Source organism: Pleurodeles waltl, chromosome 4_2, assembly GCF_031143425.1.
Source record: "Pleurodeles waltl isolate 20211129_DDA chromosome 4_2, aPleWal1.hap1.20221129, whole genome shotgun sequence".
Taxonomy (NCBI): Eukaryota; Metazoa; Chordata; class Amphibia; order Caudata; family Salamandridae; genus Pleurodeles; species Pleurodeles waltl.
Genome location: NC_090443.1, coordinates 412,231,242 through 412,375,420, shown reverse-complemented (window position 1 = coordinate 412,375,420; position 144,179 = coordinate 412,231,242). Strand labels below are relative to the sequence as shown.

At 45.5% G+C, this 144,179-nt stretch overlaps 1 protein-coding gene across 2 annotated transcripts; it reads left to right on the top strand.

Moving 5' to 3' along the window:
* Positions 1-49,472: 49,472 nt before the first annotated feature.
* Positions 49,473-126,451, top strand: PLPP6 (phospholipid phosphatase 6). 2 transcript variants are annotated; one of them, XM_069231615.1, is made up of 4 exons: positions 49,480-49,600; positions 50,290-50,475; positions 117,971-118,436; positions 122,557-126,451. In XM_069231615.1, the coding sequence occupies exons 2-4, from the start codon at positions 50,461-50,463 to the stop codon at positions 122,925-122,927; spliced, it is 852 nt and encodes a 283-aa protein (XP_069087716.1). In that variant the 5' UTR covers positions 49,480-49,600; positions 50,290-50,460; the 3' UTR covers positions 122,928-126,451. The 2 variants fall into 2 exon arrangements, with proteins under 2 accessions (XP_069087717.1, XP_069087716.1); XM_069231616.1 differs by lacking the exon at positions 50,290-50,475 and having other exon boundaries at positions 49,473-49,600.
* The last annotated feature ends 17,728 nt before the right edge of the window (positions 126,452-144,179 follow it).

Below are 144,179 nucleotides of genomic sequence, written 5' to 3'. Positions count from 1 at the left end.
TACTGAGACCACTCGTCAGGGTGCTGGATGGGCCTTGCTCCCTTCAGGCACTCTCCTCCTCACAGGGCTCTCTGATCTTGCCAGGTATACAGCCTCTAGGAGCTCTCCCCCTCATAAAGTAATCTGGACTTGGTGGGCAGGAAGACTCTTGGCACTCTCCTCCTCATAGGAGGCTCTGGTCTTGCAGAAGGTGTTCCAAGCTCAAGTCAAATGGTCTTGATTTCCTGGATGATGTCCCCTTACACAGCAGGGAGACTGAGTGTTTGGACACCAGTAATGGTTCCAGCAGCAGGAATGCTTGGTGATATTTCCTCTCTTGATGAGACGGTGTAGTACAACAAAGGATGGCCTCATTCTCCCAACTTTATAGTCCACATCCAGGCACATAATGTGATTTAGTGTTTGGTCTTTGAAATGTGTGTTGGGATGTAGCTCCTTTGAAGTGTTCTATCCTCTACATTGCCCTTTTTCAAAAGGACAGTCTGCCACAGATGGAGAGTCTCCAGTTCTGAGTGACCCACAACACAGCACAAGGGAGTATTCTGGGCTTACACCTGGCTGTTAGCCTTTATTGAAAAATGTCCATAAGGGTTTAAAGGACTAAGCCTTCCTCTCTATTAGATTTCCTGGTAGTGCCAAACTTGTCAGTCCCATGATCTTCCTGACAATCAGCCCAGTCCCCACTAACTAGTAACTCTTCCTGGAATCAAAGAGACTTTTGATGTGCATAGAGGATGCTCTGCTTATCTTCCTTCAATGTGTGTGACCCACCCAGCTCTCAGGCATGTCAGCAATACACATGTCCTCCCTGGGTGCGCCATTCCTCACCTCTCTAGCCTCTGCAGGCAGTGTGTTTCCAAAATGGAATCTACAGGTTTCAATGTAATGTACTATCCACAGGCACAAACATGCAGCCCAGCACACATATACAAATATCACATGCGGTCCCAGCATTCACACACAATTATCATGCACTGTCCGGCGCTGCACACAATCCATACATGCCAATGTTGAGTTAAGTACACAGCCAAGAAACTTTACACAAGTGGGCCAGGAGGCCCCTCTCCTGTGATGCAGGTGAAAAAGACTGTTCACATTACTTATTTTACTAACAGAAAACGGGTATGCGGCCAACATGGTGCTCATGTGACTTAACTCCAAGTAAGGGCAGTAGTCATCTAACTAAACACGGGTGGCGATTGGTACGCCCCTCCCAGTCTGAGCGGACTGCATTATCATGAGTCAGACCTAGACCATGGCTCACATACATGATCATTGTTTGCCCATATGAAAAATCAGTTCTAGGGATCCAGATACCCATGCAGGGTAGGAGTGCACATCTGTCATCATGCAGGGGACTTTTCCATCCCAAAACACTGTTGTTGTAGAACTTCACTCAGAAAGTGTACTTTTGTTGTTTTGGTGTAATTTTGTCAATAGTTTTTGAGACATAAGTATTTAAAAATGCTGCCATGTGGGCTTGAAAGGGTTAACACTTTTGTACATTGTGACATTTCAACGTGTGATCCAGTGATTAGCATTTCCTGTCAATCATAGCTGAATATTTCAACAAATATAATTGGTTGGAGAAAGCTTCTACGGAGTTTTTTTCACCTTCTTGAAAATTACGAATCAATATTGATTTGTGATTCTTGTGCTTTTTTATAAAAAAAAGGTTCCACAGCAATGGGAGTGAATCATGTCAAATATCCAACCCTAGGTGAGTACTGGTGGGACACAGAGGTGTGGAAATTTCATGTGATTCTCAAGTCACAATACAAGTGTGCAAACTGGCAATTTACGTAATGGATTAATCTGCCATTCTGTGAAACAAATTATGAATCTGAATTAATTTGTGATTTTCATAAAATAATTTAAAAAAGAGAAGGCAGAAAATGAGAGCCACAGGAAAAAAATGATAGAAAACCAAAGGCAGTGCACAGCAAAGGGTTTGCGCAGCATGTGTAGGGCTCATATAGAAGACGAGTTGCAGACGAGTTGCAGACACGGGAGCAGCTAGAAAATTAAAATATCTTCCACTTTGAACAAAAGCCGTGATGGTACCAAGCAAGCGACGAAAGTGACCCAACCCTCCCTTTAAGAACTCCATTGTCATTTCCATCCAAACATCTTCCTTTCAACCTTTCCCCTTCATCCATTCATTGATAGCCACCATTTCAAGTTTACATTCTGCCATCCATTCAATCTTTCACAATTCCTTCCAGCCATTGTTCATTAAACCAATGCATCCATTCACACATCCATCGCCTATGCATGCATGCATCCATCCATACAATCCATCCTTTGACTTACCCATCCATTAGTAAAGCCATCAAGCCATCCTCTCATGTTTCCTTATACTCTGCCATCCTTTCACCCATCCATCAGCCTATCCATTCACTCATAATTTCACACACTCCTCTGTCCATCCTTCCTATCACCCTTTGTAAAGAAATGGCTCCCTGTTGCAGTTACCCCTCACTTTTTGCCTGATACTGATGCTGACTTGACTGAGAAGTGTGCTGGGACCCTGCTAACCAGGCCCCAGCACCCGTGTTCTTTCACCTAAAATGTACCATTGTTTCCACAATTGGCACAACCCTGGCACCTAGGTAAGTCCCTTGTAATTGGTACCCCTGGTACCAAGGGCCCTGATGCCAGGGAAGGTCTCTAAGGGCTGCAGCATGTCTTATGCCACCCTAGGGACCCCTCACTCAGCACAGACACACTGCTTGCCAGCTTGTGTGTGCTGGTGGGGAGAAAATGACTAAGTCGACATGGCACTCCCCTCAGGGTGCCATGCCAACCTCCCACTGCCTGTGGCATAGGTAAGTCACCCCTCTAGTAGGCCTTACAGCCCTAAGGCAGGGTGCACTATACCACAGGTGAGGGCATATGTGCATGAGCACTATGCCCCTACAGTGTCTAAGCAAAACCTTAGACATTGTAAGTGCAGGGTAGCCATAAGAGTATATGGGCTGGGAGTCTGTCAAAAACGAACTCCACAGCTCCATAATGGCTACACTGAATACTGGGAAGTTTAGTATCAAACTTCTCAGAATAATAAAACCACACTGATGCCAGTGTTGGATGTATTAAAAAATGCACACAGAGGGCATCTTAGAGATATCCCCTGTATTTTACCCAATTGTTCAGTGCAGGACTGACTGGTCTGTGCCAGCCTGCTGCTGAGAGACGAGTTTCTGACCCCATGCGGTGAGAGCCTTTGTGCTCTCTGAGGACAGAAACAAAGCCTGCTCTGGGTGGAGGTGCTTCACACCTCCCCCCTGCAGGAACTGTAACACCTAGCAGTGAGCTTCAAAGGCTCAAGCTTCGTGTTACAATGCCCCAGGGCACTCCAGCTAGTGGAAATGCCCGCCTCCTGGACACAGCCCCCACTTTTGGCGGCAAGTCCAGGAGGAGATAATGAGAAAAACAAGGAGGAGTCACTGGCCAGTCAGGACAGCCCCTAAGGTGTCCTGAGCTGAGGTGACTCTGACTTTTAGAAATCCTCCATCTTGCAGATGGAGGATTCCCCCAAGAGGGATAGGAATGTGACCCCCTCCCCTTGGGAGGAGGCACAAAGAGGGTGTACCCACCCTCAGGGCTAGTAGCCATTGGCTACTAACCCCCCAGACCTAAACACGCCCTTAAATTTAGTATTTAAGGGCTCCCCTGAACCTAAGAATTTAGATTCCTGCAACTTACCGAAGAAGAAGACTGCTGAGCTGAAAACCCCTGCAGGAGAAGAAAGAAGACACCAACTGCTTTGGCCCCAGTCCTACCGGCCTGTCTCCTGCCTTCTAAAGAAACCTGCTCCAGCGACGCTTTCTCAAGGACCAGCGACCTCTGAATCCTCAGAGGACTGCCCTGCTTCAAGAGGAACAAGAAACTCCCGAGGACAGCGGACCTGCTCCAAAAAGACTGCAACTTTGTTACAGAGGAGCAGATTTAAAGACTCCTGCAATCCCGTCAAGAAGCGTGAGACTTGCAACACTGCACCCGGCGACCCCGACTCGACTGGTGGAGAACCAACACCTCAGGGAGGACCCTCCGGCGACTCCGAGACTGTGAGTAACCAAAGTTGTCCCCCCTGAGCCCCCACAGCGACGCCTGCAGAGGGAATCCCCAGGCTCCCCCTGACCGCGACTGCCTGACTCTAAAATCCCGACGGCTGGAAAAGACCCTGCACCCGCAGCACCCAGCACCTGAAGGATCGGAACTTCAGTGCAGGAGTGACCCCCAGGAGGCCCTCTCCCTTGCCCTGGTGGTGGCTACCCCGAGGAGCCCCCCCCTTGCCTGCCTGCATCACTGAAGAGACCCCTTGGTCTCCCATTGATTTACATTGGAAACCCGACGCGTGTTTGCACACTGCACCCGGCCGCCCCAGTGCCGCTGAGGGTGTACTTTTTGTGTGAGCTTGTGTCCCCCCCAGTGCCCTACAAAACCCCCCTGGTCTGCCCTCCGAAGATGCGGGTACTTACCTGCTGGCAGACTGGAACCGGGGCACCCCCTTCTCTCCATTGAAGCCTATGCGTTTTGGGCACCACTTTGAACTCTGTACCTGACCGGCCCTGAGCTGCTGGTGTGGTGACTTTGGGGTTGCTCTGAACCCCCAACGGTGGGCTACCTTGGACCCCAATCTTAACCCCGTAGGTGGTTTACTTACCTGCAAAACCTAACAATACTTTACCTCCCCCAGGAACTGTAAAAATTGCACTGTGTCCACTTTTAAAACAGCTATTTGTGTTTTATGTGAAAAGTATATATGCTACTGTAATTATTCAAAGTTCCTAAAGTACTTACCTGCAATACCTTTCAAATTAGATATTACATGTAGAATTTGAACCTGTGGTTCTTAAAATAAACTAAAAAAATATATTTTTCTATAACAAAACCTATTGGCTGGATTTGTCTCTGAGTGTGTGTTCCTCATTTATTGCCTGTGTGTATGTACAACAAATGCTTAACACTACCCCTTTGATAAGCCTACTGCTCGACCACACTACCACAAAATAGAGCATTAGTATTATCTCTTTTTGCCACTATCTTACCTCTAAGGGGAACCCTTGGACTCTGTGCATGCTATTCCTTACTTTGAAATAGCACATACAGAGCCAACTTCCTACATTGGTGGATCAGCGGAGGGGTACAAGACTTTGCATTTGCTGGACTACTCAGCCAATACCTGATCACACGACAAATTCCAAAAATTGTCATTAGAAATTGATTTTTGCAATTTGAGCTATTTTTCTAAATTCTTAAAAGTCCTGCTAGGGCCTTGTGTTAGTCCCTGTTTAGCATTTCCTTTTAGAGTTTAAAAGTTTTGTGAAAGTTTGAATTAGAACCTAGAACTAGTTTTAGATTCTTAAAAAGTATTCCAACTTTTAGAAGCATAATGTCTAGTACAGATGTGAATGTGATGGAACTCGACATCACCCCTTACCTCCATCTTAAGATGAGGAAGCTAAGGTCACTCTGTAAAATAAAGAAAATAACAATGGGCCCCAGACCTTCCAAACTACAGCTCCAGGAGCTTTTGGCAGAGTTTGAAAAGGCCAACCCCTCTGAGGATGGCAACACAGAGGATGAAGATAGTGACTTGGAGGGAAATTCCCCCCTACCAGTCCTAACTAGGGAGAACAGGGCCTCTCAAGCCCTGTCTCCAAATATAGTAGTCAGAGATGCTGCTTCCCTCACAGGAGGGACCAACATCTCTGAAATCACTGAGGATAACTCCAGTGAAGAGGACATCCAGCTAGCCAGGATGGCCAAAAGATTGGCTTTGGAAAGACAGATCCTAGCCATAGAAAGGGAAAGACAAGAGATGGGCCTAGGACCCATCAATGGTGGCAGCAACATAAATAGGGTCAGAGATTCTCCTGACATGTTGAAAATCCCTAAAGGGATTGTAACTAAATATGAAGATGGTGATGACATCACCAAATGGTTCACAGCTTTTGAGAGGGCTTGTGTAACCAGAAAAGTAAACAGATCTCACTGGGGTGCTCTCCTTTGGGAAATGTTCACTGGAAAGTGTAGGGATAGACTCCTCACACTCTCTGGAAAAGATGCAGAATCTTATGACCTCGTGAAGGGAACCCTGATTGAGGGCTTTGGATTCTCCACTGAGGAGTATAGAATTAGATTCAGGGGGGCTCAAAGATCCTCGAGCCAGACATGGGTTGATTTTGTAGACTACTCAGTGAAAACACTGGACGGTTGGGTAACTGGAAATGAAGTGCATGACTATGTTGGGCTTTATAATTTGTTTATGAAAGAACACATTTTAAGTAACTGCTTCAATGAAAAGTTGCATCAGTATTTGGTAGATCTAGGTCCAATTTCTCCCCAAGAATTGGGAAAGAAGGTAGACCACTGGGTCAAGACTAGGGTAACCAAAACTTCCACTGGGGGTGACCAAAAGAAAGGGGTTACAAAACCTCCTCAGGAGAAAGTGGGTGACACTAGAAACAAAGAAAAAGAGTCCTCTGCAGGCCCCCAAAAACCAGACCAGGTGGGTGGGCCCCGAGACACAACCCAAAACAAAGGTGGGTACCAGGGTAAGAACTGGGATGCCACTAAGGCATGGTGCCATAACTGTAGACAGACAGGGCACCACACCAAGGACACTTCTTGTCCCAAAAACAAACCCCCTAGCAAAATCCCTGGGGTGACCAGTGTAGCCATTGGGGATGACTCCTCAGATGAGGAGGTCTTCATAGCCTTCAACTGGAAAAAGGGCCCAACAGGTGAGTTGGAGATTCCAGAGGGAAGTAGACACTTCCACCACCTACTGGTGAATGGAATCCCAGCCACTACCCTGAGAGACACTTGTGCCAGTCACACTATTGTGCATGACAGGCTGGTGTTCTCCAACCAGTACATCCCAGGTGAGACGGCCAGAGTAAGAGTTAGCCCAGACAGGGTCACTAATAGGCCTGTGGCTTTTGTGCCCATAGAAGTGGGTGGGACTTTTAGCTGGAGAAGGGTGGTAGTCAGTACAGACCTCCCCCTTGATTGTCTCCTTGGAAATGACTACCCAGTGGTTAGTCAGAGCCCAAGAGAGGAACTGGTCCAGTGCCAGTCCTCTCCCAAGGATTCTGGAGGTCCTGCCTCTGCAATAAATGCAAGTAGGCCCCAGAAGAAAAAGAAAAGAAAACAGTGTAGGAAGGGTGGACAACCTTTAGCCAAGGTTCCAGCAAGCCAAGGAGATTCTGCTCCAGTAGGGGAGAACTCCAAAAGTGGCACTGGTAAAGTCCAACCTGACCCACAAGAAGTCCTGGCCAGTCAGGCAACTGTTAAGCCTGAGTGGGTGGCTCCTCAGCTAACAGAACAAAGAGTGGAAGAAGGGTATTTACAAAAGATGTGGTAACCCCCCACTCTAATACAGCAGACAGGCATCCTGAACCCCAAGAAGCCTGTAACTTAGCCCCTTCCCTTGTAGGTGAAGAGTTAAAGGTGTGGTTCTGGGCACTGACAGCTGTCAGTGGCCTCTGCTGGGTGTTAGCCTTTATGGCTGCACTATCCTTTGCATGGTGGTCTGACCCCATGCCAAATAGCAAGTTAGGCCCCCTGACCCTGTTGGTCATGGTGGGGTTACTCCAGCTCTGGGTAACCTCTTTGGGTAAGCTAGGGGTGACCCTGGCTAAAATAAGATTAGCAGAGGTGGATACCTCTAACCCCAAAATAGAGAGAATGGGTGAAGACATTAAAAGCACAGACAAGAGGTAATTCAGACTAGGTCCTATCACTGTGGAAGTGGGTCAGTTCCCCAGAGGGAATGACCTGGACAGGAGGATGTAAGGCAGAGTAGGCCCTGCAACAAACCAGCCTATTTCCTCTACTCTTCCTCGCCTGACAGACTAGGAAGACTCTCCCAGCTTTGGCTGAGTCTCCTGGCCTGTGGGTTGGGGGGGCTTCTGTAAAGAAATGGCTCCCTGTTGCAGTTACCCCTCACTTTTTGCCTGATACTGATGCTGACTTGACTGAGAAGTGTGCTGGGACCCTGCTAACCAGGCCCCAGCACCCGTGTTCTTTCACCTAAAATGTACCATTGTTTCCACAATTGGCACAACCCTGGCACCTAGGTAAGTCCCTTGTAACTGGTATCCCTGGTACCAAGGGCCCTGATGCCAGGGAAGGTCTCTAAGGGCTGCAGCATGTCTTATGCCACCCTAGGGACCCCTCACTCAGCACAGACACACTGCTTGCCAGCTTGTGTGTGCTGGTGGGGAGAAAATGACTAAGTCGACATGGCACTCCCCTCAGGGTGCCATGCCAACCACCCACTTCCTGTGGCATAAGTAAGTCACCCCTCTAGTAGGCCTTACAGCCCTAAGGCAGGGTGCACTATACCACAGGTGAGGGCATATGTGCATGAGCACTATGCCCCTACAGTGTCTAAGCAAAACCTTAGACATTGTAAATGCAGGGTAGCCATAAGAGTATATGGGCTGGGAGTCTGTCAAAAACGAACTCCACAGCTCCATAATGGCTACACTGAATACTGGGAAGTTTAGTATCAAACTTCTCAGAATAATAAACCCACACTGATGCCAGTGTTGGATTTATTAAAAAATGCACACAGAGGGCATCTTAGAGATACCCCCTGTATTTTACCCAATTGTTCAGTGCAGGACTGACTGGTCTGTGCCAGCCTGCTGCTGAGAGACGAGTTTCTGACCCCATGCGGTGAGAGCCTTTGTGCTCTCTGAAGACAGAAACAAAGCCTGCTCTGGGTGGAGGTGCTTCACACCTCCCCCCTGCAGGAACTGTAACACCTAGCAGTGAGCTTCAAAGGCTCAAGCTTCGTGTTACAATGCCCCAGGGCACTCCAGCTAGTGGAAATGCCCGCCTCCTGGACACAGCCCCCACTTTTGGCGGCAAGTCCAGGAGGAGATAATGAGAAAAACAAGGAGGAGTCACTGGCCAGTCAGGACAGCCCCTAAGGTGTCCTGAGCTGAGGTGACTCTGACTTTTAGAAATCCTCCATCTTGCAGATGGAGGATTCCCCCAAGAGGGATAGGAATGTGACCCCCTCCCCTTGGGAGGAGGCACAAAGAGGGTGTACCCACCCTCAGGGCTAGTAGCCATTGGCTACTAACCCCCCAGACCTAAACACGCCCTTAAATTTAGTATTTAAGGGCTCCCCTGAACCTAAGAATTTAGATTCCTGCAACTTACCGAAGAAGAAGACTGCTGAGCTGAAAACCCCTGCAGGAGAAGAAAGAAGACACCAACTGCTTTGGCCCCAGTCCTACCGGCCTGTCTCCTGCCTTCTAAAGAAACCTGCTCCAGCGACGCTTTCTCAAGGACCAGCGACCTCTGAATCCTCAGAGGACTGCCCTGCTTCAAGAGGAACAAGAAACTCCCGAGGACAGCGGACCTGCTCCAAAAAGACTGCAACTTTGTTACAGAGGAGCAGATTTAAAGACTCCTGCAATCCCGTCAAGAAGCGTGAGACTTGCAACACTGCACCCGGCGACCCCGACTCGACTGGTGGAGAACCAACACCTCAAGGAGGACACTCCGGCGACTCCGAGACTGTGAGTAACCAAAGTTGTCCCCCCTGAGCCCCCACAGCGACGCCTGCAGAGGGAGTCCCCAGGCTCCCCTGACCGCGACTGCCTGACTCTAAAATCCCGACGCTGGAAAAGACCCTGCACCCGCAGCCCCCAGCACCTGAAGGATCGGAACTTCAGTGCAGGAGTGACCCCCAGGAGGCCCTCTCCCTTGCCCTGGTGGTGGCTACCCCGAGGAGCCCTTGCCTGCCTGCATCGCTGAAGAGACCCCTTGGTCTCCCATTGATTTACATTGGAAACCCGACGCGTGTTTGCACACTGCACCCGGCCGCCCCAGTGCAGCTGAGGGTGTACTTTTGTGTGAGCTTGTGTCCCCCCCGGTGCCCTACAAAACCCCCCTGGTCTGCCCTCCGAAGACGCGGGTACTTACCTGCTGGCAGACTGGAACCGGGGCACCCCCTTCTCTCCATTGAAGCCTATGCGTTTTGGGCACCACTTTGAACTCTGCACCTGACCGGCCCTGAGCTGCTGGTGTGGTGACTTTGGGGTTGCTCTGAACCCCCAACGGTGGGCTACCTTGGACCCCAATCTTAACCCCGTAGGTGGTTTACTTACCTGCAAAACCTAACAATACTTTACCTCCCCCAGGAACTGTGAAAACTGCACAGTGTCCACTTTTAAAACAGCTATTTGTGTTTTATGTGAAAAGTATATATGCTACTGTAATTATGCAAAGTTCCTAAAGTACTTACCTGCAATACCTTTCAAATGAGATATCACATGTAGAATTTGAACCTGTGGTTCTTAAAATAAACTAAGAAAATATATTTTTCTATAACAAAACCTATTGGCTGGATTTGTCTCTGAGTGTGTGTTCCTCATTTATTGCCTGTGTGTATGTACAACAAATGCTTAACACTACTCCTTTGATAAGCCTACTGCTCGACCACACTACCACAAAATAGAGCATTAGTATTATCTCTTTTTGCCACTATCTTACCTCTAAGGGGAACCCTTGGACTCTGTGCATGCTATTCCTTACTTTGAAATAGCCCATACAGAGCCAACTTCCTAAACCCTTCTTTCAACCTTCCTTGCTGTCACCTTTCAGCCTTCTCTCCCTTTTCTATCAACCTATTTTTCTTGTAGGGTGTAATATGAGCTTTTGTCTACCAAGTTGCAGACAGAATAGGCCCATAAAAAACCTACCCCGCTAGAGCTGCTACAGTGGTGGGTTCACAACCACCTGGAGGTAGGGCTGAGTTGCAGGCCTGGCCCCCACTGTGCATGGTTGAGAGCCGTGCGCTGTTGGGATGGTTACCTGAGATGTAGTGAATCCAGATTGTATGGACTCCATAAAAAACAACACACAAACCTGTAGACAATATATTCAAGACCACTCTTTGCAACAAGTATTTAACACGCCTCCGGTATAACTATCAAACAGCATTCTCTTCTATACCAAACAATAGCTCCCGAGACCATCATATCAATATCGTCTACAAATAATAAAACTCAGGCAGCACAGGTTAGAAGCCTCTCATCATTATGCTCACAACATGGCACCAAAGTCATAAGCATGGCAAAACACTAGCAAATCAATGGCACTGTCACACACCATATACACAGAAAAACATGCATCTAAAACTAGAATAAATCTAAAAGATCCTCAAAATCACAACACTGAATCACAAGAAATAGGCATGCATTCTGATGCATTCGCACAAAATAATATCCTTTGGCTGAGCAATGGATACTTGGACCTTCTTTCTCCTACTCACCTCCACTGCCCAAAAAAAAAAAAAAAAACGGAAAAGTCCACCATATACATAAACCACCACAAATCTTTACTACAAACTCAGGGGCAGATTTACGATCTTTTGATGTAGGGCTGAACTGCTCTGCATTTAAAGAAAAGGGCAGGAATGTACCGTAACTACAAGATACAGCACCTTCCTGTCCTTTTCCCCTGTGCTGGCAAAAATTGACTGCCATGCTCAAATGCGGGCACCCTTGCACCGTGGTGCAAGGGTGTCTGTGTTGCGGGGATGATTGTTTTTGGGTGGGAAGGGACACCTTTCTGCACAAAACAATCACAAGAGGCATTTTTCTCTTTCAATGTGTGCTGCCGAATGCGGCACACATAGAAAAAGGAAAAAACAAGGAGAAATAAAGGTATTTCTCTTAGTTGCATCTCCCTTACGCCTCCCCTGAGGAGGCGTGGGCTTTTGACGCATTCCCGGGTTTACAAATCCTTGCAAATCTGAGAATGTTTCAAACTCCTTGGGTGTTGCGTGGGCACATTAACCCCTTAGCTGCTGGGCCGTTTCCCCCCCAGTGCTGAGCCCTTTTTTGGCTATTTGGGGTAGTTTGCGCTTAGGCCTTCATAACTTTTTGTGCACATAAGCTATCCACAACAAATTTGCGTCCTTTTTTTCCAACATCCTAGGGATTCTAATGGTACCCAGAGTTTGTGGTTTCCCCTGGAGGAGACCAAGAAATTAGCCAAAATACAGTGAAAATTTCGTTTTTTGCAAAAAAATGGGAAGAAAGGGCTGCAGACGAAGGCTTGTGGTTTTTTCCCTGAAAATGCCATCAACAAAGGGTTTCTGGTGCTGAAATCACCATCTTCCCACCTTTCAGGAACGGGCAGACTTGAATCAGAAAACCACATTTTTCAACACAAATTTGGCATTTTACTGGGACATACCCCATATTTACTATTTTTGGTGCTTTCAGCCCCCTTCCAGTTAGTGACAGGAATGGGTATGAAACCAATGCTGGATCCCGGAAAGCTAAACATTTCTGAAAACTAGACAAAATTCTGAATTCAGCAAGGGGTCATTTGTGTAGATCCTACAAGGTTTTCCTACAGAAAATAACAGCTGAAATAAAATAATATTGAAATTGAGCTGAAAACAACAGCCATTTTTCTTTCTGTTTTACTCTGTAATTTTTTCCTGCGATGTCAGATTTTTGAAAGCAATATACCGTTATGTCTGCTGGACTCTTCTGGTTGCGGGGATATAAAGGGCTTGTAGGTTCATCAAGAACCCTAGGTACCCAGAGCCAATAAATGAGCTGCACCCTGCAGTTGGTTTTCATTCTATACTGGGTATACAGCAATTCATTTGCTGAAATATGAAGAGTGAAAAATAGGTATCAAGAAAACCTTTGCATTTCCAAAATTGGCTCAAGATAAGGTTTTGAGGAGCAGTGTTTTTTTGCACATCTCTGAATTCCGGGGTTCCCATACTAGCATGTGAATTGAAGGACATTTCTCAAATAGACATTTTTTTACACACTCTCTTATATTTGGAATGAAAAAATGTAGAGAAAAATAAGGGGCAATAACAATTGTTTTGCTATTCTATGTTCCCCCAGGTCTCCCGATAAAAATGATACCTCACTTGTGTGGGTAGGCCTAGCGCCCGCGACAGGAAATGCCCCAAAACACAACGTGGACACATCCCATTTTTTGACAGAAAACACAGCTGTTTTTTGCAAAGTGCCTGCCTGTACATTTTGGCCTCTAGCTCAGTCGGCACCTAGGGAAACCTACCAAACCTGTGCATTTTTGAAAACTAGAGACCTAGGGGAATCCAAGATGGGGTGACTTGCGGGGCTCTGACCAGGTTCTGTTACCCAGAATCCTTTGCAAACCTCAAAAAGTGGCTAAAGAAACAAGTTTTCCTCACATTTCGGTGACAGAAAGTTCTGGAATCTGAGAGGAGCCACAAATTTCCTTCCACCCAGCGTTCCCCAAGTCTCCCGATAAAAATGATACCTCACTTGTGTGGGTAGGCCTAGCGCCCGTGACAGGAAATGCCCCAAAACACAACGTGGACACATCCCATTTTTTGACAGAAAACACAGCTGTTTTTTGCAAAGTGCCTGCCTGTACATTTTGGCCTCTAGCTCAGTCGGCACCTAGGGAAACCTACCAAACCTGTGCATTTTTTAAAACTAGAGACCTAGGGGAATCCAAGATGGGGTGACTTGCGGGGCTCTGACCAGGTTCTGTTACCCAGAATCCTTTGCAAACCTCAAAAAGTGGCTAAAAAAACAAGTTTTCCTCACATTTCGGTGACAGAAAGTTCTGGAATCTGAAAGGAGCCACAAATTTCCTTCCACCCAGTGTTCCCCCAAGTCTCCCGATAAAAATGATACCTCACTTGTGTGGGTAGGCCTAGCGCCCGCGACAGGAAATGCCCCAAAACACAACGTGGACACATCCCATTTTTTGACAGAAAACACAGCTGTTTTTTGCAAAGTGCCTGCCGGTACATTTTGGCCTCTAGCTCAGTCGGCACCTAGGGAAACCTACCAAACCTGTGCATTTTTTAAAACTAGAGTCCTAGGGGAATCCAAGAAGGGGTGACTTGCGGGGCTCTGACCAGGTTCTGTTACCCAGAATCCTTTGCAAACCTCAAAAAGTGGCTAAAAAAACAAGTTTTCCTCACATTTCGGTGACAGCAAGTTCTGGAATCGGAGAGGAGCCACAAATTTCCTTCCACCCAGCGTTCCCCCAAGTCTCCCGATAAAAATGATACCTCACTTGTGTGGGTAGGCCTAGCGCCCGCGACAGGAAATGCCCCAAAACACAACGTGGACACATCCAATTTTTTGACAGAAAACACAGCTGTTTTTTGCAAAGTGGCTGCCTGTACATTTTGGCCTCTAGCTCAGTCGGCACCTAGGGAAACCTACCAAACCTGTGCATTTTTGAAAACTAGAGACCTAGGGGAATCCAAGATGGGGTGACTTGCGGGGCTCTGACCAGGTTCTGTTACCCAGAATCCTTTGCAAACCTCAAAAAGTGGCTAAAAAACAAGTTTTCCTCACATTTTGGTGACAGAAAGTTCTGGAATCTGAGAGGAGCCACAAATTTCCTTCCACCCAGCGTTCCCCCTAGTCTCCCGATATAAATGATACCTCACTTGTGTGGGTAGGCCTAGCGCCTGTGACAGGAAATGCCCCAAAACACAACGTGGACACATCCCATTTTTTGACAGAAAACACAGCTGTTTTTTGCAAAGTGCCTGCCTGTACATTTTGGCCTCTAGCTCAGTCGGCACCTAGGGAAACCTACCAAACCTGTGCATTTTTGAAAACGAGAGACCTAGGGGAATCCAAGATGGGGTGACTTGCGGGGCTCTGACCAGGTTCTGTTACCCAGAATCCTTTGCAAACCTCAAAAAGTGGCTAAAAAAACAAGTTTTCCTCACATTTCGGTGACAGAAAGTTCTGGAATCTGAGAGGAGCCACAAATTTCCTTCCACCCAGCGTTCCCCCAAGTCTCCCGATAAAAATTATACCTCACTTGTGTGGGTAGGCCTAGCGCCCGTGACAGGAAATGCCCCAAAACACAACGTGGACACATCCCATTTTTTGACAGAAAACACAGCTGTTTTTTGCAAAGTGCCTGCCTGTACATTTTGGCCTCTAGCTCAGTCGGCACCTAGGGAAACCTACCAAACCTGTGCATTATTTAAAACTAGAGACCTAGGGGAATCCAAGATGGGGTGACTTGCGGGGCTCTGACCAGGTTCTGTTACCCAGAATCCTTTGCAAACCTCAAAAAGTGGCTAAAAAAACAAGTTTTCCTCACATTTCGGTGACAGAAAGTTCTGGAATCTGAGAGGAGCCACAAATTTCCTTCCACCCATCGTTCCCCAAAGTCTCCCGATAAAAATGATACCTCACTTGTGTGGGTAGGCCTAGCGCCCGCGACAGGAAATGCCCCAAAACACACCGTGGACACATCCCATTTTTTTACAGAAAACACAGCTGTTTCTTGCAAAGTGCCTGCCTGTACATTTTGGCCTCTAGCTCAGTCGGCACCTAGGGAAACCTACCAAACCTGTGCATTTTTTAAAACTAGAGAGAGACCTAGGGGAATCCAAGATGGGGTGACTTGCGGGGCTCTGACCAGGTTCTGTTACCCAGAATCCTTTGCAAACCTCAAAAAGTGGCTAAAAAAACAAGTTTTCCTCACATTTCGGTGACAGAAAGTTCTGGAATCTGAAAGGAGCCACAAATTTCCTTCCACTCAGCGTTCCCCCAAGTCTCCCGATAAAAATGATACCTCACTTGTGTGGGTAGGCCTAGCGCCCGCGACAGGAAATGCCCCAAAACACAACGTGGACACATCCCATTTTTTGACAGAAAACACAGCTGTTTTTTGCAAAGTGCCTGCCTGTACATTTTGGCCTCTAGCTCAGTCGGCACCTAGGGAAACCTACCAAACCTGTGCATTTTTGAAAACTAGAGACCTAGGGGAATCCAAGATGGGGTGACTTGCGGGGCTCTGACCAGGTTCTGTTACCCAGAATCCTTTGCAAACCTCAAAAAGTGGCTAAAAAAACAAGTTTTCCTCACATTTCGGTGACAGAAAGTTCTGGAATCTGAGAGGAGCCACAAATTTCCTTCCACCCAGCGTTCCCCCAAGTCTCCCGATAAAAATGATACCTCACTTGTGTGGGTAGGCCTAGCGCCTGCGACGGAAATGGATCACACGAGGGTCAATGGTAGTCCTTGCTTGAGGTCTACTGTTAACCCTGGAGTGATTCATTCCTGAAGCAGGCACTAGGCGCAGGCACACAAGCGGGTTGTGTTTTTATCAGGACAAGTGGGGAAACACTGGGTGGTAGGAATTTTTAGGATCCCTGCAGATCCCTGGACTTCTTCTCATTGGAATGCAAGGAAAATGTGTTTTTAAGCACATTTTGTGATTTCAAGGGGATTGTGGGTGAAGGAAAACTGGTGAGAGCCACGCAAGTCCTGCACCCTTGGACTCCCCTGGTACTAGTTTGTTAAAGTTAACCCACCACTCACACTGGTTGGTTTTAGCACCTCCAGAAATTATGGTTTCAAAGCATGATTACTTATCAAAGTATCTGAATATTGAAACCAAGCCTTCTGAAGATGGGCCATAAAGCCGCGTCCAGGCACCAACCTCTTTATGGTCCATTCACACGCCATTCACGCACAACAAACAACCCTTTCATATCGCCAGCCACGGGTCCAATCCAACCAATCACTGCACTCACATTAACTTACCGCTGCCAGACAAGGGCCCATCACATTCACACGCCACAGAACAGAGTAAGTTTGACTACATTTTACCACCTGTCAAGTAACTGCCTCCTTCTTCCTAAACATTACCAAATGCATGCATAACGAACCTTTACTAATGACTTCTGTGACAGCCACCTGAGGCTCAGGAAGACATGTTTTTCATGCGCCTTTAACGCACTCTCTGTGCTAAATCCAACTCCTTCCAGTTTGTGGATGCAAGTTGGGGGTGTCCGAGTATGCCGTACAAAGCGATTCCTCGAACTGAGTGAGCATATCTACCTTTGAAACTAAGGGAGACATGCTGGGGATTTCTAATGATGTTACCTAAAGAGAAGGTCATAGGCTAACTGCCTCCTTCTTCCTTAACATTACCAAATGCATGCGTAACAAACCTTTACTAACGACTCCTGTGACAGCCACCTGAGGCTCAGGAAGACATGGTTTTCATGCGCCTTTAACACACTCTCTGTGCTAAATCCAACTCCTTCCAGTTTGTGGATGCAAGTTGGGGGTGTCCGAGTATGCCGTACAAAGCGATTCCTCGAACTGAGTGAGCATATCTACCTTTGAAACTAAGGGAGACATGCTGGGGACTTCTCATGATGTTCCCTAAAGAAAAGGTCATAGGCTATGAAAAAGGGTAGTGTTTGGAACATAGGGGAGTCCATGAGAACGTAGCATATGTCCAAGCCAACATTATGTGCAGTGATGTGACTATATTGCACTTATACAGCAAACTGAACATCTACTAAGTTCTGATGGAGGATGAACATGAAAAGCAGGTCAAACACTGACCTATACAAGTCATTCTCCTTCAGTGCTGGGATGGCACCAATGGGTTTGAATCCATAGGTGTAGATGATGTACATCTGTACTACCTTTACTATCTGCCTTCTACCTGTGCAATAACCCTGTGAAGGCACTCCTACCATAAGCTTTCCTTACCCATCCATGTCTCTGTTCTCATCAGAGTCCTGGCTAATCCTGTATAATAGCCAAGTGAACCTATACTAGTTTGTGGAAGCAAGTTGGGGGTTTCCAAGTATGCCGTACAAAGTGATTCCTCAAACTGAGAGAGCATATCTACTGTTGAAAGTAAGGTAGACATGCAGGTGAAGAAAGGGTACTCCGTGGCAATGTGGCATATGTTCTGTCCACTAGTATATGCAGTATGGGGAATATAATGCATGTTAATTGAACAGAACACTGACCACGCCAAAAGGAAGTCCATGATGAAGTAAAATTCTGTGGCTCCTTGCCTAACGAAGCAGTGGCCCATGGACGTTCGGTATCCATGCACTGCCACTGAAAGGATTACCCAACAGCAGCTCAACCTCTGTCGATTTCCCAGAACTTTGCTTTAGTATGATACAACGTAAAGCAAGTAGGTATACAGAGGCCTGGTTGTGATGGACACTGGGGACAGTAATACCGACTCTCCTGCAGCATTCCATGCTTTGAGCACACTTTACAGCGACGACATGGACAATCCTTTTTGGGTGTTTTAGGTATGCGATCAGCAAAGTGTCGCTCCTGCAGCCTTGCCACATCCTCCAGAACATATGAGGTGGAGGCTGCTGCTTCTTCTGTAACAGCAGTGAGGCTTTCAATTACAGACAACTGGAAGTCAAGGAAAGTCATGAGTCTTCCTGTGGTTGTCTGACGGTAAACAACATACGCATTATATGTTGCCATCTGAATCAGGTGGGTAAACAGTTTCTTGTACCAAGTGCGAGTTTTACGACACGCATTGTATGGTTGAAGAACCTGCTCGTTCTTGTCCACTCCACCCATGTACTTATTGTAATCGAGTATACAGATGGGCTTGTGGACTTCGGCCATCTGACCCCAAACCGTGATGGGAGACGTGCTCTCATCATGAATTGTAGTGAGCACGTATACATCACGCCTATCTAGGAACTTGACTGCGAGCAGTTCGTTAGAACGCAATGCAGTACTCTGTGATTTCTGGAGCTTCTTGCAAACAAGCTCCAGCGGGAATCCTTTGCGGTTACAACGAACTGTACCGCAGGCCACAGTGCCAGCTTTGTAGAGCTCACTGAACAGCTCTACTCCTGTATAGAAATTGTCCACATAAAGGTTATAACCTTTGTGAAGAAGTGGCTGGACAAGTTCCCATACAATCTTACCTGTGACCCCTAACGCGGGAGGGCAACCTACAGGGTTTAGGGTAGAATCCTTCCCTGTATACACTCTCAAGCTGTACACATAGCCAGTAGAGCTCTCACACAGCATGTACAGCTTTATGCCATAGCGAGCTCTTTTGCTCGCAATGTACTGTCTGAAAAGCAGCCGTCCTTTGTACAGGATCAAGGACTCATCGACTGCTATATTCTTTCCAGGAGTATAGATCTCTGGAAACCTGGCAGACAAATGTTCCACGACAGGCCGAATTTTGAACAACCTGTCATGATCTGGATGGTCCCGGGGCAATGCAGCAGAATTGTCATTGAAATGCAGCATGCGCTGCAGTAGCAAAAAACGATCTCTGCTCATGTATGGTGCGAAGATGGGAGTTACCCAAACCGTGCGAGTCATCCAGTAGGACTGCAAGCTGGGTTTCTGCACTAACCCCCTTTTGAGCGTAAGGCCCAAAAATATCTTCAACTCCGCCAGCGAAGTGGGGGTCCACTGGCGTGCCCTAGAACGGGGCCCTAGAGTGCCTCCGCGCTCCCTCAGAAATTGGTCTGCACGCAAATTTGTTTGCTGCACAACTTTCTGAAGAAAGTCAGCATCCAAAAATAGATAGATGTAGTCGACTGACAAAAAGTTAGCTGTATCGAATTTACATCCATCGTCACCAGTAAAAGGTGGAATTTGGGGCTGAACCAAACAGTGGGGCTGCCAAGAGAGCGTTTAATAAATTGTGAGGGGGTGCCACCTGTCCCCCGCAGCCCAGAGGAGTGCCACCTCCCTGGGGTACATTGTTTAATAAAATGCAGGACCGCCACCTTCCCAGGGCTACACCTAAAGAGATTGTGGGGATCTGTCTGGTCCACCAGCAGCCCTGGGGACCACCACCTCGCTGGGGCGACATCTTAAGAGAATGTGGGGGGCTGCCCAGCCCCTATTCAGCCCCAGGCACCACCAGCTCTTCGGACCTACACCTAAAGAGAAAGTGGGGGCTGCCCACCCGCCCCTCAGCCCCAGGGACCACCTCCCAAGGGCACATTGTTTTATAAAATGAGGGGGCTGTCTGATCCCCACAGCCCCGGGACCGCCACCTCCCCAGGGCACTTTGTTTAATAAAATGCCGGGGGTGGCTGACCCCCACCAGCCCTGCGGACTGCCACCTCCCAGGGCCACATTGTTCAATAAAATGCAGGGGGTCTGCCCGGCACCACCACCTCCCCAGGGCTACACCTAAAGAGAATGTGGGGCCGCTTTCCCCTCCCCAGCAGCCTCAGGGACCACCACCTCCCTGGGGCCACAACTTACATGAATATGGGGGAGCTGCCTCGCTCCTACGCAGCCCCAGGGACCGCCACTTCCCTGGTGCACATTGTTTAATAAAATGTGAGGAGGGGTGCCACCTGCCCCCGCAGCCTGAGGTGTACCACCTCACTGGGGCACATTGTTTACTAAAAGGCAGGACCGCCACCTCCCCAGGGCTGCACCTAAAGAGATTGTGGGGGTCTGCCTGGTCCCCCTAGCAGCCCTGGGGACCACCACCTTCCTGGGGCTACATCTTAAGAGGATCTAGGGGGCTTCCCACCCTGCCCCTCAGGCCCGGGAACCGCCTCCCAAGGGCACATTGTTTAATAAAATGAGGGGGGCTGTCTGATTCCCCACAGCCCCGGGACTGCCACCTCCCAGGGCACTTTGTTTAATGCAGGGGGGCTGCCCAGCCCCCCTGCAGCCCCGGGGACCACCACCTGCCCAGGGCTACACCTAAAGAGAATGAGAGGGGACTGCCTCCCAGGGCAACTTAGGAGAATGCAGGGGGCTCTGCAGCCCCGGGGACTGCCCCCTCCCTAGGGCACATTGTTAATGTGGGGGCTGTCTTGCTCCCCGCAGACCCAGGGACCACCCCCTCCCCAGGGCACAATGTTTAATAAAATGTGGGGGATGCCTCCTGGCCCCCCTGCAGCCCCAAAGACTGCCAACTCCCTGGGGCTCATTGTTTAATAAAGTGCAGGGTGGCCCACAGCCCCCCACAGCCCTGGGGACCACCACCTTCCCAAGGCTACACCTAAAGAGAATGCAGGGGCAGCATAGTCCCCCCGCAGCCCCAGGGACTGCCACCTCCCCAGGACTACACCTGAAGAGAAAGCACGGGCCGCCCAGGTACCCTGCAGCCCCAGAGACCGCCACCTCCCCAGGTCACATTGTTCAATAAAATGCCCTACCTGCCTGATAAAATGCAGTGGCAGCCAGGTCCCCCTCCCCAGCCCTGGGGTACCACCACCTCCCTGGGGTTACAACTTAGGAGAATACCAGGGTGGGCCACCCAGCCCCTCTGTAGCGCTGGAGACCACCACCTCCCCAGGGCTACAACTTAAGAGAATGCAGGAGGCCGCCAGGCCTCCCCACAGCCCCAGGGACTGCCATCTCCCCAGGGCACATTGTTTAAGAAAATGCGTGGAGGGGAGGGCTGTCCGGCCCCCCTGCAGCCCTGGGGACCACCACCAGCACAGGCCTACACCTAAAGAGAATGCGGGGGGATTGCCTCCCCAAGGCTACAACTTAGGAGAATGCGGGGGGCCCCCCTGCAGCCCCGGGGACTGCCACCTTCCTAGGGCACATTGTTAATGTGGGCGCTGCCTGGCTCCCCGCAGACCTGGGAACCACCACCTCCCCATGGCACATTGTTTAATAAAATGCGGGGGATGCTGCCTGGCCCCCCTGCACCCAAGGACTGCCACCTCCCAGGTCCACATTGTTTAATAAATGCAGGAGGTCTGCCCAGTACTGCCACCTCCTCAGGGCTACACCTAATAAGAATGTGGGGGACCGCTTGCACCCCTCCGGCAGGCCATAGGACCACCACCTCCCTGGGGCTACAACTTAAGTGAATATGGGGGAACTGCCCAGCCCCTACGCACCACTAGGGATCGCCATCTCCCTGGGGGCACATTGTTTAATAAAATGCAGGTGGGCTGCCCGGCCCCCCTGCAGCCCCGGGGACCACCACCTGCCCAGGGCTACACCTAAAAATAATGAGGAGGGACTGCCTCCCCAGGGCTACAACTTAGGAGAATGAAGGGGGCCTCCTGTTGCCCTGGGGACTGCCACCTCCCTAGGGCACATTGTTAATGCGGGGCTGCCTTGCTCCCCACAGATCCAGGTACCACCACCTCCTCTGGGCACATTGTTTAATAAAATGCGGGGAATGCTGCCTGGCTCCCGTGCAGCCCTGAGGACTGCCAACTCCCTGGGGTACATTGTTTAATACAGTGCAGGGTGGCCCGGCCCCCCGCAGCCCTGGGGACCGCCACCTTCCCAAGGCTACACCTAAAGAGAATGCGAGGGCTGCCTGGTCCCCCCGCAGCTCCAGGGACTACCACCTCCCTGGAGTTACAACTTAAGAGAATGCGGGGGGCACCCGGCCCCAATGCAGCCCCAGGGACTGCCACCTCCCCGGGGCTACACCTAAAGGGAAAGTGGGGGGCCGTCCGGCCACCCTGCAGCGCAGGAGACCACCACCCCCCCATGTCACATTGTTCAATAAAATGCACTAGCTGCCTGATAAAATGCGGTGGCTACCCAGTCCCCCCCAGTCCAGGGGCCACCACCTCCCCGGGGTTACAACTTAGGAGAATACCAAGGTGGGCCATCCGGCCTCCCTGTAGCCCTGGAGACCACCAACTCCCCAGGGCTCCAATTTAAGAGAATGCGGGAGGCCGCCAGGCCACCCCCCCCCCCGCCCGCCACATCCCCAGGGACTGCCATCTCCCCAGGGCACATTGTTTAAGAAAATGCGCAGAGGGGGAGCTGCCCAGACCGCTGCAGCCCCGGGGACCACCACCTGCCCAGGGCTACATCTAAAGATAATGCAGGGGACTGCCTCCCCAGGGCTACAACTAAGGAGAATGCGGGGGACCCCCTGAAGCCCCGGGGACTGCCACCTCCCTAGGGTACATTGTTAATGTGGGGGCTGCCTGACTCCACGCAGACTGGGGAACCACCACCTCCTCAGGGCATATTGTTTAATAAAATACGGGGATGCCGCCTGACCCTCCTGCAGCCCGAGGACTCCCTAGGGCACATTGTTTAAAAAAGTACAGGGTGGTCCCTGGCACCCCCCCCCGCAGACCCAGGGACCACCACCTTCCCAAGGCTACACCCAAAGAGAATGTGGGGAGCTGCCATTGTCCCCCCCCCCGCAGCCCCGAGGACCACCACCTCCCTGGGGCTGCAACTTAAGAGAATGCGTGGGCTGCCCGGCCCCTACGCAGCCCCAGGGACTGCCATCTCCCTGGGGCTACACCTAAAGAGGAAGCGAGGGACTGCCCGGCCACCCTGCAGCCCCAGAGACCGCCACCGCCCCAGGGCACATTGTTCAATAAAATGGGCTAGCTGCCTGATAAAATGCGGTGGCTGCCCGGTCCTCCTCCAGCCCCGGGGACCACCACCTCCACAGGGTTACAACTTAGGAGAATACCAGGGTGGGCTGCCCGGCCCCCCTGAAGCCCTGAAGCCCACCCCCTCTCCAGAGCTACAACTTAAGATAATGCAGGAGGCCACCAGGCCCCCCCACAGCCCCAGGGACTGCTGTCTCCCCAGGGCACATTTTTTAAGAAAATGCGTGGAGTGGGGGTTGCCCGCCCCCCCTACGCCAGGGACCACCACCTACCCGGAGCTACACCTAAAGAGAATGCAGGGGATGGGGTCCCGTAGGCTGAGATTGGCCTGGGAGGGAGACCACGTGGCCCTGCCTCCCCCCAAAAAAATTTAATATTTTGTTTAGGCCAGGGCCCAAGGGATGTGGTCCCCAGGTCTGAGATCAGCCTGCGGAAGGGAGGGCACACAGCCCCCCTCCCCTCAAGTTGTTTTTTGAAGACTGGGCCCCAGGGAATAGGGTCCCCGAGCCGGAATTGGCCAGGAGTGGGGGGGAATCTGGACCTGTCGCCAACTTCCGCTGAGCACGGCCAAAGGATGGGTGCAGTATGGGATTGGGTGGCTAGGGGTTATGGGTGTTGGCCACAGGCCAGTCCCTACTGTCAACCTCACCAAGCACGGATGCAAGGTTGGGTGGGTATAGGGGCTTGGATGCAGGGTCTGCAGCCAAACCCTTCTGTGCATGGCCGAAGGCCATGTGCAGCTTGGGGTTGACTGGTTGTAGGGGTTGGCCATCGGGCCCGGTCCAGGCCCTGTGGCCAACCCTCACTGTACATCGTCTTTGGCCATGCGCAGCGTGAGGTTGGGTTGTTATAGGGAATGGACGCAGGCCAGGCCCTGTGACTAACTGCCGCCGCACACGGCCAAAGGCATTTAGTAGCGATTAGATTAAGCATTAGCAGAAGACATCTTGTAGTTAGCAACTATTGTGAACATTTCGCGAAATCCATTTTGTATTCATGGCAGCCATTTTCTCTGCCACATGCTGCCATGTGCTCGCCATGTGCTCTGTCCTACCTTCCTGTTAACTACTCTTGAAAATCTGTCTGGTGACAAGTTATATTTAGCATCTCCCACTTTGCACATGCCCAGTAAAGTCTGCAGCTGTTAGTAATTAGTAACCAATGGTAATGTGTATACTAGTCCTTGTAAACTGTTAGCCCCTCCTACCTGTCGACTGTGCATTTCCATATGACCTTATATGTATATAAGTCTTGCTTCTATAATTGTACCACCTCCTTTTAGCCCCTGCGTGGGTATAAAAGGACCATGCTCTCTTAGTTCAGTGTGCTACTTCAAACATTACCGAAGGGTGCTGTTTGAACTGTAGTACCACCTCATGAGGTTTAATAAACTTTGTCTTTTATTTCAGTTTCTGTGCCAACTTCTTCCTATATGGTCTGTGGACTTTGTGCAGAGAAGGGCGAACCCCTTGCACTAGTAGGCCTTGCTGAGGCTTACTTCGACAAATTGGCACCCGAACAGTAACTCATCGGCGACTCGGACGCTCGACGGATTGGTTGCGACGAAGGGTTGGGATCTCGCTGCGGACGATCAATGCCTGAGGAGACCCGAATCTTGGCCAACACTGCATTTTTCCCTTCTTTCTGATTTGACCATCCAGGTGGCGCCGGTCCTTGACTGAGATCCTTTTTGTTCATTCGTCGTGCAGTGACCATTTGGTCGATTTTAGAACTTGGCAGTTGGAACCTAGACGCTCTGTGATTGGTAAGAGCAGTTTTACGGCACTTGCTGTGGGTTTTGATGCCTTTGTTTTACCACTTACTGTGTCTCTCGTGTTTTGGGTGACTAGTCAATTTGTGTCCTTTGAATTGATATATAAATTGAAATTTATATAGGCAGCTAATGAGGAGAATTTTCTCCAATTTAATTTTGATTTGAACGGCACTTTAAGTGCTACCTTGATTATAATACTGCATATTCTGCACTATTTTTGGCATGCCTGTTTTTAGCGCACTTCGTAGGATGTGTTGCTTTTGTAATGGTACCAATTTGAGACTGGAAGAATTGCAACCGGCACCCCCAGAGGGGACGCCCAATAGAGATATGTATGTTAAACATGGTCTTTCTTCTATAATGTACAGCACATTATGGAATAAATACACTTGTGCGGATCCTGAGTTCGTTGGCCTATGCATGGCTCATTTGATTTGCGAAAGATTGAGTATGTGGAACAATGTATGTATAAGCAAAGTTCAAGCCAAGATATGTTTGACTGTGTACGAATGTGGGAGAAAGAAGTGCGTGGACGAGTGAAGCGTGAGCATGCCTTGCTTGAGAAAGAACAGCGGAAGAATGTATATGTGAAAGCATTGGAAATGAGAAAGAAAGAAAGAAATGACTTAAAGGAGATAGAAGAGAAAGAACGTAAATTACAGGTAACTGGCCAATACACTGTTCGGCAACCTCTCTATTCTATTCTTAATAAACCACACAATGATTTTTTGTTACTAGATCGCCCTCCACCTCCGTATGTCGTTCCTTCTGCCCCTCATGAGTTAGCTGAGGTCTCCGGTACGGAGCAACAGAAGATACGAGACAGTCGCTCTATGTTGCCTGCTGACCGTGCGTCTGTGCTTAGATCTATTGCTCGTAAAGCAATTCGTAGCGTTGTCTCTGCTTCTGAACTTTTAGACAACATGAAAGGGTGGACGGAAAAGGAGCAGCTATATTTTACTGAAGCATTTGCCACAGAAGTTATTGAACCATTTTGGAAATATTCTGATGAGTTAGAGCCCGATGATGTAGCAGCTGATCATAAGCAAATGCGTGATGGTCTTTTTGTTTTCTCCCAGGTGGCTGATGCAATCAGGCGTTTGGTGAAATTATGTGTTGCGGCAGTCCGTTTGCAAGAGGAGAAATGGGCCGTGGACGTAGTTGCACGGATATCTCAGACCGGCGGGGTGCAAGCTTCCATCTTTGGAACAGATAAGACTATGATAGTTCACGTGAAACCAATGCGGGAGGCCACGCCTTTGTATGTTCCTCCTAAAGGATTGGGTACAAGTGATGATAAAACTTCTGTTGATGCTAAGGGTTATTTTATTTATAATTGGGTGTATACTCCTTGGAATAGGGCAGATGTAATGGCACTTAAAACAGCATTACCTGACCCGCGGAAAAATCCAGCCGCCTTTTATGAGGAAGTTGAGGGAGCAATTAGTTCTTGTACTATAACTTTGGCTGACATTGATTTATTTTTTGGATTGATATTACCACCAGATATGTGGAGAACTGTTCATAAAGTTGATGATCGTGTAGTTTTTGGGGCGTCATGGAAAGAATTAGAACTGATGGATGGGAATAGGGAACCTGCGAAAAAGCTGTATCAGTTGATTCTAGATCTTCCCGCAGCCATATTAGTTAAGTTAAAAACGATTATTCCCCCTAAAAAGATAGATTGGACTGTTTTAGCATCTTGTAAGCAAAAGGCAGATGAATCGGTCTCTGATTTCTTTACACGCTTTGAAGAAGCATTTCATGATTTTAGCGGCCAGTTATTGTCAGATGATACGGGCAGACATTTGTTCATCGATAAATATGTCGCAAATTTGTTACCAGGAATAGCTAGTCATCTAAAAGCTAGTGAAAGTTCATGGACTACCTCTACTCAGGTTTCTCTTTTGACTATGGCTCAGTATTATGAACGTCAGGAATTAGAAGCAAAAGGTAGCGAGGATAAAAAGATTAAAGAATTAAAGACGAAGGTTATGTTGGCTCAAGCTTATGGTCCGCCTTTTAGAGGTAGTGATAGAGGTGGACGTGGATCTTATGGTTCTTCTTACACTCGTTCGAATTTGTCTGTTGATCAGTGTGCGTATTGTAAAAAAATTGGGCATTGGGCTGCCGATTGTCCAGCGCTACGTGTTCAGCAGTGTTCACGTGGTCGGGGACAAATGAGAAATCGCTCAGGATATTCAGGGCCTAGAAGAAGCACAAATGATCATGCTAGGGTTGATGCTAATGTACGAGGGCAGGATGGGTTTAACACTTTTGATAGACAGAACCAATACCAGATGTCTAACTATGTGCAGCCTGATTTCCAAGATTCTGCTTATGCATAGGATTGCCTAGGATGGGGTAAGGAATCAGTTGAAGTTCCAGTAGATCAGAGTGGTCCCTATGTTACAGCACATGTTTTGGGTTCTACTGATCAGATTCTGGTTGATACAGGAGCTACTCGTAGCGCCTTGTCTAAACAAATGGTTCCAAGGGCTCCCCTGTCTGGCTTAACCATTACATCGATAGGTTTCGATGGAACACCTTCCCCTAGCCAATTGTCACAACCACTTGCATTCCATGTTGATAAATTTACGGCTCCATGTCCGTTTTTGCTTTCTCCAAATACACCAGACAATATTGTGGGTCTTGATATGCTCAATTATTTCAGGGCTACAATACGATGCTCTCCTGAAGGGGTGCATGTTATTTTAAATGATAATCATCCTGTGATGGAAAGAGTTTGTCTTGTTAAAGAGGATATTGCATTAGCTTCACTCCCTAGTACTTTGTGGGCTACTTCAGATACTGATGTGGGACAAATGATTATTCCACTGGTACATATTAGTGTCAAGGAGGGAGCTGTATTGCCACGTTTGCCTCAATATAAAATTTCACAGGAGGGCGAAGAAGCACTCACACGAATTGTGCATGATCTTATTGCAGTTGGAGTTGTTGAGGAAGTTCCGTATAATGTTTGTAACAGTCCGATTCTTTCTATTCTGAAAAAGGATACTGATACTAGGATTTACCGATTCATTATTGATTTACGAGAAGTGAATAAGATTGTGGTACCACAATATTGTGTGGTATCTGACATCATGACACTTCTTACTTTGGTTCCCCCGACAACAACTAAGTTCTCTGTGATAGACTTGAAGAATGCTTTCTTTTCGATTCCTATTCATCCTGACAGACAATATTTCTTTGGTTTTACTTTGAATAAACGATCATCTAGATTTTGCAGAGTTCCTCAAGGCTATACTGAGAGTCCTAGTATTTATAGTCAAGCATTAAAACGACAACTTGATTCTTTTGTTTTGCCTGAAGTTGTGGCTCTCATACAATATGTCGATGATATTTTGTTGGCAGCTGATACCCCTGAGCAATGTGAAAAGTGCACTTTGTCCTTACTTTCTTTTCTTGCTTCACACCATCATAAAGTGTCACGAAAGAAATTGCAACATTGTAGACCAAAGGTAACCTATTTAGGTCACCTTTTGTCTAAGGAGGGCCGTTGTAGGAAGTTGGCTCGGTATGCACTATTTCAAAGTAAGGAATAGTATGCACAGAGTCCAAGGGTTCCCCTTAGAGGTAAGATAGTGGCAAAAAGAGATAATACTAATGCTCTATTTTGTGGTAGTGTGGTCGAGCAGTAGGCTTATCAAAGGAGTAGTGTTACGCATTTGTTGTACATACACACAGGCAATAAATGAGGAACACACACTCAGAAACAATTCCAGGCCAATAGGTTTTTGTTATAGAAAAATATATTTTCTTAGTTTATTTTAAGAACCACAGGTTCAAATTCTACATGTAATATCTCATTTGAAAGGTATTGCAGGTAAGTACTTTAGCAACTTTGAATAATCACAATAGCATATATACTTTTTACATAAAACACATTTAGCTGTTTTAAAAGTGGACACAGTGCAATTTCCACAGTTCCTGGGGGAGGTAAAGTAATGTTAGTTCTTGCAGGTAAGTAAACCACCTATGGGGTTCAAATTGGGGTCCAAGGTAGCCCACCGTTGGGGGTTCAGAGCAACCCCAAAGTTACCACACCAGCAGCTCAGGGCCGGTCAGGTGCAGAGTTCAAAGTGGTGCCCAAAACGCATAGGCTTCAATAGAGAGAAGGGGGTGCCCCGGTTCCAGTCTGCCAGCAGGTAAGTACCCGCGTCTTCGGAGGGCAGACCAGGGGGGTTTTGTAGGGCACCGGGGGGGACACAAGCTCACACAAAAAGTACACCCTCAGCGGCACTGGGGCGGCCGGGTGCAGTGTGTAAACACGCGTCGGGTTTCCAATGGATTTCAATGGGAGACCAAGGGGTCTCTTCAGCGATGCAGGCAGGCAAGGGGGGGGCTCCTCGGGGTAGCCACTACCTGGGCAAGGGAGAGGGCCTCCTGGGGGTCACTCCTGCACTGGAGTTCCGATCTTTCAGGTCCTGGGGGCTGCGGGTGCAGAGTCTTTACCAGGCGTCGGGATCTGGGAAACAGGCAGTCGCGGTCAGGGGGAGCCTCGGGATTCCCTCTGCAGGCATCGCTGTGGGGACTCAGGGGGGGCAACTCTGGCTACTCTCATTCTCGTAGTCGCCAGGGAGTCCTCCCTGAAGTGTTGTTTCTCCACAAGTCGAGCCGGGGGCGTCGGGTGCAGAGTAGCAAGTGTCACGCTTCCGGCGGGAAACGCAGTTGTCTTGAAGTTGCTTTTTTGAAACAAAGTTGCAGTCTTGGGTGAACAGAGCCGCTGTCCTCAGGAGTTTCTTGGTCCTTCTAGAGCAGGGCAGTCCTCTGAGGATTCAGAGGTCGCTGGTCCTGGGGAAAGCGTCGCTGGAGCAGTGTCTTTAGAAGTGGGGAGACAGGCCGGTAGAGCTGGGGCCAAAGCAGTTGGTGTCTCCGTCTTCTCTGCAGGGTTTTTCAGCTCAGCAGTCCTCTTCTTCTTAGGTTGCAGGAATCTAAATTCTTAGGTTCAGGGGAGCCCTTAAATACTAAATTTAAGGGTGTGTTTAGGTCTGGGGGGTTAGTAGCCAATGGCTACTAGCCCTGAGGGTGGGTACACCCTCTTTGTGCCTCCTCCCAAGGGGAGGGTGTCACATTCCTATCCTTATTTGGGGAATCCTCCATCTGCAAGATGGAGGATTTCTAAAAGTTAGAGTCACTTTAGCTCAGGACACCTTAGGGGCTGTCCTGGCTGGCCAGTGACTCCTCCTTGTTATTCTCATTATTTTCTCCGGCCTTGCCGCCAAAAGTGGGGCCGTGGCCGGAGGGGGCGGGCAACTCCACTAGCTGGAGTGCCCTGCGGTGCTGGAACAAAGGGGGTGAGCCTTTGAGGCTCACCGCCAGGTGTTACAGCTCCTGCCTGGGGGAGGTGTTAGCATCTCCACCCAGTGCAGGCTTTGTTACTGGCCTCAGAGTGACAAAGGCACTCTCCCCATGCGGCCAGCAACATGTCTCGAGTGTGGCAGGCTGCTAAAACCAGTCAGCCTACACGGGTAGTTGGTTTAAGTTTCAGGGGGCACCTCTAAGGTGTCCTCTGGGGTGTAGTTTACAATAAAATGTACACTGGCATCAGTGTGCATTTATTGTGCTGAGAAGTTTGATACCAAACTTCCCAGTTTTCAGTGTAGCCATTATGGTGCTGTGGAGTTCGTGTTTGACAGACTCCCAGACCATATACTCTTATGGCTACCCTGCACTTACAATGTCTAAGGTTTGGCTTAGACACTGTAGGGGCACAGTTCTCATGCACTGGTGCCCTCATCTATGGTATAGTGCACCCTGCCTTAGGGCTGTAAGGCCTGCTAGAGGGGTGACTTATCTATACCGCATAGGCAGTGTGAGGTTGGCATGGCACCCTGAGGGGAGTGCCATGTCGACTTACTCGTTTTGTCCTCACCAGCACACACAAGCTGGCAAGCAGTGTGTCTGTGCTGAGTGAGGGGTCCCCAGGGTGGCATAAGATATGCTGCAGCCCTTAGAGACCTTCCCTGGCATCAGGGCCCTTGGTACCAGGGGTACCAGTTACAAGGGACTTACCTGGATGCCAGGGTGTGCCAATTGTGGAATCAAAAGTACAGGTTAGGGAAAGAACACTGGTGCTGGGGCCTGGTTAGCAGTTCAAAACATAGCATCAGCAAAGGCAAAAAGTCAGGGGGTAACCATGCCAAGGAGGCATTTCCTTACACAACCCCCCCCCCCCAAACGAAAGAGGATGAGACTAACCTTTCCCAAGAGAGTCTTCATTTTCTAAGTGGAAGAACCTGGAAAGGCCATCTGCATTGGCATGGGCAGTCCCAGGTCTGTGTTCCACTATAAAGTCCATTCCCTGTAGGGAGGTGGACCACCTCAACAGTTTTGGATTTTCACCTTTAATTGGCATCAGCCATCTGAGAGGTCTGTGGTCAGTTTGAACTAGGAAGTGGGTACCAAAGAGGTATGGTCTCAGCTTCTTCAGGGACCAAACCACAGCAAAGGCCTCCCTCTCAATGGCACTCCAACGCTGCTCCCTGGGGAGTAACCTCCTGCTAATGAAAGCAACAGGCTGGTCAAGGCCATCATCATTTGTTTGGGACAAAACTGCCCCTATCCCATGTTCAGAGGCATCTGTCTGCACAATTAACTGCTTGGAGTAATCTGGAGCTTTTAGAACTGGTGCTGTGCACATTGCTTGTTTCAGGGTGTCAAAGTACACACGAAAGTACGGGGTTCTCTAAAAGCGGACGTCGCGGATATTAGCGTAGTCCTGGGTTGTATGTATTCCTATTTGGAAGGGTAAAGTCAGTGGAATGTCAGTTGGAAATTACCGAGTGGAACAGCGAGGGGTGGGAAGAAAGGGATTTCCTTTTACGGACTAGGTGGTCTCACACACTATATAGTGTCATGCTTCATCATTTGACCACCTAGACCCACCCAGGTAGGACAGTGCCACCTGGGCGGACTCAACCTCACTGTTAAAGGAACAGGAGGGAGTGCGTAAATAAACTTGTTTCTGGAAAGATCGGGATCCAGCTAATCTACTGAAAAACTAAAAACACCTAAGCAGACACCTGTGAAGAGCAACAAATTTAATGGTGGTGTCTGACTGGTGTAGTTAAAAAGGGGGGTTGGGACACCTCTGTGAGGACAAGGACTCACAGGGTCACCTAACTAATTACTAGCCAACATGTTTCTGCCCTCAAAAGTGAGCCAATGAAGGTCTCGGGGCATTCGTCAGGGCCTAGGATCCCTACGTCTCACGTTGGAGGAAAATACTCTATGGGGAAATCAAAGAGTGAAAAAATGAAAAATGAATGATCTACATTACCCAAGGAATTACCTTGAGGCGGCCCTTTTCTTAGAGGCAGCTAGCCTCTGGTATCCAGGAGGGGGAGTGTCCCCTTATAGTCACACATACATCAAAGGGGACGCTCGCCGTGCGCCTACTTCGTCCTCTCCTTGGACCGCTTGTTTCAGGGTGTCAAAGGCCTGTTGGCATTCTACAGTCCAGTTTACCTTCTTGGGCATTTTCTTGGAGGTGAGTTCTGTGAGGGCTGTCACAATGGATCCATATCCCTTCACAAACCTCCTATAGTACCCAGTCAAGCCAAGGAATGCCCTTGAGTCTGGGTTTTTGGAGCTGCCCAGTCCAGAATAGTCTGGATCTTAGGCTGGAGTGGCTGAACTTGGCCTCCACCTACAAGGTGTCCCAAGTAAACCACAGTTCCCTGCCCTATCTGGCATTTGGATGCCTTGATAGAGAGGCCTGCAGATTGCAGAGCCTTCAAAACCTTCTGCAGGTGGACCAGGTGATCCTGCCAGTTGGAGCTAAAGACAGCAATATCGTCAAGATAAGCTGCACTAAAGGACTCCAAGCCAACAAGGACTTGATTCACCAACCTTTGGAAGGTGGCAGGGGCATTCTTTAAACCAAAGGGCATAACAGTGAACTGATAATGCCCATCAGGTGTGGAGAATGCTGTCTTTTCTTTTGCTCCAGGTGCCATTTTGATTTGCCAGTACCCTGCTGTTAAGTCAAAGGTACTTAAGAATTTGGCAGCACCTAATTTGTCTATCAGTTCATCAGCTCTAGGAATGGGATGGGCATCTGTCTTGGTGACAAAATTAAGTCCTCTGTAGTCCACACAAAACCTCATCTCTCTCTTTCCATCTTTGGTGTGAGGTTTGGGGACTAAGACCACTGGGCTAGCCCAGGGGCTGTCAGAGTGCTCAATTACCCCCAATTCCAGCATCTTGTGGACTTCCACCTTGATGCTTTCCTTAACTTGATCAGACTGTCTGAATATTTTGTTTTTGACAGGCATGCTGTGTCCTGTGTCCACATCATGGGTACACAGGTGTGTCTGACCAGGGGTTAGGGAAAAGAGCTCAGCAAACTGTTGCAGGACCTTCCTACAGTCAGATTGCTGTTGGCCAGAGAGGGTGTCTGAATAGATCTCTCCATCTACTGAGCCATCATTAGGATCTGATGACAGAAGATCAGGGAGAGGCTCACTCTCAGCTTCCTGATCCTCATCTGTTACCATTAACAGATTCACATCAGCCCTGTCATGGAAGAGCTTAAGGCGGTTCACATGGATCACCCTCTTGGGGCTCCTGCTTGTGCCCAGGTCCACCAGGTAGGTGACCTGACTCTTCCTCTCTAGCACTGGGTAAGGGCCACTCCATTTATCCTGAAGTGCCCTGGGAGCCACAGGCTCCAGAACTCAGACTTTCTGCCCTGGTTGAAATTCAACTAGTGCAGCCTTTTGGTCATACCAAAACTTCTGGAGCTGTTGGCTGGCCTCAAGGTTTTTACTTGCCTTTTCCATGTACTCTGCCATCCTTGAGCGAAGGCCAAGGATATAGTCCACTATGTCTTGTTTAGGCTCATGAAGAGGTCTCTCCCAGCCTTCTTTCACAAGAGCTAGTGGTCCCCTTACAGGGTGGCCAAACAGAAGTTCAAAGGGTAAGAATCCTACTCCCTTCTGAGGCACCTCTCTGTAAGCGAAGAGTAGACATGGCAGGAGGATATCCCATCTCCTTTTGAGTTTTTCTGGGAGCCCCATGATCATGCCCTTTAATGTCTTGTCGATTCTCTCAACAAGGCCATTAGTTTGTGGATGATAGGGTGTAGTGAATTTATAAGTCACTCCACACTCATTCCACATGTGTTTCAGGTATGCTGACATGAAGTTGGTACCTCTGTCAGACACCACCTCCTTAGGGAAGCCCACTCTGGTAAAGATACCAATGAGGGCCTTGGCTACTGCAGGGGCAGTAGTCGACCTAAGGGGAATAGCTTCAGGATACCTAGTAGCATGATCCACTACTACTAGGATGTACATATTTCCTGAGGCTGTGGGAGGTTCAAGTGGACCCACTATGTCCACACCCACTCTTTCAAAGGGGACCCCCACCACTGGAAGTGGAATGAGGGGGGCCTTTGGATGTCCACCTGTCTTACCACTGGCTTGACAGGTGGTACAGGAGACACAAAACTCCTTAACTTTCTGGGACATATTGGGCCAGTAGAAGTGGTTGACTAGTCTCTCCCACGTCTTGGTTTGTCCCAAATGCCCAGCAAGGGGAATATCATGGGCTAAGGTCAGTATGAACTCTCTGAACTCCTGAGGCACTACCACTCTCCTAGTGGCACCAGGTTTGGGATCTCTTGCCTCAGTGTACAGGAGCCCATCTTCCCAATAGACCCTATGTGTTCCAGTTTTCTTGCCATTGGACTCTTCAGCAGCTTGCTGCCTAAGGCCTTCAAGAGAGGGACAGGTTTCTTGCCCCTTACACAACTGCTCCCTTGAGGGTCCCCCTGGGCCTGAGAGCTCAACCTGATAAGGTTCTAACTCCATAGGCTCAGTTCCCTCAGAGGGCAGAACTTCTTCCTGAGAAGAGAGGTTCTCTTTTTGTTGTTGTGTTGCAGCTGGTTTCCCAGCTGACTTTCCTTTTCTCTTGGTAGGCTGGGCCCTTTTTCCAGACTCCAGCTCTACTTTTTCACCCTGTGCCTTGCACTGTGCCCTTGTCTTGACACACACCAGTTCAGGGATACCCAGCATGGCTGCATGGGTGTTCAGTTCTACCTCAGCCCATGCTGAGGACTCCAGGTCATTTCCAAGCAAACAGTCTACTGGGATATTTGAGGAGACCACCACCTGTTTCAGGCCATTGACCCCTCCCCACTCTAAAGTTACCATAGCCATGGGATGTACTTTAGTCTGATTGTCAGCGTTGGTGACTGGATAAGTTTGTCCAGCCAGGTATTGACCAGGGGAAACCAGTTTCTCTGTCACCATGGTGACACTGGCACCTGTATCCCTCAGGCCTTCTACACTTGTCCCATTAATTAAGAGCTTCTGCCCGTATTTTTGCATGTTAGGAGGCCAGGCAGCCAGTGTGGCTAAATCCACCCCACCCTCAGAGACTAATGTAGCTTCAGTGTGACACCTGATTTGCTCTGGGCACACTGTTGATCCCACTTGGAGACTGGCCATTCCAGTTTTAGCTGGAGTGGAGTTAGAAGTGGTACTTTTCTTGGGACAGGCCTTGTCTCCAGTTTGGTGTCCAGGCTGATTACAGCTACGACACCAGGCCTTTTTGGGATCAAAGTTTTTACCCTTGTACCCAAAATTGGTTTGTGAAGAGGCTCTGGGCCCACCCTCCTGTGCAGGTTTTTGGGGGCCTGTAGAAGACTCTTTACTATTTTTGTTTTTGGATGTCTCAACACTCTTCCCCTGGGGAGGCTTTGTGGCCCCTTTCTTTTGGTCACCCCCTGTGGTAGTCTTGGTCACCCTAATCTTGACCCAATGGTCCGCCTTCTTTCCCAATTCTTGGGGAGAAATTGGTCCTAGGTCTACCAGATGCTGATGCAGTTTATCATTTGAACAATTACTTAACAGGTGTTCTTTCACAAATAAATTGTACAGCCCATCATAATTATTAACACCACTGCCTTGAATCCAACCATCCAGTGTTTTCACTGAGTAGTCCACAAAATCAACCCAGGTAAGCTTGAGGTTTTTTGAGCCCCCCTGAATCTAATTCTATACTCCTCAGTGAAGAATCCAAAGCCCTCAATCAGGGTTCCCTTCATGAGGTCATAAGATTTTGTGTCTTTTCCAGAGAGTGTGAGGAGTCTATCCCTACACTTTCCAGTGAACATTTCCCAAAGGAGAGCACCCCAGTGAGATTTGTTCACTTTTCTGGTTACACAAGCCCTCTCAAAAGCTATGAACCATTTGGTGATGTCATCACCATCTTCATATTTAGTTACAATCCCTTTAGGGATTTTCAACATGTCAGGAGAATCTCTGACCCTAGTTATGTTGCTGCCACCATTGATGGGTCCTAGGCCCATCTCTTGTCTTTCCCTTTCTATGGCTAGGATCTGTCTTTCCAAAGCCAATCTTTTGGCCATCCTGGCTAACTGGATGTCCTCTTTACTGGAGTTATCCTCAGTGATTTCAGAGATGTTGGTCTCTCCTGTGAGGGAAACAGCATCTCTGACTATTATATTTGGAGTCAGGGCTTGAGCAGCCCTGTTCTCCCTAAGTAGGACTGGAGGGGGGGGAATTTCCCTCCAAGTCACTATCTTCATCCTCTGTGTTGCCATCCTCAGAGGGGTAGGCTCTTTCAAACTCTGCCAAAAGCTCCTGGAGCTGTTGTTTGGACGGTCTGGGGCCCATTGTAATTTTCTTTATTTTACAGAGTGACCTTAGCTCCCTCATCTTAAGATGGAGGTAAGGGGTGATGTCGAGTTCCATCACATTCATCTGTACTAGACATTATGCTTCTAAAAGTTGGAATACTTTTTAAGAATCTAAAACTAGTTCTAGGTTCTAATTCAAACTTTCACAAACTTTTAAACTCTAAAAGAAATGCTAAACAGGGACTAACACAAGGCCCTAGCAGGACTTTTAAGAATTTATAAAAATAGCTCAAATTGCAAAAATCAATTTCTAATGACAATTTTTGGAATTTGTCGTGTGATCAGGTATTGGCTGAGTAGTCCAGCAAATGCAAAGTCTTGTACCCCACCGCTGATCCACCAATGTAGGAAGTTGGCTAGGTATGCACTATTTCAAAGTAAGGAATAGTATGCATACAGTCCAAGGGTTCCCCTTAGAGGTAAGATAGTGGCAAAAAGAGATAATACTAATGCTCTATTTTGTGGTAGTGTGGTCGAGCAGTAGGCTTATCAAAGGAGTAGTGTTAAGCATTTGTTGTACATACACACAGGCAATAAATGAGGAACACACACTCAGAAACAATTCCAGGCCAATAGGTTTTTGTTATGGAAAAATATATTTTCTTAGTTTATTTTAAGAACCACAGGTTCAAATTCTACATGTAATATCTCATTTGAAAGGTATTGCAGGTAAGTACTTTAGCAACTTTGAATAATCACAATAGCATATATACTTTTTACATAAAACACATTTAGCTGTTTTAAAAGTGGACAGTGCAATTTTCACAGTTCCTGGGGGAGGTAAAGTAATGTTAGTTCTTGCAGGTAAGTAAACCATCTACGGGGTTCAAATTGGGGTCCAAAGTAGCCCACCGTTGGGGGTTCAGAGCAACCCCAAAGTTACCACACCAGCAGCTCAGGGCCGGTCAGGTGCAGAGTTCAAAGTGGTGCCCAAAACGCATAGGCTTCAATGGAGAGAAGGGGGTGCCCCGGTTCCAGTCTGCCAGCAGGTAAGTACCCGCGTCTTCGGAGGGCAGACCAGGGGGGTTTTGTAGGGCACCGGGGGGGACACAAGCTCACACAAAAAGTACACCCTCAGCGGCACTGGGGCGGCCGGGTGCAGTGTGTAAACAAGCGTCGGGTTTCCAATGGATTTCAATGGGAGACCAAGGGGTCTGTTCAGCGATGCAGGCAGGCAAGGGGGGGGGGGCTCCTCGGGGTAGCCACTACTTGGGCAAGGGAGAGGGCCTCCTGGGGGTCACTCCTGCACTGGAGTTCCGATCTTTCAGGTCCTGGGGGCTGCGGGTGCAGAGTCTTTACCAGGCGTCGGGATCTGGGAAACAGGCAGTCGCGGTCAGGGGGAGCCTCGGGATTCCCTCTGCAGGCGTCGCTGTGGGGGCTCAGGGGGGGCAACTCTGGCTACTCACAGTCTCGTAGTCGCCGGGGAGTCCTCCCTGAAGTGTTGTTTCTCCACAAGTCGAGCCGGGGGCGTCGGGTGCAGAGTAGCAAGTCTCACGCTTCCGGCGGGAAACGCAGTTGTCTTGAAGTTGCTTCTTTGAAACAAAGTTGCAGTCTTGGGTGAACAGAGCCGCTGTCCTCGGGAGTTTCTTGGTCCTTCTAGAGCAGGGCAGTCCTCTGAGGATTCAGAGATCGCTGGTCCTGGGGAAAGCGTCGCTGGAGCAGTGTCTTTAGAAGTGGGGAGACAGGCCGGTAGAGCTGGGGCCAAAGCAGTTGGTGTCTCCGTCTTCTCTGCAGGGTTTTTCAGCTCAGCAGTCCTCTTCTTCTTAGGTTGCAGGAATCTAAATTCTTAGGTTTAGGGGAGCCCTTAAATACTAAATTTAAGGGCGTGTTTAGGTCTGGGGGGTTAGTAGCCAATGGCTACTAGCCCTGAGGGTGGGTACACCCTCTTTGTGCCTCCTCCCAAGGGGAGGGGGTCACATTCCTATCCCTATTGGGGGAATCCTCCATCTGCAAGATGGAGGATTTCTAAAAGTTAGAGTCACTTCAGCTCAGGACACCTTAGGGGCTGTCCTGGCTGGCCAGTGACTCATCCTTGTTATTCTCATTATTTTCTCCGGCCTTGCCGCCAAAAGTGGGGCCGTGGCCGGAGGGGGCGGGCAACTCCACTAGCTGGAGTGCCCTCTGGTGAGGGAACAAAGGGGGTGAGCCTTTGAGGCTCACCGCCAGGTGTTACAGCTCCTGCCTGGGGGAGGTGTTAGCATCTCCACCCAGTGCAGGCTTTGTTACTGGCCTCAGAGTGACAAAGGCACTCTCCCCATGGGGCCAGCAACATGTCTCGAGTGTGGCAGTCTGCTAAAACCAGTCAGCCTACACGGGTAGTTGGTTTAAGTTTCAGGGGGCACCTCTAAGGTGCCCTCTGGGGTGTAGTTTACAATAAAATGTACACTGGCATCAGTGTGCATTTTTTGTGCTGAGAAGTTTGATACCAAACTTCCCAGTTTTCAGTGTAGCCATTATGGTGCTGTGGAGTTCGTGTTTGACAGACTCCCAGACCATATACTCTTATGGCTACCCTGCACTTACAATGTCTAAGGTTTGGCTTAGACACTGTAGGGGCACAGTGCTCATGCACTGGTGCCCTCTCCTATAGTATAGTGCACTCTGCCTTAGGGCTGTAAGGCCTGCTAGAGGGGTGACTTATCTATACTGCATAGGCAGTGTGAGGTTGGCATGGCACCCTGAGGGGAGTGCCATGTCGACTTACTCGGTTTGTCCTCTCCAGCACACACAAGCTGGCAAGCAGTGCGTCTGTGCTGAGAGAGGGGTCCCCAGGGTGGCGTAAGATATGCTGAAGCCCTTAGAGACCTTCCCTGGCATCAGGGCCCTTGGTACCAGGGGTACCAGTTACAAGGGACTTACCTGGATGCCAGGGTGTGCTAATTGTGGAATCAAAAGTACAGGTTAGGGAAAGAACACTGGTGCTGGGGCCTGGTTAGCAGGCCTCAGCACACTTTCAATTCAAAACATAGCATCAGCAAAGGCAAAAAGTCAGGGGGTAACCATGCCAAGGAGGCATTTCCTTACAGCCGTGCACTTACATCAGATCGTATTCAAGCAATTTTAGACACACCAGTACCCTCTACTCAGAAAGATGTTCGTGCATTCCTTGGTCTTACTTCTTTTTGTAGGCAATGGATATTAGGGTTTTCACACATTGTCAAACCTTTGCTAGCACTTTTGACTAAAGATACTCCAATGCCCCTCCCATGGACAGATGAATGTGAGACTGCTTTCCGGCAGCTACGACAAGCCCTTTGTTCAGCACCAGTGTTAGGTACTCCAGATTACACGAAGCCTTTTGCACTTTACGTACATGAGAAAGATGGATGTGCATTGTCAGTTTTAGTACAGACACATGGCGATAAGTAGCGTCCCTGTGCATATTTTTCAGCAGTACTTGATCCTGTCGCTCGAGCGTTGCCTGGGTGTTTTCGTTCAGTAGCGGCAACAGCTGTGTCAATACATCAGAGTGAAGGGATAGTTTTGTCACATAAGCTGTTGGTGTTAGTACCCCATGCGGTTGATGCTCTTTTAAATCAAACAAAGACGCAACATTTAACTAGCGCTCGCCTGACAGGTTATGAATTGACATTGCTGGCTCCTCACATTACACTGAAGAGATGTGCAACGCTAAATCCAGCCACTTTGTTGCCAGATTTGGTGACTCAGCCACAGTCACAAGAAACACATGATTGTATATTCCTTACCGAAGAACAGACAAAGGGTCGTATTGATTTGCAAGATACGCCCCTTCCAGATGTAGATGGGGAATTGTGGGTTGATGGGTCTTGTTTGAAGTTGCCAGACGGTACGACCTCAGCTGCATATGCAATCACCACAATACACACGGTAGTGGAGACAGCTCGTATACCACAGAAGTCAGCTCAAGCAGCTGAACTAATAGCTTTGACACAAGCATGTGAGCTTAGTACTGACTTATGTGTGAACATTTATACAGACAGCCGCTATGCTTTTGGAGTGGCTCATGATTTTGGTTTGCTTTGGAAGGAGAGAGGGTTTCTCACATCCCACGGGATGCAGATAATGCACGGAGAATTAGTGCATAACCTCTTGACTGCATTGACATATCCAAAGAAAATAGCTAATGTGAAATGTAGTGCACACAAGAGAGTGATCGATAAGATAGGGCAAGGTAATGCCCTTGCGGACCGCGTAGCACGTGAAACTGCGATGCAGCGAAGTACTACTTTTATGTATGTAGTGAAGCCACAAGCTGAACGTTGGCATAATGCTAGACAAGATGTATTAGATATACAGAAATCTGCTTCTGTGATAGAACGTGAGCAATGGTCTGAAGAAGGTGCACTGGATGATGAGGGCTGTTGGCGGAATAAGCAGATGGATAAATGGAAATTGCCTATAGCTTTTGTACAACCTATGGTTCAGATGGCACATGGGCTGGCATATGGAGCTTCAACAATAACGAATTTGCTTACTCAAATTTGGGAGCATCCAGAAATTTCCAGTACAGCTAAGAGAGTAGTACAGTCTTGTTTGATCTGTTTACAATACAATCCTGGAAAAGGGACACGAACTCCTGCGGGAGGGTTTGCTACACCAACTGCACCTTTCGAAGTTCTACAAATGGATTATATTCAGCTTGAACCCTGCAACAATTTAAAGTATGTCTTGGTGGTGGTATGTGCCTTCAGTAAATGGATAGAGGCGTACCCCACAAAGGATAATACTGCCATTACCACAGCGAAGGTGCTTTTGAAAGAATTTTTCCCTAGGTTTGGTGTTTGCAGACTTTTATGGAATGATAACGGACCTCATTTTGTTGGGGAAGTTATTAAGTATGTCCTGAAAGGATTAGGGATAAAACAGAAGTTCCATGCAGTTTTCCACCCACAATCAGCAGGGTTGGTGGAAAGGTATAATGCTACTTTGAAGCTGAAGTTAGCGAAGATACAGGCTTCCACATCTTTAACTTGGCCGGATGCATTACCGTTGGCATTATTGTCTATTAGGTCAGTGCCACACTCTTGAACAGGCCTTACCCCCTATGAAATAGTATTTGAAAGGCCAATTAACATTTGGGGAGTTCCTAAGCCAAATTCTGTATATGATGTACCTTGTGTCCTGATGAATGATTATTTGGCACAGTTAACAAACAATTTGGTTTCTATTCATCAACAGGTTCGAGAAGCACTTCCTGACAGATCTACAGGTGAAGGCCATGAACTCCGACCTGGTGACCAGGTGATGATCAAGTCCTTTGAAAGATCAAGCAGCTTGGAACCAAGGTGGCGAGGCCCAGAGCAGGTGCTCCTTGCGACAAGGACAGCAGTTCGAGTGACGAACCGAAAGAATTGGGTCCATAGTACTCACTGCAAGAGAGTGCTACCTACCTTGGTGGAACCTGCTGTGCTGACCGATCATCGAGAGATCTTGACTACGGAGAAAGGCCGTGCTATATCACCTGACAAATCTGCGGAGCTCTTCCCGGACCATACGATTTCTGGAGTATTGCGATATCATTTAAGACAGAGGAAAGAATCTGCGATGCCGGAGAAAACTGATTGAGCTACCGCCCTGGGTTAGTGAAACGAAGAGCCAATGTGGCAAGGGGGTGGGATCAGCCATGCATTAGAGTAGTGACACCCGTCTTGGCCCGTGGTGAAGAAATCAGCAGCTGCCCAGGGATAAGAGCTCCAACTATTGTTTTTAATTAATTTCTGGAAGGGTCGATTATCACTGTTGCTAAAATGAAGTGAGCACAGCGTGAGGTTGGTTTGTTATAGGGAATGGACGCAGGCCAGGCCCTGTGACTAACTGCCGCCGCACACGGCCAAAGGCATTTAGTAGCTATTAGATTAAGCATTAGCAGAAGACATCTTGTATTTAGCAACTATTGTGAACATTTCGCAGAATCCATTTTGTATTCAAGGCAGCCATTTTCTCTGCCACATGCTGCCATGTGCTCGCCATGTGCTCTGTCCTACCTTCCTGTTAACTACTCTTGAAAATCTGTCTGGTGACAAGTTATATTTAGCATCTCCCACTTTGCACATGCCCAGTAAAGTCTGCAGCTGTTAGTAATTAGTAACCGATGGTAATGTGTCTACTAGTCCTTAAAACCTGTTAGCCCCTCCTACCTGTCGACTGTGCATTTCCATATGACCTTATATGTATATAAGTCTTGCTTCTATAACTGTACCACCTCCTTTTCGCCCCTGCGTGGGTATAAAAGGACCATGCTCTCTTAGTTCAGTGTGCTACTTCAAACATTACCGAAGGGTGCTGTTTGAACTGTAGTACCACCTCATGAGGTTTAATAAACTTTGGGGGTCATTACGACCTTGGCGGGCGGCTACCGCCGCCCGCCAGGCGGTAACCGCCATGCGGCCGCACTCGCGCAGCCCCCATTATGACATTCCCGCTGGGCCGGCGGGCGCAAACCAAGTTTACGCCCGCCGGCCCAGCGGGGATGAGGCCGCAACATAGGAGCCGACTCCTAATGGAGCCGGCGGTGTTGCGGCCGTGCGACGGGTGCAGTTGCACCTGTCGCGCTTTTCACTGTCTGCTATGCAGACAGTGAAAAGCTGGCCGGGGCCCTGTTAGGGGGCCCCTGCACTGCCCATGTGAGTGGCAAGGGCAGTGCAGGGGCCCCCAGGGGCCCCAGGACACCCCTTACCGCCAGCCTCTTCCTGCCGGTGCAAACCGCCAGAAACAGGCTGGCGGTAGGGGTGTCATAATCCCCAGGGCAGCGCTGCTTGCAACCCTGGTGGATTATCACCGCCGGGCTAAAACGGCGGGAAACCGCCAGGCTAAAACGGCGGGAAACCGCCGGCCCCGGTGGTGCGACCGCGGCGCTTCCGCCGCGGTCGTAATAGGGCTGGAAGCACCGCCAGCCTGTTGGCGATGCTTCCGTCCTATTAGCCCTGGCGGTCTCGGACCGCCAGGGTCGAAATGACCACCTTTGTCTTTTATTTCAGTTTCTGTGCCAACTTCTTCCTATATGGTTTGAGGACTTTGTGCAGAGAAGGGCAAACCCCTTGCACTAGTAGGCCTTGCTGAGGCTTACTTCGACACTGCACAGTGGTGGTTGGATTAATGTGTAGTAATGAAAATTACTTTACATTAAAAAAAAAATAGAAATTCAGTGAAAAAAACAAAGGTTACAGGGCTGTTATAGTTAGGAAATATAATTTTAAAAAACATAGAAATTCACTTAAAAAACACAAAGGTTATAGGGACGTTATAATTAAGCTCACATTTTAAATGTACCAAACCATAGAAGCATACCTGTTAAAGAGTTATCTCAAGTAATTATAACTTGTGCCCTGAGGTAACTATAACTCACGCCCTCATCATGCACTCCTAATAACCCCACAAATTACAGGACCTGCAGCCAACCCCCTGCCGCACACTGCTGAAGGTTGTGCGCAAGGGGTTTGCATTTATATAATGTAATTAAGTACACAGAAATTCACCAGTTATAGTTAGCAGCACTAACTATACCTCGTGCACCCGCCATGCACTGGATATGACCTCACATATGACATCAGTCATGATGGGTTCAATGACATAATTTATGACATCACTGATGACATCTCAAATTACATCATTGATAATATCACTGACAATATCACCCAGTGAGTGTGTTAGTTTAACTTATAGTTTACACAGTGGCTGTTAATTATCATTTTACTTTCCCATCTAATTTTGTACAGCTTATTTTGCTTCAGAAGATGGGTTTTCTGTAAAGTTTTACCCACAGTATAAAGGGTGCTGGTGTATGATGTTTATCACCTTCAAATCTAGGTTACTTATTAGCAAGTAGTGTCTTTTTTGACAAGTGGTGCATGGAGTGTACACTGCTCTTAGTAGATTCTTTTTAATACTCTGTGGTGTATTTCTCATGACAGTTTTACTTTTTGCAAACAGTGTGGTATAAAATAAACTCTCACCATAGAGTAAACACTGGCTACAATACCCAGTTTTCTACTGGTATCAACTTCATTTCTTAATGTAGGTTCAGTGAGTGTCAGGGGTTTGATACAGATAAAAGCTGTCCGTCCATAGTAGGGCATTTGTTTTCAAACTAGCATTCACTATTATGGCTGTCTCCGAACAGTTGTATACCGATTAAACACTGTACTCAATGAAGGTTCCCCATACAACTATGGAAGTTGTATCTGTGATGGCACTAACGATGCCTGATATTCTTGTGCTATTTTGTACTCACTGTCATGCCTCTCATGCCTGGGTAATTTATAGAGCAATGTGCGGGAAAATGAAGCTTGGATGATGTAATCAGTGATGTCATCAATTATGTGATGTCATCAGTGATATCACAAATTATGTCATAGAACATATCATGAGTGATGTCATATGTGAGGTCATATGTAGTGCATGGCGGGGGATCAAGTTATAGTTAGTGATGCTAACTATAACTGGTGAGTTTCTGTGTTTTCTATGTACTTAATTACCGTATGTAAATGCAACACCCCTGCTGTGCACAGCCTTCAGCGGTGTGTAACGGGGGGTGGTCTACTGCAAGTTCTGCCCTGTGGCCAGCCCCTGCAGCCAACATACAGCCAACCCCACACTACCCACGGCTTTCATCAATGCGCAGTGGAGGGTTCGCCATAGGGCCTGGCCCTGGGTCCCGTTTGTTGTTTATTAAAGGGAAGGGGGGCCGCACAGGTCCCCTTCCCGAGCCTTGTTAGGCCCTGGGGACTCCATCTCCTGGGGCCATTTCTAAAAATAATGGGGAGGGAGGCTGCTAGGCCCCAATCCTCTAACCTCTTTAGGCTCTGGGGACCTGATCCCCCTGGGCTGTATATTTTTTTGAAGGGAGGGACCAGCGCAGCTCCCCTCCCCAAGCTGTTATTGGCCCCGGGGACCACATCCCTGGGGAAACTTATTTAAGTAAAGGGGAGGAGAGCAGCAAGGCCCCCCTCCCAGAGCCTTGTTAAGCCCTGGGGACCCCATCCCCCAGGATCAGTCTTTTAAATAAAGAGGATGGGTGTGCATGGCCCTCCTCCCCAGGCTGATTTCAGCCTGAAGACCCCATCCCCCAAGGCTTGGTGTTCTGTTGAGGAGGAGGGGGTCACGTGGTGTCCCTCCCCATGCCTAGCTGGCCCTGAGGACCCCATCTCTCAGGGCCTGGTGTAATTTTCATGAGGAGTGTGCACACGGCCCTCCTCCCCTAGCCAAATTCGGCCCTGAGGACTCCACCTCACAGGGCCTGCCACTATTATTAGGGTGACACACCTCCCTCCTTGGACCCAATTCGGCCCTGGGATCCATCCCCTGGGACCTGGTGATATTTGCAGGGGGAGGGTGGTACACGGTCCCCTCTCCGGACTGATTTTGGCCCCAAGGACCCTATCCCCCTGGGGCCGGCAATATTTAGTAACAAATACTTTAATAAGATCAAATCAAATAAATACACTAGGTGATGCTATTTCCACACACTGTTTGTGTGCCGCACAGTTTTATTAGTAAAAGTGTATGTCTGTGCAAAGGTAATGATCATTCCAAATGAAAATGTGTTGTCGGTAATGGGAGTGTGCTACCACACCATGCATACTCCACTCTACACAGCTTCATTCTACTCTGCATTACTCCACCCCATTGTCCTCTAGTCTGCACCACTCCACTTTACACACCAGTGGACTCTGCACCACTGCACTCTACTCCACCCTGCAACACTCCACTCTATGTCACTACACTTTACACCTCACTACTTAACTCTGCACCACTCTACTCTATGCCAATACACTCTACTCTACAGCCCTCGTTTCTGCCACTTCAATCCACTCTGCAACACTGCCCTCTATGGAAATACACTCTACCTCAATGCACTCTAGTCTGTACCACTCCATCTAATGCCCCTGCACTCTGTGCCAATCCACTGTACACCACTCTACTCTGCACCATTCCACTCTGCCACTTTACTCTACTCTGAAAACAATCTACTCTGGGCCATTTCAAGCCACTGCACTCTACTCTAAACCACTGCACTTTATACCAATGCACTCTACGCAACTGCACTCCACATTACTGTACCAGTGTAGTCTGTCACTCTACTTTATGCCACTGCACTCTACGACAGTCTACTCTGCTACACTGCACTCTTGCTTCTGCACTCTATGCCACTCTGCTCAGCACCACTCTACGCCCCTGCACTCTATGTCACTCTACTCCACACCACTGCACCCTACACCACTGCACTCAGTGCCACTATACTCTACATCACTCCAGTCTAAGTCATTCCACTCTACTTTGCACAAGTCCACTCTACGCCACTCTGCAACACTGCACTCTATGCCAATACACCCTACACCAATGCACTCAGCTCTGTACCCCTCCTTTCTAAGCCCCTACAATCTATACCAATACACTGTACGTCACTCTAATCTACTCTGCACTGTATGCCACTGCACTCTACACCACTTTACGCCATTATTCAATGCCACTACTCTACACCACTCCATTCAATGCCATGTCACTCTACCCTGCACCACTCCACTCTACGACAGTTCTTTACGCTACCAATGCACTTTTTGCAACTGCAAATTACACCACTGCACTCTACTGTGCACCACTGTAGTCTATGCCACTGTTCTCTATGCAACTCTAGTCTATGCCACTGCACTCTACGCTTATGCACTCTATGCCACTCTACACCACTGCACTCTACGACATTCTACTCTGCAAAACTGTACTCTGCCACTGAACTCTATGCCACTTTACTCTGCACTACTGCACTCTACGACACTACACTTTGCAGTACTCCACTCTAAGCCACTATACTCTACATCACAGCACTCTAGGTCACTCAACTCTGCCACTCTACTCTACACAACTGTATTCTATGCCACTGCACTCTATGCTACTTTAGTCTGCACCACGCCACTCTGCACTCTACTTTACTATGCACTACTCTAATCTACACAACTGCATTCTTCTACGCTGCATTGTACACCATTGAATTCCCTGCAGCTGTACTCTACGACAATGCACTCTACACTAGTCTACTCTATGCCACTCCACTCCACACCACACCACTCTATGCCACTGCACTCAAAACAACTGCACTTTACTCTGCACCGCTACACTCTACAGCATTGTGCTCTATGCCACTGTACACCACTTCACTCTACGCCTCTTTACTCTGCACTACTATATTTTATGCCAATGCATTCTATGGCACTTCACTCCACTGAGCTCTGCAGCACTCCACTCTATGCCACTGCACTCTTTAGCACTATAATCTACTCTGCACAACTCTACACCACTGCAAACTACTATGCAGCACTCTAATCTATGCCATTGCATTCTAAGACACTGCATTGTACGCTGCTCAAGCCTATGCCGCTGCACTCTTAGCCACTATGCTCTGCAACACTCTACACCAATGTACTCTACACTAGTCCACTCTACTCTACTGTACGCAACTCCAATATACACTACACTCCATGCCACTCCACCCTACAACACTCTTTGCCATTCTAATCTCTGACACTCCACGCCACTAACTTTTAGCTATTCTGAGTAGCAGCCACACTGGTGTACAACATGCAAGGAACACATTGGCAAAGCCAACAGCTCTTGCTTAGGCGAGACCTATTGGCTTTGCCAATGCTTGTATATGTTACTATCACGTTCATCAGACGTGAGAGAATATCACAAAGTAGAAGTAGAAGCATGCAAGGATATGAGAAAGGCTTGCAAACGCATACAGGGACCTGCTGCTAGGCCAATTAAAATAATGCGAACCCGCGGACAATTCATTAAGGGTCATGGCGCAGGACAACGGCAAACAGCAGCCGGAGTTCTAAGAATTTAGGCTCCAGAAAAGAGCAGCGGAGTTTGCACTCAGTGAAACGCTCCATAAGCCCATTATAGTGAAAAATTGGTGACACCGCCACAACCAACTAGATTATCTTGTACTTTCAAAAACAGTGGGTAGTATAAGCAATAGGAACGGATCAAAGGCAGGCTGCAAAAAACAGGCATCTTTCTCATCGACCCGTCACGCTATCAAGTCACAGAAGACTCCACAGCCGGTCGACATTTAGTGAAATAGAAGAAAGCCCAGAAAGACAGCTCAATCGAATAACACATGAGCCTGGAGGAAACAATGCGGCCATGTTTGAATGAGTGAAATGTATATTCCATCCAAAGAGTATCATATGTTTGCTTCAAAAATCTAAATAGCGTTCAATCTGTAAAAGGTATATACATATACAACGTATACTGTTTATCAAAAGGTATACGTATAAGAACTCTGTTAAATATATGCTTACTACAAATTATGCAGAATAATTATATGAATTATGACCATTGATTTCTATACAGGAAAACATATTCCTTGGCTCATGAACGTGGTTCTGTTCGCTCAGATGGTAGGCTGTCGTTTCGACTCTGAAAATGGCTACTGTGCTGGAGGAAGAGCCATCAAAGACCTGTCACTGCACCGACGTCCTTTAGTTAGATATGGCCGCCATCTTTGAATTTGTTCAAACGTGTTAACGTGAAAGCGGCTTCTAAGGTAGTCAGTTTCTTTTATGATCGAAATGACGTATTCATATTTTGACACAACTTGCTGGATACATGTTTTTTTACGTCAATTGAGTGGTTGAATCAGGTCATGCTATCCTATTTTTATTTTTTCAAAATGATACACTCACATCTCATACATTGAACATCGTTGTGAAAAAGATATGGCGGTGAATGTCTTAAAATATACGTTATGTGATACGTAAATTAAAGATGTATCTATACATATCAGTTCCATGAATACACTGTTTGAAATTTCTGACATGTCTGTTCTGTTCGTGCTGAGCATACGGGCAACCGCACATTGCCCTGACCGACCAGCTAAACTTTGCTCGTAGGGCGAGCTATCAGAGAAGGTGCAGCACGTAGCCTCCCTTGCAGCAGGGTGCTGATCCGAGGCTACCTGTGGGCACAGGGCCCTTCCTACTCCCTCCAGGTGCAGCAGCAGGTAGGCTCAACAGGTGGCACCCTCCACTGAAAATATAATACCCTTTTCCCCTTAATATACAATCAGTCTTCATCATCCCCTCCCTTTGATATAATTCTCTTTCCATGGTCCTCTGAGAGATGTGCTTCCGTCTTTCGATATCCGCTTTCTGCTGACATTACACCAGTGTCTACAACCTGCTCCACAGAAACTGGAATGGGCTTTTTTTGCATTGAGACTTAATGGAAATGAATAATTAAGGCCACTTATTGAGCAGATTGAAATTCCTCCGCTTTTAAATGATGACATTTCTCTTTTTTTATATTTGATCGCATTCAAACACCAACTCGCTTTGATCTCAAGAAAGTTGGGTTTTAATTTGAAATATTATTTCCACTAATGGTTCCTTTTATGGGGTTAGAGGACCCCATTTAAGATCCATATCACTTTTTTGTTTGAATTAGTGCAGAGAGTACAGGTCTTCCTGAACTAGATGTATTTTTCATTACCTTTGGTGCTTTCTGTTCCTTCTGGATTGGCCCCGTCCTATGATTCTACGAGAAAGCCCTTACCTCCGTCACATTCTGATGCATGGTTTAGGAGTCAGTGATTGAACGTGTACGAGTGTATTTTCATTTTCAACAATTGTTGAGGATGATGTTGCACTGATTCACTAATAAAGCTTATTTTTAAATCTGTTTTCTTTGTAGGTTGACTTTTGAATCAATTATCAAAGGGCTTGGCTCTGTAACAACAGGGTTTCTGCCTATGCACTTGAGTACCACCTGGTGGATCTGCATGCATATGCACACTGCACAGCAGCGAGGTGTGGTAATGTGCAAACATTTGTTTTCACCTGTTGTCATAGATGAAGAAAGCATATGGATTATATGGGGGTATGTCACCTACTTCAGCTTGCTTATCCTTCCTTATTTCAAGTCTCTGTTTTCCCTGGGTTCTCCGCATCTGGGAGAATGAACGAAAACATTTTATTTATGATTAATTAAGACCATTCAATATTTACAATCATGTTTACTCAGTAGTATAAACTTTATCCACCGTTTTAAAAACGACATTCATAAATTTGACAAATCCACTTGGTACAGTGCCTTCAGTGCCGTTACAACACATAGAAATTGCATCTCTGCAGCTTCTCAGGTTCACTTTATGACATTTTTGAATTAGAAACCCTTCAGGTCAAATGCAGAGGCCGGGCAGCAGCATACAAGATGGGCAAGTGACTCATTTTTTGCTTAAAAAGAAAAAAAATGGCAGATCGAACCTTGTCTCTTGTATCTCCAGGGTTGTGTTACCTCCCATGAGTCAAAAAGTGAGAAGCGCAGGTGTATAAACTGAATTTTTTATCTTAATCAAAAAGCAAGAACAAAATATAGATGGCGATTTGTCGATCCATAGCTTCTTATGACTAACTTGCTGTGTGCCTTGATTTTGAAGAAGTCCTGATATTTTTAACTCGATTGACTAATTATTCCCTTTTGCAATAGCTGCTTGAGGCTTCCATAGGAGAGATTAGAGTCACAGGGAGTTATCGTTTTGAGTTGTGATAATTGGTATTTGTAATTTGTGCCACGGAGTGTTGTTGGCCCAATCAAATTCTTGCCAAAGAAGGCCCTTGAATGAGTTCTTATCTGTTTTTTTGTTTTAGTTTGCACCACTATCCTTTTGCAAGTGCGTGAACAATTAAATCGAATTCTAATGTAACTTATTGTTGACTTATTTAGTTTGGGAGACTAAAAACTGATTAATAAAGTTTGCTTCCCATTTGGCAGTTACGTATTTTATAGTTTCGCATCAGTTTGGTATACAGAAGGCAGCTTTTCCTTCGATTAATCATTGAAGGAGTGAACCTGCCCCAAAAATTAGCCATATCGGCTGGGGTTAGGATGGACATCTTTCTCAATGTATCACTGATTCAGTGTTTCAGGTACTGAACGTTTGACTTAAAGATCGTTGCTCATAGGCATTTCAGTCAACATTAAATACATGATAGCAAAGTCTGACCACAGCCCCCAAAATGCAGGAGACTGCACATGAATGCCCTGTTGTGGAAACATAGTTGTAATCCTAGCGGGGATCCTAATCTGTATATATCTCTATAAAGATAGAGGTATTTCATAAGAGTTGCTTGCCATTCTTAGGTTGAGCCTACCAGACAGCGCAAGCTGTTGCGTTGCACAAGACCTATTGTGGGCTTACCAGGAACTTTTAGGGGTTTACAGCCCACCCATTGCTTACCATTGGTTGGCTTTATTGCCACTCTTATTTGCTTGCTTCTTATCAGATGGCTTCCTTGTCATAGCCTGTTCATCTTGTGTTTGTCCCGCCCCTGGAGCATAGCCTTTTTGCCATCTCTGTAACTGACTGACTTCTGTCCTTCCCCCATCCCCTTGCGCTCTGTCTTGTTCTTGCCTTCAAGGGGTTCTCTCCACTCCCAGCATTGCTGTCACTTTCATGTGTTTCTCCTGTCCACCACAGCACTCCTTGTTCTTCTCTTTGTAGAGCCCCTCGCTCTGGGTTCTTTCTAGGTCTTTCTGTCTTGTTCTTGCCTTCAAGGGCTTCTCTCCCACTCCCAGCATTGCTGTCACTTTCATGTGCTTCTTCTGTCCACCACAGCACTCCTTGTTCTTCTCTTTGTAGAGCCCCTCGCTCTGGGTTCTTTCTAGATGGGTTTCTCCTCCAAGCACTTGCCTAGCTCTCGCAGTCATATGATGGTTTCCTCCTCCTCTCGCCTACCCACTTCCCCATACGCTCCTCCATTATCCCCACCAGCTGTCCTTTTTTTTATTAGATTAGGGCTTTAGCTCTAAAAAAAATATTTATTTTGTTATTTACTGATCCAAGTGGCACAATTTAAAGCAAATGGTGCACACATCATTCAGCTAGTGTGAGCATGGGTTTTGAAGTATGCATGGGCTAATGGACTGCTGGCAGTCACGTCATTGCTTCTTTATTTTTATTTATATATTTTTGACGATGCTGCACAATGTTAGGAAAAAGCCTTGGCAAAGCCAGTAGGCCCCAAAGGAGAGATCCGTTGCCTTTGCTAATGCTTGTTAGGGCTTATAGCCTCAATAATGACTCATTTTTCCTTAAATCGAGGATCTACATATTTCCTCCAGCAACATCAGGCTTAGTCATTTAATTCATAAATACACCGTTATATTGGATTCTGGTTTTGACAAGTTCTTTCCGTCAGATGAGTGCCTTACTCGCTCACTGTAACACTGTGTCACTGGAACCAAGCTATACCTGGCTGATGTGCCCATAACAGGGGCAAAACTGGTTCTGGGTTGCTTGTCTTTCCATACAGGGAGGACCTGGCTTGGCTCTCTGGGCTGGACTGTTCGCATTGGAGCTGGGTCACGACTGATTTGCATATAACTGGGTCCAAACTGAAGTGACAGTGTGCAAAAGAACAATGGATTGGGATAGGGCCCTGAGCGATTACCGGAGGTTGAGATTAAATTCAAGCATTCCAACCATCACTTTCTATGTACTTTAATATGTCGTCCTAAGTGGGACGGGTGTGCCCAGATGTGGGTCCCGTGCACACTGTGTCACCGGAAGCAGGGTATATCTGGCTGATGATCCCATCAGGGTGGACCTGGCTTGGTAGTTCAGGCTAGACTGTTCCCGCTGGAGCGGGGTCAAGACTGATTTGCATATAGCTGGGTCTAAACTGAAGTGACATGGTGTGCAAAAGATCGATGGGTTGGAATGCGACTGCAAGTAATTACCAGTGACTGAGATTAATTCAATCATTCCATCCATCACTTTTTGTGTACTTTAATATGTCACCCTAAGTGGGGCAGGTATGCCCAGACATGGGTCCTATGCTCACAGTGTCAGTGGAGCCGAACTATACCTGGCTGATGAGCCCATAACAAGGGCCAAACTGATCATGGGGTGCTTGTGTTCCGGTTCATGGAGGAGCTGGCTTGGCAGTTCGGGCTCAACTGTTCCCATTGGAGCAGGGTCAAGACTGATTTGCATATAGCTAGGTCCAAACTGAGGTAAGATGGTATGCTAAAGAACAATGGATTGGAATGTGGCCCTAATTACCAGTGGCTGAGACTAATTCAAGTATTGCATCCATCACTTTTTGTGTACTTTAATATCCTGCTCTAAGTCACAGGTCAGCAGAGTGCTTTACAGATGACATAACAAAGCTAATATATAAATATTTCAGCTTAACAGCCATAAAAGCACATAAAAAACATGCAAAAGATAGTTAAAAGCATGCAGAAATAGTTAAGGACATGCACAACAGGGTTACCCAAAACAATTTGATTACACTTCAAAATAATCAACGCAAACTTGTATGCAACTATTGCCCTTAATCCTGTAAGAAATAAATATATAAAACAAGGTAAAAGTATGAAGTGACCCCAGTCATTCAAATTTGAGACAACCAAATTCAGACTGGGAAAATTGGTACAGGGTGGATATAATGTATATCATAGATCGTCACTAGCTTCCTTCTCAAGGGAGGCACTTATTTTTTGCCTTACCCTCTACATTGCCACCAGATAACGAGTAAGTGCAAAAATCAACAGTTTGCTAGTGTCTGTTTTTTTTAGTATCCTTAGAGCCTCTTTATGTTCTCTGACACACATGTTCCGGCACAGCAGAAATATCCAGCAGAACCTACTAATTAAAGACAGAGAGAAGAACATAATATGCTCAGTGGTTTCTTTGGGGGCGCCACAGTTCAGGCACCATCAATCCTCAGACCCTGGGATTCTTGCCCACTTGGCAGTAAATGAGTGGAAAGGGAGGGTTCCATACCAGAAAAGTAGGTACAGGCACCTAGCTAACAGTGGCTCTATCTCATCCAGGAAATCCTCACTAGTATAGAAATGTGTGACTGAAAGGAATGCATTAGCCAAGGAGCCTGGTTTTGCCTGTAGATATAGTAAGGCATCTATATATTACCAGTAGGCTGTTTTGAAGTTGGACTTGGAGATCGCTCCAACCTTGCCAGGGGTGCTCCACAGGCTTGCCTTCCCAATCTCTTCCAGTGTGGCTTTCACATATTTTAACCAAGGTATATTACAAGAGCCTGCAGAGTAATTCCTCTGAACCTAGCTGATCAGAGTGGTGGTGCCCTGGGGTAGCTCAGATTCTCCTACAATAAAGAATGGGACGCAGTCTAAATTTGTCTTATAGGGCTCTGTGCCCAAGATCCAGCCTAAGCGGAAGTAAGGGAGTGCTTATGGGGGCGACTACTATCTGGCGCATAAATCGATTTTTTACTATGTCTAACGTGGACAGACCCATATTCACACAGAACTCTGCACCATAGGAGGCTATCCCTAGGGCCTGATGTTTATAGATCTGTAGTGCCAGATGTGCAGAGTGTAACTGTGAACTACTTGACATCTCAGTTATTCATCCTGCAACTTGCCTACGGTGCGTAATGTGGGCATACCACCTAAGGTGCTCTGTTAGTGTAATGCCCTATTGCGCAAAAGTGCACTCTCGCTCGAGTGGGGTTCCTGCTAGTGTTGCATTAGCTTTGGTCAAGTGTCCTGGGTTCAAGACCATATAGTTGGTCTTGCCCACATTTATGTCTAGACCCCTCTGTTTACAGAAACGCTCAAAGCGATCCAAGAGTTTTTGTAGACCCCCTTGGAGATTTAGAGAAAAGAGGGTGTCATTGGCGAACACAAGGACACAACCTGGGTGTGTCATTCTCGCACTGGTCTAGAAAGTTTATGAGACAGTTAATATAAAGCGTAAATAATGTGGGAGCTAGTATGCATCCCTGTCCCACCCATCTGTTTACAGAGAATGGCTCTGCCATCTTACCTGCTTGACCACATCTGACCTGAACATAGTTGTTGTTATGCAATCTTACAAAGATGTCTAATAAGTAATTGGGTACCCCAACTCTTGAAGTACCCACCAAAGGATTGACCTAAAAACTAAATGGAAGGTGGAGCGCAGGTCCACAAAGACAACATACAAGCAACCACTGCCCAGAGTGACCACTTTCCAGTACAAGAGCTGGAGTCACAACACTTGATCAATTGTGGTTGTGGATTCACTGAAGCTCGTCTGCCAGGGTGTCAAAATCTCATTGGCTACCAGCCATTCATGTAGTCTATCCAATATGACCCTTCCGAACAGCTTTTGAGACATATCTTTAGGATTTATGGGTCTATAATTTGCTTGCAAATAACGTGAGCCCTATTTAAAAATGGTGATAATTTCGGCCCCATCCCACATCCGAGGCAAAGGTGCCTCTTTCATGATAGCTGTAAATATCACTGAAAATAGGCACTCCAAATGTCTATCTTACTCAGAAATAGATCTTGGGGAATTTTATCTAACCCCAGCGCTTTATTGGACACAATTGACACCCGGGCTCATTTGCTGGCTACCGGGGCTTGTCAGTTCCCCCTTCTGCGTATATAAACTAGAGAAGTGAGCAACTCAGTCACTAGCTGGCATATGTGTTTCAATGGAACAGAATCCATCCCTACTACCAGAAGACTCCAGATTCGAAAAGGACCGATGGTCGTTCTGTCTAGCAGCAGCTAACAGGCTCTCCCACATTCGCCACTCCCACCCTTGTTTTGCAGCAGATAGCGTCTTTTTATAAGAACACCTGGAAGATGGATCCAAACTATCTTGCTTTGTTATTGCTTCAACCAGCGTGGACACGGCAGTTCTACAATGTTTGTTATACCATGCTAATGGGTGCTTCCTCTCAGCTGTTCGCCTAGTCTCAATAAAAAAAGAGGTTACTCAAGCTTTTAAACAGCCTACTGTGTAAATCAGAAATTGCCCCAAGGGTGCTCTGGCGTTCCCAGCTTGAGCCTGTGATAAGTCACCCCATGCCACTTACAACCAAGCTGTAAATCTCGCTAATGGGCTCCTGTGAATATACCATACTACTCCATTTGACCCTGCGTCTATTACTGGTAGTTCTCAGTCTTCTGTCAATTGACTCTCCTTGGTTGCCCATCTGGGCATTTGTGATTTTACTCAACTTGAGATCCAGGGTGTTGTGGTCACTATCTTGGCGGGGTATTATTGTCATATCAACCAGATGTGACCATAACTTGATATCCAGCAATATATAATCAATTAGGCTGGTGTGATTTATGCGGTTAAATGTATGGTTTCCAGACTTATCAGAGATGGTTCTGCCATTGCAGGCACGTAACCCCGGATGTAGAGTAAGCATGTTGATTTGGATGCAGTGGATTACTATTTCTTAATGGGAGGCCTCTCTAGATCAGAGATTGACCATACAACATCCTCATTTGCCAGGAGGGCTTTAGTATCTACACTCTAAAGGTTCGAATTGACAATTAAAGTCACCCTCCATGATTTTCCTAGCATTGTGTGGCAGCGCAGTTCAAGGCACATTTAGTTAATCTAATGGGTTCCTTTTTGTGCCCAGTGGGTCTGCAATAAACATTGTAGATATAATAAATTACACCCTGGGGACAGACGGACTAATACATAATAAGTCGGTCCACCTTAACCTCTCTTGGCATACCGGCCATAGTGGTTCTCACCAAGATTGGGAGTCCCCCTAATGGCCTGCCCTTCCCAGCTGATACAGCTTCCTTAAAGATGTTGACATAACCTGTGCGGTGTATAGGTTGCAAGGACCAGGTCTCTTGGAAAAGGCAGATATAATGTTGTTCTACAAATTCACACCACTCAGGGTGGACTAATTTTGATGCCAGACCTGCTACGTTCCAGGAGATAAGTTTGGTTGGGGCATCCATAGTGACAGAAACATCCCGTCCCTCTGCAGCTGTTGTTAGAATTAAGGAAGCAGGACGGCTCGGCCCATCTAAATCGAATGTGTAGGGTGGCAGTAAAGTGTTGTTGGTGCCCCCCATCAGTGCTAGACTCTCTTGACTAATGCTAGATCCCACTGTAGCAATTTGCTGGCACTCAGGACTGGCTCGTTGTTGGCCCATGACTATCAAATTTGCTTCAGGACAGACATCTACAGTTGCGTTGGCAGTCTAACTTCGAGGGCACTGACTGTCCTGTGCTGCCCCTGGCCAAACGGGGTCCTGCGGCAGACAATGGAGCAGAGACCCAAGTCACTCCTAGTGCTATTGTTATTGGGGATGGGATTTATGGTAGGCCCTCTCTCTGAACTAAATGGGGTGTCACTCCATATTCCGCCCTCTCAATGCTGGCGCTATAGATTGGCCACTGGCTTCCAACAGAAAGTCAGTCTACTTCAGCTAGTGAGTCAAAACAATTATAGGTGGGTGTGAAGTAGATGTCACGAGGTCTCATCTGATCAGAGTGAGGAGGAGTTAATAGGAGTAGAGTTTATTGCCTCTGTGATTGCTGTAAAATAGTGGAGTACTGTAGAGTAGGAGATCAATAGAAAAATCCTAGAAATGCGGGCTCAGCGCGAGTCCCTATTAAGAGATTACTTGCACAGCCAAAAAACACACTTTGGGCCAAAGATGGAAATCTAAAATTAACAGTAATGCATTTGCCACCACGATCCACCCACCAAAGCCCATTCCAGGTCATTCTTCTGGTAAGTAGTGTATTATTAGCCTTTAATAAGGGAAAGCCTCTAAACCGTGCAAGCCAACCCAGGGTTTTATTAAAGAGCTCATTGTGTGACTCGTTGTGCCCTGCCCACAACTGGGGGACTTTGGCTAAGACTGTTGCGTATGGGCAGGATGCCTGTGGAAAATTTACCACTGGTAGATTAAAGTTCCCCATAGGTCCTTTCAATCCAGTATTACTTGGGGTAACCTTCTTTGTTACAAAAGATCTTTCCTGAGCAAAGAGAGGGACAGGGCATCTCACAATCAATACCAGACTGCCTCTGAACCTTGGGAGGCGGTCACCGGATAGCCTAGTCTCGGGAGGGCAATAGGCTGAATAAAGGTCCTTGTGTGCTCGTGGTAGGATGTACCTCATTTGTAACTCCTGCAATACTCTGGGGTCCTTTGTGGCATGGGGTTGACTGCCTCTGACAGAGCCTGCGCCTGCCTAATGGCAGCCACACCTTTCTCAGCAACTGCAAGGTGGGAACATAATGCAGAGAGTTGTTCCATGAGTACCTCTCTAACTTTAGGCATGCAGTCTTCCTTTAATTGCTCAATCCAAGCAGCTTTGGATACAAGGACTACACTAACAGATCTAACAGAATGTACCTTCGTGAGATGAGTTCCAGTATTGTCTGTCCGCAGAGCCAAGGGGCGGATGCCGTGACCTGCCTCTTCCTGGTTCTGATGGGTGCAGGACAGGCTCGCCCTTGACCCTGGCTTAGCCCAGGCGCGGCCCACACACTTTCCACGCAGCGGGCCTCAGGAAGTGCTTTATAGTGCACAATGATGATTTCTTAATTTCGCTTTCTCATATTTTTAAATTAAGAACGGTTTCCTATCAAGGGTAAAGGCTGACAGCAGCAACAACCATTTTCAAAAGACTTTTACAAACATAAAAACAAAAGCGACAGTCTGAGGTTTGCCTTTACATCTGCACGAATGAGACACTTCCCCCTGCGTCAAATAGTCTAAAGCGCAATCGTAGAAACTGAGAAACGAAATTCTTTATCGAGTACAAGTATGGTTGACACTCTGTTGTTTTGTAGCTTCTCATGATCAGCTTATTGTGACGCTTGGTGCCTGGACTGGTACTTGCTGCCTTCTTCAATATTTATTTAATGCACCCGTAGGGACTGGTCGAGTTCCAAGGAAGTGTTATTTGGAGCTTTTTCGCATGGAGTCTATCACAGAGTGTGTTTACATTGCGACCACATTTTGACAAAGAAAACTTTTGAAGGTATCCTTGTCTTTATCTTTTATATTTCAAACCAACATCTTAGTAAAGCTGCTAATGCCAAATGTTTGGTGGAGTAAACTGAATTCTAGTCTTATTTGATCTTGGTTAACTGAGTTCTGCAGCTTAAGTATTTGTTTGTAGAGTTTACTCTTAACCTGATTTATCCAACAACATAGTTTGCCAGGAAAAAAGACAAGTCAGTAGGTTGAAGAAGGTAAAAAATTATTTGTACTCACTACTTTGAAAAGTGCCTGTACTGATGGACCCACAAGATGTTTTTGTAGCTTTGGAAGAGCAGATCTTTAATGCTGATGCTTTGCTTTTGAGAACCATATGAATTTTGCATTGACCTGTGACTTGGGATTTCCCCCCTAGATATTTGTACAGTGTGGTTGAGGAGATGAAGTTGGGTCCTGATTTCCATGTTTGACTGATACTGTGATATTTTAAAACGTTCCACTTCGAGTCTTTTCTTGGTCCATTTCTGGTGTGTCGGCTTCACAGTAGGTATTCAGGTTATGTAGTGTGATGGAGACCTACAAATGTATAGTTTAAAATAACTGTGTCATTGGCCAATTGTGTTACGCATAGCCAATGTCCATTTAGCTTTGGTGGGCATGTTCTTGGTTTGATGAGGGCCTTCTCCACATGTGTCATCTGCCAAGAATAAACTGAAAAAGAAAAACCGGGACCAGGATACATCCTTGTATCAATCCTCTGTTTATAGATATTTCGTTAGTGTGCCGTTGGCACCCATTTTCACTTGAATCCGATTCCTGAAATACAATGATAATATTGCTTTTAAAATTTTGTCTGGGATACCCACTTGTTTCCTTTTGTCCAGATTACCTTTTGGTTGATACAGTTAAAAGCCTTTTTGAAGTCAATGAAACCTGCATATGGGTTTCTGCTCTTGTCTTTTGTTTTATGGAACATGATACATAATGCAGGAACCAAGGAAAAGAAGTAGCAGTCCTCGAAGACTCTTCACAGTGTCCCTAGCCATTACGTTTGAATTGTTTTGAAGACAGCTGCCCACATCCTATCCGGGCAAAGTGCTGCATCCTTTTGGCGTTTATTATCCTGAGCGGAAGTACATGTTTGCACTAGTCCAGTGCACATGGGCCTTCCTCCTTTAGTTGCTTTGTTGGTCTTTTGGTTACAGTGAGTGCACCCAGATCGATCTCTGATGGAAAAAAACGTATTCTTTTATTACATCCTTCTCCACATATAGGGCCTGATTACAACTTTGGAAGAGGTGTTAATCCGTCCCAAAAGTGATAGTAAAGTGACGGATATACCACCAGCCGTATTACGAGTCCATTATATCCTATGGAACTCGTAATACGGCTGGTGGTATATCCGTCACATTTGGGACGGATTAACAGCTCCTCCAAAGTTGTAATCAGGCCCATAATGTTTTACTTAGTCTTGCCATTCAGAAACCTTTATCTAATTGCATTAAGAAGTTCTGCTAGCGGCGTAAATTCTGTTAACCCTTCTCCAGAATTCACTTGAGTTCTTGGAGTAGCATGAATTGTGAAGGAACTCCCATTGCTATTCTTTGGCAATTTGTTTTCTCCTCCCAAATCAGTTATTTGTACGCATCATTGTGCTGCTTAATTTCCTTTTTTAACACCTCGTTTTTTAAACTTATTTGAGTCGCCAATCTTATTTTGATGAGTAATTTCCTTTTTTTTTTTTGTATTAGTTGGGTCATAACAAATGAGTTGATGTATAAGGCAGTGGGGTCATACGGGTTGCTAGGTTTTGATATGGTTAGTAAAGAACCAAGAAGATCTGGAGTTATGCTTATCAACCATTCTTGTAGCAGTTCGTTAACCTTTGCACACCATTTCATTAGTTTAGCTTTGTGCATGTGACCTCTGTCCCTATCTTTTTCATGTGTATTACTTGAAGTTTAAGATAATTTTTTTCCGGAGTGATCACTTTTAACCCTTTCGCTGATAGGCTTCCCTTTGCAGCACCCCACCCCCGTGCTGAGCCCTTTTTGGGGTAGTTTGCGCTTAGGCCCCGTAACTTTTTGTCCACATAAGATATCCATGACAAATTTGTGTCCTTTTTTTCCAACATCCTCGGGATTCTAAAAGTACCTAGGCTTTGGGAATTCCCCTGGAGGGGACCGAGAAATTAGCCAAAATACAGCAAAATGTAGGTTTTTTTGGGGAAAAATTGAAAAAAGTGCTGCAGAAGAAAAGGTCTATTTTCTCTGCAGATAGCATCAGTGAAGCGTTTGCAGTGCTAAAATCACCATCTTTCCAGATTTCAGGAACAGGCAGATCTGAATCAGAAAACCTAAATATTCAACTAGTTTTGGCATTTTAGTGCGATAGGCCCAATTTTTCCTATTGTTTGTGCTTTCAACCTCCTTCAAGTTAGTGGTAGAAATGGGTGTGAAACCAATGGTGGATCCCGGACAGCTATACATTTCTGAAAAGTACACAAAATTCTGAATTCAGCAAGGAATCATTTGTGTAGATCGTTAAAGGTTTTCCGACAGAAAGTAACAGTTGAAATAAAAAAAGTTTAAAATTGAGTTGAACAAATCAGCCATTTGTGTCTACGTTTTCATCCGTAACTTCTTCTAACTATGGCAGATTTTCTAAAGCCCTATACCGTTACATCCACTGGACCCTTCTGATTGCAGAGATCTATAGGGCTTGTAGGTTCACAAAGAACCATAGGTACCCAGAGTCAATAACTGAGCTGCACATTGGAATGTTTTTTCATTGTGTACCGGGTATACAGTAATTCATTCGGTAAAATATAAACAGTGAAAACTATGTATCAAGGAAACCTTTGTATTTCTGAGATGGGCACAAAATATATAATTTAGAAGAAGTGGCTGTTTGTACATCTATGAATTTGTGGATACCCATACTGGCATGTGATTTAGAGGGCATTTCTCAAAATGACTTCTTTCTTACACGCTATCTTACATTTGGAAGGGGCAAATACAGAGAAGGACTGTTGGTAATAACACTTGCCCTCCTATTCTGTCTTCCCCTAAGTCTCCCGATAAGAATGGTACCTCACTTGTCTAAGTAGGCCTAGGGCCCATGACACAAAACAGCCGAAAACACTATGTGGACCCATCAAATTTTTCCATCCAAAACTGACCCTTTTTCTGCAACTTGTCTAGCTGTGGATTTGGGGCTCAAGCTCAGCCGGCACCAAGGGAAACCTAGCAAACCTGTACATTTTCGAAAACCAGACACCACAGGGAATCCAAGATGGGGTATCTTGTGTGGCTCTCACCAGTTTCTGTTACCCAGAATCCCTTGCAAACCTCGAACGTTGTCTTAAAACACATTTTCCTCACATTTCTGTAATGGAAAGTCCTGGAATCTGAGGGAAGCCACAAACTTCCTTCCACCCAGCATTCTACCAAGTCTCCTGAAAAAACGGGTACCTCACTTGTGTGGATAGACCTTGTGCCCGCAGCAGGAAGCAGCCCAAAACACAATGTGGACCCATCACATTTTTCCATCCAAAACTGACCCTTTGCCTGCAAACTTGTCTAGCTGTGGATTTTGGGCTCTAGCTCAGCTGGCACCTAGGGAAACCTAGCAAACTTGTACATTTTGGAAAACCAGACACCAAGGCGGATCCAGAATGGGGTGACTTGTGTGGCTATCACCTGGCTCTGTTACACAGAATCCCTTTCAAACCTCAACATTTGTCTAAAAACATTTTCCTCACATTTCTGTGATGGAACGCTCTGGAATCTGAGGGGAGCCACAAATTTCTTTCTACCCAGCATTCCCGATAAAGCTGGAACCTCGCTTGTGTGGATAGGCCTAGTCTCAAAAGGTATTGTGGAGACATCAAAATGATTTATCACAAACTTGACCTGTTTTTTTGCAAGGGGGCACCTGCATATTTTTTCCTGGGCTTGGCAGCCATCTAGGGAAACTGACCAAACCCAGACAGTTCTGAAAACTAGACTCCTGAGGTAGTCCAGGAAGGTGTGGCTTGCGTGGATCCTCCAGAGTTTTCTTCCCCAGAATCCCCTACAAACCTCAAATGTAGCTAAAAAAATCATATTTCCCTCCCATTTCTGTCTGGGATTATTGCACAGCCACAGATTTCCTTCCACCTTGTGCCCCCTTGGTCTCCTGATAAAAATGCTACCTCACTTGTGTAGGTGGGCCAAGTGCATGTGACAGGGAAGGGCCAAAAATGTGTAGAAATTGAGGGGGAACCAAAGCTGGTCTAAAAGGAATTTTTTTCCCATATGTTTTAAGGCTGACTTTGCTTTAGGCACCCACACAAGTGGGGCAACATTTTTATTGGTACAGCTGGGGCAATACTGGGTAGTAATTTTGTGGAGTCCTGTGCATTCTGGAAGTTTCCATCGCAGAAATTGAGAGACAATGCGTGATTTCAGGCAAAGTTGGATGTTTGCAGAGCATTGTGGGTAAGAAAATGGTGTGGGGTGCACGTGAAGCACTCCACCCTGGACTCTCCCAGAAATGCCTGGGTCTGGTAGGTTTTTCCAGGTGGCAGGGTACCCAAGTCCAAAAAGTGCAGCCGCTCACCATTGCAAGTGGGGCAATATTGGGAGTTAGTCAAGCTCTTTTGACCCATATGTAAATTCAAAGCCCAAAGGAGTCAAATGTCCTCTTGCTTGCAATTGGGATGAGATGGTTTAGCCCACAGGGGGGCTGAAATACTGATACCCCATTCAGTTGGGTTGGGGGCATAACCATTTAAATTCCCTGTAATTTAGTGGGCTGCCTGTCCCCCCTGGGGGGCGGCGGATCGGAGGTAATTACCCCATCTGCCCCACAAGGGGGAGGGAAGGGGGCAGAAAGACTTTGTCCCATTTATTTTGGGTGGGGGTTCTTTTTTACAAAAAAGAAAATCTTCCATGGTGGCTAGTAGGCTTTCTGCCCTCCTTCCCATCACCCCCAGAGGGGGAAGATAAAAGGCTGTTTACATATTTGGGGTGGGTGGGGGTCATTGGAAAGCCAATTTAAACAGCCCCCCACCCCAACATTTAAAAAAAATAATCGCTGGTGCCTAGGGGCTTTCTGACCCTCCCCCCGGAGGTCAGAAAGACTGAACTGTGGTTAAAACATTGTGGGTCTAGTGGTGTGGATCCTTGCTTGGGAGGGGTACCATTGGAAAGGGGAGATTCTCTCCTTTCAAATTATACCTCTCCCGTGTGGATCGGTGCTCGGTGGGCTGAGATAGCCCCACGAGAACCGATGCAGAGGAAAAAAAACTTAGTTTTCAGGGAAATAACATCAGAGCACGCATTTCCCTGAAAACACAGAAACAGCTTCAAAAGGTGGGGAAGATTTCTCCTATGTCCTGAGGCTGTTTCTTTTTGCAGGAAATCAGAGGGATTGCCAGTGCAGTGTATGTCGGATGGCCGAGAGCCATCTGATGCACACAGGCACTCTGGTGTCGGACGGCTCCTGGCCATCCGACGTATCGAAGGGTTAAGCCAATGTTCGGTTTGAATGACTGAAATTAGTTTGCTAGATCTGTGGAGGGGATGGTGTAATCCAGTACCTCCTTAACATATTTTACTGGTGTGAGTGAAAGATGCAGCACTTCAATTAAATAGGTACAGAGGGGGTTGATTCTTTTGGGTATATTGGCTGACTTAGGAATTCCCAATCTTAAATCCTCCTCACTTGTTGATTACTTGTCGCATTTGAAGTGCACTAAATTTAACTTGAAGAACCTAGTTATTATAATGCCAATGGTTGACGTTGTTGCTATTGAATTAGAAAGGTATTTTGTAGTTTCTCCAAATATGGTCAACATTGCCCAGAGCTCTGTTGTATGTAGTTGCAGCTTCACCCTTATTACAAGCTGAGCTGCTTTGTTTATTTTGACAATGCATGACTTAAAATGATGTAAAATCAAGAGTTATGTGTTTCGGGGTTCATGTAAAATGACTGAAGTAAATATCATAATATACTGAAAATGCCTACAGAATCCACAAATGTTTCATTTAATAAATAATGGCAGACGTGATTATTTGATTTTCCCCTCACTGACCCCCTCTCTCTCCTCTTTATCTGACATACCTGCAAACTCTTTAACTTTTGTAACGGGAATACTGTGTTTTATGGTTTTCATCGTTGCAGAAAAGGGCAAACATGGAGCACAGTAAGCTCTACGTTGTCAATTATAGACATTCGTTTATTGTTCTCAACAGCGAGGACGGACTTTGTGCCTCAGACCTGATTCAAACCTGTTATCAGCTTCCCAGTACCCCATTCACCCATAGACAACACTTGAGTCTAATGTTGCTTGCCTAAATGTTTATAAGTCCTTTCCTATTTTTGGAGTTGTAAATTCCAACCTGCCTAAAATGTTGTTACTAAACTATTCCCATTAACAAAATTAAGGGCAGCATTTATATTTTGGCAGTATGTATACTCTGGCCACCAACCTCAAGGTCCGCTTGCTTGATTTAAATGTGTGGAGACCTTCGTTTTGGCTACTGCAGTGACTACGACATCACTGCATATCCAAATCTCTCCAATGGCCCAATGGATTATGGGCCGTTGGAAAGATGGTTACATGTTTGCCCGCTAGTGAGGATGGGTGTACACATAGCCATCTGTTTACTCTCCGTGACCGCCAGGTAAACTGGCATGCAAACTCCGGCAGTGAGTGACAAAAAACAAATAAGCCCCCTCACCATGAGAGATATCTTCAATGGTGAAGGGGGCATTGCTTTTTTATTTTCCAAACAAAAATTCTGTTTCAGAATTTTCTTTATGATAATAAAAAAAGAAATACGGTTTGGTGAAGGGTTGCATCATGCTGACACAGCCCTCCTCCGAACAGCTATTGTACCAACAGGAACCGTCGTGACTGTAGGTCCTGCCAATGCTTCATAAATTACTGCTTTAGGAAGCTGGCTCTTTATATAATCTACCAAAAAGAGATATATTGTGTAGAGAGTCCAGGTATCCCTTATGGATGGACAGGGCTTTCCTTAAAATTCCCAAGTGCTCTATTTGTGGTAGGGTGTTCGAGCATCTTAGGCTAATCAAAGGGGAATGTTAGACATTTGCTCCATACACACAGTCAATAAATGACACACACATTCAATAAGGAGATCTGCACCAGTTTAGAAAAATAACACGTATTAATACCAGAATCTTTGTTATTGGTTAAGTACTTTTTAAGTTAGCAGTTTTGAAGTATATACAAAAACATTTGCACTGACTTTAACAACGTAATGTTATCCCATGGGGAAAGAAGCATATACTGCATACAGGTATTTGTCAGTGACTTACAGGACTTTTCTTCTGGAGTTGAAGTAAGTATGAGGCAAGGTCCAGGATAGCACCAACAGGTCACCTGGGGCAGCTCTGTAGCATCCAGGTGCAGAGGTACATTTCAGCGTTGGGTGCCCTAATGTTATCCTTCTGGGAAGAAACTGCATACGGGTACTTGGCAAAGACTTACAGGACTGTTCTTCTGGAGTTAAGGTAAGTATGAGGCGTTGTCCAGGGCAGCACCAACAGGTCACTTCAGGAGGCACTGGGATCTGGGTGGAAACAGTCCTGGGGAAAAGAGGCTGCAAATGGGGAATGGGTGACCAGTCCGGCTGAACCCAAATAGGAGCTTATCTCTCAAGGGTCTTGGGATCTTAGTGGCACAGTTGGCCCACCTCGATTTGGACTGGAGGGGCTCGGGTGCAGCGGTTCTTCTAGGTGTCAGGTTTTCATTGTCCAAGGCTCTCGTGGTTTCGCACAAAGATGCTGCAAGCAGGGACTAGGGGTCCAATCCAGCTAAACTTGAAGGGGGGCTCAGCTCTGGAGGGTCTCTGGATCTCATGGGCACCGTCTGTTCACTTTCCCTCGGGTTTTCAGGCTCTGGTGCAGTGTTGCTTTGTCCGGCGGGGTAAAACTGGCAGAGACTCTTCTGTCAGTCTTTGGTGCCTGCAGACTTGCAAGGAAGCAGCTCCCCTGCTCCAAGGGAGATGCTGGTTACTTCTTGAAGTGCTGGAAGCCTTCCAGATTTTTGAAGGCTGATCTGCTGCAGGACGAGTCGTCTTTGGTGCACTAGTCGAGGACAGCAAGCAGGCCGGCAGAGTTGGCTCCAAGTTAGTTGCAACTCCTCAGTCCTTGCTTCTTGCAGCTCTTCAGTGTCCTTCTTCTTCTTTGGTCCAACAAATCTGAGTTCCTGGTGTCAGGGGTCCACCTGAATACTGAATTTAGGGATGTTAAGGGGAGTGAGGGATATTAGCCAATTGGCTACGTATTTCACGAGTCACTACACCCCCTAGATCACCACTTCCTGTGGGGAGTGGGCATCACGTTGTCCCAGGGTTCGTAATTCCACCACACACACTTCAGGTAGCCCACCTCAGGTGTGCAACTAGCCTGTAAGTGAAACACGCCTTCTGCCTATCTAATTTCCCCCCTGCCCAGATGCCAAATTGGCCTGAGGGCAAGGGTGGCATCCTCCAGGTCTGCGGGAAGCCAGGCTTGCATATCAAAGGAGGTGTGCTCTTTGAAGCTTCCTGCCTTGATATGCTAATTAACTAGCTTGCCTAGTGAAGGAGGTGTAAACACCTGTCAGAGCAGGTATTGTTTCTGACCTTAGAGAGCGGAGCTCTCACCTCCTAGGGGGTCAGAAACTCGTCTGTGGTGACATGTTGGCCAGGACCAGTCAGCCAGCACAGCAGAGGGCTAGTATATTTCAGGGAGTACCTCTAAGGTACCCCTTTAGGTGCTGGCATTAATAAATCCAACCCTAGAATCGGTGTGAGTTTATTAATATGAGTTGTTTGATACCTAACACCATAGGTTTAGTGAAGACATTATGCAGCTGGGAAACTTGTTTTGACTAGTGCCCTGTAAATACCTTAAGATGGCTTCCCTGCTCACTTGTAATATCTAGCATTGGAACTAGACATTAAGGGGCATATCTGTTCATGCAGATATGTCCATACATGTGCTATAATGCACGCTGCCTTAGGGCCCCAAGGCCTGCTGTAGGGGTGACCTTACACATAGCCAATGCAGTGTCTTTGGCACAGCACACAGGAATGTACCATGTCCTGTTTTCAATCATAGTAGCACCATGTCAAGCAGCCTGCTATTGCAGTCTGTATAGAATTTGTTATTGAGTCCCTTACAGTGGCCTACGATATGCTGCAGCCCTAAGGGAGCCTCTTTAGTAGCCATGCCCTAGGTACCAGGGGTACCATTTACCAGGGACTTACAGGGGTACTTAAGTCCATGCCAATCGGGTTACAATTAGACATCACATGATTTTAAGGAAAGAACACTGGTACTGACATATGGTTGGAAGGCCTTAGGGCACTGTCAGACTCGAAAATCAGCATCTTGTAGCTAAAAAGGGGGCAAAAAGTGGGGGACAACTGCAACAAAACTCCAGTTTCCTACAACCGCCAACTTGGCAGTCATTTATAAATATGGCGGGTCTGTTATGGGGACGGTGGTATTTACTCCCACGGCAGAACGGTGGGCCATCTTCCAAGGAATAAATGATCCTTGAGACTCTTAAAGAGAGGTGATGAGGTCCTGTTTTCCATTGTGAGAAAAAAAAGCAAATTGCAGCAAATGAAAGAGTAAACCGCTGTGCCCTGGAGATGGAGGAATGGCATCAAGAGGCTATCAAGTGCAACACTGATGCTACCGTTGGAATTTGTAGTACTAATAGTTTGCCACCTATAGCCTCTGACTTTTGTTCTTTTGGCTGTAAAAACGTCTAGGTTTACCTGAACAGGGGGTGACTTTCAGACTGATGTGTAAAATAGTAATGGGTGCAAAGGAGAAGGGACTTTTTGTCTTTATGCATATGAGGGGTGAGAAATGTGATAATACTGCCGGACAAGTTTGTGCAGATGTGGGACCCAGCTGCTTTTAGTGTATGTGTGCTGTTTAGCTCAGCAATGAAGATCAAACATCCTGATCCAACTGTGTGGAGCTACGTGGGTCAACTATTTGATATTTGTTGGTTGAAGGCTGACTGTAATTCTGAATATTTCTATGCATGAGCCAAACTGCTTTTTTCCTTTTCTTGATGAGCAACAACAGCACCATAGAATTTGTGCACATTTGTGGGGTGTTACTTACATGAGGTAATGATTTAGCAATTGAACCAGTGGCATCTCTGAAGTTTTCATTAGTATTGAGAACTGTTTATGCTTGAATTTTTCCTTACCTAGAGTTTCCTAACTGAGGGATTGTGAATTTGGCTATAACTCTGATTGATGGGGCAAAAAGTTGTAGAATCAAGATATTCACTGGAATGTTTCAAATGCCAAATATGGCCATCTTCGAATATGCAGACTTCTTTGGCCAGTTCCCTGTGAATTCTAGGGGAGATCACGATTCTTGTCCTAGGGAGGTGTAATTCTACACCTGGTACTTATATCTTAGTTGGGAGGTGACTGTACTCTGCATGGCACAATCAATCAATCAATCAGCAATTTGTATAGCGCCGCTTATCACCCATGGGGTCTCAAGGCGCTGTCATGTGGGTGCCGACCAGTCGAAGAGCCAGGTCTTGAGGTCCTTCTTGAACTGATTCAGCGAGGGGGCCTGCAGAGGTGGATTGGTAGCATGTTCCAGGTCTGCACTGTGAGGTAGGAGAAGGATCTGCCTCCCACTATGCTCTTCCTGATTCTAGGGTTGGTGGAGACGGCAAGTTGAGAAGATCGGATTTGTCTGGCGGGGGTGTAGAAAGATAGGTGGTGGTTGAGGTAGGCTCGTCCTATATTGTGCAGGGCCTTGTAGGCACGTGTCAGGAGCTTGAGGGTATTGCTTTTGTTTGATGCTTTTGTTGATGGAGATCCAGTGCCAGTCTCTAAGGTGGGCAGAGATGTGGCTGTGGCTGTGTCTGGGATGAGTCTGCCTGCTGTGTTCTAAATTCTCTGGAGTCTTGCTTGGAGCTTCTTTGAGATGGGAAACAGCCATGTACCACTGCTCTGAGTGCTGGGCTGCATGCGAAACTGGTTCTTATGTATTGTTTTTTAGTCTGGCATCATACATGCCAATCTTGCATGTGCACAGAGGTCTGCCCATGGTAATACAAGGTCTAAAACCTGTTGTTTAGCCTGAAGTGAGACACAAAGCGCCTGCTGTCCATACCCTGTGGTTATCACATAAAGCAGTAGTGGCAGCATATCATATTTTTGTGAATCAGTAATTTGACCAGACCTTTTCCCTACGTCAAGAAGAAACAAGCCTACTGGCTCCACACATGTAAAATTCCAAAGTTATGTCAGACCCAGAACCTGTTATTAATATAAAAGGCACTCTATCTCATCTTTTCAATCAATCTTCAGGTGTAAAAACAATTAAAATTAAATAGATAGATAGATAGACAAAAAAGTAAGCAAGGAACTCTAGGTAGTTCCCAAGTTTTAGTTGGAGAGCAGCTCCTTTATATGGCATACCCTACAACACCACCAACACTATGATTCTACTCTGCTCACCACAAATGCCTGGAGTGGTAATACGTTTTTGACATTTTTCAGCTTGGCGTGGATGGCTGTAGCTAATCCTATGCTTAAAGACTGTGCTGTAAAAATGGCAAAAGGCTTTGTCACTTTCTATCTTGGCATGGATAGCATTGTGCTAATCCTGTGCTTGGAAACTCTGCTAGAAAAACAGACAATTGAGTTGAGCAGATTCATAATGTTGATGGTTGGTACCCCACATGATTACTTTCATTTGGGGACCTGCACTGAAACGGGGGACCATTACTGAGTCATTGTTGGAAATCTGTGACTGAAACTGAGTCATTATTGAAATCCGGTGAACCAGATATCCCTATCCTGTCCCCTTATTCCTTTATTTATTTCATTTCCTATAACACAAGAACGTAGTTCCCTGAGTCATAAAAAGGCAGCTGCACCAGGTTCTTCCTGTTGTGGCTAGCCAGTCAGATTGCATGTATTGAGCTTGCAGAACTGCGTTAGTCCTACGTCATTATACAATTTGAATCTTCTTTACTCACAGACTACTGACCAGATTTACAACAAATTGCAATAAACATGCTTTCTGGATGAAGAACTAGCTTTCTGTCAAATTTGGTGTACTTTCCTTCAAGCACTTTGGCTGTATCTCTGTTCAATTTCCTATGAACAATTGCATGGAGAAAACATGTTTTCCAGAATCCCCGTTCCCACCTATTTTTTGATACAACATTAACCTCTTGTGGCTTTAATAAGCAGCAGATTAGCAAAGTCATTATCCTATTGTCAAAACAGTTAGCTAAATTCCTTGTCAGAAAGAGGCAATGTGGTGTTTTAATGAAAATAATTTACCCTTGAGAGCTCTCATATGGACTTCAGTTCAACATTTATTACTAGAAAAATGAGTTACTTAAGTTGTAAGTGCTTTTTAAGAATTAGTTTACGTATCTTCACTTTGCAGGATTTGTTTCTTTCTCGTCTTAAATTTGATGGGGCAAGACGTGTGATACAAGTCTTTAAAAATAATTTATATGGAGAAGTTAAGGGAAATATGTTGAAACATTTTGGTGCTAATCTTCATGTGCAGTTGGGGTACGATTACCCAGCACAGTGTGGTTGCAGCTGGTGCATAAGCAACATAGTCAGCATTTATCACTCCTTAAATAGTGGGCACCATTTTCAAACACTACCTGCACTCTATGGTAACTCATTCTGATATTTGAGTACTAAAAGCTGCCCATTTAATTGGTATCATGAACTGTCATAAAGATATATATTTTTTAGGAAGAAGCTATAATGAGATTCAGACCCATCTATTGTAAGGTTCTGAACGCTAGCAAGTTTGTATAGTGCTATTAAAAGATCAAGTATCACTGTAGATCTCTGCTCAATGTATAATTAATTTTTCAATAGTTTACAAACATAAATGTGGTGGTAGATCATGTAACATTATTTCTAATTGTAAGGTCAAGGGGCACAAGGGGCATGGCTTGTGCAGCCAACATGGCGGACATGCTCTAAACAAGCTCTGCACTGTACCCTGCTCATCCAACATTTATCCTGCCAGGAGCCCGTATAGGACAGTGAGCTTCTCTCGCAAACCTTTACTTGACCTGTTGTCCTGCTGTGCAAGATCGCAGCCCTGAGTGAGCAGGATATGAATATGTGGTCTAGGGCCTAGGAGGGGCCTGTGGCCGTGGCACGGTGCGCTGAGTTTGTTGGAGCCGGGCTGCTGCGGACGGACGTATAACCCCCTGACTCCATTACCAGGGTCTGAATTAACGAGTCGCTGGTCCACTGACCTCTTCTGAGGTGCGGCTTCAGGCGATTTTTGGACTACTGGCCTCAGCTTGCGGAGTAGAGAGGTAACTGTGAAGGGGCCCTTCGGCCAACCAGAGTGACCACCGCCGTGAGCTGCTGATAGGAGGAGCTCAGCAGATTTGTACCCTAGGGAGTAGACGCCGAGCTATCCTCACGGCCTCAACCTATTCATCAGCCACTTTTTATGGTGGCGGGAAGTCGGAATGGGGCAGAGGATGCCTTCCTCCCAGCGCTAGAGTCCTGACACCCGTCGCTCATCGCCTGCACCGTGGGGGAGGATGCCGTTCATTTGGGCTGCCTGTGGTGGAAGAAAGTAGGGCATTGCCAGTGGAACTGGCTGCACCTCCTGGCTCACTAACTGGCCTATGATGCAATAAAACTTCACCAATTCTTCAAATCGGCCCAGTTAGCACTGCCATAAATATATACAGACGAACACCCTGCCACAACTTGCCTTTTACCTTCGCTCTGAACCTGGTACAGTGCACAGTTACACATCAATTGTACAGTAGCCCTTCTCTAATCTACATTAGCGAAAGTCTTTAATCGCCTGAGTAGGGGCCACGGACTGGGCAAAGGCTGCTCGTGCTACTGCGATGCAATACACTGTGCGGCGCAGGGAAGCAAGCCCTCCACTCATCGCACGTTCTGGCAACCGCTGTTCACTGTTGACAATTATAGCCGCTGTTAACTGTCGAGCCAGAGGTGTAGATATATCTCAGGAGTGAAAAAGCAAAGTTCATCGAGTGCATGGAACACCTTACAACCTGGCAGCGATCTAACACATCATATAGCATGATAATACACAACTGAGTATTTACCAGACTGTAATACAACTTGCTCCAGAGCTAATGGGACTGTGGACAGTGGTGGCGAAAGTAAGCAGCCCTTTTTCCACAAGAAAGCTAGCTGCATGTGCTGTTGTGCCAAAAGAGCTGAGGGGCACGGCCTGGGTGATCTGTATCCACTTCAACACCACATATCCCATAACGGGAGCTAACAGCGGCCCCATTCCTCGAGGAACGGAACAAATGTGGTTTTCATTATTTGAGTTGCTGCATCTTTTACCCTGCCTTGTAAAGCCACGACGACCCCGGATGGTGGAGGAAGTGGAGCATCACACAGACCTATCAAAACGCAATAACATGGGGCGCCCACAGGCATCTCAGCAGGGAGCCTCATCGAGACCCTTCGCTGGCCATGATAAATGGCCAAGCAGAGTTGGCACACCGGACTAACTGACTTCCCAGCTCTCTATTAGTGACAAACTGGATTGAGTCCTGACAGCTGTGAAGAAAATTGGCGACTCTGGAGACAATGTGGACATCACTGAAAAGCAAAATAGACTCTGTAACAAAAGACCTGACACGATTGCACGCAAATTGGTAGATAAAGTTCAAACCTCAGAATTGACCATTCCTGAGCTTCATCCAAAAACATGCAAACTACAGGAGATTGTGGTGGACAAGGCAAAAGTCCTGCTGTTTCCGTGCTACATTGTAACTGTACAGAAAACAACACAGTTCCTTTCTTGCAGTCAAGCGCAGACTTCGTGAACCTGACATCCGTTATGCTCTCCTATTTCCAGCACAACTGCGGATTGCGGTAGAGGGCAAGACACACTTGAAGATGCATAGGACTAGCTGGAGGAAATGGGAAACTTGACTGATGCTCATACTTCGTGGAGCAACTCAGCAATCCAAACGAGAGCACTTTCGAGAAGATGCGACTAACAACCCCGAGTTAAATTCTCACCATGGATGAAAACCACACCTGACCTGGAGCAGGTCATCTGGGAAAGACGACCAGCTCTTCAGAATGCTGTGGCGATACATGTGCAGGACCAAGGCTCAGAACTAGATGATGGCACTAATAAATCCAGTAGCGAGGACGGATCTTTCACTACCTGGCCCTCCAAAGCGGACTCATTAACTTTGGCTGAAGTCATGCCACAAAGATCCGTTGACATTATCTAATGCCCACAATGCTTAGCTACTGAATCCTGGCATTACTAGAATGGCAACAGACGCAAGCATTGCTGGGCCCATCTCCTATATTACACAATTCATCTGCTTCTCTTATCCTGATACTGTGGTGAATGGCGTGAGGTGGGCCACCACAGAACCGGATGTAGGGTAATCTCTCTAACTTTCAGGTACACTTTTGCAGACCAGCTGTAGAATCTGTCACTTACATGGGCTCCTGAAAATAACTCATGGTAATTGCGGGGTGCATCTCCATTGACTGCCTAGTCTAACCCCATTAGTCAAACTACTGGTTAACTCTGGTTGAGTTGGCAATGTTAATTGGTTTGGGCAGGGAAATGTTGCTTCTCTGCTCTTTTGGTATTTCTGTTCTTTTATTGACTGTTCATGTGTTTTTATTTATGACCCATGTCTCCTCTACGGCCTGGATCTTCAGCGCTGGTGCCTCTTGCACGCAGGGCACACAACCATGCTTTTACACTCATGAGCAAAGCACCCAAGGAGGAAACAATCCTTACCATCACACATGACCCACTTTAACATACTCACATGGAACGTTATGAGTATGCACATGCCATTGTGTCGCTATGCAGTTAATTCCTATCTGAAATGCCAATCCACACATATTGCGCTCTTACAAGACACACACCTCATCCACACAGAAAGTTCCAAACTACAGCGGCGCTGGTGTGGGCAGGTGTATGCCACCAACTATTGCACCTGTGCACGTGGGGTGCTTATATGGGTTAAACCGGGTACCCCCTTTGTAGTAGAGGACTCCCAGCTAGATTCGGAGGGTAGGTATGTAATAGTGGTGGGCCGCCAAGACGGCTGTTCAGTTATAGTGTGATCTACTTATGCCCTAAACTCAGATCAGTCTTTCTTCTTTAGTGCGCTCTCTTCTATGCTGTCATGTTGGAGTGATTTACAGTGGCTTATAGGAGGGCACTTTAACACCATGCTTGACACTGCACTCAATCACTCCTTTCCCTTGCTAACTTGCACAACAGCGACCTCAAATGTGCAAATGTTGTCAGATTGGCTTCAACAGTGGAAAATGGCTGACAAATGGTGCTTGCGTAACACAGACACAAGGGTATATTCTTACTACTCTGCACCCCACACATTACATCTCCGTATAAACAGACTGGTGGGCACACAGTCATTGCTTCCATCCATAACACAAGTTGAGCACTCTTATTATAGCCCTCAAATCTTACATTTACGGTGGATATGCGACCCACCCCTCGTTCCTCTCTGACACCTGCAGCCTACACTACTGGAAGATCCCTCATTCAGAGCCTCCCTCGCAGCTGCTATCACAGTCTATTTTAAAGATCATACTTGCACGGCTTCAATAAACTGATAGAATGGGGCGCATTTAAGGTGGCTCTGCAGGGACACTGCTTTGGGATACAAGGAAACATGAGGTATCTTATTAATGAAGATATATCCCTCGTAGAACACACACTACCAGACCCGGAGACTTAGACAGTCGAGAATCCTAGGGCCGTGGAGCAGTTGGCACAGGACGGAACGAGAACGCTACACTGATGGAAAGGCTGTGCTGCCTAAACTATGCTGCACACTCAGCTCGCACACATGCCACAGCAGATAAATCAGGGTGACTCTTAGCGTGGCTTATTTGCCTGGAACAACCACCGATAGCGGCAATACGATCTGCGGTAGGTACACTCTTTTACACGCAACACGTTATACACACTGAACTTACAAGTCATTACACACAGGTGTATTGGTCCACTGCGCCCGATAGCTCTGTGGCTTGCTCCTTCCTTAACAACTTGACACTACCCTGCATTACTACAGACCAGCGTGAGACGTTAGAGGGCTCCATTATGCTAACAGAAATTAAAGACGCATTTAAGGCATTGGCCTCTGGTAGGTCTCCAGAACGTGACTATCTTCTGGCGGATCTATACAAAAATTACGCTTCACACCTGGACCTGCACTTGTTAGCAATGTACAATGAAGCCCTCGCTGTCGGCACACTGTCTGCCTCCCAGAGAGAAGCAACAGTCATCTCTCTACCTAAACCCAACAAAGACCTAGTACTGGTTAGGTCCTATAGGTCATTAGCATTACTAAACACTGATTAAAAACTTCTGGCAAAGATACTCGATAATCGATTGACACCTCTGTTCCTATCCCTGGTTCACACAGCTCAAAATGGATTTGTTCCCACACACTACTTCCCTGAATTTGCTCTGATTCTTTAGAGTAAGAATCAAGAGTGGCCAGAGCCGGTTGTTTAGTTTTAGACCTCAAGAAAGCCTTCAATTCTTTGGAATGGAAGTTCCTTTTTACTGTGCTGTCCCAGAATGGTATGGGTCACCATTTCCTTTGACTAGTAAAACTTTTATATACTGATCCCTTCATCAGGGTCAAGACGGGACCACTCTTATCGGATACCATAGGCATACATGGAGGAACTAGACAGGGCTGCCCATTATCGCCCCTACTGTTTTCGCTGGCAATTGAAGCGCTTGCGATGGCCATGCGTTGAGACGGAGCAAGCTGGGGTATCCTTTTTGGGTGATGGATTACACTTTGGGGGTCATTCCGACCCTGGTGGTAAATACCGCCAGGGCCGGGGACCGCGGGAGCACCGCCAACAGGCTGCCGGTGCTCCCTTGGGCATTCTGACCGCGGCGGTTCGGCCGCGGTCAGAACAGGAAAACCGGCGGTCTCCCGGCGGTTTTCCGCTGCCCTGGGAATCCCCCATGGCGGCGCAGCTTGCTGCGCCGCCATGGGGGATTCCGACCCCCTCACCGCCATCCTGTTCCTGGCAGTTCCGCCCGCCAGGAACAGGATTGCGGTGAGGGGTGTCCTTGGGGCCCCACTTTGTATTTCAGTGTCTGCATTGCAGACACTGAAATACGCGACAGGTGCCACTGCACCCGTCGCACATCCTCCACTCCGCCGGCTCCATTCGGAGCCGGCATCCTCATGGAGGGCTGTTTCCCACTGGGCTGGCGGACGGCCTTTTGGAGGTCGCCCGCCAGCCCAGTGGGAAACCCAGAATGACCGCTGCGGTCTTTTGACCGCGGTATGGTCTTCTGGCGGTTCCCTCCAGGCGGGCGGCTCCCGCCGCCCGCCGGGGTCAGAATGACCCCCTTTATCTCTTTACATGCCTGACGACATGCTATTATGCACAACATCCCCATGTGATTTCTGCAACATTAGTTTCTTCTCTTTCATGATTGCGTGTGAACTGGACAAAGTCATGACTGTTTCCCTTCCTCCCTGATGTCCCCGATCCATGCTTTGTGCTAGACAGAACACAACTGGACTGGCAAAGACACACATTCAGATGTTTGGGGGCGCAAGCATTTCATTCCATGTCAGATCTATTCAAGGGCAATTTCACTCATTCAGTGACATCCCTGTGTACCCAAATGGTATTTTGGTATATTCTGCTGTTGGCAATGGTAGGGAGAGTGGCATTGTTGAAGATGGTAATTTTACCTCTCCTTCTTTTTTCTTCACTAATCTGCTCTTTTACATTCAATTTTTTCGTGCACTTGATCAACAGATCCGAGAATTCCTCTGGAATAAATCGAGATGCAGGATAGCACTGTTCAAACTTAACTTACCTACAGACAGGGGAGATTTAACTGCTCCGCACTTTGAGCAATAATACCTGCTGGCCCAAATCCAATGGATTGCTAATTAGCTGGTGGGCTTCCATTTGTCAGACACAGCCACATCCTCTCTGAGCCTAGGCCTACCCACCATTCTACACCTCTTTCACCCTTGCACATGGGTGCAGGAGCCGTAATCACTGTTGCTGGTGGTGGCGTAACTTCGCACTTGTATAGCGCACTACTCACCTGTTAGGGTCTCAAGGTGCTGTATGCATACCGCTATGGAACCCCTCCTGGCTTTTCCCTATGAGGTGCCCACTCCTGGGTACCCCCAGGGTGAAGCCAGGCATCCAAGTGCTGTCGGGCCGGGCCGTTGTGGAGATTAAGCAAGCTATTGCCCAGAGTTACAGAGTGGGACCCATTAATTAGATTAGGCACCTAGGCGAGAATTATTTGGTGCAAGGGAATTGAGCCCAAGACCTGCCGAGGCGGGACTTGAACCCTGGTCCCGGGCCAGATCTCTGCATCAGGGTCTGCCACTCTAACCATTGTGCCACACTTCTCCGTACCATTGTTACCACAGATGACTATATATTACTAAACATATTCTCCCCTATACTCCAGAACTGGAACTGTTGGGCACGCCCAGGAAAGGGAAACACACAACGCCAGCGGAGATGAGGGTGTGGCACGCTGTAGGACTACATACACTTGGGGACCTATACAAAGACGGCACCTTAGCCACATACGAGATGTTAATGATTGAGGACGGACTGCGCCCTGGTCAATTTCTACTTCATAAATCACTACTCACCACTCTTGGACACCATTATGGGGACTTGACCACAGAATTTCCCATACATCTTACGATCCAATACTTACATGTGATGGACCGGGACCAGCATCTCATACGTTGGTTTGCAGACTCTCTGCACTTTCACACTGCCCCACAGCTTCTGAACTTCCGAAACAGGTGGGAGACAGAACTAACGCGCCCCTGCACAGAGAAGGAATGGACTGCCTTACTTGAATGCCCAAAACACGTGCCACACAATGCCCGATTTAAACTTATACAGCCTTATATAGTCTATAGGGCCTATCTCACGCCAGCTAACATCAATAGATACTACAATAGAAATGAGGAAGCCTGTCCCCGTGTGATCAGTTTGATGCTGGCTTACTACACATGCTGTGGTCCTGCTCGCACTTTCATGCATACTGGACTAGTATCACAGCCAGCCTAACAGCTTGCACTTAATGCCCAGAATTCCATAAATGGGAGGTATGCCTACTAGGATTGTATCGCAGGAGTAAGGAACATAGGGTTACTTCGCCATTTCTGAGTTTATGTTTCATAGTCGCTTAACACCCTTTTGCCCATAGATGGAAATCCTCTGAGCCCCCATTGGCTACCACTTGGAAATGATCGATGATAAATTGGGCGCAAGCAAAAAGTGTGATATTGCACAGGGAAGAAGATACTCTTGGACTGTAGAATTACCCCATTGCTATTTACTGGGATACCATTTTATTCGACTTACAATCCACTCCGTCACATGGGACGGGTAGTGGTGCGGAGATGGACAAGGGAGTCCATGATATACAAGCTGACGCACTGAGCCATAATCATTAATTTTGCCAACTATATCATGCCCCTGTGTGTGGGGTGCTTGAAGACGCTATCCGTAGTTGATATAAGTAGCATTACACTGAGATGTGGAGTGTAGGGGAGGGGCTGATGGTCGTTGTGAAGCTGGGCCAATTACGTTGTGTTATTATGGTTATAAGTTCATTAAAGTGAATAGATCTGTTAATATTGCAGGTGCCATTTGCAAAGGCACGTTGCCTTACCTTGACACACGAAACCGGAAGATTGCATGGTAGGAGCTGCAATAGAGTGACAATGCTTACCATATTACGATGTAAACTTGAAAAATCAGAACTCATTGGACTTAGGATCCAAAGGTTACCATACAGAACAGTCACCTTTGTCAAATGTGTACATCAAAGTATGATCGGTTTTATGTACCCGTAGCAATGTGTTATTTGAGCTATAAGATATGTGGCTTAACTCCAACTGAATATATTACATGTATCCTACAACATAATTGTACTGTGTAACTATAAAACTAAAACTAATGAAAAGATTCAAACAAAAAAAACATTCTAATTGTAAGATCAGTCTTGAACTATTCAAATATGAATCAAGAACACATTAAAAACGGTAACTACATATCTCTAGTTATGCATTATTTAGCAGCTGTTGTTAGCAGGTCTACCTGAAATCCTGTCTACCGGAGGTGAGGCCATATCTCCTGAAATCTGCTTTTTTTAATGGAGAAGCTGAGGGTCTGCCTGAAGTAACTAGAACCTGACTGCCTACTGAGAAAGGGAAGGAGTGTGTCTGGCTCTGCAGGAGGAAAGACTGTCCCGGAGGGCAAGCTCAGCATGTTCCCAGCATGTGGAGCACCCAGAGAAACCTGACTATTCCAGAGTTTAAATCCAGGAGAAACGTGTGACATGAAGGGGTCCCCTAGTCTCTTTCTTTGGTTCCCATGTGAAGTGCACTAAAACCGTTACAGATCAAGTACCACCGTAATGCATGGTAGTCCGCCGAGAGGTTGAAAAACTGGTGATGCTGAGGCAAGAGTTAAGTTGCAGTCTGCTGAAGCAAAAAGCTCTGATCAGCCTGGAGGCCACAACCTTTGAATCTGAAACTCTCTCTCTAACTAGTAGGGAAGGCCAGCACAGCAGAAGATGTGAGTTGCCACACCGGACTGACTCACCTGTTCCGAGGTAATACTGTCATAGAAGCCACCGCAGGAGAGGGCAATGAGGTAATGAGGACAAGAACCTGAACCACACTCTCTACACTGCTACAGCTGCATCCATAACCAGCAGTTAAACGTGGGGCTTAGCCTGCACCTTGGACAAGATACCAGAATGTTCAGGTGAGTCTGCTGCACATGTGTGAGACTTACTGGAGAGGTGCAAGGCAGTATTGAGTTTCCTTTGCCACTACCTGTACCCGTGCCTGATCGATTTCTAATCCTCACTGTGTTGGGGATTCCAACCCTAGGGGGGAGAGAAAACACCAGCAGAGGGGATGAGGGGGTGTGGTGCCTCACTGATAAACCCAGGCTAGACTACAAGCCTGTTCAAATGTGTGAAGGTAATATCTGCTGTGACATTAAAGGTACTTCCTTCGTACACAAAAAGTACTCACTGGCCTGCACTTTAGATTATTGTGTCTGTTGGTTGAATGTTTAGTTCTTAGTTCTTGACCCCATTCTACTTCCCTGAGAAGTATATTTTTGTCCCCCTTGCTACTCTGAGAGTGAAGTACTGAAAGGGTTGTACTAGGTTCAGTTTGCACAGCCATAGTGTGATGCAACTCAGGACACCAGTGGCCAACTAACATAACCACAATGATTGAGTCCCAGTGGCCTCTTTTGGCAGTGTCCCACCTCCCCTCCCTGAATCAGGTCTGAAAATCTGTATGTAGAGTAGGTATTTTTCTTGTCTGTTTGTTTTTTAATATATTATATCATAAAAGCACTTTTAAGGTTCTGATGAGTTAATGTACGTTGTCCACCATAGGTCCAGGAAAGCATGCTCCATGACACATCTTCAAAATAACCACTAACAATGTAAACAAGCTCACTTCATTTTTATGTCAAATTATTTTATGTGGAGATCCTGAATATCTTCCTAGGATCCGGTCCTACTGGCCTTCGATGAACACATCTGAGTTAACAGTTATAATGTTTTTAAAGTTTTGTCCAAGTCACATATGGTAATAGCTGTTCTCTGAACATCTTAGCAGTTTTACTAACTAACCTAGCGATCAGGTCTATGAACTCTTCTTCAAAATTTGGCATGACAAAAGTTTTTGCAACCTAGTACATTCTCCAGTTTGTAGTTGTAGTTGTGATACATTTCAATTGAGTGAGAGCATTAGATCATGACAGTTTATATAAGGAAGAGAGTCTAAATATTCAAAACTGTGGAGAATGCCCAGAGGGCATCCGAGTGTCTTGTGAAAATCAGGTGCAGAACCCAACAATGGGACATGCTGTTTGCATGCAATGTTGAGGCATGTTTTACTTTGTGTTTTTGTGAATCCAGCTGTGAAATGGGGGGATTAATTTGCAAAAATGGTGTTTGTCACTGGCTTCTCCACAGGATATTCCCCTTACCACACAGTTTTGCCTGCACAGTATTCTCCAGTACGTGTAGATGTCCCAACACTAAGTGCAATATGCACACAGCCTGTGATGTGTGCCAAGTGTAAAATTGGACACGAACGCTTGTTTTGCTGGTAGCATGGTGGCACTCCCAATGAGGCTTGTAATCTCCTTTCACATGAAGGCCGGCCAGGTAATTTTATGTTGTAATGTCAAGATGACTTACAAAGGTGTGTGTATTTGAAATGGGTCATTCTCTGATTTGCATTGCAACCGAACAAGTGCCTTGCATCACGGGTTATAGTAACACATTTCAGTGCTGGCAGCCACATCACTGCACAAAAATCCTGTGCCACATTTTACAGAGGTAGTTCCTATCATGTCAGTACGCCTTGATGCTGGCTCAGGCTAGAGAAAACCTTGGTAACGTTATGGATGGCAATCCAAGAGCATACAGTAATCCTCAAGGGCATTTACTGTCAACTTTAAATTCGAAAAATGCTATTCTAATGAGGGTGATGTTAGCCAGATATACTTGGTATGCGTAAATGGTCTGTTTTAATACAGATATGCACCTGAGTAGTACTTTCTGAAATGGTTTGTGTTCAAACCTACTTGACTGCATGTTTATCAAGGTTGACATATCTTGTTTTGAGTTTGAAAAAGTTTGGGGGTAAATTTGCGAAAGGGGAGGGACTATTTTAGACTGTAAGTGACGTATGCTCTATTTGTGCCTCCACCTGCTAATTATATACTGCCACTGCCAGTTCCATTCTCACAGCAACTACGGGCAAGATATATCCTCATGGTTACTGAAATTAAATGAGTTCCAAATTATTTTACTTAATCCTTTAATTGGGTCATGGGGGTCATGAGTTGGAGACTGATTCCTTGTCACATGACTGGAGTCAGCAGACTTGCATACCTGATGCTTGATGGCACCGGCCACGAATGATCACGAAAGCTGCATCTAAAGTCCAGCAGGCTTGGTCTGTCCTGCTCTGCTTGCCCGCCTGCTCTGTTCCGATCGCTCAGTTGGGTGGCTAAATCTGTCAGGACGAGAGGCCCAGATGGCTTAACCGGGAGCACAGCGCGGTACGAGTATCTGGCACGGCACCCACTGTGAGGAGGCCATGAAGATGTAAGGTTGCAGTGCAGTAGGCACTGCACTTCAGGGCAGAGGCCCATGGTGTATAAAAGGGGCCAACCTAGGTGCTGGTGCGACTTGCTTACCGGAAAGGCTTTCCCTACCTTGTTTCGTACCTGCAGCTACATATCAGCCATCACTGGGTTGCACTGCTAAGCTGCACCATAAGGTCTGGTTGCAAAAGGATGATAATGTAATTTGTTGGAAAACATCAATGCCAGGTTATCAGGCCCCTGTACATCTTCAAAGCTCAGTATCTCTTCCCTATGATAGTGCTCGTGCCCGGCCACTGATAGATTCTGGGGCCTTTTCACTAATTCTGGGGTCCGATTATTCTTTTCTTCTCAGTTCCGAGGGGTGAAGAGTAGCAAAAATTCAATTTTATAAAACTGTTTCTTTATAACCAAAATATCAAATAATACAATTTGGGGTCAATTCATAGGGTTAAATGGGTTTTATTACAGACTCAAAGTCAATGTTACATAAATGAGTCTTAAAATCATAGTATAAATATATAATATCACTAAAGGAGAATGAGCACTTTGCACAATGGTAAACCGAGTTAGCATATACAAGACTAAAACTTCTATTGCAACAATACAAAAGATCAAGAAAAACATATGATTCTTCGTCATGAGAACCAAGCTCTTCTGCCTAAACATTTAAACTAAACTTTAACCATCCTAATACTAAAAATATCTGAGAAAGTTCTGGCACCCCAAATTCAGTAGAGGTGTGATGGCATGAATCCAAGCAAAGAATCTGGTCTATACCTCAGAAGGGTCAATTCAGCTTTAAAAATAGGAAAGGGTCTGAATCTTCACTAACTAAACCTTCCTTAAATCACAATTTCCCAGGACGCTGACATCTTCTTGAATGAAACCCTAATTAAAATGAATTGGAAGTTACAATTTCCAGCCGCTGACGCTTCCTATCTTGATCCACTTCGGTCTCAGAAAATTCAAAAGAGTTACGACTGCCAAACTTCTAGAACACTCCTCTCTTCGCCCTTACATAGTTTGTCCCAGGCTTTCTTATCTTTCATGCACAATGAGCTTTTTGTTGACTCCGTCTCCACTCCAAACACCTTCATCTTGTAAGAAACATTTAAGAAAAACATCTACACAATAAATGTTAAATGGAAAAAGAAAACGATAGGTTTAGGCCTTCACTCCAGCCAAGTTAATAAAACATGAATATATTTTCAAATTACATAAATTCCAAATATTAATATGAGAAAATACAGGACGGTTACGTAAAATAATAGTATTAAAACAATAGTCTTGAAAAGATAATCATCAAATATTGATTATATGCCGTAAACAAAGTCACACTCCATTCACATGCTTTGCAGTGCAGAAATTAAATGAATCGTATTAAATGTTTCACAAAATGTAGCCACCATCTTGGGACCACCAAAAAAAGTATCACCCTTTCATGTTCTTTTTCCCAGAGATGTAGTGGCACAGCCAAGCAATGCTCTTTCACCACCTTTGCCAGACTTCGGATCCCCTCTGGCCTGTCAGGTACTCTGCAGGGTGCTCTTTAGGGGTGACGCAGCTCCCTCAGTGTTGAATAGAGTTTCATCTAGCTTTGAACGCAGGCTGCTTTTGAGGGCTCTGTGAAGGCTTCACTGTGCTCATTCTCAAAGTAAGGTGAGGAACGGGGGTCTACTGTGATTTGCAGTGCCTTGCACTTTGGGAGCCAGGTGCGACCCACAATATTTCATATCACTTGCAGGCCCCTGGGTGTTTCTTTCAAATTGCACTGACAATAAATCTGCCTAAGCATTCAATTGATCAACCCCCAAAAGGAGAAGGAAGGATCAACCGCAAGGCTGCTGAAAGACTGTGTGTGTTAAGTCATAAGGCATCTAATACTTTCTGTTTGTGGGTGGAGGCTGAGATCGTTGACTTTTTTGGGAGAGAAGGATTGCTTTTAACTATGACTATAAAACAACTTGGAAATCAAACTGTTTTGATGACGTGGCAAGGAGCAGTGCAAACAATAAAGAGAGGGACAAAAAAAGGTTTAATTTCTATACCCATATTTTCCCCAAATTACCAGAGGTAACATTAGAAAGTGAAAATTACACAAAAGAAGGTAATGAATTGATTGATACTGAACAGCACAACGTTTCAGTAACAAACAAGACTGCTTCAGCGCCGAAGGATTCTTGAGATGCAGGAATAAACAATATTTGTTTATCTCATAATAAAGTCAAAGCAGATCGGTCCTGGGGTTGTTTTAATTCATGCCTCTCACATGGACTATACTTTACCAGATATAGATTTGAGCCAGTCACCCCCAACTGCAAGGAATAAACGGTTGAAAGAGACAGAACTTTTTAATAGCATACCCAGTATTGTCTCTGAGATTGAGGGGGATTTATCCCATTTGCCTGATTTTCCCCTGCTGTCTTCTTTCCATCCCACACGTTTATATACATGCAGGCCCTGAAAAGGATACTTTTATCTATCTTAACAGTTCTAGAAAGAGGCAACTTCTAACTCTGATCACACACTCGAAATTCAAACTGCAATATTTAAATGTTTAACTAATCAAAGTGTTCTTACATTATACAGTTAAGTTTAATTGTGGAGTTAGAGATCAAATAGGTACGGAGTCTGTTGGATTAGAACTGCCATCATATTGGAATCCCCCCAAGAATTAATTTGTAACTCAAACAGGCAAAATAAAATCAAAAGTAGGGAGGGGGAATGTGAAAGGAACAGAATTCTCTCTTCGTAAGTCATTTTCAGAAATATCCAGAATTGTATTCTTATTCAGCCCTCTGCCCTGTTTTCCAATTTTTAATATGCACAAAACCTCCAGTGACTAGGAAAGCCTGCCCACTGTATCTAATGGCCCTCCAACAACAGAGGTTGCACTATGAAAGGCAGATAGGCTTAAGATAAAGGAAAATAGCAACGGGAGAAAAAAGAGAAAACTAAATTGCAGAGTCATTAAAAGAAGGTCCAGAAGAATAAAATGTAATTCACAAATTGAGATAGGTGAACATTATATTACCAGAATTACCGGAGTAAGCTGAAAAACACCTCAAAAGACTGTCATTCAGGTTTACAAGTATTTTCTATTCCCCCCTTTACCTGTAGAAGAAATAGAAGCTCCGCTAAACCTGCATGCTCCTAAATTTATCGGGACCAAAACCTTCTGCGGAAAGTAGGCCATCTACTCATGTTGCTACAGCACTAAATTCAATCAGCAAGTTAACAAAGGTTGAACCTACTCCTAATAACTTTCAAGTTCTCAAGAACATTGATCTCTTTCCCAATGGTAGTGATCCGCTAAATAGACAAAAAACATTAGGGTTATTACACAATTATCCACAACTACATTCTCTTTCCTTATCAAAATAAAGTTGGTCTCTTATCCTAAGACTCAAGTAGAGTTCTGGTCTAACTTGATTCCTTCAATAGTGTTACAGGACACAGAAAGGCTATACATAAATGGTTTCGATGTCTGAGGAATACATTATAAATCTCCCTCAATCCAGAGTTTAAGGCAGGTGCTAGATTTCATTTGAATGACAATGTGCACAATAGTGGTTCCACTGATACTCACAATACGGATTGACCAACCACGAAGACAAATAAGAAACCAAAGCCAGTTCAAAATGTACAATAAAAATGTTGATGTCTCTTGGTCCTGACGTTCGAGTAATATGGATGAAAATAAACTGAACAGTGCTCCCAAACTGCATTTGTAGCTACAATCTGGAGATTATCTCCTGGAATTTAGCGGATTTGGAAATAGATAAATTGAATACATTGCTGAAATTTAATCTTTCAATTATTTTTCTACAAGAGACCTGGTCCACAGTAAAAATCGACTTGAGAACTATTATGTAATTGATAGAATTGACTGGAAAACAAACCTGGTAGCTAAAATAGTTTCCTGCATAAGGTAACTGTCACTTTAATCACCATTTCCTTCAAGCATGATTGAAATAATATGTTTAATGGATGATCTGATGGAAAATGTCAGGAGATGGACAGACATGACCTTCTTAGACTAGTTTTTGAAGGCATTTTGACATAGAGCACTTAAAAGAATACATATGTAAGCGAAAACATTGAGAGTTAATCAATGGAGAAAAGGCTTTGAAGTTGGCACACAGAGGAACACATTTCAAGCCAGTTTCTCCTAATATGGGATATAATGTGAAAACTTGGCAGCTATGGGGAGGGTATGTGCTCCACATAAATCAGAGACTGCTTGCTCCTCCGATGTAGACATTCCAGAAGAACATGCATCCTAGTACATACCGCCCTCAAGTGATATGCTAAATATGTGCCACAACAGAGACAGGAGACATTTTGCAATCCTTGGGATGTTTTAAGATATGGGCATGGAAGATCCTAAAGACGGTCCATGCACACCCCACCTCCGAAATCAGGCTAGAATTCCCTTGCCGATGAGCAGGCTCACCCCACCCTTTTGAAAACACTCAGTCTCCTGCCTCAAAATGTTAGGGAGACTGACTCAGAGTTTTCTAGTTTTCAAACTCCTTAGGCATGAGAACAAATGTGCATATTGTTGATGTAACAGGAAGGAATGTCATCCAGCCCTTGTCACTGATGACTCTACGTCTCCTGTACTGCAGCTGCTCAAAGACTTATGGGGTGTGAAAGCCCCCTTCAGTTCAGCATTCTCACCCCAACCCTCAGTCTTGGATGTAGATGTGCATGATGGGTGGCTGCCTCACGCATGGGCTGCACAACACCAGGGCAGGCACACTTTGGCTGTACATCAGGCAGGACAGGGGCAAGCTGTTGCGAGCCAGGGCCTGAGAGGTGGTATGCCTAATGAGTCAAGACCTGGCAGTAGCAGCTGCATACTTGTCCAACCCCTGGCATAGCCCACAAGCATGTGGACTGGAAGAGAAATGCCACCCCCATCCTCAAATTGAGTCTGTCTAATCTTCTATATTAACCTATGTAGACTAGTTTTGGGGCGGACACAGCGTCCTGCTTCAGCAGTTACTCGACCAACATTAGCCAGTCATGATTCCATGCTGTTTAGATACTTCTCCTGGGCCCCACATGATTGAAACCAGGACAGGCATCCATTGCGACATTCTTTCGGAATCTGGTGTATTTCACAACCCTGGGACATGCCTTTCCTGTAGTCACAATGCTGATTGTGCGTGAGAGTTGACTGTGTCACTGTGACAGCTGATTCTCTGACCACTTTGCGTTGTTCTCACATGCCATGCTTAAGACTTAAGGTCTCTGCAGGATTCTTAGAGAAGCAGCAGAAGGTACAGCTGGTATGCCCTCAGAAGGCTGAAATTGGGGAGGTCTGCACTCACCCACCCTCCATTACTAGTGTGCACAGTGCCGGGATGTTGCATTTGTATTAGTGTTCCAGGTTTCTTTGTACCAAGCACAGATGTAAATTCAGAGTTAATGAGTAACCCAAGCTAAAGATGTAGAGGAGAGGATGTTCCTGATGGGTCTTTGTTATGTTATGTTACACAATTTATAGAGCGCATGGCTACCCTCGGGTTTCCCAGCGCTACTAAACCCTAACCACAGAGGGGATGAGAATGATACGCAACAAGAAAGGAATAAAAAAAAAACTGACCTAGAATAACCAAGTTTGTGTGTCTAGCTAGTGTAACTAATACATGGTGTGAGTGAGCCACAGTCATGGAGTCCACTGTGTGTTACTCCTTCGGAGCACTGCCATTTGGTGGATGGTAGTGGGGTGGGGCATGGCTGCGGACTCTATTGTGAAATGTAAAGAAGTCTCTAAGTGAGGCCTTCCTTTTTTGTCTTTCCCTTGTTTCTCCTTCAGTTAAGCTGATAATAGCCAGGTGCCAAAAGATCACACTTATTTTGTCCCTGTGTAAGTGGTACCTCCTGGATGGAGACAGCCCCAGTGGTGCCTGCAGGGAGAAGCTTAACTCCATATGAAGCCTATGTCTGGAGAACAGCCTGAAAGGACATTTTAAAGACTAAGCACCCCAAATCTGTTCTACAGTTTGAGACAGTTGATCTATAGCTCCCATGTCTAGAAGTTGTGTATAAATGTGGGACCAAACCCACCCCACATTTTCCAAGTTCCAAGTTTTTTATGACCAAGGAAGGGGGTGTTCGCAGACCAAACAGATGATTGCTGTGCAACCAGGGCTGTTGTTTCCCTGAGCGAGGAAACATCATCTGAGATTGTATTTCCTGCTGGAGGAACTGTGTACCTGCCCTGAAGCACCTAGAACCCTGCCTGCTTGCTGAGAGAGGGAAGGAGCATGCCTGGCCTTATAGGAGTACAGACTGTCCTGGAAAGAGCCAGGTCCAGCACTTCCTGCGTGGATGTAAGGAGTCCAGGAAGAAGCAGATTGCACAAGACCATCTTGGAGGCATCCTGGGGCCAGTAGCCCATCTCAGACTCTCACTCCCGTTCCTGGCAGGAATCACGACACTGTGATTGCATGATTGTTGAAGGCCACGTCTGGCCTTTATCTGTCGAATATAGGAGGCCAGGACAGCGGCTGCAACTGCAGATTAAATAGGACCTCCTGGGACTGCACCTACCTTAGGTCTGATAAGGATTGCAAAACTTCAAGACTGCAGGCGTGGGCTGCACCTGCTATGGCCGAACCGTACCATCAAGACTGACGCAGCTGGATCCTTCACCTCATCCCTGCAGGACCCTGTGCCTGAAGAAGAGGCTGGTCGGAGAGGCTGGGCGGACACACTGCTGAACGCAGCTTCTGTCCGGCTCAAAGAACAGTGACAAGGACTTAATATCTCTCCCCTAGTCTTTCCAGTGTACAGAAGAGCCACTCAGTGTGTGGCGGCAGTGGAAAGGCCTCATGAGAACTCAGCTACCTTGAGAAAAGATAAGCACCCACCCACACACTACCTCCCTGAGAAGCCTCTGACTCTTCACCCTCGCTACTCTTAGAGTGAAGTGCAGAAGTTGCTTGTACTTAGCCCAGTTTTTAGAGCCCTAGTACAGTGGTTCCCAACCTTTTGACTTCTGTGGCCCTCCACTTTATCATTACTGGTATTCGGAGATTACCACTGAATCATTACTGGAATCAGGTGACCCCCCCTATGAGTCATTAATGAGAGCTGGGGACCTAATCTGTTAATATTAATTAATTTTCTAAGCAGTCGCGGCCCCCAGGGATCCCCAGAGAACAGTTTGGGAATCTCTGCCCTAGTAAGTCTGGCCCTGAGACAGCTGTGGCAAACGACTAGGGCACAAGTCAGGGGTACATGTGGGTGCATGGCGTCCACCCACTATTTTCACAGGGTGGATGGCATACACTCTGCAGGAAGTGGGCCCCACTGAAATATGCTGAACTTTTCCCAGTGTAATTTATAGACACCGGGACACATTCAGCAGCACCAGCACGTTATCTGCTTTTGTTTTGAGCAGCAACATGCAGGCGATGAGGAGGCTTTCATATTTTAGACTCCAGCTGGGCCCATTACAAAGGTCTAATTTAAGGGGCCATTAGTCCTCCTTTTGTTTCACTATCCTGACTGGGAGCTGAGCCTCCCACCTAAATGCAAGGGAAGGGAAGCAAAGGCACACAGCTTGTTGTTGTCACTTCACAAGTACTTGAGGGGCACGTTTTTTAGGTTCTTTAACCCTCGTATATGAGATATGCATGCACTGTAAGGATGTCAGATTTGCTGGTCTGTTCCATTCTTTACACAATTAAAAATTAAAGTACCACTATTTTGTTTTTTTTTATTTTACAACACTACTCCTCCCAGTGCAGGTTATGAAAGCACTTTACATCACATATACATAAACAACATTGACAATAAATCCTATAAATGATTAAATAAATGTACAAAATGTGTTACAGAAGACAGTGAGGGTTACAAGTTGTAGGAGTCACATGTCCTTTATAGCTCACTGTGCTATATTAGAAGGATTGCAATTTATGAACTGCAAGTAACAAAAGGATCTCTGTGTTAAAAGCAGTAACTCACTTACTAAGCTACACAAAATAAAAATCTATCATCTGCATCATGTGCTTTGCAGGAGACACTTTAGCCCTCTATTCTACTTAGATTCAAAACTGCAATGAGAGAAAACACAGGTCTCTCCAGCAAATGCATTACCCTCAAAGGTTATCTTACTACTATTATTTTAACACGGAATTTACTGGGCACACAAAGATCTGCGTAGCAGGTGCTTTAACCCCATGAGATGTTTGAAAATGTAGACTTGGCAACCAGTATTGCAGAATACATTTAGGTCTATATTTTTCCTTGTTGCCAACTTATTTGTGGCAGAGTTTAAAAAAAATATATATATAAATTAAGGCCCACATTTTGTGTCAGGGTTACATCACATTTTTGGCACAAGCAAGGTGCAAAATCTCATTATTTTCTCAAATGTACCCATCACAGACCTGCAAAATGTGTGTGAAGTGTTGAGATGTGATGTCACTTCTTGTGATGTCAGTTCCTGTGAGGTCATGGGTTGTGATGTCACTTCTTGTGATGCTGTGATGTCACGCACCATTATGTCACTTGTATATTGCCTAAGGTGGTTAGTCCACACGCTTTATTTGTAGGGTCAAGCGCGCGCAAGCGCTCTGGCCCTGTTGTAATCTCTCTGTGGGCTTTTAACCACGGCCACCGCACGCCCATGAGTTTGGTTAGTTTGTGGGCTTGGCTTTTTAAAATTCGCTTCATTGCATTAGTGGAAGGCATGCATTCGTCATGCCTTTTCCGGTGTTTAGCTCTCCTCGACAGCACCTGTAACCTACTGAAAACATGCGATGCTCCATGTTTTCTGTATGGTTTCTGGACTACTTTTTAGATCGACCACAGCAGTGCACAAGCACTGCTTTTCCAACGTGTTGGTATGTATCTGGGCTTTTAACCACGTCCACCTCATGCCCATCACTTCCACTCACTTGTGGGCTTGCCCTTCAAAAATCTTTTGATGATATTGCTAAATGGTTTACCTTTGTCCCTCCTTGGGGAGGTTTTGTTACCGCCTTGGCCATCGCCCCTGTTACATGGCTAATTGCACTTTTGCCAATAAGTTTGACTGCGAGCGAACCTCTTTTTCCTTTTGTGTGTCTCTTCATGCTGATGCTCATGGCGGCCATGGCGCTGTGGATCGGCTCGTCTATGTGAAACTGTTTTACTTTTAATTTTCAATTTATGTGGCAAGAAAAGTCGGATTAGGAGTTTACAACGCTAATAGCTCTAACTCGAGCAAATGCGAGACCCATTGCATTTCAAATGCTTCTTTCTATTAATTTTCCATGCAGCGCGAAGGAATCATAAATGAGCGAGTGGCCTGCAGCCACTGAGATTCTGTCAGGTAAAGTCTGGTGAAATCAGGGGAAAATGCCTGGTGAAAACTCAAAAGGTACTGTGGTGCGTCTAATCATTGAATCCACCTGTTATCCCTGATTTCGAGAGCGAGAACAAAGAATAGGTAGTAGTTCTCACACCTGGTATAGGCTCCGTACAAGAATGAGAGAATATTTATAAAAAATAGTGTGGCTAGAGGCCTGCCTGATTTCGATCGTCAGGCCAAAGACTGCTAGCAGTTCCTGCTGGAAATAAATATCCTGGCGGGGCGGGACTCCAAGTCCTGTTTGTGCCGAGAGAAACTTGAAAAACATTTCTAGGCATCTCATTAATACCTGCATTCGTTTATTTTTGCAGTACTAACACATTTTTCCCTTTTGGACAGATTCATGTGATTCATGTGCCTGCCTGATCCCCCGGGCAAGCTTCGCAGCTGTGATTTGTTTGGGCCTGGAGGGTGATTTCGGATCACTGGTTTATGAGCGCAAACCTAAGCTGTGCACACTCGTCTGTGCGTCAGGTGAAAAGAGGGTACTGGGGCTAGGTCTTCTTACAGGTCCCATACCTCGGCGCCTAAATACGTGACAAATATAAGGACGCTATGCCTTCGAACCCTCACACGACCATTATGTAATTGTGCAGGAAGTCTTTGCCTCTGGACTCTCATGAGCATCCTACAAAGATCAATAGGCTGCAAAGGTTCGTTACTTTGTTTGGTTGAAGACAATTGAGACAAATCAATTTGAATTTAATTATTGTTTCAAGAGTTAGTCAGTTGGGTTATTGGCCGCAGCGACCATGATTTATGCTGTTATGTTTTTTTATCATGATTGTTGCAGCTATATGGTGAAGTGCATTTTGGGCAGCCATTGGTGATTGAAGGAGGCTGATTAATGGCAGGTGAACAAAAGTATTTTGGCGAATGAAAGTATTTGACTAGTTTAGCTCAAGAAGAAAATGTCTTGCTGAGTTTACAGCCATCTTCATGTCCAGAGGGGCAGGCATAGACATCAAGAGCCTGCTAGGCAAGGCCAAGGATGCAGAACAATGTGCGGAGGTCCTTTCAGTACAGCACCTACAGCAAACGGAGGCCTTACCAGAGCTGCATTCTGCCCATATTATTGTATAAATCAGAATGCTGGCAAATGAGGAAAAGCGACATCACCAAACCTTCAGCCTTCCACACCAATACCCTGGGAAGAACTGTGTGCGTTTTCTGGCTGCAAACCATCTCCTACCAGGAACTGCTCACCTAATGCAAACAAGAGAGTATGGACACCATCATTATGAGAAAAAGATGGAAAGGACAGAAGAGGACAAGACTTCATCATAAGAGCAGCTCTCCAGTGGACCCTAGAAGACAAACTGAAGAGAGGGAGGTCAAAGGACACCTAAAGGCAAACTGTGGAGTCCGAAATTAAGACCCTAACGCACAGCTGGGGCACCGTAAAGAAACTTGCCAAAGACAGACAGAAGTCGAGGTCTTTGTTGCTGCCCTACATGCCTATCGGCACAAGGGTAAGTAAGTAATGTCCAGAGGCATGGTGAGTAGTAGATACAATGATGATGCCAGAAGCCTTGGCCCAAGAAGATAAAGTCCTCTTTTTGTTCTTTTAACCATACTGAGATAAACTTATTGGGTACAGGAGTAATCATCAGATTTTCACGTCTCACAAAAAAGATACAGCCTCTACCTGCTCAATGGTATCCTCACCAGTCAACATTTCTAGACATACAAAACAAGATAGGAAATTTCAGAAGTATCTGTGTTAAACAAGAGAGAAATAGAGGCTGGAAATAAAGACCACTTCATCACCATGTATGCTTTCCACAGCAAAAAGGTTTTAGCACTAGTTGAGTGCAACGTCAACAGCAGGGGATCCTGTCTTTGGCTTTCTGCTTTTGAGTTGGCAGAGACAATTACTCTAATAACTCCCCTTCTAGATAAAATTAATCTGGACCCTGGGGGTGCTGGTCATTTTAGACCTATATCACAACTACCAGTGGGCTGAAAAGGTAATGAAATATGATTATGTTATCTAGTGCAGAAATATCTAGACAAGGTTCCAACTCTATATGCATTGTAGTCTGTTTTTTTGTCCAGTCATTAGACAAAAACAGCTGTGAGCGGGCTGTGTGATGATGTCTTTGAATGGACAAAGGTACAGTTGGTGGTGTAACTGGACTATTCTGCAGGTTTCAACATGATTGGCCATGAGTATCTCTTATTCAGAATGCATTTAGTGAATGGGATGTGAAGTTGGAAGGGAGACTCTGGAATGGTTCCACCAGAAGATGACAGCTGGTCAGGATTGGTAAGTATAAATTAAATCCCTGGATTGTAGACTGTGTGAACCCCCAAAGTTCCCCTGCTTTCCCCCAGCAGTGTTGACATACCTTACTTGACTTACATAATGATAAATATAAGGTTGAATCTGCGGGTTTATATACATTGTGAATCCTTTAGCATGTTCTGTAGCTTGTTTTTTCATGTTTCACTTACACATACCATTCCTGCATGTGCTGTGCTACTTTCTTTATCAACTAGTCGTCTTATGTTTACGGTTTGGTAAAAGCACCTCATTTTTTGGAAGACTGTGAGGAAATGGGGCGTAATATGTGGTATGGAAGTGCAACCTCACAGTGTAATACACTTACCAATTCCTTTAGGACCCTTAGGTTTCGTATGTCAAACCCTCAGCTCAATCCTGGGTAGCTATGGAACTGAGCATCAAGGTTTAAAGAGCACCAAAACAATTGAAGAGGAAATCAATATGACATGTATGAATTTCTACTTCAATTTATAAAACTAGGTTATACTTTTTATAAAATTTAGACACTAGAACAAAAGAGATCCACCAGAGGGTTCCGAAGATGTAGCTCACCAGAGTAATAAATCACTGCAATTTCACTCAACCGTAAACAAGCCTTGGTAGAGTCAACAAATTGGACAATTTAAAATATTTTCAAATAAAACATAGGTAAGTGTCAATGTGGTGAATAAAAAGTACTTGGGGTGACCACCTCTCACAGAGAGCTAGTCAGGGGGACCACCAAGGGCCTCACGAATAGTTACTTTCTTGGTAGAAGCAGTCCTTCTACAGTTCCAGGCACTTTATACACATTGGAATGTATTCCTATTGAGTGGTCTTGATGCAAGGGATGAAGAATGATGAAGATGCTCTAAGGATGAGTGGATGTGACGAGGCCGACCGGGGTCTTCCTGCAGGGATTGCTCGGTCCACAAAGATGATGAAGGGGCCCTGGATGCAGGGTTCATATCCCACAAAGTCCTCTCCAGTCTGGCTAAAGTACAATCGTCCCGGGCCAACCAGTTGCCTGTTGTCTCGGTCACAGGCCAATCCTTCCTGAGTCGATAACTCTTCTTCTGAGTGTCCCAGCAGCTCTCTGGTAGCACTCCCAGGCTCAGCGAACACAGGTGCAACTCAGGTCTCGGTCGTCAGGGCTGCACTGCAGTGGTGGTAGTGACCTGAAGGCTTTGGGCTGCCAACTTCCGGCAGCAAGCTTCTTCAGCTGTTGTGCCTTTGTTCTGTGAAAAGGAAGCCAGCCAGATAGCCTTGTAGTTCTTTTGGCTTGACTGGTCTCTGGAGCAACGTCTCCTTGAGCTGGTCATGGTAGGCACAGACCCTCTCTTCACTAGCCACCTCCAGGTGCAGCAGGTCCATTCCTCACTGATGCAGCCCCTCTCTGCTGGTAACTCAGTGGAGCAGGGAAGTCCTTCTTCAGTCCTTCTTCTGAGTCGGTCGAAATCTGAGATCGAGGTGGCTCCTTATACTCAGAAAGTGCCCTCAGGGCAGGATGCGATTGGTAGCCAATGGGCTACTAGGTTTCCTCCCACCTAGTGACCATTTCATGTGCAGTGAGGCATCTGGCTTATCCCAGGATGCACCATTCTGCCGAAACCCAAGATAGTGAGACCTCCCTATTCCATCCCCAGGGTATGGTTACCACAAGGCTACACCCCCCTGGGGAAACTGGTTTGGCCACTGTTTTACCCTCTGCTCCCCGTGCCAGCGTGTCTACCTCCATAGTGGGGCAGCCCTCCCCATGTTGTCCCACATCTGCTCTTCAAAGGTGATTTCCCCTTTGAAGCTTGCATTTTGGGGCTAACATCTGAGTGGCTTTCTACAGGAAGAAGGTGACACCTTTCTAGTCTGCAATCCTTTATTGTTCTCTTTCCTGAGAGTTGTTAGCACGTCTCTCAATAGAGCAGAAGGCTGTCTCGTGGAACAGGCTTCATGTGTGCACAATAAGGCACAGGACTTTTAAGGCAACAAAGTGGCAGCTTCGCTAAAGTTGCGCACCGCCACAAATTACATTCATTTCGACTTGAGATACACGTCGGGCTTAATGTAACAAGTTGTTTGATACCTTTGAGTGGCCACTTTGATCGAACCATTACAGAGTTAGCACAGCTGAGGGGTGCAGCATGTAACCTTGTACTCGTCAATTGGGTGACTAACTCTTTCCACGGTAAAATGGTTGTTTTGTGTGTTTTACTGTTTGTACATATGAAGTACATGTCCTGCCTTTGCCATATTTTGCAACCTGCCTTTAGGGCTCAGAGAACTAAAGGGATGACTTACACACATGTCCAGGGGAGTGGTGGCTTTACCACTGCTTTCAATGGTAGAGTTGGGCACGTGGTGCACAACTGCTCTACCATTCTGCAGTGGCGGACTGGGGGACTTGTTCTACTTGGGGGACCTGCAGGGTGGCATAATTAGTGCTGCAGCTCTGGGATACTCTCTAACTTACTGTCCTGGGTACCAGGGCACCATTTATTAGGGACTTACAGGTCAGTTAGCGATTACCAATTAAGTATAGCCAATTCAGCATACACTTTTACGGTAAGGGCATTGGCACAGAGGTCTGGTTAGCAGGCCTAAGTGCACTCTCAAGGTTGAAAAACCAGCAGAATCAGTCGAAAAACTTGAGGGTGACGTTATGAAAAGAGGCATTTCCTTACAAAGACAAATGCTCAAGTACAGAAATCAATGTACAAAGAGTATTTTGTTAAATATCACTTAATGCCAGCATTTAGCTAATTTCTTCCTCTGTTCACTGTTGGTGGGTAAGGAAAATGCAATGCCAAGGGGTAAAATGATTTTGTTTCAATCAGTTGACACAGTGGGCCAACTGAATGAGAGAGGTTTAGAACCCAGATCAGATTATAATTGCCAGCTAGACCAAAACCCCACTCAAGTACTGATTTTCTGACATGTTACATTGTGTTTGCATTTATTTAGCACTTACCTACCCTTGGAGAGGCCCAACCAGATTTCAAGATAATGAGTTAAGTGTGATGAAAATGTTATGCATGGTTCAAAGAGTGTTTTTGATAAACAAATGTTATTGAGTTTATGCAATCTCCAGAATATGGCAGGAAATACAATGGAAAGGGGTTGAATGAAATGCAAGGAAAAGACACATTGTGAGCTCTGTATTTAGGACAATTTGCGAATATCACAGCATGAATGCGGACAAAGTTTCTGGTGCACTCTCTTAGGCACAAGTATATTATAGTATTCCCACCACCCCCCCAGATCTTGTAGTGTTTGTAGGGGCATCCCCTTGCTGTGTGTATGAGTTCCTCTAATTTCTTACACTAGTCTATTCGCCACTCTCTAGTCAGCTTGCAAGAGGGCGTGGGCAGCTGTCCGGTGTTGTAAGATCTCCCTTTTGGCAACTGTGACCTCCACCAACGTGTGTTCTCCCCTTGAGTCTCCCTTATCCTCTAGTGTAGGAAGATGGCTCTCTATATGGTATATCAAAATTAGATATATCATGCAAAGAGTCTAGGCGATCCCTTACTAGTGGACAGAGACGTACTCTAGCAATCCCAATGTGCTCTTTCAGGGGGTAGTTTGGTTGAGCAGCCTTAGGCTTATCAGAGATGAGTGTTAGACATCTGCAAACACACACACACACACACACACAATAAATGAGACATATGACTGAAAAAGGAGATCCACACCCAATTTACAAAATAACAAGTATCTTTATATATATGTTTTGGCACAATAATCAATATGATCAGGTAAGTACGTTTTGCAAGAAAAATATTTACAGTTTTGAAAAGCTGCAATGTTATCTAATGAAGAGAAAAACAAGTACTTCATTCAGGTATAGTACAGCAACTTATGGGACCAATCTCCTGGCCTTAAGGTAAGTATTGGGCAAGGATCAGGACCACACCAACAGGTCACACCAGCGGCACTGGGGCAGCGAGGCGCAGAGGTGTAGTACGGCGTCAGGTGCCCAATGTTACTCAATGGGGACCGGTCCGGTCAAAAAGATGCTGCAGGTGAGGACTGGAGATCCAGTCGGGAGGAACCAACTAGTGGGTTCCAATCTTGAGATGTCTGGAAACGGAGGGACCCCTTCAGTCCTCTTCTCCACGGGCGACGGGTGCAGAGGTGTCCTGAGACGTCGGGTTTCCTCCACCGGGAGCACTCATGTTTGAAGAGGCCTGTGGGCAGAGGCTGCAGGAAGCGTCGATGAGTCCACAGTGAGCAAGTCCAAGGTGGGCTTTGTCTCTGGAGGGTTGGGGGACCACATTGGTACCATTGGCCCACTTCAGCTCGGGCTAGGCAGCAGGGGTGCAGTGGTGCTTTCCGGTGTCAGGTTGTCTGTGTTCCGAAGTCCTTGCAGCTGTTTTGGGGTGCCTGCAAGATGCAGGGAATAATCTGCTGCTCCACTGGAGTTCCTGCGTCTTTGTTGAAGGTTTAGGCCTCCCAAGCTTTTGGAGGCACAGCAGCTTGCACGACAAGTCGACTTTGGTGCAAATCAGCAGGAACAGCAGACAGGCCAACAGGGCTTGGGGCCAAGTCAGGTGCTTCTTCCTCAGGCTTTGCTTTTGAAGCTTTTGAGTGCCCTCCTTGTTCGTAGATCAGCAGGGTCTGATATCCTGGTGCCAGGGGCTCCTCTAAATACTGAATTTAGGGTTGTTTGGGGGAGTGTAGGGTAGTAACCAATGGGCTACTTACCCTTGGGGTCTCTACACCCCCAACATGACCACTTCCTGTGGGACTTGAGCATAACGCTGTCCCAGAGTTCCTAATTCTGCCAACAGCAGGATGGCAGATTTCAAATGTTGTGTCCACATGAGGCAGCACACCTTAGGGGTAGGACTGACCTGAGAGGAGGTCACACCTCTCTGAATACTAAATTTCCCACCTGTTCAGCTGCCAAATGGGCCCTGGGTCAGGGGGTTGGTATCTCTCCTGTGAGTGAAGCTACATCTGCATATAAGGATGGTGGGCTTCTTTGAAGCCCCCTGCCTTGGAATGCAGGTTTGCAGGTCATCCTATTGGCTGGGGTGTGTAATCACCTGTCTCAGAGCAGTCTTTGTTTATGACTGCCTGAGAGCAAAGTTTCTCACCCGTGGGGCTCCAGATTTGAGTCTGGTGTTGGCAGGCTGGCTAAAACTGGTCAGCCCGCCTACGTAGATGGTAGGTTTTCAGGGGACACTTTCTAAGGTGCCGTCTGGGTACATGTATCAATACATCCATCACTAGCATCAGTGAGGTTTATTTTTTTTTTTTAATGAGATGTTTGATATTAGACCTCTATATTTTCAGTGAAGCCATCATGTAGCTGGGGAACTCCCGATGACCAGTGTCCAGCACTTGTACGACAAAGACATAGTAGAGGCATGTCTGTTCATCCAGATATGTCCTCACATGCAGTGTAATTAGGCCCCCCTGTTTTATGTTATTTACTTTTGTCAAGATTTTTGTCTGTATTTCTCCATATTTATTTTTTGGCCACCTAATTGGTATTTCTCCATATTTATTTTGTGTTTTGAGAACAAATGGTGTCTTAAAATGGTATATTTCCATCAATATTTAACTGATAAACATGCACTACAACTTTGATGTCTGTCGCGTGTCAGCACATTAAGCAGCTAAATATAGCACACCACTACACCCACAGGTAAATACCTGCATTATACTACAAATATATGTTAACATATGCCTGTATTTAGGGAAATCTCAACCTGTTTTTTAACTTCCCATGCTGTTGGCTCACCCGTTGTTCTAGAATTCATGAAAGACAGCATGGAGAGTCAGTCACAAGAAGTACAATTTTCTGTATTTTTTTGCTTTTAAAAATAAATACAGACAGAAAACATCGTTTTCTGTCTGTATTTATCTATAAAAAACGAAAACGGAATGCTGGAAGCCTTAAATGTAATGCCTCCTGCCTTAGGTACTGTAGGGCCTGCTTTAGAGGTGACTTACATGTATTGCATGCAGGGTTTAGGGGACGTGGCGCACAGCTGTGTGCCATGTCACATTTTCACTCTTAGCTGCACCAAGACACGCAGCCTGCAGTGGCCGTCTATGTGTGGTAGGTGACGGGTCACTGAGGGTGGCACAGTATATGCTGCAGCCTTTGGAGACCCTCTTTAGTATCCATACCCTTGGTACCAGGGGTACCATTTACTAGGGACTTACAAGGGGTCTTGCAGGGGGGGCCAAGGGTATTATTAGAGAATTGCACAGTTTTAGTGAAAGAGATCTGCCACTGGGGACCTGGTTAGCAGGAACCCAGTGCACTTTCAGTCAAAATTGCATTGAATATCAGGCAAAAAGTGGGCTTGACCATGTAAAAAATGGGTACTTTACTACATCTAGGACAAGTGGAAGAGCCATTGATTGGACATCCATTGATTTGTGAAAGTGTAGAGAAGACCTTATCCCAATACCAACCAATAATTGGACACTCCCAGACCATATGAAAGAACCCACAGTCATCACCCCACATCTGGGACATGTATTGTTGGAAAGAGCACTCATCTGTTCCTGCCGCTGAGGAATAAGGTTGGTCTAGTGGAGGTACTTTAAGATGACAAGGTGCAGATGGGTCGGAATGGTCAGCGCTCTTGGGCCATTTTGGCATCACGCTAGTCGTTCTCATCCAGGGGGCCCACCCAATCTTCCCACAGTTCTCTCAAGGTTATGAAATAGGTCTGGTTGTAGGCAACCAGTGATTTATATATTGTTGAGTTTGCATCCTTTCCCATTGGGCCCATAGTGACCTTGGGCTCCAGGTTGTTGTACTTGGGTAGATCAGATACCATGGGGCTGTAGGTCATGAGGGTGTGGTTGCACCTGTAAGTATTTGTAAAATTGTGACTTATGCAGGGAGAATTTGGTTTGTAGCTCTTCAAAGGAGATTACGTGAGAGCCGTTCCAGACGTTGCCCAGTCTCAAGATGACAATGGTGTTCCAGCTCTCAAAAGCCTCCAGGTGAGCTGTCTGGAGAAGCCATGTCCTGTATCACAGGGTGTTCTTCCACGTAGTCTCTGGCCTGAGCGTGTCCACCGGAAGGTCACATGCCAGCACAGAATGGGTACACGCGTTGGGCAATAATTTCGGAATAGGGTTCCACATAGTCACTTATGTATTTGGTACTAAGGGGTCGGACTGGAAGATGGAAATGCCAGTGGACTATCAAGGCTATCTCCTTTAACTGTCTCCTATAAAGGGTATCAGGTGCAATCTGGTCCCGTTAACCCAGTGAATGGAGGCCTCACCATAGAGATGTAGGATTTGGAGTATATGTGGCCCGGAGGTTTGTGGCTGTTCCATAAAAAGGAGGACGTCATCTGCATATGGGGCTACGCATTTTTCAGACTCTTCTGTCCAAAGGATCTTCAAAAGCTAACTGGGAAATCGGCTTCATGTGGCCAATGGCTCAGTCGCTAAACCAAACAACAATAATGAGAGTGGGCAGCCGTGCCTCTTTCCCTGGCAAATGAGGAATTGGGCAGACAGTATATCATTGACCCTCACTTGCACACGGGGTTGGGCGCATAGAGCCTTAACAAATGATAACAGGCAGGACCCAAATCCCATTTGTCAAAGGACTTCGGAAACAAACTCCCAATCTAGGGAATCAAAATGCCTTTTTGAAGTCAAGAAGCAGGAGCACAGTGTGGTCAGGGAGCGTTACCTGTTGCAGCTACATTGGGTTCCCATTAGGAATCGAATTGCCTTCAAGGAATTATGTGCTGCCCACATCCCTCCATAATACAGCCCGTGAGTGCCTAAAAACTAAATTCAAATGGTACTCCCCCGTCAAGCCCTTTGTTCTGCTACATCAAGAACAGTTGTAAACCCTTACAATAATAGAGCTTCTTGGGGTTGTCGTAGTTTCACCTTCTCCACCTATAAATTCTGGACCAGATCAACTACCTACATTTTAGAAAAGAACTAAAAAAAACCTAGCTCTTTAGATCTCTGCCCCAAAATTAGCTGACTATTTTTTTTTTTTAGCAGACAACAGCATCAAGACGCCTTTGGGTAGTCGGGCGGTTTATAAAGACTATCACGATAGTGAGTCAGAGCGTATGTATTTAGTGTTTGTAATGTTGTGTGCTACAGACGGGCATGAACCTACACTGGTTGGTATGGATAAGTGTTGGGATGATTGGTAGGAGGGGGTTGGCCAGAACTTTGGTATATATCTTGACTTTTGACGATTTGATGCGGGAGTTGGGTCAAAATGAGAAGCATTTGTCTGCGATTTTCCCAGCTTTGTGGAGAATTAGTTTTGTAGCAACGTCTAATTCTGGAGAGAATGGGCCTTTCTCTACTGCCTCTCGGTGTAGGTTTAATAGGTGTGGAGAAAGAATTGATCTAAATTTGGAGTAGTAGTTGTATAATGCTTTATTTTGGTCACCACCATCAAGCAGTGACGCAAAATAAATACATGAGTGCAATTCATAAAAAAACGTGAAAATTACAAGATAAAAACACACAACTCATATAAATATAAAAACATACAGAGCCCCTAACAATGAGTCAGTCTACCAAGCAGCTGCTAATCCGTGTAGCTAGGTGCATATAGGTCCTAGTTAGCAGCCAATTACACAAAATAATACATTGATATAATTCACAACTCATGGAAAATTTGAATAGATGGCACGACCTAGTACATGCAGAACCAAATACAGTTGCCTATATGTAATTGCCATTAAGTTATGTTACATCTCTGTGTAAGAACAAATCCTGTTGGATACTAAGGAAGTCTGCACATGTTCATCAGCCCCTCTGCATATTGTCTAGATCATTAAATACAATTGCAGTCTTGTATTATAGCGGAAGGTCCAGTCATTTCTTAATCACAGCCACAGCTAATAGAAATTTGGCCAGAAGAAATACTGTTAGTCGGCTTGTGTCTGACCTCATGATTTGAAATACTAGTAGGTAGTGCTGGAACCCCAAGTTCCGACATTAGCATTGTAATAATTTTGCCCAGGCACACGAGTACAATGGGCAACTGAACAAAACATGTTCACTTTTTTCCACACTATCCGGGCCCCTTTTTTTAAATATTAGTAACAGTGTGGTCCTTGCTCTATTTATAAGTGTAGCCGTTCAGTGCTAGTGAACCAAGCTTATTATTTAATAAAAAGTGTTTTTGCCCACTGTAGCATGATCTTGTCAAGAAAAGGTTCCAACTGTAGAGAGGATTTTATGGAAAGAAACCTGCCAGTAAGGCTATCACTGTCATCATTCGGCAAGCAATTAGAGTTTATGTACCCCCAAAAAGATTTCTTCAGAAGAGCCTTTGAAGAGGAGTTAATAGTAGAGGGATTAACCCACAACTCACCCAACCCCAGTTTATAAAGCCATTTTTAGAGTCCAGCCTGCGACTGCATCCACTTGGGAATGCATCTCGCATGCGAAACACTGTTGTGTTGAGTACTGGACTTGGAGCCCACCTGTCACACACCATTTGTTGGTTTGCGTGGCACTCTTCTTTACAGTCTCGTAATTCGTCAAGGCGGGTCTGGCATCATTTCCGTTCCTCTCTGTGGGGCAGGGATCAAGCACTAATTGATTTAAACTTAATTAGTGCCCGTCCGCTTCTCCCGATGTGATTGAGGTACTATTTTGTTCTAACTTCCAGTGCCCCGCAAACAGAAGGCTTAGGACTGTCAAAAACGTGCCCAGCAAGACAAACGAAATTGCAAAGTTTTATTTTTTAAATCCAACTTTGTTATTTTGTTGAGTCGTCCTTTCTCAGTTTCCACTCATGTTTTTTTTTTTTTTTTTTTTTGCTCGTGTGCGCTGTTGTCAAAAAGATGACAATTAACTTGTTCAAATATGGGAGATCTATGGCATTGCAAATGCTTGTTTAATGTGCGATAACCAAAGGGTGGACACATTCTTGTCCAATTGGATAAGTTCACAAAGGCCTTGTTGATAGGATCTCAATTCTGGAGTTGTCCAGATTCTCACCCAATAAACCAAAGGTCTCAGAGCTGCAAGGTCACCAATCCGATTTGAAGCAAAACCAAAATATACAGGAACAAGTGGGGTAGCTTGTGGTAGAGAGAGTAGGGATTGGGTAACTGTGATGATTGGTAGGAGGGTGTTGGCCAGAACTTTGGCATATATCTTGACTTCTGATTTGATGAGGGCATTGGGTCAAAATGAGAAGCATTTGTCTGGGGTTTTCCCGGCATTGTGGAGAACTACCATAGTAGCAATGTCTAATTCTGGTGAGAATGGGCCTTTCTCTACCACCTCTCAGTATAGGTTTAATAGGTGTGGAAAAATAATTGATCTAAATTTAGAGTAGTATTCTAGAGGAAAGCCATCTGCCCTGGCATTTTACCCATCTCCATGTCTGTGATGGATGTGGAGAACTCCTCAAGGGTAATGAGTTGGTCTAGCATCTCCCTGTTTACTGTTGACATTTTTGCGGGGGGGGGAAGGTCTGCAATAAGGGGATGGATGGTTTTGCGTGGATCACAATGTTGCCTAGTGTATAAAATGGAGTAATAAGCAGCTAATACAGCTGCAATCTCCATGGAGGTACAGCATGAGGTACCACCACGGTCCCAGATCTCCACGATCAGCCTGGAGCTCGTGTCGCCAGCCAATGGAGCAGCTTCCCGGTCTAGTTTCCCCATTCATAGATTTGTGCCTCTGTAGCGAATTAGCATTTCTTAACCTCCTCGAGGCATAGTTGCTGTGGTGAGGTCTGGACATCAGTTGATGTCTTGTATGTTCATTTTGTAGCCTTGAGTGTTTGTGATCCCAATAAAACTGAGCAGATTCCAAGTCTACTATCTTTTGAGAGGGTGTTTTTGTCTGGTCAATGAGGAATGCTTTCTCTGTTCCCTGCATGACAACCTTCTCTGCTGCCCACAGTGTCATGGGTGTGTCAACAGAGTGCTGGTTGATTTCAAAATATGTAGTCAGTTCATGTTGTAGGTGTTGGGCGCACTGGGGTCCCGTAAGTATCATGCATTAAGCCACCACATTGGTCTGGGCTATCTCTGCCAGTTACAGTAAGGCCGGGGCTTGGTCAGAGATCCTTCTCGGTAGAATGTCACTGCCCATTTTGTGCATTAGGTCGATGTCAGGCATGAACATATAGACTAGCAGTGATAGACATTTGTGCACCTCTGACACATGGGTGTATTCAGCTGTACGAGAATGCCACATCCTCCAGACATCGCAGAGCTCCAAGGATGTGGTCCATTGTGTTAAAGGTGGGGGCCTATGCTGTGTCACAGCTCTCAGACCAGTGGAGTCAAGACTAGGATCAATTATGGAATTAAAGTCCCCTCCAATTATGGTGTGGCTCGGAGGGAGACCAAGAACCACTCATTTAGGTTCACTGAGGGAGGCCATCTCTAGCTGTGGAGGATATACACACAAAGGAAATTGTTATGGGCCCGCTCTAGAAGGCCTTCTACTTGAGTGTAGCTGCCAGTGGTGTCCGTATGGGAGTGGATGTTGGCAAGGGGAAAGTTTTTGTGTATAAGGAGCGTGATCCCCTGGTCTGGCCAGAGTGGAAAGCCATAGCAGCCCAGGATGATGTATCACATGCCCAGTAGATGCATTTTATGAATCAGAAGATGGTACTGTGTTTTTTACGGTTGTTTAGGCTATTGTCATTCATTGTCAGGTTGAGTGTTGATTGACCTCTAGAAGACATGTATGAACATTGTTTTTGAGGATCTGAAGTGTGATCCAGGTGTGTTGCACTGGCTGCATTGTAATATGGCAGCTATGCAATTATGTTTTAGGAAACTGTAAGGTCTTTCTTGCATGTAAATTGTTGTAGATGATTGCTGATCATGCTTATTTTCTTTTCAAGCTTGTTTTAAAGATCATGTATCTCTACTAGGATGGACCACACCCCCAATCATGTTCTTTGAAAACTGGGGAAGAATAGCAAGTGAGTCAATCCAGATCTGAGGTTCCCCCTTTGACAATAGAGCATGAACTTGGATTATAGAAAAATAGGTCAGGTCTGATGAATCGCCCAGTGGGTGATGAATAGAACTTTGAAGTAATTCTTCTAGCGACGTGAAACCAGTGCTGAGCCTTGAGGGCAGTGTGGTCATACCAGTTCAGGTTTAGCACTTGTGTAGCTGTGATATTCTAGATTTGTAGTACATTGTTTATTTATTATGAGTCTTTGGGAGCCAGTTTAGAGCACTTCAGATATAACAGAGGCATGTCCGAACTATATCAGGGGAGAGTCCCGGGTGAGGAACAAGCTGTTGTATGATTTTTCAAAGTGAAGAAAGGAGCTTTGGTCACTTGATTAACCCAAGGTAAGATAGGTAGGAGTCAATTATTACACCAAGATTGGTCACCTCTGTAGTGGTGTTTTGGAAGTTCAATTTCTTTAGGCTTAATTTTGTCGGGATAATATTTTGGCCATACTCTACAGGTGAGGATCTCTGCTTTTTAAGAGCTGACTTTTATGTGTTTTAAGCGTCCAGATGATTCATATTTGTAAAAATTGTCTGAGTCCTGGCATATTCAGGTCTAAAGTCTTTTCCAGTTTTAGAATGATTTAGGTATCGTCAGCATAGATGTACCAAGTAATTCTTGCATGGACCTTCCCCTGATCCTATTAGTTGGAATGCAGATTTCTCATCATGCAATTAGTTTAGGTTTTCTGAAGTAGTTAAGAGATAACAGATTCTTTAGTCAAAGACATCTTTAGCTTTTTATAAGGAGGCCAGCCAGAAGCAAAAACTTAACCTAGTACACCGGTTTCAGAGTGCAGTGGCAGAGAATTTTCAGTTAATAACCCAATAGCTAAGATGTCCAGAATCGCAAGGAAAATGTAAAACAAAAAAAACAAAAACAAAAAACACTACAGTGAAAGTGTTCCTGGCATCTCTCACTGCGGATGCGTGCGCCTGCCTGAAAACAGACACTAGAATGGCCTACTCTTGACAAAGAACCTGGAGTCATACCGGGGGCACTGCAGAATGTTCTAGCCAGCACTCAGAGTTGGGAAATCGAAAGTAGTAATTGAATAAATGTGATCCTCAACTCTGTACTCTTGGAAACCCGGCGATAAACCTGTGCACAAGTGTAACAGTTCTATCTCAGCGCAAAGATAAAAACCTTTCTGCCTTGGAAGGGACCTTAACAGCCCAGACATAGCGCTGACTAGCATTCATGTCCTCAAGTTTACAGGATTGACATCTCCAGTAGTTCAGTGTAACTTGCACCATATGATTTGTCTCTGCAACCGAAGGTGCTAAAGACAATCAATCAATATCAATCAATCAGTATTTGTAAAGCGCGGCTACTCACCAGTGATGGTCTCAAGGCACAGTGCACATGAAGTAGGTGTGCTAAGTATGTTTACCTTGAGTTGTAGTTTCTCTTCTCAGTGACCCTGGATCCAAGAAAGGGCAGGTCAGTGGTACTGAGAATGGGCTGCTGAGAATCTGACAAAAATCTTATAGCAATCCAAACTAGCCACCTTAATGAGATGAGATTCTCTGCCCAAAAAAGAGATTTTTATTTGCCAATAGAAAGCGGTACCAAAATCAAATGTCAAGTGCCCATTTAACTATGACCATGGGGTATCTGGTAGTAAGTGCACTGAAGGTGCTTGACACAGTTGCAGGGGAACAAGTTCATGTCATATCTGGTACCATTGTTCAATTGTAGGGCCGTGGAGCAATCAAACTTAATGGATGTGTTTGGTAAACAACTGGTTAGTAAAATTATTCCAGTTAGAGTAGGGGATACAAACGTGCCCTGGGGCACTCCGCACGTCCCTGTTGCTCATACTGGAAACACTGGATGTAAATGTGTGAGGGCTACCATGCTTAGACATCTCTGGAATTGTACATGGGAGACAGATAGTTCAAATGATTCTGAAAAAGCCTTAGCCAGTGGAACACCCTTCTAGGACATATAAGGAAAATCAATGTCGTGGGTTGGGAATGGAAAGATAGGGCACTCACAAAATTAGGTCAAGGTACCAGGCTTTCTAGCACCAGGAGCACTCCTTCAGTGGTCCAAGCACATTCTCGGCCCTCAGGTGAAGTTGATGTCTTGTGTTTGGCTATGGTCAACTGACCATTGACTCATAGCTCTAGGGCAGTAACAGTTGTTCAAGTCATCCTTGAATCCAGACAGCTGCATGTTTTCAACATGGTGCAGCAAAGCTTTTTCTAGGAGTTTGAGCTTGGTGCCTGTCTTGGGGAGAAAATATCAACTTCCATAGTCTTGATCCTGGTCAGAAAACTTCCGCAACTGAGGCTACAAAGTTTTGCATCGGATCCAGGTGAATATAAGGAGTTGGCTCGTGGGCAGGATTTAGAGATATTGGCAGAAAGCTGGGTCAAGAAAAAGCCGTGACCTGTTCAGAAACAAAACCTGGCCAGTCAGTACTGGGCAAGCTTTCTTGGCCATGTCCACAAAGGTGGGGAGGGACAGTCACCAAAAGATAGGAGGTTTGTATGTTATTTCTGTGCTTATTTTATTTCTGAAGCACACTGACATCTGTAGCCTTCCTGGTACTAAGGGTACCAGGAAGAGAACCAGCTGCTGCTTGAAACACAATAACTCACCATTTAACTCCTACCAAAAAGGATGCCTTCCTGAGAGCCCACTGACTTTCTATCGTTCTGTGTTGGAATGGTAGATAGTTCCAAAGGTTAGGGGACGGATCAGGCTTAATGTAGGGAAAACACAGGGAACCCTGATTTTCGGAGTGAAGTGTCCTTCCTGATATGTAAGGTGCTGACAATTTCCAATTTTTCGTGTCCATAAAACACCCTGTATGCAATGTAAATTAAATATTTGTTCAACTGCCAGTTAGTGCCTCTGAAATATGGCTACATGTCCGAAGGTTGTGGGCAGTCCCGACTGTAAAGTTCTAAACCTGTAGAAGGATCACCATTAGATTAGCTGGGAAGCCAAGGTGCATTCAATTGCAATAGTCTGTCAGAGAGAATGCATGCCACAGAGAAAGGAGAAAAGGTATCATTATTCTAAGCAGCCAAAACATAAGAAAGCATGAGTTTGCCACAGCCTTTGCAGTAATTCCCCCACCTATCCCAACTTTCACGGCTTTGGTGATAGTGCGCAAGTATGATGCAGTGCCATACTGGGTACTGTCCCAGCAGCTTCACTGTCTCATTGTAAGATGAGCTTTTACTGAAAATGAGTTTCAGGAGACTGGGACCCATGCACTGGTGAACTGTTGTGGATAACATGATTACAGTAGATCACCTTCCCCAAGAAGCTGCAGATCTCAGAGATGCATTGTGGAGCTGGTGTAGTTTTGATGTGATGGCCCTCCACTATAGCCAAAGAAACTTGATTTCTGGACTTAGAAACTCATACTTGCTGAGAAGTGAAGTGTGGCCACTCTCACAGATTCTGTTGAGCAGTCCTCTGTCGTGTATGGTGTTGCTTAATGGCGGCGGCATGTACTATAATGCCATTACTGATGTTGATGGCCCTTATTAGTCTACAGAGTACTTCTTTGTAGCAATTTTAAAACACTTCAGATGCCAAATTCAGGCTTTTATATAATTGAAGACACACATGAGGTTATATGTCTTCATGATTTGTTAGGGGCGTGGAATTGCCCAGTTCCCAGGACCTGTTGTTTAGAGTCAAGGATTACAAGGTTTCATGTCTGTCGTGTCCACTTGGCAAATAGTCCCGACCTCATGAAGCACACACCATGTGGCTGTCAGTTTTTTTTTTTTTTTATAAAGAATTTTTTATTGATTTTTGCTTGGCTGTCAGTTTTAAGTACCACAATATGGATCCACGAAAGAGGATTGTCTTCCAATATGACAATGTTTTTATCTATTTGTATATGTTGTTCACTTAGTGTATATAATTGAATAATAATAAGCACTTACAATTAGAGAGAGCATTCTAAGGAACTTTTGTGACCTGTGAGCTCAGCTTCCATTATCAATAGTGGTTCTGCGTAAATGCATGCACATATGTTTGGAAAATATAACAGCTGAAGCTGCTAATAATGCTCCCTGATAATATTCACATACATGCATAAGCATGGCAGCATGACTAGCTTTCAAAATAAAATGTAAGCAAAATAATTTGCAACTAATAAATTATTGTGCAATTTGAAATTTTGTTTACTTGAAGAATAGTTGAATAAAACATGTTTGTTGCATGCCAGTGTTTTTTTTTTAAAGATTAACAATGACGAATGCTTCTAAAGTCATTATGGGCAACTTGAAAATAGGTTACGGTCTGATTCTTAAACAAAGTCACAAAACTGCACCAAACGTGTAGGTCCTTTCTTTGATGCAGAATTTTCGGAAGCTTACAGAAGTAGGCCTTGAAACTGCACTTCTAGCAAATTTTTGTGCATTTCATTTTTGCTTGGGAAACACATACGTGTATATTTGCTCACATGAACATCAGCTGGGCAATTAAAAATTAATTTTCCTTACACCCTCTCTTTTCCCCCCACCCTGGAAACATTTTTACTACTGCCCTTGTCAGGAGTACATTTCCAAACGTTTTCACTGTGGGAAAAGATTGTAGAGAACTCACTGAATAACCTTAAACATGATAGCTTGTGGATGTGCATGGACGTTAGGGGATTCCAACCTAGAACTACTGCTCCCTGCCTACTCCCAGCCCCTGTATGGAGATTTGTGGAGAAGTGGCAAATTCAGAGCCTTACTACAATCCAAACCCTAGCATAATCAGAAAGACTATTATCCGAACTCTAAGTTAGCAAGAATGCTACCATAATTTGCTGCTTCCAGGAGTTTTATTTTTACAGGGCAAGTAGATTTCTGAAGAACCCCGCTCCTTGGACGAGTGGATATTTTATAATATCCTACACCTCATGGCAAAGTTGGTGATAGACGTCTTTGAGGTCTGTTTTTGAAAAGGACTTCAAACCATTTACTTCTTCTATTAAGTAATTAAGTATAGCCTTGTTAGGCATTGCCATAACTATACAGATCTGTATTCTTCAGGTTGTTTTGGCTTATGAGACACAACAATTGATTAAACTGATCGGCTTGGCCCATCCAGGTCCTCTATTATTCTGCTGTTTCAAGCTTAATCATTTTCCCACCTGTTCGTGAACATGAACATGGTTCAGGATCCTTTGGTGTCATCAAACTACCGGTTGGATAGAATAATCATGCAGTGCAATGCTGTCGCCTTTTGGGCACCCAATTGCGTTGAGCATATCAGAGTATTCTTCTAGCTCTGTATGTAATTCTAACAATTGTATGCCACATGCAAACACGATAATTTGCAATCTGCCACTCAACAGATGATAAAGGTACCACTGTTGGTGTGGGTCATAAAGATATGTGCTGTATTAAAATTTTGTACATGTCGGATGGTTGTTGACAAAGCTCCCTGTAACATGGAGAGGTGGCATGCTCTCATACCAGTCTATTTTTGTGTCAACTATGGTATGGGTTTAAGGAATTGATAGCCTTTCCATGCCATCACACATACAGTTGCGTCAGTGTCAGTCGGGTAATGATTTGTTGAATTTTAATTATGAGTTTGGATTGCGATGTGACTTTGTGGACTTTATTTTCCCCATGTCACTGAAAGGGCCTATTAAATTAATTTATTTATCGTCTTTCTATTTGCAAATCCCAGAGTATAGGGACATTCTGAATAGATTTTGCCATTGACTTGTGTTTGACCTTGACTCTTTGAAATGTTGACCCTAACTCTTGTGTTGACTTTCCTTTTTGAAACGGCTATCTTGGGGGTGTTAGTGGTCCAGCTCACAAGCCCTTGCTCTGAGCATGTGTACTGACCAACAACAGCCACCACATGAGCAGGGCTAATGTGCGAATGTGCAATAGACTTATGCTGCAGGCTTGCCACGAGCACACCAAATAGGTGCTAAAGGCACGCCCCCCACTCCTGGTCAATACCGGGTCTAAACATTGGTTCTGGGGCGATTCACTGTAAGATATGGAATAATATATGTGCTTTAGGTATCAATCAATAGATGGCACCGTGTTAAGTTAAAAATGATCCCCCATGTACCTTCTCATACTAAATATCGTAGCCAGAGTCTTCAACTTGACCTGATGGCTGCCTTGCTTAAAATTAGATTCCTTTCCAAGCATAAAAAAGCTTAATGTGTTACCTAATGAATGCTAGGCAAATATGTACATACTGAGACCTGGATGACTGAATCCTCCGGTTCACCATTCCCACCAGCTTTAACACCATAGACGGGAAAAACAGATAATAACGTGGGGTTGTAATCACTCATAAAGAGCACTTAATGATCAGCACAAATAATTGGATAGAACCCAATATGTTTTCACAGAACATTACGGGCTTACTACCCTCCTGTTTTATCTCTCTTTTATCATTTTAAGAGCTCCCACCTCTTCTGTGGAAAAAGCTGTAGAAGGTGTTACCGTTTTAGTGGCTAACTATTCCTAGGTGATTTTAACCTTTGGTTTGACTTTCATTCAGACCCTTTGTTAGCATTTTATTTTATAATGTCTAACTTAGGCCTAATACAAATTGTTAATCAACCAACCTACCATGGTCCACGCATTAAATCTTGTTTTGGGTCACCTGGCTTAACAAAGTTTAGATTTTCCAACCCTATGTAATGGAGAGACCATTTCTTGTTTGAAACTGATTTTCTGTCTACTACTTACTGTAAAATGAACACACCTCAAATTATAACAATTTCGTCATAATATTAGAGCAGGATTGATTTATCAAAAACCTCTCATAAATTCTCAGAAAATGGAATTAATATGCCTCCAGCGGTGGACCTTGAAGCCTCATTTCCTTATTTTATGCCTTGTTCATCTGTGCCTTTTAAAGAGGCTGTACCAGCAGTTACCAGCAAATCTTCTCCTAGTTAACCTTCCCAACCTTGTTTCTAAACCTCTCTCAAGGCTGAATAATTAAAGGCCAGTAAGGCTAAAGAAAATGACATAAATGTTATGACAACACTGTATTGCAGATAACGTTTCAATCAGTTTATTAGCTATAAAAATTGAATTCATCAAGTTCCACCTTGCTTAAATTTTTTGGAGCGCTTACTAACCCCTTTTGTTCTGTTAGTTCAGTAATTCCTGCTTGGGGACTATGTGAATCGATTAAAGTATTAAAAGTGATTCAATATTATATCAGGCTTCAAGAGATCCTAATGACAAACAAGATTTGTCCTCTAGAGGAGCCCGCTGTCCGATAGGCAAGAGATCTTTAAAGTGGATCTTATCCCTGCCATGAACAACATAATCCAACTACTGAAGTCTTTTAAATATGGATGTCCTGATGATATTTGCCTTTCCAGAATTTTACATGACATGGCAGCAATATCGTGTTGCATGACATGGTGTCAACCTGCAATCATAGTCATCCTGAACCATTCATTTGCATCTAGCTAGATTCCACAGGAATGAAACAAGAGTATAGTCAAACCAATGCTCAATAATGCAGCCTAGAACCATTTGTTGTATTCCACTTCCCAACCTATCTCTCTGATCTTAAAAATAGGAAATATGTATCTTGCTAAGTGACTTTCAAACCAATTACAACAAAATAATCTATTGGATGTGGTTCAAACTGGGTTTCTAACTCTGATAGGAGTGAAACTGCTCTGGTATGCATCTTCAGTGAATTAGGGTGGATTCTGGACAGGATACAGCTGGCAGGTCTCATCCTCTTAGGCCTCTCTACAGCGTTTGACACAGGCGCTCATGCTATAGTGATCGATCGTGTGACAGAGATAGACCTTTCAAGCCCTTTCTTGTTTTTTTCCCCTTTTTGACTTGTCAGAGTTACCCATTATCAGTGGCTGCTTTCAGGGTAACTCAGATTAAATGCGGAGTGCCACAGGGCTCCTCATTGTCCTCTGCTTTAAATTTATATTTTCCCTTGTATTCTTTTTATTCATTCTTTTGGCTGGGATTGTATGGCAAATGCTCCTGTTCTGCTTTGACTGTCCTACGGAAGAGATTCTGCAATTTCCTGAACCCTGCCTTTCAACAATCCAAATCTGGATGAGTAAAAACTTGTTAAAATTGTTAAAATTGGACACAGACAAAATTGAAATTATAGTTTGTTCCTTAAGGAACCACAGTTGCAGGCTTGTAAACTTTGGGCCTCCACCTAATGCGATTAATGTGGTAAGAAACATAGGTGTTACAATTGACAGAGGCTTATCCTTCGAAACACAAATTTATGCTGTAGTGTCTTCATGCACCTACTAAATTAAATGACTGGAAAAAAACTCTGTCACTCCGTCTTATTTTTGAGCTCTAGTATTTGCATCATCCATCCTATACAAGCTCGACTGCTTCAATGCTTGCTAACTGGATTTGTCTGAAAACATTATGTTCAAGCTATAATTGATCCAGAATAAAGCTGTAAGGCTAGCTTTTGGAATGTGTAAATTCGAGCCCATCAGTGAAGCCAGGCGTAATTTTACTGGCTTCCAGTTAAGCAAATGGTACTTTTTAAATCACTGTTTCTGTACATAAAATAAACTGGTCCTGTGTCCCTGCTGTCATGAGCTACATTAACAAATATACCTCTGAGTGTATTTTGCAATCTGCCATGGAGGTCAGGCAATTGTTCCCACTTTCAAAAAATCCCGTCCAAGAGAAAAGTATTTTACAGTGCAAGCTCCTAAGCCGTGGATACAACTTCTACGCACCCCCCCCCCGAGCAGTTGTGGATTACCAAGTCTTTGACAAAATATTTAAAACCTATCCTGTTGTCTAAATAGTAAGACAGCTGTGACCTACCTGTTAAGATTAGACTGAATAGTTTGTAAGTGGCTGCTATAATTTTGTTCCTTCCTTTCTTCTTTCACCCTCCTAGCACCAAGATGTCTATGCGGTGTGTGCGCTTAAAATGTATTTATTCTTGCTTTTTTTGTGAAGTGAGGTGTCCTTTTGATTGGTCGTGGCCTGGTGGTCGCTGATGCGTGGCCCTCTTTAGAAAAGTAGTTAATCTTTCCATGCGGTGAGCATATCTTCCCTTTTGCTAGGTAAGAGATATCAAGTGGAATGGAATTCTCACATCAGACCCATGTTTTGTACAGTCATCCGCCATATGATTTGTCCTTGATAGTGTTCAATTCCCAGTCAGCTTCAACTACTTCCCTCTTGGTAGGATGTGGCCAATTAGGACTCCAGAAATTGAGGCTCTGGCGTCTTTAAGTTTGTCAGACTGTCCTATCATCAACACGGCACCACATAGCATTTTTGGTTTTCTTAAGTTTATTCATTTTAAGTAGCTGAGTTGCGGCTTTGAATGATCTGACCATGTATTTCTTCTTCAGCTGCAAGTGTGCATGTGCTAGCCACACCAATAGTCGTGCATGTAAAGCATGAATGGATAATGTGGGCCCTTGTTTAGCTTGCCACAAAATGAACCTCCTGTAGTCTGGTTTGAGTTGGATGTCAAATTGCCCCATTAGTGCAGCCACAGCAGCATCAAAGTCATCAGCTGCTTGTAGCAAGGAGTGTGAGAAACAACTTAAGCCCCACCTCACCCAGGAGATGCTGCATAGTGGAGAACATTGTAGACGAGTTGGTGTCTTTATTCGCTGCTATGTAGTTAGCATTTGTGACCCATTGCTTCTGTGATGAAACCACTATCAGGCAGCTATATCAAAAGGCAAAATTGCAGCAGTGATTTGTACCTACACCTTTGTGAACCGTTCAGCGATATGGAAGATATAATCTCAGCAGTTATGTTGTTTGAGTACTTTTAACTCTGTGAGGGCTGCCCTTGTTTTGTCCTTTGTGTCTGATTGGAGCCTTTGGGAAATCATGGTCATTAGCAGGGGTCATACAATGTTCATTTGCAGGGGCGCTAGCAATGATGAACTTCACTTTCTGTGGTTTGACTTACAACATGTGTGCGGGAGCAACCAAATGGGAGCAGTTTTGTCACATACGCATAGCAAGTGGATCTGGAGATGATTTCAGCAAATGTTCTGCCTGTCCATTCCCTTTACATGTATTAGGATTATAGGCTTACTTGTTTCACTCTGTGCCCCTAACTTACTATCTTTCCTCCTTCTTTCAGGCAGCTATGTTTTTGTGCAGGGGAGACCGCTGCGGTTCACTTGACAGCCCTCAGTTTCTTTCTTTGGCTTCAGTGATGTTGAGGATAGGCAGGGCCAACAGGAAATGACCGCATGTCCCACCGGCACATAAGCAGGTGCCTTATAAGGACGCATTGGTGCTAGCGGGACACTTGAAGGTGGCACCATCATCCAGTACATGGGCAACTGCTCCCCTAGAGATCCTGGCTGAGTGGGTGTAAGACAACAATCAGGCCCTCCTTGTTGCCAGGATGAAATTCTGGTGTTGGCCAGGGTGAGAGCACATAGCAATCAATGGCGGCAGGCAGCACACACATCTGCTGGTTGAAAAAAACGAGTTGCCACATGCATGTGCCTCCCGGCTATTTAGTAGCCTTGTGACACCCATCAAGAACAACTCATTTTATTCTAAATAGGAAGGGGTCAGTGTTCTCTCCTTGAGCTACACCCACTGACTTTAAAGATGTAACAAATTTATTTTAGCGTTAATGAATGTGTGTGTTGTCCCTTTGGAATTTGTTGGTACAGCATACAGCCTCATAGGCATGCAGAAACACATTAATATTATATACAGACACCTTAAAATTATATTGACCATACCATGTCAGACCTGCAGGATGAGGTTGAGCAGCACACAAATATTAATGATCTTAAATTGATCTTTTTTATAATTCATTTAGGTTCTCCAGAAGAACACTAAGATGCCTAGCCCAAGAATTACACGTGAGAGCAGAACAGCTAATAGCAGCGCCGGGCCCGCTAACGGAAGGTTAGAGTTCATCTCTTTAGTGAACAGTCGGACTCAAATGGCAGACCCCACCACTGCCCGCCTGCGTACCTCGGAGAGCCCGGTGCGGCGCAAGGATTCTTCCTCTTCCCAGAAGGACTTCCCTGAGGAGGACTGCATGAAGCTACATCCATCCTTCATGGGTATCGCCCTCCGCTCACTCCTGGCAATTGATCTGTGGCTGTCCAAGCGTCTTGGGGTCTGTGCTGGTGACAGCTCGTCCTGGGGCAGTGCCCGGCCCGTTATGAAACTTATTGAGATCTCCGGGCATGGCATTCCATGGATCGCCGGAACCCTCTACTGCTTTTACAAGAGCAGCAGCTCAGCTGGACAGGAAGTTACTCTTAATCTCTTCTTTGGTGAGTTGTTTTCTTTTGTTTTTTTTTTAACAACTTTTTATTTGGTATTAGGGGGTCATGGCTTCAGCCAACAAATTATACATGAGGCGTGATCCCTGCCATCACATTATTCTGTAATAAACCAACCTAAATATTTAGAAGAAACCCTCAAACCTAAATATCCCCCACACTGCAGTATACACAGAAAGTACATTGCAATTCTCTTCTCAGATGTTAAGGCTTCATTAATGTTATCATGTAACGAGATATAGAACCGGAACTCTAGGGGGGCATGATTTTTCAAGCAATTCCCCACCTAAACAATTTAGTAGGACAGCAAGTCACACTGACAGGAAGTCTTCCTTTTCTTTCACAAAGTATCTAGTTAGTTGGTCGTGAACATCATCTGTCAGTCTTTCCAGTACCAAATAAAGATGACTGAACAGGTTGTTTGTTTTCAATGTCTTTTATTTACCATTCTGGCCGCTACTAACAGCTATGACATCATCCTTCACGCTTGATACCCATTGCCTCCCAAATCGCCAGTCTAGAACCTTGAACAACAGCTTAGAGATCTTCAGATAGGGGGAAGGTCCAGTAGCCCACTATTTCCCTGATGCCTGCTAGTGTCTCTTTCCAAAACATCTTCACCATAGGGCTAGACCACCAAACATGAATTGGTGCACCCACCTCAAGACTGCCTACCGCATGAAGATCGAGGATCCCAGGAACATCCTGCTTTGTCTACCTGTGGTTCAATACCAAGCAGCCATAATCTTAAAGGAAGGATTGTCTGTACAGAGTGGCTTTATTATATTTAATATATTTTAGTGTTGTCACTCCATAATCTTTCCCAGCTGAGCCTCAGAATCTTTCTTTCCCGTGTAGCCCCCCATCCTAAATATATATTTCAGTTTGACTTCTCTTAAAGGCATAGTGATCAATTTACATAGCCCCAAGACTAAGGGCCTGATTACAACTTTGGAGGAGGTGTTAATCCGTCCCAAATGTGACGGATATACCACCAGCCGTATTACGAGTTCCATAGGATATAATGGACTCGTAATACGGCGGGTGGTATATCCGTCACATTTGGGACGGATTAACACCTTCCTCCAAAGTTGTAATCAGGCCCTAAGTCTTGCATTCCTGTAAAAGTAGTAAATAAAGTTTCAGAGCGTATTTTCTGTCTCACCACCGCCCTGCTAACTGAGGAATTCATCAACCAGTGTCTAAATTGATGGTATCTGAAGCATTCTTTCTCTGTCACCCCATATATTCGCTTCCAGTTCACAAAAGTTCTAATCTGCCCACCTTGAGAATGGTCGGATATGGAGTGACAGTCACCCCCTTCTCTGACTCTTAAATGCCACTCCATCCATTGGTAGGAAAAAATAGTTCTTTATATGATTTAACCTCATCTGGTATTTTGAGATTAATGAGTGACTTGCTCTTCCAGAATTTTCATAACCTGATCCTAAAAGACTTTGATGTTAGGATTCGCCCTTTCCGCTTTTTCCTCATGCTTACCACTCTTGAAGTCTCAATAGAAAATTGACTCATAGCCGACATCCAAACAGGCACGATCCAATTCAGCATTGTTCTTTCCTGGTTCAGGCTGTCGTGAAAAATGGGCAATCTAGTAGACAGTGACCAGGATCCACTCAAAATCTAATGCAATATTACAGATGTCCCCAGTGCTCCTTGTCAGCAGTACCTTGAGTTTCCAGTCATGGACTTTCCTTTACAAATCCTTGTTGTCAGATGCATACATCCGGTGGGTTCATTGCACGCAAACAAAGATTACAACTCCTAGAAAGCATCAGGTCCCCACTAAGATTCCAAGACTAGACAAATGGTGCACGACCACACTAAGCATGGTGGCAACCCGCTATTTTCCCAGACATTACTTTTCCAGTCAACCGTCAGCTTCCTTCCATTTCTTACTAAGCTCCCTTCTCTGCAACATGACGTTTTTTCCGCTGCAAATGCCACACTGCCATTATGCGTTTCCTCTCTGTACACTACAAAATGTCACACTTCTATTAAACATCATATATTGATTCTACTTCTTACCCAAACTTCCACTAAAGATCAAATATTGATTTTGCTTCACACTCTGTATGTGCATCACTGAACACAGGTGCTGAATATACACCGAAACAGTGATATGTCTCAAGCAGCCACTACAATCCAGAGGAATTCAAACGCAAATATGTGAACAAAAATAATGTGATTTGTTAAGGTAGGAGAATCCAGAATGAGATAGGCAAGAATAGTGCAATATTTGAAGTTTATAGACATCAGGCCCATGGCCAATTGAATGTTCATACTCTTCGCTTGTGGGTAGTATAACAATGTTATGTCATATTTGAAATGTGAATAACAAGGGGCACAGTTGCCTCTCCTCCCTTAAGAATCTTGGCATAAGATCATTAGTGATGAGAGAACCCATTTATCCAAAACAGTGTTACCGTCCGGTCCGGCATAAGCTGCAGTTCAGTAAAGCAAAATATGTTACTACAAAGATCAGGGGTCAAGGCATAAACTGAGGTGAGGCTGTAGTTGGGACACCATGTTATTTCTAGGATATGAACTGTCACTGGGTGGCCAGACATTTTTCTGTAGTTTACGATGGTTGAGTCGAGCATGGCGTTGTTGACCCAACATGTCACTGGAAAAGGACCTTCAGAAGGACAAAAAGTGATGAATAAAATAACCATTGTTAATTGAATGGATGCATTCCATTCCATTGTTTCTACCCAAGTCAGTGACAATAAATACCTGAACAGGGCCAGCCATATGCAATTCACTCTTAGGTCTGCCAAAAAACAGATTGACTATCATACATTAATAGGGCATGTCAACACTGAACAGTAACACAGGCCAACCAACTAGTATTTTGATTTTGTTGGGCTTGAGACTATGGGTCAGCAAGCTCATGACCCGTCTCTGTACATAACCCTCACTTTAACAGCTCACAAGTTGGTGCATAGCGCTTAAATATATCTGAACTGTTGGTAATTACTCTGTGCACACTCCATTACACTCCGTAGGTTTGCAACCCATTAGTGCCATTACAGAAGATGAACCATATGAAAACAGTTCAGGTCTGCTCCAAAAGAGTCAGTTCTACCCGATTTGCTAATCCGGGTTCCACCCTAACCTGGTTATAAATAGAATAAAGTTAGGTGGCAAGGGAACTTTGCAGTTAATGTCATGGAACATGAGTGGTAACTGGTTTCTGCTGGATGTAAACAAAACTACAGAGCTAACTAATAAACAGCTTCATTTATATATTTGTATTCAAGCAATGCATGACCATGTTCCGGTGCATGTTTTCATACAATGCATTCTTTGTATAAGGCTTTGACTGAGCAAGTTGACTGTGGATGTGCGTGCCATTGATTTACACCTACCCCCATGGGCAGTAGGTGGGTGTAAGTGAAAATGCGAGTTTCATTTTAATGAATTTTGTTCCCCTCTTTATTTAAAAAAAATGCAGACAAGGAACTGCGATGTGTGTCCAATAAATCTGTGCTCCCCCTGATCCTTTTAAAAGGTTGTCCCTGGAATTTCCCAAATATGGCTGAGAGAGCTCGTGTGTCGGTCTGTCTGTCCGTCCAGCTGATTTTCTATTTAGATTTCATGAGGCACTTTAATTACATAAAACAATAGTATTTCCAGTAGGCCATTTAACCCCCATGATGCCAGCTGACCTAAGAGCCTTTCTGCTTTGTGTCATGAATGCTTTGTCAGTTCAATAAAAGTTGTCTGAACCTGGGATGTGTGGCTATCCAACCTCTACAATAGGTTCACATATTCACGAGTTCTTTCAAGACAATGCTCATAGCCCACGAAATAAGATAAGCGACTGTCTGTTTCATTGGCTAATACTTGTTTCATCTTATAGTTATGATGGCCTTGGACTTGAGGTGTGAGTGTTGGTTATTAGAATAAACAGTTCACAGAAATGCGTTCATGGTCCGTTCAAATATAATATCTTTTGTCAATTTCCTTGGCCGGACTTCTTTCACCACTTTATTCCTTTTAGTGAAAAAAATGAAATTGTGGTCATCTTTATACAACTATGAGTAATGGTTTCTCTCTCTTTCTCGTCTTCTCTTTCTTCTACCCCCAGCACTGATTCTAGATCTCGTCCTGGTGGCAGCAGTGAAAGGGCTAGTCCGGCGCCGCCGGCCCACCCACAACCGAATGGACATGTTTGCAACTTTTTCCGTGGACAAGTACTCATTCCCATCAGGACATGCTACCCGAGCTGCCATGGTGTCACGCTTTATCCTGAACCATCTGGTGCTGGCCATCCCTGTGCGGGTACTGATTGTGCTTTGGGCAGCCATAGTCAGCCTGTCCCGGGTCATGCTGGGCCGTCACAATGTCACAGACGTGGCTTTCGGCTACTTCATGGGTCACATGCAATACAGCTTGGTGGAGTACTTCTGGCTGTCCCCTAGCTCGGCGCCCTCTCTCTTCAGACTGTGGAACTATTGATTACATTGCCATAGGGGGGACTTTACCATGTCTGTCTATGTCACTGTGTTTTTGTTGTGAATTTCTGTTTTGGTGTTCGGTTGGGCTTATTTTTTCTGAAGTTTGATCCTCCAGCTCTATTGCAGAATCAACCATTTTAATGCCACAGGGTTTCCAGTGTTGAACTCGGTTGCTCAAAGGTAAAGTGCGAGATAGGCCAGGTATCCACAAGTAGGCTGTGAATGACAGTGCCTACTGCCATAAAGCGGGCCCTCCCAGATCTCTGCCTTCACACATTGTTTGCCTATTGCTTGAATGTTGGAGTGCAGAGAAGGCAGAGAGAGCAGGACTTCTAGGCACAGTGCTCCTGTTCAGATCTGGCTCCCCTGCACCAGTTTTTCACATGAGGGCCGAGTTATTGTACACTGGAATTTCTAGTCATGGTTGTGTCACAAGCCTCAAACACCGGCGTGCCACAGCCACTGTTGGGTGATTGGTTGATTAAAATGGCATCGCTTTCCTTAGAATAATTTTTAAAAAACATGATGGGTAAGACCATTCCAAAATAATTTTTTTTTTTTTTTTTTTTTACTTTTTGGACTCTGTTTACAAATATTAATACCCTATTCAATTCCAAACCTGAGTTCCTGCTTTGGTAACTCTTACTCACTGCCCTGTGTTTGGTAATAGAATTAGTTGACTCGGACCACCTCAAGCTTTTACTATGCAAACCTATAACAGGCTGTTGCTGGGAATCCCTGCACAGTCTTAAGTGATGTGAAATGAAGGATTCCACTGTTTAAGACGAGAACCCGAACGTCCTTCGCACTAGTAGTTTAAAGCAAATTTTGGGAAAAATCTTACCGTGCACTTTAAAAAAATGCGCTTTACAAACGATACATGCATGGAAAAGTTTCTGGAAAAGGCTTTAGCGAGCGGGGTCATACCATGATGCCAAAATGAACTGAGGCAGAGGTGCTAGGGGTCAGCTTTAGAGCTGTTTTATAGAAAGAGATGCTTTTCTATTTAAAGACACAACCCAAAATTAGACATAATGCTTTTTATAATAATTTGCAGTGTAGAATCTACATCTTGAAGCACCACAAATAGGGAAAGAGATTAAGTGCAGTTTGCACCAACACACATTTTGTCAGAAAGGAAAAAAACAACTTTTGTTAATTTTATGTGGTATTACTTGGTAACCCAATGATCTAGGTTAAAGCCACCTTCCAGTGTCCCCTGCCTGAGCTGCAGTATTGTGCCCTTAATACCTCACACACTGTAGATCTACAGCAAATAAGTATATGTATATTTGATTATTTCGCAGCATCTAGGCAACCACCTTTGGTAGGGAGTTAGGTATTAACGCATATGCTGTCCACCATAGAACATATCAAGCAGAACTTACTGTTGTGGTTAATTGGCGTGGCAGTATTTCCTGTGTATTTAATTGAGCCAGCACAGTTTTAAAGTAGAAACATTTAATGAGTTTGGGGCCTAGAGTTTTCTGGAAAGTATGTTTTGTTTTCCATCTGTCATATCATCATCAGCTATACTGTGATCATAGTAAAAATTCCATCAGCAAATAGCTTTCACTGGGTCTAGCTGTGGCACATTGTCTGTTATCATTTATAGTATATATTTCCAGCAAAACAAAAGGCCCAATTCCTGTCCAACTAAACATACCAGCTGAAGCCAGTAGACACAACTAGACAACAACAGCCAAGCCACAACTGTGGGTTACCTCTTAATAGTTCAGTGGATTTGAATACTATAAATATGCCATGTGCAACTGGTGAACTGGTATATCCAGTCTGGAAATTCTTTTCACTAGTGGAAGCATATTTAGTAGCTGCATTGGCCAACAACCACCTACCTCTCCCCAGCAAATATTTCACTAGCTTTAAAAATTACCGCCAAATTCTTTGTAGCACAATTAAATCATTCACACACCACCCATAGCCATGCAGGTCTTTGCCGAATGAGCTCCCCCTAGACTCCAAGAATAAAGGAAGGTAAAAGAGCATTTATATAGGGCAGTATTCCAGTGCCACTTTCACCCGCTTCCATGCAGAAGCTGTAAGTATGGGTATTGTTACCGGAGAACACCCACTTGTTAACATAAATGGGTTTAAGTAAAATCACATTATAATGACAAAGCCGAAAGCCGGCAACAATCTCTGAAAGGAGTTGAACAAATGCAGAAGCATTCACTCTTCCCGGGGATTTTAGTTGTGTTTTAGTTGACATTCTTCAGAGTGAGTAGTTTTTTTGTTTATCCAGCTCCTTTCTAAATGGAATTGAGGTTTATTTATGGCAAAGAGGGCCTACTGTGAGAATGAACTCTCACTGCATGTTTATACCCGCATGCCGTGGTGCTCAGTGGTCATTAAAGTTCAACCCCAGAGTAAAGGTGGTCACTTCTGTGCAATAAAATATGAGGGCATTGCTCAGACCTACTTTAAAATAGGCCCCAATGTAACTTAATTTAATTGAAGATAAAAGGGAGCCGTAATTATATTTAAGATGCGCTGGAACTTGGAGGTTTCCATGGGAGAAGAATGGATGGTGAAGAGGCTGACATTGTTATTGTGACCTCATGATGAGACGTGGCAATGGGAGGACCCACACAACACGTTAAATGTCCCAAACAAACCCTGGTCCTCATCACTTCAAGGGAAATCTTTGCTGTTGCCTCTGCTATGAGATGAACTCGAAATGTTGCCCAGGTTTAATGCCAGCCATCTCACCAGCGAGGCAGAATAACCCACTTCTTTCTCTTCCGGGTTATTTTAAGGAGAGCCCTTTCAGTCATGGAAGGGAGGGTGAAACCGTGGCCCGTGGGCTCGCAAAAACAGGGAATCTCCTGGTATGTGCCAATGTGTGTGCAAAAGCAGCAGCCTTTGAACCTGAGCGAGGCACAGATGCACACTAAATGGAAATCCATACTCTTAAGGCTGCTGAAATGGGAAGACATTACATATAGGGGAAAAGCAACATTGTTTTTAGGAATACCTTTGCAGCGATTGTCAAATAGGAGTGTGCAGAAGGAGAACTGGGGGGCCCGATCTGTGAGAGCTAGGAAGTGCTCTTGGATGGCTTTTGATGTAGGTGCGTGCCATTGTGACAGCCGAAAATTTTTAGTGATCGTTTTTTACACCTATTTGTGTCTTTTGTGCACCTTGTAACTGTGAAAATCGCACCAGTTCGCGTGTTTTATTGTGAGGATTAGTAAGGCAAGTATAATTTCAATTTCGGTAGAAATGGGTACTCGATTATCTCTTGACAAATTATAGCATTTTTACCACAGCTCTATTAGTAGCATATTGCAATAAGGGTGGTTGCTTTGGGGAAGCTCTGATTTGTGAAAAATGCAAAGTTGGGCGTAGCTTGTTTCAACTTCAATATTACGTGGAAATTAGCATGTTTGGTCCTGTATAAAATGAATTTGTACGGCAGGGGGCGTGGCTATCAAGGACTCAGAGCTGCACAGCTCCAGAACTGGTGATTCACTGCTAAGGTTAAAACTACACTTCACAAATTAATTGCTGCCATGAATATTGTTTTTTTTCCAGAAAATGACCCTCGCCAGATTCGTAGGCTTAGAGTACTTTCCTGCTGCCCTGGCTGAACTTTGATCCCACAACAGATTTACATATGGCTGTTTGTTTGGGGTCAGTAATGGCAGAGATGAGTAAAAACAAAGGAATGGAATGTGTCTAGAGTAACTCCCAGTGGCTGCTATTGATTTAAGCATTTCCATCCTCCACGTTTGTGCTGCTATACAGGGAGTGCAGAATTATTAGGCAAGTTGTATTTTTGAGGATTAATTTAATTATTGAACAACAACCATGTTCTCAATGAACCCAAAAAACTCATTAATATCAAAGCTGAATATTTTTGGAAGTAGTTTTTAGTTTGTTTTTAGTTTTAGCTATGTTAGGGGGATATCTGTGTGTGCAGGTGACTATTACTGTGCATAATTATTAGGCAACTTAACAAAAAACAAATATATACCCATTTCAATTATTTATTATTACCAGTGAAACCAATATAACATCTCAACATTCACAAATATACATTTCTGACATTCAAAAACAAAACAAAAACAAATCAGTGACCAAAATAGCCACCTTTCTTTGCAAGGACACTCAAAAGCCTGCCATCCATGGATTCTGTCAGTGTTTTGATCTGTTCACCATCAACATTGCGTGCAGCAGCAACCACAGCCTCCCAGACACTGTTCAGAGAGGTGTACTGTTTTCCCTCCTTGTACATCTCACATTTGATGATGGACCACAGGTTCTCAATGGGGTTCAGATCAGGTGAACAAGGAGGCCATGTCATTAGATTTCCTTCTTTTATACCCTTTCTTGCCAGCCACGCTGTGGAGTACTTGGACGCGTGTGATGGAGCATTGTCCTGCATGAAAATCATGTTTTTCTTGAAGGATGCAGACTTCTTCCTGTACCACTGCTTGAAGAAGGTGTCTTCCAGGAACTGGCAGTAGGACTGGGAGTTGAGCTTGACTCCATCCTCAACTCGAAAAGGCCCCACAAGCTCATCTTTGATGATACCAGCCCAAACCAGTACTCCACCTCCACCTTGCTGGCGTCTGAGTCGGACTGGAGCTCTCTGCCCTTTACCAATCCAGCCACGGGCCCATCCATCTGGCCCATCAAGACTCACTCTCATTTCATCAGTCCATAAAACCTTAGAAAAATCAGTCTTGAGATATTTCTTGGCCCAGTCTTGACGTTTCAGCTTGTGTGTCTTGTTCAGTGGTGGTCGTCTTTCAGCCTTTCTTACCTTTGCCATGTCTCTGAGTATTGCACACCTTGTGCTTTTGGGCACTCCAGTGATGTTGCAGCTCTGAAATATGGCCAAACTGGTGGCATGTGGCATCGTGGCAGCTGCACGCTTGACTTTTCTCAGTTCATGGGCAGTTATTTTGCGCCTTGGTTTTTCCACACGCTTCTTGCGACCCTGTTGACTATTTTGAATTAAATGCTTGATTGTTCGATGATCACGCTTCAGAAGCTTTGCAATTTTAAGAGTGCTGCATCCCTCTGCAAGATATCTCACTATTTTTGACTTTTCTGAGCCTGTCAAGTCCTTCTTTTGACCCATTTTGCCAAAGGAAAGGAAGTTGCCTAATAATTATGCACACCTGATATAGGGTGTTGATGTCATTAGACCACACCCCTTCTCATTACAGAGATGCACATCACCTAATATGCTTAATTGGTAGTAGGCTTTCGAGCCTATACAGCTTGGAGTAAGACAACATGCATAAAGAGGATGATGTGGTCAAAATACTCATTTGCCTAATAATTCTGCACTCCCTGTATAACAGTTATCCTCCCACCAGCTTTGGGTCCCGATTTTTCTCTTCCATAGAAACTCAAGCTGACCCCACTGATGAGTCCCCAAAAGGCCTAAACTTACAGGGGTTGCTTGTGTTCCCGGTCACAATTGACTTGGTGTTCTAGTTCCGGCTGGATTTTCCCCTTTGGGGTGGGGTCATGACTGATTTACATATGGTTGATCCCTGCAATGGCACAAAACAATCGAAAAAGATACAATCCCCACAGTGACTTACCACCTGGTTTAAATTGATGCAATCATTTCCATCAGTCATTTGGGTGCTTTCTGATATCTTTTGCCTCTCACCCAATCGGACTCTGGTGAAGTAGTTTAAACTTCTGAATTTGGGGGTGACGGGATTCCATAAGAGCAGACTGATTGCTATTGGAAAATAACTGTTCATACAACTGCAGTATTGCTCTTGGTCTTCTGCTGTTGCGTCAGTGGGCAGTTCCTAACACTTTTGACCAGACATATTTAAGTCCACCTCAATGGTATCAGACACACTTTTCACACTCCAAAAACTGAGAAAGATAGAGTACCTGCTTCCAAGTAAAGTTTGATGAGGGCACCTGTGTTAATATTATTATATGTTGTTTCCTATAACTGATTTCATAATTAAAGGTTCAAGCCCGTCACCCTGCTACCGAATTAAAGAGAAGGACTTCTAGGACCTAAACCCCAGGAGGTCTAATACCCCCCCCTCATACCGCTGAATGTTACCCCTATCACAATCCACTGTTGTATGTTTACTGAAGAGCAGGTGATCACTCTTCAACTGGTGGTACTGTTCTGAATACCTTTAGCCAATTGTGGTTTGAGGTACGCACCTTTGAACTACTGTGAAAACCCTACTCTCATTCTTTATGTGAATGTCAGTGTCACCTCATTCCTTTGTATTTGTCGATAAATAATTTGCCAATACTGAAGATACCAGCACCACTGTGTTCTATGTTCCGCTCCGTCAGATACAGTTTTGTACCAAGACCATGTGAGCGCTTTGGAAAAAGGACCAATCCAGCCTGTGAAGGCAATAAACTCCATAAAGTAACCCTTCATAAGGCAAGCCATTCCAGACTACGAAAGACTCGAAATAAAAGCTTGATTTCCATATCGTACAAAGAGCAAAAACATGTCTATTTGGTCTGTTGATCAGTTTATTGTAACTAGGAAATTCTGATGTTTCGACGTGGTTTTAGGGCAACTTTTCAGTGATAAAAGCTTAAATTTATATTACGATGATAGAAGGGAAAATCTATATTATGGTTTGTATCACAATGTCATCTTTATTAGACATGTATTGTTAATTCCCAATGGATGTGGGGGTAAATATGCAAATTATTAGTACATGAAGAATAACCACCATCAGACTCCGAATTCTAAATCAACATTGTGACATAAATGATAAAAAAGGGTCAGGGAAGGCTCGTATAAATATATATTAAAAATGCTGTCGTCAGGAAGGCCATGAAAACCATGCGAGAAAAAATGACAGACAATTAAACATACTTCTAATATGCATTTTGAATTTAAATCCATTTTATGTATCTGTTGGTGATAAGAGTGCGCTCAAAGAATGCTAGAAGGGACCAGGGAAAGTAACCACCAATAAATGCAAAATGTCATTCTAATCACACGGATTACCCAAGTAATGACAAAGTCAAAAGATCTGGTGTTGGCTGCCACTGTTTTGGCTTTGCCAATTCTTGTTTGGTTTCGTCATGTTTTTTGTAAAATGTTGTTATTGGAGGACCTGCAGGCGCTCACCAGCATTAAAACAATTGCTAAAAAGCAGAAAAAATATTTGTTTTAAATGCATACATTGCATGGTAGCCTCTAGTATAAAGGAACTACTTTGTATGTGGATGTGCTCCTTGAGAAAGAACCGCATGTCCCCGCTCACAGTGAAGTGAGCCAATGGCTGAAGTGGGTTGGCCCACTACCCTATGTGTTATACATAATGGGCGAAAGAAAAATGTAAATGAAATAACAATAAATCAATGGATGAAGAATCCTAGCTGAAAGCCCCAGCAAGTAAGTATATCACATATATTATTTTATTAAAATCAAATAGTCTTGGCTAATGCCAGACCATAAAGGCAATAAAAACAATAGTTAAAAAAAAACGGTAACATAACAACTCCTTTGACAAGCCATGGCTTGTCTACACCATAGTACAACATATGTACATTTGTTCCTAAGCACATTTTTGATTGCCTTAGCAAAAGTAAAGCTCAAACTGTTACAGGAGATCTAGAGTGAGACACGCACCAGGAGCAATCTCCCAACGTCACAACTCGGCGTTGGAGCTCTTCGTAGGAAGCATGGAAGTGGGACAGATTTCCGTAAACAACTTGGAACTGCACAGTCTAGCCTGGTGTGGTCTGGCTGAGCCGCACAACACAACACCCAGGATTGTGCCAGGGACTGTGTTGCAGGTGTAGCGGCTCCAGGGTAGCAGGCCGTTTCATCCCTCGCACCGCAGACATTAGCTGCACCTGGGCCGCCTGGGACTGTGTTGCGACCCGCTGCGCCGCTCCACTCACCGTTGGCGCCTTCGTCCCATGGACGTCAATTCACCAAAACGCCAGGGGTAGTGAAAGTGACATCACGCGCCATTTAATTTTTACTTTCAATATCACACACATGCTTACACATACACACACATTCACTCATACATATACTCTCTTTTACATAAGCACACACACCCGCAAGCATGCACACAACATACTTTTCAATGTCTTTTTTTTTCTACTTACCTCAGCTACCAAAAAGGGTCATATTCCAAGTAAGTGTACTCCTTTTTTTAATTACACTAGTAGTGAATAATAGATTATTATTCACTATTAATGTAATACATCTGAAAGAAAACAAGGAAGGTGAGCCCCAAGCAACGTCCGTAAGGACGAGCTGCCCCTGTATTCCAGGCTCTGATTTTGCCACCTCTGAGTCCCGAAGTTGGAAAGGCAGTGCCAGGAGTCGCAAGGGGCAAGTTGGGGGGTCGCAGCTGCGACCCCCAAATGACGTCCCTGCATGGCCTCCCCATGCCACGCCCAGCTGAGCACAAGCCTCACCTGGAAGAAGGTGGGCGTGACGCAGGGGGTGTTGCGACCTCTGTTTGCTGCTCCACAGTTCCGTCAGCGCCGTGGCTCGCCCCAAAGAGCCCTCCTGGCCATCCGCCACTTCCTACTATCTGTTTCCTCGCCCCCCTTCCCTGCAGGAAGAAGGAGTGAAGGAAGGCAGAGCCAGGGGAATAAAGACACTGCTAACCAACTAAGGAGGAAGTTAGGAGGAGTTGGGGGTGTTGCAGGCACGAGTCCGTTCTATTCTGCTTCACGTACCTATATTAAATTTGTATTAACCCATTTAATCCGTGTCTCTGCGCCCCCGTAATCCCTGCCTGAACCTGCACGTCCTGCATTACCGGCCTTACTGAGACACCAACTTTTACATCCTGCCAGGAATGCGGAGAAGGGGCATTGTGAGGACAGACAGCAGTTGGACTATTAAGAAGTCAGTTTAATCAGAGGCAGGAAAAATCTTCATAACAGCCGCTTCATGGAGTGCAGGTCAGAATATATTCCGGTGGCCTCCCGAGGCGAGTTTCCTGACGTTAGGTCAGGGAGCGCTGGAGACCCCCAGGCGTGGGGGTAGGCGGCACAATGGTCTGTGCGGCCTGTGCAGCAGGGATCGTCCCCGCTTTCTTCCTCAGCCCACCGCTACCAGGGCAGTCATCTCTTTCCAGCTGACTGCCTCAGAGCTGGTCGAACTGACACACCACGGGCAACCCAGGCATCACTGCTAGTTTGGTGACGTCTCAGCCTTCCACCTCAAGACGCCCACATTAGGCACAAAGTAACTAGCACTGGAAATCGCTCCAGTTCACTGCAACACACTGTTGCTCTATTATTACTATTTATCACAGCCCACAGCTATCCACTACCACCCGCCACCTGTGACGCAAAATAAGGTCGAGAAAGATCAGAGGTTCTTCACCTAACATGGGGTGGCAAAGAAAACACGCACCAACTCCACTTGACAGCGCTAAACAAGTGTCCACTTACAGTGAGCCAAAATTTTAGACAAAGTTTCAACTACTGAAAGATGCAAGTGCTGCAATTTTTTCAAGTAACACCAACATTTCAGGCCGCCAACGCCCCTGAGCCCCATAGCTATAACGTGCCCAACTGCTCACTCAACCACAACTCAACAATGCCCAAGCTCAGCACTCGCCTCTCCAGGCCCTAATACCACGATCACCTGCGCCCTAGGTCTTCCCAATGACAAAACAGTGGGGCTAGAAGATGACTATCAAGTTATAGGGAGGAGCCATCCATAGGCGGCTCAGGCGTGGCAGGCGCGCAGGGGAGGACTAGCGACATGCCACAAGGGAAACCGCACTCAGGATCTATAGAGGCAAACCGTCGGCAGGCTGAAGGGGATGATCGAATTTTAAATGTGAAAGCCGCCCTCAGCCTAACAGCACATGAGGAAGGGCTCAGGAGCAGCTTCAGCTTTCTTGACCTCCAGCATTCTTAAAAGAGAAGGTAGTGGCACAAGAGACCTGAGGTATAGGGACAAGTGACCCTAGTCATAGGAATAGTAAAAAGGCAACCCCTGGGAAGGTACCCGGAGGGGGGCAGAACAGCCTATTGCCAGGTGGAGAACCCTTGTGCCAAACTAGACCCCCTCGAGAAATACTAACTGAGTTTCATACCTTACACAACAGGAATGGGACGAGATGCTGGCAGCATATGACACTGATAAAAACTCCCTAACAACTTCTGAGAATTAGCAGGACTGAACAAAAGAAAAAGAACACCTACCATATGGCGGCATCTGGCCATCTCTAGTGAAACTTTTACAACTTACTGTTGATGCAATGAACTACCATTCTGCCACAATGGATATACAGATTAATTTGCTAAATATATTGGCTGCATACCTAGCAAGTATTGATGGGAAAATTGCAGATTTAAGTAAACTAATCATAGGGGCACAAGAGGACATATCCAACCTAAGACATACTCGCGCATTCTTGAGAAACTGAGCACACCCTGCAATTCTTGGAGCGCTCTGTTACGACCTTAGGGCAGTCATCAAACCTCAAACACCAACTGCCTCAGAACCCTCCAACCAGTACCAAGTGGAGACAATCTAGAGACAGTGGTGGACAACCTTCCAAATTCGGTAACCCTTGCCCCCCTGCCTACTAACTAGTCTCACTGAAGCAGGATTACAAGAGAAACCTGCAGAGCAATGCAGAGAAGGAGTGTTTAAAAGGAAGGCATAGTGAGCAGCCCTTGGGGCCAAATGGAGCGAAATAAAAAAGCAGATTATTCAACCTTATTGCTGGACACACTCAAACAGGGATTAAAGAGCTAGGAGCCAGACCAAGAGGAATTAAAAAAAGGCAAGCCAGAAACAAAAACTTTCCATAAACAAAGTGGCTAAAAGATTATCCAATCTTTAATAACGGGTGAAAAGTAGGAGGGCAGTGAAAAAGAGAATGAGACACTAACCACCAATACAATCAGACATAAATCTCGAATTGACCCTGTAACACAAAAAACTGTGGGACACTGGGACCATCTGGAGGGCCCAGATCAGTGGCTGAAATCATACTCAACACCTACCTCAGTGGTGGGAGTTTCCCTTCAAACACATCTAGAAGTGGGGCAATCCCTGTTACGCAAGGCAGCACTAAAAGCATCAAGCAAAATAAGGATGGACAGCAAATCAGTTCCTGGGCCTCCGATGATCATCAGTTGCTCAGAGGGCGGCAGACCTGCCGAAACAACCCTAGTAGGAGGCAGTGAGCAACCACAAGTGGGGGGCAACCGGAGCAGTAGGTCCAGAATAGAGGGAGAGCCTGGGACTTGAAACCTGGAGAGCAATCTATAATTGCACTTAAATTAGGAACCCAGAACAGCAGAGGAGGCTGGATAGCATGGACCCTCAACTCAACAAACAGCCAGAAATGAAGTACCAATGATCCTGCAGAAAACAGTGTGGAGGCCAACAAAAAATTGTTCAGAATTGTCTTGTAGAATAGCAATGGATTGGCAGGTAAATGAGACAATAGAGCTGTTAAATCACCTGAAAACATTTGAGGTGATCCTACTTCAAGAAACATGGGCACTTGAACCTCTCCCCATTGTTGAGTTCTCGCACAATGCCATCCTGGCAACTAAGGAAGCAAAACACTGTTGCAGCAAAGGCAGCCTTACCGTCTCTGTATCAACGGCACTTAACACGACTACAGAGTGAAAAAGTGATTTTGACAACCTGCAAGTGTTACAGATAATGCTGGAAATGGAGGGGGAAGCCACAGTGGTAACACTAATAAATACATACATTCACCATCCTCGAAATTCAGAATGTGAGCGCTATCATCCAGTTAATTTTTACAGGAGACTTCAATATGAAGTTGGTAGGGTCGCCAGGACACAACAAAATCCTTGCACTTCGGGATCAGCAATTGGCAATGCCCATACAAAGCAAGAGTGACCTAGGGAAGAAAGACACCAAAGGCCTCTGTCTACTGGGCAGCCTGGAGCACCAAGACCTACGGTTCCTTAACAGCTGGTGTGCAGGTGACATTCCACCAGCACTATTGTTTCACTCTACCAATGGCGACTCTGCTAGACTACCCCCTCTTAACCTCCCACTTCTAAAATACATCTATTAATTTAGAATGGGTGTAAGACTTGACAATGACCGTTTACAGCAGGAACTAGAGCTGACTGTCCCTCTAAAAGAACACAAGCGGGCAGTGGAAGCTATGGGCATAGTGTACACTACCAACCTAAGTAGAATTAAAAGGTCCCCGGACACCCTGCAAGACCTTGTCCAAGACGCAGTACCTCTTACGAACAACAAAGTCAAAAGGCAACACAGTGAAAGACAACTGGGAGGCCTTCACAAAAGCCTTTGCGAAACATCACACCAGAAGAGTTAAACCATCAAGGGAGCCCTTCAAGGCCTATCAATCAGACACTTGCAAACGGTACTCTAGTGGGCCATTTAAACAGCTTAAATCTACAGCTAATAAGGCCCTGTGGTTCAGCGAATGGCAGTCCGAGCCACAGTGGTCCATGGTCTGCAAAGCAAAATGCAACTGCACGTTAGATGTATTTGAAAAGAACACACTGGACACACCTGAAAAGGACACTATAAAACACACCGCTCCACAGACCACAATCCTTTACATTTTACACTGCAACACACTGAAGCCAGAGCCCCTATATTTAGACATCCCATTTATTTCTCCATCCCATAGAACACCCTGCACACATCCTTGACCATTCATCCCCTATTTCACCTCCCCGTTAAGCAAATCCCTGTCACCCCAATTTTTTTTTGTTACAGCCATGTCACGTTTAAAAAGATCTCTGTTTCACAGATGAAGAGATAAGACTCCTAGTGAATGAAATCATAAGGGTAGAGCCACAATTGTTGGAGCACAAGCCCAGCGTACCCTTCTCAGTAGAAAAATCAAAATGTAGGTCAGGATAGTCGACGGTCAATGTTGTAGGCACCACCCTGCACACAAGGGAGGACATCAGGAAGCGGTGGAATGACCTCAGGGGCAAGGTCCATTCCCTGGTCTCCGGGCACCAGCTGCAGGCCAAGAAGACTGGTGGTGACCCTCCCAGTGCCTCATTACAACTACTACACTGGGAGGAAAAGGTCTTGGCTATCCTGCATCACGAGGGCTTGACAGAAATACCTGAGGTAGTGGAGTCTCCCAAGTCACAGCACTACAAAAGGTCACCAACATGCCATGTCATGCATGAACATAAGTCACCTTCTACCTCATTTACTCCACTCATCAGCCCAGTTTCCACCTGGCCAAAGACTACCTTTTGGCAATTCACAATTTAAGTGTAGTCACCTGGGGAGATGAAATCTGTACGGGGTGTGTAGTACAAGGTCTGACATGATTACAACACCAAGGAGCAATTGTTCCTGTAACTACAAACACTACCACAGCAGTATCATGATACTAGACATCTGCATTAACAGAGAGCAATTGAAATGGACTCACCTGAGGGGTGATCAGACCAGTGTACTTTTGCCCAAATACACCTGTGTGTCAACTCTCAAATGAAGTTTACTCACCTGGGGGGGGTACCATTTTTATACTGTGTGAAGTAGAGGGAGTGGCCAGACTGCAGCTCCCAGGAGGCCCTGTTCCTCTAACTCCAAAAACTAGCCCAGTAGTCACTTGGCTCAATACAACTGTTAGTAACACACATGAAGTGTACTCACCTAGGTGGATACCATTTGCATACTGTGTGAAAAAGAGAGAGTGACCAGACTACAATTGCCAGGAGACATTGGGCCTGATTACAACTTTGGAGGAGGTGTTAATCCGTCCCAAATGTGATGGATATATCACCAGCCGTATTACGAGTTCCATGGGATATAATGGACTTGTAATACGGCTGGTGGTATATCCGTCACATTTGGGATGGGTTAACACCTTCCTCCAAAGTTGTAATCAGGCCCATTGTTCCTCGAACTCCAAACACTAGTCCAGTTTACCTCAGACCAAATACACCTGTCTGTCAAATCCAAAATGCAGTTTACTCACCTGGGGGGATACTGACTGTTTAGTGTGTGAAGTAAAGGGACTGGGCTGACTAGAGCTCACAATAGGCCCTGTTTCTGTCACTACAACCACAAAACCAGTGTTCTTGTCTCCAAATACCCTTATTAGGTAACCTACAAAATGAAGTCCACCCACCTAGGAGAACAACATTTCTCAAGTGGATGAAGTAGAGGGAGTGACATGAATGGGAAGACCAGGAGGCACTGTTTCAGAAACTGCAAACACAAGCCCAACGATCGCTTGCCAAGATATCCCTGTTTGTTAATCACATTTGAAGTTCACTCACCTGAGAGGATAACATATGTCAAGTATCTGGAAGTATAGGCAGTGACCTGACTGCAACTCCCAACAGGCCATATTACTGTTACTCCAATCACCAGACCAGTGGTCATTTGTCAAAATACACTTGCTTGCTGATTCTCAATTGAAGTTTACTTACCTGGGAGGAACCAAGATACAGATCATGCTTAACTCAGAGATGTGTCTGCCTACCTAGCTCCATCTTGACATTCTAACCCAAGATGAAACTAGTTAGGACAGGAAGGACACCTTACCCAGTGTGCAAAAAATGAGCCCCAATGCCTCAAGATGCATTACCAGAATGGTATTGGCAGCAGACATAATCACACTACACTCGCCACATGATCACTTCATTCATATATACAACAAACTCCTGCCTCTTAATCGACTAGGCCACAAATAGATCAAAGCCGTAGCCTGCACAGAAATTGTTTTGCTTGCACTAGTTGCAAGATGGCATTTCCAGGCCATCCTCCAAAGTGCCAATGATCTGCACATCACATCAGCTGCTTGGTTCAAAATGAACTGGCACACTTGACACATGTTAAGACAAAGCACTCAATACTATGGTCACTTGGCACAATTGGATCAACTGCAACTTTGCTTTGAACATGGTCTCTGCTTACTGTAACATTAAACTGTTGCAGGTAGATGTCACAATATAACAAGTAACGTACGTTTCACATCAACAGGTCAACCTGCCACTGGGTACACAGAGGAGTTTGCCACCCTTCTGGATGAAGCCATCAGTGAGAAGAGCACTCCTGGACTGGTAGACGTGGAGGACCCCCCTGGCCCTCTGGCAGCCTAGTCAGACGGCTACCATGAGTCTCACTGTGCCCACATTAACACCTCCCTGCCCGGTTGCCATAACATCTCAGGCAGCCATTCGCCACCCCCAACCTGTGTACTAAGCACAGTGTTGACAATCTCGTGTCCCCCAATCCTGGATCCTGAGTTGTGGCGCAACACTTCGGACAATGAGGGTCCAGGAACAAGTGGGAGAGGGCAACCTGTTGCAAGGGTCCATGGGAGGGATGCTGTGGCTGTGTGCCAGAGGGGTGAGGCCATTGGGGCTGCCGTCAGGACTCCATCAGCAACGTCTTGGGTGTCTATCACAAGTCTCAAGGCATGATGGACCAGGTACTGAATGAACTTCGGGAAATCAAGCAGCTACAGCAGGACTTCAGTCAGACATGCGGGAGCAATTGGAGGCCAAGAGCACCAACATGGACTCCCTTACAGAGTTGTTAAGGGACCTCAACACTACCCTGGGCAGGGCTATTCAACATCACTCCACCCCTTCCTTTGGTGCAGCAGCATCAGGCCCATCGACATTGGTGCCAGCCACTGGAAGGGGGCCCTGCCAGGGGCACCACCAGACCCAGAAACCCTTGCCTCTGTAGCAGCAGATTCCCCCTCCCCGCAAGCGAGGACATCCAGCAAAGGATCCAGGAGTTGCAGATGGCTAGACTCCCACTATTGCCAGCAAGTGACTTCTCACTAAGGAACTTCCTTTGTGTGTTACACATTCACTCTGTTGACTGATGCTCAACTACCTACCTGTTCAAATGGAAGTAGTACTCTGGACCCTGGACTCCCTGGCATCTACTCAGTTGATTTCGTCCACTATGACTGACCCCTTCACTTTACTTTTAACTTCATGTCTATCCACAGTTTATGGTGTGCACCAGCATTATAATAAATTCACCCATCACATACTTGTTGTCTGTTTGATTTATTTCCACTAATTGCTATGTAGAGATGCAAGACTGTGGACCATAGGATGAGGACACAAGCTACTTGTGCAAGGAGGAGTATGTCACAGTTATACAGTGTCCAGCTCATGTCTATAATCATTACACACCAACACATTAGCACAAGTGTCTGGTCACACAAATACATTTAATTCCAGTGTAAAGCACATAGGCTGTCCATATGTCTGGACCTCTACAAACAAAAATGTGTAACTCACAGTCATAGTACATATTCCAAGGTAAAGCCCCCCCAGACCTCAGAGGAAAGGGATTTGCCAGACATTGACACATAGAATAGGCAAACATGGAAGTGGATGATGTCACCAGCCTTATCACACACCACACCAAATTTTTTCAACACCACATAATCCAAGATACAGACAGATGGCAGTGCAACAGTCCCTGATCACAGGCCCATCGTGATCCAGTTACCATTCATCTATTGGTATGAGACACACATATGCCAGTATTGTGACACAGGCCCTGTGCCCTGCAATGTTGAAACGCATCAATAGCCATACATTGGCCATGCAAAAAGTGTTTAGTCAATGTAAAGGTAAAATGATCTGTTTGCAATCTATGACTACGTGTCATGCCGATATGATGAAACACATGATGCAAGTGACCCATCCACCCTCACATACAACAAGTCCAATGGCACATCTGACCTTTCACCAAGACACTGTGCAAGCTGTATTGGCACAACTCTCCAACACCCAAACTCTGTGCAAATAGTCCAGTACAGCATTTCAGGGTGCAAAAATGGCAGCTGCCTGACCTACTCCACTGGACATTAGGAAACGCCTGTGATCATGGGAAGAAGTTGTCATGGCGGTAGAGGTTGCAGCCGTGGACAACACTATGATAGGCTATTGCTGTGTACACCAACGGTGATGACTGCATATATGGCAAACATGACCGCCATGTTCTGCAGATTCACTCACTTGACTCCTAAACTGCTGCCAGCAAGACCTCCACTACCTGAGATGCTGTGTTCTGCCTCTGGGAGCAAACATGCTACATCCAGCAGGTGTTAGGGCCCCTGCCTTGTCTTCAGAGGAGCTGGCGAGGCTTGTGGACAGGGTCCTACATCTGTATGGACAGCTCTATGGTGCACCAGAGGAGCACCTCACAGGGTAGAATGTGGCCATGTGTGCCAGGTTGACTACTCATGTGCCTGTTGGTGCAATCTGTGTGGCATCATTAGGAGGGACAATGCGCATGTATTGGTGGTCAGTGCCATATGTAAAGTGAATTCACATCGTGCTGTGTGGGTTTTTGGGTTCCTAGATACTCCTTGTGTTGGATGTACATAACTAGGTGAAGAGACATTCCTGCCATCCACTGACATGTCTTTCCTCATGATTGTTGTAAATGTCAAACAAATGTATGTGCAGGACAGCATGAGCTCAGTATGTATGTTGTATGAGTCAGTTGTGAATATTGTAAGCAATGGGTATGGTGTCACCGAGATTTCTTTACACATCTGCCCTTGCTAAACTGTTGTTTGGAAGGCATATCATGGCTCACTCTGGCCTTCAGGTTGCCGCACACACCACATGCAAATTTGATGTTGGCTACATGATATGCTGTCATGCATGGAGGTGATGTGAATGTAGTGTTATGTAGCTTATGTCTTCACAGTCTGCAGAGACCAGGGCCTGTCACATCTATCTCCCAGTATGTGTCCTAGTCTAGGCTGGGGTGGAATCACTGTGGCTATGCAACTGTGGCACTGTGCCCACTCCCTGTACTCCAGCAGATCCTGTCATGCGGGCAGTATGAGGCTCTGGTGTAAAATCCTACCCAGAATGCCTCATTCCTTAGATTAGATTAGATGTGTCTTTGACTCATGACAGGTCCCCTACTCCCACAGCCCTGTTGTCACCTTCCCACAGGTCATATTGGTCCTGTGCAGGCTCATGGTATAAATGACAGTCCCACAGTGAGGACAGTGTGTTGATTCCTGGGAGTCCATGATAGCTGACTCAGTACCTTGGTCACATAGCAGAAACTCTACAATGCATGCTTTTGTTTGTTGGATACAATCTCTGTAGGATGGACACATGTCAAAAGGAGTGTTCTGTGGTATGGGTACATAATACAGAACCCTACCTCCTGAAGTGGCATGAGTCTGCATTTGTTAGTCCACATATCCACACATGGACAGGGCAGATGCTTTCTGTACCCACCATGCCAGTCCCTTCATTGTTACTCATGTGTAATGTAGGTGTTTGTACTCTGGCAGTTGCCTGTGGGGACTGGGTGCAGAGAGTAATTCTCACATAGTGTGAATGTATTGGTCCATTCATGCCTAAGGAGTTTACCCTTCATAAGCCACAGAGGTGTAATGTGTCTCATAGTGGCGTATATCTCAGTCAGGTGGCTAGAGCATGGGCTACCTGATGTCAGTTAGTTTGCTTAGTCATTGTAGGGCCTGAGCAAGGTAGTGGGTTAGTCTGCAGATGGAAAAATGTGTGTCTGTAATCATGTTCCTGTAGTTATTGGGTTGTATGTGTCACACTTGGGAAGTATTGACAAATAGGAAAGTTCTAGCTTGATGTTACTAACATGTATGTGACTCAACCACTTGTGATGAGACTTGTTAACATGATCTCTTGATTTGTCTTTTGCATCCATGCAGGTCAGTGCCTATCAAAAGAAGGTAATACGGAAAACCATTGCCAAGAAGGTGCAGAACTGGTGGTCCACAACCGGCGGAGCGCCCACTGCAGAAAAAAGTGAGAGGACCTGAGTTGCTGAGCCCAGAAATATCGCTGAAGCCACCTGAGGCTGTCCTCCCAATGTGGGCGGCGTGCCCGTCAGACCATGTCCCCAATAATGGCCCATATTCTGGTGGTGGCCTATCTGGAGCTTGATGCGTGTTTCAGGGCAGCACACCAGCCTCAAGGGGGTGAATACAGGGCATATTCCCGCCTGTCCGATTGCCAAGTTATTGAGTTAGGTTCTGACAGCTCCCCCTGACAATTAGGGATGCGCCATGTGTCACACAGTAGATGAGTGATTGTTTGTGTAGACATGTGGTGCATGCTGATGTGCCTTGCCTACTGACCCAGGGACCTAGGACACAAGTGGGTAGAATCCACAAATCACTTGCTCTCAAGGGATGACATATGGCTCTGTACATTGATCAATCAAGTACTGTTTTATGTTGTAGTGGGTGTGATTTCTGTGCATCAAACCACTACTCCTAAATCTTCCAGGCCAAAGGTAAGTAGGTAATGTATCACTGTCCTCTTCCATATGTCTGGATAAATGTGTATATAGGCATCTGCCACCAAGAAGCTAGTTGTCTTTGGCGTATGATAGGTGCTGGTGCCTCACTGCAGTCTGTAATGTGAAGATGTCCAACATACATGTGACAGGGCTTACATTGTTCATTTACAATGGGGATACATTTCATGTTGTGCCACATATAGGAGTGTGTCATCATTGTTTATTGGCTGACACATGCCCTCACCCTTCATAGCATGTCATTTGACATGTACAGTTGCAGTAGCAATGAGAGACATGACAGGTAGACCTAGAGTTTCAAACCACAATGTGAATATCTATGCTCTTGATGTGACATCATGTGGAAAAGTGCACTTCACACGTGTAACAGGTAAGGTTTGGGCCTTGGCATGCATCATGGAGTGACTTGCAGTTATGTTGAAATCACTTGTGTTTGGGTACAGGCATTCACCCTCAGACAGACATCTGGGGTTGCATGACCAAAATGGAGACAGTGATGTAGCGTCCCATTGTGCAACATGTTGAGGGCCTTCTAATCTTGCAAATCACTGTCTCTTTCCAACATGCAAAGGACTACTGACTTCTACTGATGCACTCAGAGTATGTCATTGTAAGGGGTGCCAGACATTAGGGTGATTACCCTGGGGCTTGCTTATTCATTGTGTTGTGTAATTTGGGAACATCTCTCCCTGACAAATTGCACATGATGTCGACAGTTTCCATTTCCATGCCACATGTGTGGCCTATTTGAGCAACACTGATACTACCTCTGTGACTCTATTGGGACAAATATCACTTGGTGAAGTGTGCATTGGGGATATGTTCCCAGTGTGAAATGGTTATTTACATGTCACCTTCTCCAGGATATTGTACTATTGTCATCAAGATGGCATGATTTTGTATCATTTCTTATTGTTGGGTCATCATGTATGTTACAAATGGATGTGTGCATGACCTTGTGAGGGATCTGTGGAAATGCATTTGTCATTGGCCTACTATTGTATGCCCGCAGGTGACTGAGGTCTGCTCCATGAGACAAAGCTTTGAGGGTGATGGTGTCTCCTAATGGTTGAATGGTTATTGTGATTGCACAACTTCAGGCTTGCAATTGTAATTGTCTGAGATCCTGCTTTTCCTGTGGTCAACTGTTGACAGTTCAAATGGCAAGCATGCATATGGTGTGGCACATGTATTGGCCACTTAAGTTGAGTTTGGTGCTGGGGCCTGCTTGACATCATGGTAATGCGTGCTAATCAGAGCTGTTGTTCAAGTGTGATTATGGACATGTGATGACCCTATTTCTTTTTGTATTTGCATCAGCACCGGCAAGTGAAGGAAACAGGGCACAGCTGAGTGGAGAAGCATCTGGCTACGGGACCTCGGGTCAAGATACCATCGTCACAGAGGGACCCAGTGGCCTGGATGGCGAGGGGAGTGCCACGGAGAGACAGTGACATCCTCATCATCATCGGATTCTTCCTTCAGTGGACACTCCCTAGTGGTGGCGGACCCATCGCGGCATCCCCCTGTACAATCCTTGTCTGCCACCCCCTGTTCTATCACTGCCCTCCTTGTTGCTTCCCATCAAGTTGGCCGTGCCGACTAATCCAAGAGGATGGGTGTCTCCTTTGCCACAGCCACCTCCGCCCCAGCCCCTGTTATCCCTGCTGCCCTCAGTGAGGAGGCTGTTGACCTTCTTAGAAGTATTCTGTGGGTCATACAGCCATTGTGGAAGGCATTCTTGGTGTAATGTTTTGCCTACAGAAATCTTTTCAGGCTCTGGCCTCCACACTTACAGCAGCCAGTCACCCCTCACCTTCCGCCCTCCACCTCCCTCTTCCCACTCCAAATTCCCCCTTCCCCTACCTAGCCAAAGCCCACAGACACATTCGCACATATCCACATCAACACACAAAAGCAGCACACACTAACACAAGCACCACAAAGCACACCAGCACGCACACAAGCAACAGACAC

Excerpts from the sequence above, each read along its gene's own strand:
- PLPP6 (XM_069231615.1), top strand. Across the intron at positions 118,437-122,556 it reads TACTCTTAATCTCTTCTTTG|CACTGATTCTAGATCTCGTC; the intron begins GTGAGTTGTTTT and ends TTCTACCCCCAG.